The sequence below is a fragment of the Tamandua tetradactyla genome, chromosome 11 (genome assembly GCF_023851605.1).
Source record: "Tamandua tetradactyla isolate mTamTet1 chromosome 11, mTamTet1.pri, whole genome shotgun sequence".
NCBI lineage: Eukaryota > Metazoa > Chordata > Mammalia > Pilosa > Myrmecophagidae > Tamandua > Tamandua tetradactyla.
In genome coordinates, this window is record NC_135337.1 from 46,026,684 (window position 1) to 46,170,862 (window position 144,179).

A 144,179-nucleotide genomic window follows, 5' to 3' on the forward strand; every position below is an offset into this window, starting at 1 on the left:
CTACCAAATGTTCCAGAAAGAATTAGTACCAATTCTCTTCAAACTCTTCCAAAAAACCGAAGTGGAGGGAAAACTACCTAATTCATTCTATGAAGCCAACATCACCCTCATACCAAAACCAGGCAAAGATATTACAAAAAAAGAAAACTACAGACCAATCTCTCTAATGAATACAGATGCAAAAATCCTCAATAAAATTCTAGCAAATCGTATCCAACAACACATTAAAAGAATTATACATCATGACCAAGTAGGATTCATCCCAGGTATGCAAGGATGGTTCAACATAAGAAAATCAATTAATGTAATACACCATATCAACAAATCAAAGCAGAAAAATCACATGATCATCTCAATCGATGCAGAGAAGGCATTCGACAAGATTCAACATCCTTTCCTGTTGAAAACACTTCAAAAGATAGGAATACAAGGGAACTTCCTTAAAATGATAGAGGGAATATATGAAAAACCCACAGCTAATATCATCCTCAATGGGGAAAAATTGAAAACTTTCCCCCTAAGATCAGGAACAAGACAAGGATGTCCACTATCACCACTATTATTCAACATTGTGTTGGAGGTTCTAGCCAGAGCAATTAGACAAGAAAAAGAAATACAAGGCATCAAAATTGGAAAGGAAGAAGTAAAACTATCACTGTTTGCAGACGATATGATACTATATGTCGAAAACCCGGAAAAATCCACAACAAAACTACTAGAGCTAATAAATGAGTACAGCAAAGTAGCAGGTTACAAGATCAACATTCAAAAATCTGTAGCATTTCTATACACTAGTAATGAACAAGCTGAGGGGGAAATCAAGAAACGAATCCCATTTACAATTGCAACTAAAAGAATAAAATACCTAGGAATAAATTTAACTAAAGAGACAAAAAACCTATATAAAGAAAACTACAAAAAACTGCTAAAAGAAATCACAGAAGACCTAAATAGATGGAAGAGCATACCGTGTTCATGGATTGGAAGACTAAATATAGTTAAGATGTTAATCCTACCTAAATTGATTTACAGATTCAATGCAATACCAATCAAAATCCCAACAACTTATTTTTCAGAAATAGAAAAACCAATAAGCAAATTTATCTGCAAGGGCAGGGTGCCCCGAATTGCTAAAAACATCTTGAGGAAAAAAAACGAAGCTGGAGGTCTCGCGCTGCCTGACTTTAAGGCATATTATGAAGCCACAGTGGTCAAAACAGCATGGTATTGGCATAAAGATAGATATATCGACCAATGGAATCGAATAGAGTGCTCAGATATAGACCCTCTCATCTATGGACATTTGATCTTTGATAAGGCAGTCAAGCCAACTCACCTGGGACAGAGCAGTCTCTTCAATAAATGGTGCCTAGAGAACTGGATATCCATATGCAAAAGAATGAAAGAAGACCCATCTCTCACACCCTATACAAAAGTTAACTCAAAATGGATCAAAGATCTAAACATTAGGTCTAAGACCATAAAACAGTTAGAGGAAAATGTTGGGAGATATCTTATGGATCTTACAACTGGAGGCGGTTTTATGGACCTTAAACCTAAAGCAAGAGCACTGAAGAAGGAAATAAATAAATGGGAACTCCTCAAAATTAAACACTTTTGTGCATCAAAGAACTTCATCAAGAAAGTAGAAAGACAGCCTTCACAATGGGAGACAATATTTGGAAATGATATATCAGATAAAGGTCTAGTATCCAGAATTTATAAAGAGATTGTGTGGAGAGCCGCCTCCCGGGTCTGGCCTAGTGGACACGCTGCGGCCTGCTCTAGAGTGCCCCCCGCCCATCGAGTGAGTCAAGATGGCGCCCGCATCCTGTTTCCGCGTATGACGTACGCGCCCACCAACCCTATCTTCCAATCACCTCTGTATACGTGGCACTAACCTATTGGGTTTGGGCACAGTATATAAGAGGTTACCCGGACAGGGTGGGTGGAGACGACCCACAGGGAGCCGTACCTGACGGCCGCATAGAGGTTGTTCCCCCGCGGGGTATTCTGTCCCGCGCGGAATTTGTAACAGAGCTTGCAAGCTTAGCTCCAGTAAAGGTCTGTGCTCACAACTGCAGCGTGTCTCGAACCCGTGTCTGTCACTTGAGTCGGTTTGTCTGCGTCTGTCTCTCTCTCCCTCCTGTTCCCTCCGCCGGCCGGGGACCAGAAGCTGAGCGAGACGGCGCCGGACAAGTGGTGGCCCGTACGGGGACCCTCCTCTCTCGACACCTCTTCTGCAAGGAGAGCCGTACTGTCTCTTCTTGAACTGAGAAGGACGTGCATCCTGAGCTCGCAGCGGACTTCCCGCGCCTGATCACCGCGAGAAGGTGAGTACTTCTTATTACGTGAGAGTTAAGGCCCGCGGGCTTTCAGGTAGCCCCGGGGACTCGGAAGAGCTCTCCGAGTGATTAAAGTACAGTGCTGACTGCAAACATGGGGCAGTTCGGAAGTTTACCTTTGTTAGCTCCCTTAAAGACCCTTTTAGCGGACGGCTCCTGTGAAAGTGAGCTGCCCACTTGTAAGCCGCCAGAGTCTGGCGCTAGTTCAGACGACTCTGACTCAGAGTCAGATGGTGACGAGACCGAGGGTGCAGACGCGCCTCCGCTGATCGATTGGGGGAGGCCCCCTGTCTCACCCACGCAGCCTTCCGCCCCGCCAGCGCCTGCTGCAGGGGCGCGGCGGCTTCCGGTGAATGGTTTTGGTGATCTCGCCAAAAACCCTCACCACGGGCTCCCTCTGGTGGCCGAATCAGGTAATTACAGTGGCCCTCCATTGCGAGACCCGGAACCCCCTACAGGCTGGTCTAGGGAGGGGCAGTTACAGCCGTACCCCCTGCCTGCGTACGCGAGTCCTCGAGACCTTACGTCACCAAGTGATGGAGGGAGACATTTCTGGAAATGGAACCCCTTTTCAGCCTTTAGACCTTTCGGTATGATGGGTGGTTACCAACCATTTAAGCCAGAGCCAGCCTCCGAAATGTACCCAGTTATTATCAATCCCCAGGGTAACAACCAGTATGAGCCATATGATTACAAAGTTTTAAGGGAATTGAGGCAAGCTGTCCATCAGTATGGCCCCAATGCTCCTTTTACCTTGAATATGGTTGAAAACCTTTCCACCCTGAATCATACGCCCGCAGATATATATCAGCTGGCCCGTGCTTGCTTGCCCCAGGGCCGATACATAGATTGGAAAGCATGGTTCGAAGAGTTAGCGGAGGAGCAAGCTGCGAAAAACGCAGCGGGGAGACATGGCGGATGGAATGCAGATATGCTATTGGGGAAAGGTGCCCACTCCCAGAATCAAACAGGGTTCCCTCAAGAAGTCTACGCCCAGATTTTCCGTTGTTTCGTAGGAGCCTGGAAAAAGCTGACAGGTGAGGGAGAGGCTCAAGCCTCACTCAGCAACATACATCAGGGCCCCACAGAACCCTTCGTGGATTTTGTAGCCAAAATGCAAACTGCGGCTGAGAGAATTTTCTCAGATCCAGGAGTGGCAGAGACTGTAGTTAAACAAATGATATTTGAGCAGTGCAACAAGGAATGTAAAGTTATCCTAGCACAAAACAGAGGAAAAAACCTGACGGAATGGGTTCGGCTCTGCAGAGATGCTGGTAGCCCGTTAACTAATGCAGGTCTAGCTGCCATCCTAGCCAGCTCCTTACAAGTAGCTGCAAAGAAATCCAAAGACCTAAGAACAAAGCCAAGAGGATGTTATCATTGTGGCCAGTTGGGACACATTAAGAGAAACTGTCCCAATAAAGGCCAACCACCTGCCACTCAACAGTTTGGTAGACCATATGCGGCAACCAGGCTATGTGGCCGTTGCCACAAGGGACCCCATCGCGCAGAAGACTGTAGGTCAGCCTTCAATGCGCAGGGTGTGCGCCTTTCTGGCCGTCCTGAACAGGACCCAAAAAACGGGCAGAGGGGGTCCACCCTTTCGGTGGACCCCCCTGCATGCCCCTGGCGACACCCGCACCATAGCCCTGTCCTCCCCCCCACTGCGTGGCCCGTCACGGCCACTCAAGGCGGGACGCTCGAAAGTAAGGTCTGCCGCAAAGCCCATGGCTGTATCCCAGGTATAAGTGGCGGCACCAGAAGTCATAATTTTGGTCGAAAGAGGGTCTCTAGGCAAAGTCGCGGTCCTGGCCAGACTAGACTTAAGCCATTGCACAGAGACACCTACGACACTCTCGACTCTGGTTGCCGCTCTCCTGCCCCCCTCATAACCCAGTTGCGAGGCGAAGCACTGCAGGGAGAGTCACGTGGTTTCCAGCTCACGGGCTCTCCGGTCTCTATATGAGGTGGCATTCTGGTTGGTGCCTAGCAAGCCTAGTCCAGACTCCCCAAAGCCCCAAAACATGTAGTGGGCCACTCAGGCCCACGGGAGCACACTCATCAATGGAGACACTGGGTCAAAATAAATAAAAAAAGGGGAGATGTGGAGAGCCGCCTCCCGGGTCTGGCCTAGTGGACACGCTGCGGCCTGCTCTAGAGTTCCCCCCGCCCATCGAGTGAGTCAAGATGGCGCCCGCATCCTGTTTCCGCGTATGACGTACGCGCCCACCAACCCTATCTTCCAATCACCTCTGTATACGTGGCACTAACCTATTGGGTTTGGGCACAGTATATAAGAGGTTACCCGGACAGGGTGGGTGGAGACGACCCATAGGGAGCCGTACCTGACGGCCGCATAGAGGTTGTTCCCCCGCGGGGTATTCTGTCCCGCGCGGAATTTGTAACAGAGCTTGCAAGCTTAGCTCCAGTAAAGGTCTGTGCTCACAACTGCAGCGTGTCTCGAACCCGTGTCTGTCACTTGAGTCGGTTTGTCTGCGTCTGTCTCTCTCTCCCTCCTGTTCCCTCCGCCGGCCGGGGACCAGAAGCTGAGCGAGACGGCGCCGGACAAGATTGTTCATCTCAACAACAAAAAGACAGCCAACCCAATTACAAAATGGGAAAAAGACTTGAACAGACACCTCTCAGAAGAGGAAATACGGATGGCCAAGAGGCACATGAAGAGATGCTCAATGTCCCTGGCCATTAGAGAAATGCAAATCAAAACCACAATGAGATATCATCTCACACCCACCAGAATGGCCATTATCAACAAAACAGAAAATGACAAGTGCTGGAGAGGATGCGGAGAAAGAGGCACACTTATCCACTGTTGGTGGGAATGTCAAAGGGTGCAACCACTGTGGAAGGCAGTTTGGCGGTTCCTCAAAAAGCTGAATATAGAACTGCCATACGACCCAGCAATACCATTGCTAGGTATCTACTCAAAGGACTTAAGGGCAAAGACACAAACGGACATTTGCACACCAATGTTTATAGCAGCATTATTTACAATTGCAAAGAGATGGAAACAGCCAAAATCTCCATCAACAGAAGAGTGGCTAAACAAACTGTGGTACATACATACGATGGAATATTATGCAGCTTTAAGACAAGATAAACTTATGAACCATGTAATAACATGGATGGACCTAGAGAATATTATGCTGAGTGAATCCAGCCAAAAACTAAAGGACAAATACTGTATGGTCCCACTGATGTGAACGGACATTCGAGAATAAACTTGAAATATGTCATTGGTAACAGAGTTCAGCAGGAGTTAGAAACAGGGTAAGACAATGGGTAATTGAAGCTGAAGGGATACAGACTGTGCAACAGGACTAGATATAAAAACTCAAAAATGGACAGCACAATAATACCTAATTGTAAAGTAATCATGTTAAAACACTGAATGAAGCTGCATCTGAGCTATAGGTTTTTGTTTTGTTTGGTGTTGTTTTGTTTCGATTTTACTATTATTACTTTTATTTTTTTCTCTATATTAACATTCTATATCTTTTTCGGTTATGTTGCTAGTTCTTCTAAACCAATGCAAATGTACTAAGAAATGATGATCATGCATCTATGTGATGATGTTAAGAATTAATGATTGCATGTGTAGAATGGTATGATCTCTAAATGTTGGGTTAATTTCTTTTTTTCCGTTAATTAAAAAAAAAAAAAAAAGAGAAGGGATAATTGGAGATGAAGGGATACAGACTGTACAACGGGACTGGATATAAAAACTCAGAAATGGACAGCACAATACTACCCAATTGTAATGCAATTATGTTAAAACACTGAATGAAGCTGCATGTGAGGTATAGGTTTTTTGTTTTTGCTTTTTTTGTTTTTTTCTTTCTATTATTGTTTTAATTCTTATTCTGTTGTCTTTTTATTTCTTTTTCTAAATCGATGCATATGTACTAAGAAATGATGAATATGCAACTATGTGATGTTATTAAGAATTACTGATTGTACATGTAGATTGGAATGATTTCTAATTGTTTTGTTAATTCTTTTTTTAATTAATAAAAAAAAGAAAAAAAAATGCAAACGGGATTCAATATCTGAAAATCAATCAATGTAATATACTATGTAAATAAAATGAAGGGAAAAAACCATACATGATTATCTCTATAAATGCAGAAAAGACATTTGACAAAAATCCAGCACTCTTTCTTGATAAAAAGCACTCACAAAAATAGTAAGAGAAGGGAATTTTCTCAACATGAGAAAGGCCATTTATGAAAAACCTACCTAACGTATTCAAAAATGGAAGACCTAAAACTATTTTCCCCTGAAGATCAAGAACAACACAAAGATGCCACTTTCACTGCTACTACCCAATATTGTACTATTTGTTCCTCCATGACACCTTGGCGAGAAAGAGAAACAAAAGATATCCAAGTGGAAAGGAAGAAGTAAAACTATTTCTATTTGCAGATGACATGATCTTAGAAATCTGAAAGGAATCCACAAGTAAACAATTAGAGCTAACAAATCAATTCAACAATGTGGCAGAGTACAACATTTTTTTAAAATTGTGTTTCTATATACTAGAAATGAACAATCTGAAGAATAAATTAAGAAAACAACACCATTTACAGAATCATCTAAAAAATTAAATATCTAGGAATAAATTTAACTAGTATACAAAAGACTTGCGTATTGAAAACTACAAACCCCTTCTGTTGAAAAGATTATGCTCAGTGTGCTGGTTTGAAATGATATATGTACCCTAGAAAAAACATGTTTTAATCCTAATCCCATTTTGTAAAGGCAGCCATTTCTTCTAATCCCTATTCAGTATTGTATGTTCGAAACTGTAATTAGATCATCTCCCTGGAGGTGTGATTTAATCAATAGTGGTTGCTAAACTAGATTAGGTACAGGTGTTTCTCCACCCATTTGGGTGGGTCTTGATTAGTTTCTGAAGTCCTATAAAAGAGGAGACATTTTGGAGAATGAAAGAGATTCAGAGAGAGCAGAGCAGAATGACATAGCCACGAGAAGCAGAGCCTACCAGCCAGTGACCTTTGGAGATGAAGAAGGAAAATGCCTCCTGGGGAGCTTCATGAAACAGGGAAACAGGAGAAGCTGGCAGATGATGCTGTGTTCACCATGGGCCTTTCCAGATGAGAGAGAAACTCTGACTGTGTTCACCATGTGTCCTTCTCCTTGATAGAGAAACCGTGAACTTCTTCAGCCTTCTTGAACCAAGGTATCTTGGCATCTTTCCCTGCATGCCTTAGGTTGGACATTCCTAAAGACTTGTTTTAATTGGGACATTATCAATGTTTTAAGTTGGGACATTTTAATCAGCCTTAGAACTGGAAACTAGCAATTTATTAAATTCCCTTTTTTAAAAGTCATTCCGTTTCTGGTATATTGCATTCTGGCAACTAGCAAACTAGAACACTTGGTGAAGTAAGCAGGACATATAACGATAAGAGGTAAGCAAGACACAAAAGGACAAAAATTTTATGATATCACTTATAAGAGATGACTATAAATAGAAAATTCTCAGCGATAGAAACCAGATTTGATGGGTCTGAACTACAAGTAAGACTTTTTCTGTATGTGGACCACTACATATGACCTCACTGACATGAAATGATTAGAATAAGCAAACTGATAGAGTCAGAATCTACAATATAGGTACCATATGTAGGGGTGTATGTAAAGAATATGGAATTAAAACTTAAAATGTACAGAATGTTTATTTGGGACAACAGAAAAGCTTTGGTAATGGATGTTGGTGATGGTAGCACAATATTGTGAATGTAACTAACACCTCTGAATTTCATATTTCACTGTGGTTAAAGGGGAATTTCTTGTTGTGCATATGGTATTAGCTTATAAATATTCTTAAATCCATGGAACTGTACAACATAATGAACCCTAAGTTAAACAATGGACTCTAGTGCAGTTACAAAAGTGTGCTTTCATCAGCTGTAAGAAATGTTCCACACCAATGCAAGGTGTTAATATTTTATCCATGATTGCTCTATAAACCCACAACTTCACTAAAAAAACTGTAAAATTTAGAAAACTTTATCAGAACTTTATAAAGTGAAAAATAAGCATAATTATGAAGAATTTCATTCAAAGAGCAATAAATAGCAATCAATACAGACATTTAAAATGTATCAATAATGCCAATATTTACATATTCATATCTCATTTAAAACTTACAGACACTAATGATATAATACTCTTTATATCCCCATTGTTTATGAATAAACTTAAGTAACTTAGACAATGACACATAAGAAGTAGAACTGGTTTATAAACTCATTCTGTCTGTTTCCATAGTCTGAATTCTAGGCATTGTGCTCTGTCTACCACATGGGTAAAAAAGATAAATAAGACAAGCATTCAAGAAGATCATATTTCAGTAGATCCCTGATAACCCAGTTTCATCTTTATACCTTGTTTTATCCTTTTAGAATATGCAAACATCTAATTTCAATGTCAATAAACATTAACTGCAAAATTACTATGTAATTTCTACATTACCAAAGCTCTGACCAAAATATATCCTCTGAATACTGATGTTTGTAAATTTTCATGCCAAATGCCTGATTTCTGGTCAACTGTGTCCTATTATTTAAATAAGGACTAAAAATAAACCACAGTAAAAAGAAAAGTAGTAACATGGTTATGCCTATAATTCATAGACCAAAGTCAGCTACCTCTAATGCAGAAGCACCAGCCAAGAAGACTTAGAAAATTATTTGCCAATGCCTGAAAGGAATGTTCTAGTTAACCTGGAAAGAAATGACCATGAGGAAAGAATATGTATCTCTCTATGCAGTTGGTTTTCTATTATATTGCTGCCCAAGAAGGTAAAACATCTTGACGATATTTTGCATTATTTCATGAGGCCAGTAGATTGAAATGGAAAGGAATTTTTCTTTAATTCATATTGATGTGAACATCTTTCACTCACTGTGTTAGCTTGAAGCTGTCGTATACCCTAGAAACGGCCCTGTTCTTTTAATCCATTCCTGTGGGTGCAGACCTATTGTGGGGGTAACATTTCAATTGAGATGTGACTCCATCCTTTCGAGATAGGACTTAATCCTTTTACTGAAGTCCTTTATGAGAAGATAAAAGACAGAAAAAGCTCAGAGAGAGTTTAAAGAACAACTACCCAGAGAAATTTGGGAGAAAGCATAGAGAGAAAAAGCCCTGGAGAATCAAGCAAGGTCCCATAGAACCTCAAGGAGGAAGCCACTTGAACTAGAGAGCTGAAAGCAAGATACCCAGAAACGACCAGCAAGTGTCACCATGTTCCTTCCCATGTAACAGGGGTGTCCCTGATGCCAGCAACCTGTCTTCAAAATCCAGATATCAACCTATTGATGCCTTAACTGGGACATTTTCATGGCTTTAGAACTGTAAAGTTCAAGTTAATAAATCCCCATTGTAAAAGCCAACCCATTTGTGGTATATTGCATTCTGGCAGCTTTAGCAAACTGAATCATCTTCAAGAATCTGTATCTTATAATGAATAATGTGACAAACTGAATTCAGTATCCCAGTTTATATGTGATCTTAATCTTAATGCATTCTCTCTGAGTGTGGAATCATCTTAAATAGGGCCTCTTGAAGGTGATTATTTTTAGTTAAAGTTTGTCTTTTAAGGAGAAGGCCACATTTTTGAAAGGCAATTCCCTCAACCTTTTGGTTTTACATCCTAAGTTACGTGCATGTTTCACCAAGTTAGCACCAAGCTTTGTCACTCCATCCTCTGCAAAGCATGGAACCAATAATAATGCTGGTAAAAATGAAGTAATGATTGAAAGCAAAGAAAGAAAGAAAAAAAAAAAAACAGTATTCTTCAGGGTGAAACTTCTCTAATTTGCAAGGCGACACAAAAAATTCCAGCAGACTTTTCAAACTAGGACTGGGAGAAATATGACTAATATTTTAAAAGTAAAGAGCATGTCCTATACATATATGCATTTCAAATTTTCCTATCTTAACTAATTCTAAAAATATTTGAAAAGGCTGTCAAATTGTATCAGGCTGGGGAAGTTTTGATGACTATGAAAGTACAAATTATAGTCTCATCTATAGGATCCTTTCGAGGAGACAGCATCTCTTTATTTCTTTGATGCATTTGTAATAATTTTCATTTACTTAGCATTTCAAAGTTCTTTCCTACCTCAAGTATCATCAATCACATCAGCTAAAAAGGAGTCCAAGTTAAGACTTTTCCCAAAGAACCTCTAGCGTTTTTTATGCAAAAAAAATACCTGAGATATTCATTTAAAATGTAAATTTTGAGTCTCACCCCAGAGGATTTTAGTGAGTAGTTCTAGAATGAGGACCAAGAATCTGAATTTTCTACCAATTAATGAGCCAGCCCAAGACTACAATTTAAGAAACAGTTGTGAAGAGGGAATGGGGCAAGCAATATAGTATAAGATTTTTAAATTTCTATCCTTTAGGAAGTAATTCCCTAAGGTTATAATGAAAGGAAAATATTTAACTCTCTAAAGAGAAATTTCAAGTAAGGAAACTTATTTTTAAGACACCTTGGTCTAAGGAATCCTGCTGGTAGATAATATCAAACCTGGAATCTCCACTGCAAAAGCATCCAAGAAAAATTCAACCACCAGGTGGGAGACTCAACCAACAGATCAAAGGCAAATATCTGCTGTGAAACCACGATATAGCTCATAGTAATATATTATCTGTTCTAAATAGTACAGAAAGACCAATCAATACAGTAAGAACTTAATTCTATTTTAACTTCTCCAACTCAAATTCTTGCTACCATCATATCTTTTCAACAACAACATCACCGGCTTCAGAATTATTTGGATGAAGATTATAAAATACAAATTTACTTTCTGCTCTCTTTTCAATGCAAACAATGTTTGAATTCTTTAGCTTACTTTTTGTCTTGCTCATTTTGAGATCTAAAATGATCTGGGAAAAATTAAGTCATATTTTCTGTTTGTATAAGTGGAGTCAGTAGGTGTATTTTTTTAATGGACTGGTTTTGTCAAGAGCTTTCCATTAGCACTTGATGTTTTCAAGACATTTTCTTAACTGACAGAGAAGTAGCTCTGGTTCAATCAGCCATTTAAAAGAACACACGAGGATCATCTACTCCTGTAATGGGTCTTATACAAAATGTCCCGGGATACTTTACAAACAACATAAAATAAATTACCCCTAAAGGAAATCATAAGGTCAGAGAGGGAGCATAGCATACTGTTTAAAGACCAGATTTTTCAGCTGAGCTGCTTGATGGAATTTTTGCCACTCACAAATTTCGACCTTGGTCAAATATCTTAACGTACATGTGGAAATAACAATAATATCTATTTTATTGAGTTTTAGGAGAATCACTTGGCTCAATACTTTAAAAAGGGATTAAGATAATTGTCGGTGCATGGCATGCACCATTTTATTTATTTAGCAACATTTACATGTTATATGTGCAATGGGTAAGGAAATATTTGAGGGATGGCAGAGCAAAAATTATGACATTTTAAATACAACAAAAATAATAAACATTTTGATCTATCAAACACAGTGACTGTATTTGAGCAAATTCCATATACAAGAGAAGAGAATTGTTTCAGTATTTAGAAGGCCTAACCCCCCAAAATCACATTTCAGCTAAGCAACTGTCTCTAATACATTTTGCACTATGCCTGCCATTCTGTGGAATACCTAACAGTTGCTTCTAAGACTCAGATCCTATCTAATGGCGTATAACAGATCCACTGTCAGCTAGTACATGGCACCTTTTCCTGAGGCAGCACACTGACAAGCTCCATGGCAATTCAATATGGTTTATGGGAGTAGCGACCAACAGGATGCCTATCGGCGGCAATCGGACTCTGGAGATCTAAAGGCAGGTAAGAGTGGATTAGGGATGGAGATAAGCAATGCTTCCCATCTCCAAAATAATATATGTAAATAGACTTGTTTATCATTATCACTAAGTGGGCAATCCTGCTAGGTTGAATAAGGCATGGATCTCTTTTTCTTTGGTTGATATAATAGCACAGATTATTTATTTGTAGAGATGGGGGAAAAAAATCAAAGCACACAATTTTATCATGTTCAGTTGACTTCACTCCTGAATCTGCAAAATTTGGTTTGAAACCTTGTGAGACCCAAGTTTCTTGTGAGATTTCTATGCTTTCAGTTTGTATTCAAGTGGAAAATGAGCAGCCACTCTCTCAGCAGCACATCTCTTCTGGTGTGGGGTTAAGGGTCCACAAACCTGCTAATCTTGACATCACATCACTACTCTAAACGCTCCCTGCACCCGCCCGCAAGTTATGACTGTCACTTTTATATCATACAAATTCCAAGTAAATCTATCTTCCCAATAATGCGTATCCTTCATTTTGGTAGAAATCGCGTCATATCATTTGTCTTACATTGACACCCATTTTTAATCCCTTATGTTCTTAAAGAAGCGTTTGCTATGGGATGAAAGGGAAGAGAGAAGAGCAGTCCAGGTGAGAGAAATTTTAAAAAGCACAGAGCAAGAATTTTGGGTTAAAAATTTGAGATATTGAATGTAATAATAATAAAAAAAAAAAACAACTACACTACTCCGAGTCAATATTTAGTATGACATACTTAAAAGAAATACTTTCAACAGTGACTGGAATATTCATCTTCTTCCATGTCCTTTCCCCATCAATACCTATTTCCTCAGAATCACTGTTGTAAAAAAACACAAAATTTTCTCATACTTTCTTCCTTTTAGAGTTTTAAAAGACACTTTGGATGTCAGGCAGGGCCTGACACTTTGAATGCAAGTATCCACTTACTTACCTAATTTATAGTGAAGCAAATTAAATACACAAGTTGGAGTTATAGTAGTGATCGCTTTGCAAAGAAGGACATTGCAAAGCTGCTAAGTGTAAACAGGTTTGTACTGGTGACCAAAAATCCTATCTCATTCTGCAATGAAAACATGAAAAGACCCACCAGAGTAAAAAGGGAGAATAAACTGGGGAAGGGTATTCTAGGTGTGTGAGGGAATGGGGAGGAAATGCTACCTCCTGGGCAAATGAGCTTGCCAGGAGGCAAGCCAATGAATAATTCTAACCTTTTCATGCCCAGTGATTTCTTTCTGAAAGCCAACTCCTGGTTCCTTTTCTGGTCACGGTAAAAACAAGGTATTGAATAAAATCACACTTTATTTTATTAGCTAAACAGATTTGGAGTAAGAGCAGTAACTGACCTTAAGTTTGTTTTAATTGAATTGTTCATACTCAGTGTTTTTTAGGTATGCAAGTTAAGGGCTTTTTATAAGATTCACTGTGGAGAGTGTTTCCTCAGGGAGAATGCATTCATCACATTTCACTTTTCCATGTCATGGGGCTATTTTGTGATGATGATAATGATGAGATAATGATTATGATGATGAAGAAAAAATATTTCCAGAAACTGGGGGTTAGGGAGAAATTCTGTCCAAGTTTCAATGGACATGTAGAAGGAGGTCATTAAAAATGGTTATATGCACATTTCAATCTATGCTAGAGATACAAATTATAATTTTAATGGGCATTTTCACTGCATCTTGCTTTGCTATTTTTCATTAAAGAGGTTATGGGAGGAGAACAGGACATTAAAAGAGTTGGGGAAGTCATTAATTGTAGGCATAAAGAATGGTGGGTGGGGTAGTTAAGGATCTGTGAGAGGTTTGTTGTTTGTTTTTTAAGAACCATTGTTTACTTTTAAACTATGGGATTGCAAAGCTTTGCCACTGCAGTAGCTTTAAGGCTGTTTTAGGAGTCAAAATATGTATTGAATCACTTTTTTTCATATTGGACAAATAATATATAAAGGGTTTTCTAAAGAAAATTGACATTTTCTCAGCATATTTAATGTGGTTCTTAACAGACAACATAAAAGTGATTAGTTACTTAACATATTCTTGCATTTAAAATGGGATGCTTTAAAAACAAATGAAAATACTCAAACATTTTTCTGGAGATAAGCTTGAAGAAGGTTATTTTGGACTAGAGTCAATAAGTGTTTCTAGTTGAATAAGTGTTGCTTTTTGATTAAGGTAAGAACTGCACACCGCAAAGGTCAAAATATATATTGTTTTTGTTTTCCAGGAATCAGATGGTGTTATATTTCTACTGCTCCTTTAAAGCTGTGATTAAACATTTTTATTTGTACTCTCTTAACATGTTAATTAACATCTGGATAAAATGTCAGAATCATTTTTCATCTTTCCTAAGTGCTTTTGTTACTACTCTAAGGAAAAGACCGTAGTCTCCCGCCTTACAACGTGGGTTGCTGCAGAGAAAGGGGAGGGAAGTGTGCTCAGGGCAGGGGTCTTTGTTCTAAAATTCTCACTGACGCAGTTTGACCTGAGCATGTTCAAACGCATCTCCTGTTCCGAAGATTGATTTAAAAGCAGCCCTTCTTAAAAATTGAAATGAAGCAAGAATACATTTTATATTTTTATAAAAGACTTGCAACTTTACTGGCGCAAAATTTAATCATGACTCAACTGCCTGTTTGTTGACCTTTTTTTTTTTCAATGTCAGGAAACAAGACCTGGATGTAAGAAAGCAGTTGAGATACTGCAATCACCGGACAGAGAACAAAACTGCACTCAAGAGCAGTGTTTATGCTTTAGCCTCTGACTCATCAATGGCAGATGGATAGCTGGCTTGGTTCTCTCTGCTTAATCTGTCTTACATGAAAGTAATAGTGCTGGCATAAACATGATCTCTCTCATGCAACTTGAGTGTTCTTTAATTAATTCTCAAATTGATGTTTAATATATTTAGAAAAAAGTGTCTGTTACAGTGTAGGGTGATATGATAATGTGTTTTAATTGGCCTGGCTGAATTGCAGAATTCTGATTTCATTTTAGCAGTTTTCCTCGGTGTCTTTGCTACCACTAACTGATATGAGATAACTTTGTATACTTAGTCTGATCCTGGAGGGGATAGAGTTGAGAAAAGTACTCCCTTAGTGCACATGTTCAACCATTTGAGGTTATTTCCTACTTCCAGCCCTCCAGAGTTTCCTTCATTGTACCCAAAGAAATAATTCCTCTGAATTGTTCCTCAGTGGCCTAGAAAAGCAGGTATTTCATAAAGATACTGCAAAGCTTCTGTAAACTTTGGTTAATATGATGAATCTAAATTTTCAAAGTTAAAACATTGAAATTTTCAAGTCAAAATATGACTGAAGAAATATTCAGCATTTCTGAAAATTCCCTACCACATCATCACTATTCCAGTTGGAACAAGGCTTAGTAAAAGCTAAAGGCTTTAAAACAAAAAGAGGCGCTAACAAGTATTTGCCCTTCTTTTTCCTTTAATCCACAAAAGAATATGCCTAAATAGGGTCTTGTTCACAAACCTACTTGAGAGGAACCAGGAAATGGGAACAGGGAACCAAGGTTAAAGTGATAAAATGTCTGTTGCAAACACAACCAAATGACTTTTTCTATGAGATTTGATGCGCACTTCTTAGAATATAAGGTAATTCTTTTTAACAAACCATGTTATGAAAGTAACATGAGGGCTTTTTTGTGCCCTTTGTCTTTTCTGCCTGAATTATGATGTATATTCTCTCATTGAAAGTTAAATTTTAGCCAGAAAAGGCTAAATTATAATTCTTTAGCTGGTCCCAAAAGAGAATCCAGAACACAAATTATTCGTAAATTCATAAAAATGTATCACTCTTTTTCCTATTACTAAAGGTAAGAAAGATTAATAATCTCAAGAATTAGGTTATCCCCAAAAGCACGCCAATTATTTTTAGATCTCAGCTAATTCCACTTGGTTGTGAATGGACCTGCACTACTGTAAATAACTAATAAACCTGAAATTCCATTCATAGAAATATGGTACTTAAATGCTATAAATATCCCAGGGGCTGTGTCTCATATTTTCTCTATTAGTTGTCAGGACCAGTTAAATACATGCCAGCTTATTTACACGCCTGCCTCTGTTAAGTCAGTGCACACACAACAACATGCAACTAAAAAGACAAAATTACCATTTCCATTCTGTGATAACCAAGGACGTTATTTAAAAATATTTCAAATGACCACACATATTCTCTATTACTTCCACATTATGGTCAGCTTGCCAGAGCTTCTTTTGAACCATTGAGGTAGAAGAGTTGGAGAAAGAGATGGAGAAACCATGCCATTTGTGACCTGAGAGCAAGTAGAAACATGACGTCAAAATAACTAGAGCTATGCGCAGTCGCAACCATGCAGTCCAAGTCAAACAGAAAGGTTATTATTTTTTTCTTTAAAGCAGCAACAAACAGAATGCATGATGCTAGGAAGAGTGGCTTAGTGAAGACTTCAATTTATTGACTGCCCTTTCACCAACACAACTTGAATAACTTGTGACTGACAATGGAAGACAGCTTTAACTTTCCCTTGTCTAATGGAACTAAGCATAGACAAAGCACTTTCTCCTATATAATTTGTCCTATCCCAGCATTACCAATTAGACTTTATTTTTCTGTCACTCAGCTGAGCGTTATTTATGAAATGACCCTGTTATTGAACTCCAGTAGTTCTTTGCTTTAATCTTCTTTACTTATGCAATCCAATATTGTTTACAAGAGTTATGTTACAGACCATTCCAACAGATTAGAAAAGGTTTTTTAACTTTCATTTATATTTTTATTTGATCATTTTCATTTTTTAAAAGAATCATAGATGTTCCCCAGCTAACCACACATAAATCCTCACTGAAAATCTGATCAAAGTATACTGCTTATGACCCGTATTCTCAAATCCAAAATCATGATAGAATGATATGTTACAAATTAAGATTAGCATCATATTTGTTGGTTATCTGATGTTGTCATATGTTGAGAGCTCACTGGCATGCAGTTACAGAGTTAACCTCTTTATATAGGCTAGTAGAATTTTATTGTTTATTGACCAGTCTCTGCCTGGGCATCCATGAGTACTTCTAGATCTGCCCTCCACACACCGCTAATTTTTATTTAGAAATACTTTCCACATTATCTCTCAATTCAGAGATCTGAGAAGGGGTTGAGGTGGTCAACTCTCAGTTCCAGAAAGAAGCTATTAGGTTATTATATTCCCCTCAGCCATGATGAGTGAATCTAAGGGTGGCATGTGATCTAAGACAGTCCAATCAAAGTGATTCATAAGACTTTGGGGAGATATACCCCAAAATATCTATCTTTTCCACTGGACTTCCAACATACAGATAGGAAATGATATGAGGCTCTGCAAGGGTAGTTTGACAAGGCAAATAGAAAGCAAAGCTGAGAATGCAGCTGGCACAAAGGAATTGTGCTACCCATACATAAAGAGAATAACTGGGACCTCAGAACAATTTTTAAACCCTGGATCAAGCTTCACTTGAAGCAGAACTATTGCTAGCCTTGACAATTAAGGGAATCAATAAGTAAATGTCCTTTTTCATAAGCTAGTTTGGGGAATGTTTTGGTAATTTATAGTTGAAGTTTGATTTCATTAATTCTCATGGAAATAATATGGTGTAGATATTATCTGCATTCACAGATACAAGGAAACTTAGTGAAGTTAAACAAAATAGTCACAGTCACTACTTGGTAAATAGCATGGTCTTTTGAACCTATTTGTCTAACTATATATTTTAAGCTCTTAAGTACTACAAACAAAATATTCTTCTCTCCAAACAGAGGAAACAAAGTAGTTTCAAAATCAGGCCTCCTTATAGCTGGACTTATTTTTACTGGCTCCAAGTGCATGAACAAATAATACTTCAAAATGCAATAAACACTATATCATAAGGTAATAGAACTTAAGAATAGTTAGGTCTTCTATAAGGTTCTGTCATATGACTCAGTTTGCTTTAATTTATTTTTTTCTATAATTTCGAAACCTTCCTCCCAATGGTAGAATGAATCCTAAACTGACACTTTCCTTTCTCTTACCCCTGGCTCATTCTGAACTGGATATGATTCATTCTGTTGTTCTTAGTTGAACCATAAGTTTTCCTAAGGAAAAGCTGTTTTGATTAATATTTAAAGTACCATGGGGATTGCTTCCTGTTTTTCTTAAGCTGTCTATCTTCTTGCCATTATCTCACAAATGATTTGCTAGCCATGCAGGTTTGTATTGTTTCTGATTCTATGAGAAAAACAAATAGAGTGCTGTTTTCAAACTACTATACCCAGGAAACTGGGGAAATGAGTTGATATTATATTTTGAGTTTCAGGGTAAGATTTCAAATGCTTCTTTATAAAACATTTGAAGAACTCTAATGAAAACTTTCCTTTGGAATATCTTCACATTTATGGATGTGGTGATTTGGATTTTCTCTATCACATTAGAACGTAGTAAAATCACAAAATTGAGCGGTGAAATATAATCTATTACTTGCTATATAACCTTGAGCAAAGAATTTGATCTGACTTGTTGATCATCTGTAAATTGGGGATCACAGTAGAATTGAGGGGTGTGATAATGATAAGGGAGAACATTTAATCCCCATCCTGGAGCAAGGACAGGAAATATTTATAAATCGATATGATAGCTGATAGGAGTTTTATAAGTCAAGAATAAATATATCAGGAAAACAGTCAAACTGTTCAGTGTCGAGAACATGTGCAAAGAAAGAATCACTATATTTAAAAATCTTGTCCACAACACGGTGCATGGAAACTATGCACCTGAGTTCACTGTGCTTTTAGAAAATTCCGAGTGGTTCAGTTTGGGAAAGACAGGAAGTGAGTGCTAAATAAGAATGGACCAGAGTAAAAATCCTTTCATGGCAAATAAGATTTCTATGCTCTAAGGGAAGAAGGAAACATAGAAGTATTATAAATTGGAGTGAGAGATAACAAAATATACTTTTCTAAAAGATTACCAAATGTGATAAATGGATTAGTAGTTGAGCCTAGAATCTTTACTGCTTGATGATTTGACTGGTATACAAAGAGAATGGAGGCTCTTAATTTGGCTATCAGGCTAAGTGGCAATACTATCCATTGAAAAAAATGGCAGTCAGGAGAAGCAGCAATATTTGGTTAATAAAAGGAGCCCTTCAAGTTTACCTTTACCCTTTTGGATAGTTTACAATTTTCTACTAGTAAACAATTCTTTATAGTCACTTCCTCATACTCAAATAATCAGGGTCATTTTCATCTCCTGGTTGGACTCTTATTGATATATTAAAATATATTATTATTGAAAATATGAGCAAGAAATGACTTAAAATTAAAAATAGCAACGATAAAAGAAAAAATAGAAAAATACTGTCTTACAGGGGGATATTTTTAAATTTTTGAAATGCCTATATAAAAACAAAAAATGTCTGAATATCATTGAACCTAATTTTCAATTTAATTTAGAAAAAATAACAAAATTAAAATAAAAGGATAAACTATAAAGTAAAAAGCAGAAATTAATCAAATAAAATGTACTTGCAATAAAGAAAAATGCCAAAAGTTGGTTCTTTGACCAGCTGGTAAAAATGATAAATCTCTGCTCAGATAAATAGGAAAAAAAAAAAAAAGGAGGCCCACAAATGAAATTATCCATCAAATGGAATCATAATTAAATAACATTAGTGTTTGAAACCAGCAACAAAAGAAACTTCATTTCTAAAATCTGAAAATGTATATGAATGGACACATTTCAAACAATGTGTAATTTAACAGGGAATGAAACATAACCATTTAAAGAGTTTGGATTTTGGAATCAGCTGCCTGAGTTCAAATCCTGCTTTGCACAACTTTCTATCAGGATAGCCTTGGGGAACCGACTGTCTCTCAGAACTTTCATTTGTAAGATGGTGGCAATAATAATTCCTAAATTCAATAATTTGGTCCAAAATGGACCAAGAATAATTAAGATATCTGATTAATTTTATAACCATTAAATATATGAAATCAGAAATTGTGTCTTTCCGAAAACTACCATCCCAAATATCTTTCTGATGAGTTCTGCCAATCATAAGATGAACAAATAATTCCCTAACTGTGTTAGCTCGCAAGCTGCCGGAATGCAATATACTGGATTTTTGCATCCATGGGTAAGAAAGTCCATGGGTTAGAAACACTTCTGTGAACTGGGTGGTCATGTGGCTGTCATCTGCTGGTCCCTTGCTCCTGAGCTCCATTGCTTCCAGCCTCTGTTCCCGTGGGGGTTCCTCACTTTGCTTCTCCAGGGCTGGCTTTCAACTTTAGGCTTCCATTGCTCTCTCTAGGTTCTGGTTTGCTTAACATATCATGGCAACGTTGGCTGGGCTCCAGGCAACTCCAAACATCTTTGTCTCTGTTCTCAGACACTCAACTGTTCTCCAAGTGTCTGTATATGCTCTCTCTGTCAGCTCTGAGGCATCTGTCATTTCTGTCATTTCTCCAAGATGCTTCCCCTTTTAAAGGATTCCAGTAAACTGATCAAGACCCACCTGGAATGGGTGGAGTAACATCTCTATCAAATCACAGGTCACACCCACAATTGGGTGTGTCACATCTCCAAGGAGATAATCTTATCAAGTTTCCAAACTATAGTAGTGAATCAGGATTAAAAGAAACAGTTGCTCCCACAAGATTGGATCAAGATTAAAGCACAGCTTTTCTAGGGTACGTAATACTTTTCAGACTGGCGTATCAACTCAAATTAAAAGGCTAGCATAACCTTAATAACAAAATGAAACAAGATTGGAATGAAAAAGGAAAATTACTGACCAATTTCACACATGGATATAGATGCAAAAATCCTGGATGAAATATTATCAAAATGATTATAGCAGTGTATAGAAAGAAAATTTTTCATGATTAAATCTGGATCATTGTAAGATGGCAATATTGGTTTAACACTATAAATGAATTAAATTGACCCACAAAATTAACTGATTATATAAAAATAAAATCATGAATTATAACAACTGACATAGATAAGGCATTAGATAAAATTTAACACTCCATCTCTGGGGTAGTTTGAAGCTGTATTGTACCCCAGAAATGATCATGTTCTTTTAATCCATTCCTGTGGGTTACTTATTGTAAGTGAGACCTTTTGCTTAGGTTATTTCAATTGAGATGAGGCCCACCTCATTCAAGATGGGTCTTAATCCTCTTACTGGAGTTCTTTATAAGGGGATAAAGGACACCCAGGAAACAAAAATATTCAGAGAAACTAAAAGAGCCAGAGAAGCTGAGAGACAAGAACACACACAGAAGGCAAGAGAGAATGCCACTGAAGCCAGAAGCTGAAGGCAATGCAACCCAGGAGAGAAGAACCAGCAGACATTGCCATATGCCTAGCCATGTGACAGAGGATCTGAAGATGGTTTTTGGAGAGAAAATATCATCATTTTGATGTCTTAATTTGAACATTTTTCATGGCCTTAGAACTATAAACTTGTAAGCAAATAAATATCCAGTGTTAAAAGCCAGTTCATTTCTGGTATATTGCATTTTGTCAACATTAGCAAACCAAAGCTATCACCCAATAAATTAGAATATAAAAGAATTATTTTGATGTACAAAAATGATGGATAGATAGGCAGGCAGACATATACACACATTTAAAAAGTTTAAATAAATGAAAAGGTATGCTTATGAATTAAAAGTTTCAAATCACACTGATGTTAATTGTCCCAAAATAATCTATAGATTTAATGCAATTCAAATTAATATGCCAAAATGTTTAAAAAGTAACTGACAGTCTAACTTTAAAATTTGTGTGGAAATGTAAAATGTCGAAAGCAAAGACATTGTTGAGGGGAAAAAAAAACCCAAGATATGTCCAACTAGCTGTCAAGGTACAGAGATCTATATTCAATTGGTGGTTTTGTATGAAGATAGAAAAATTAGCCAATGGAAAGAATAGGGACAAGGGCAATTACTTTGGTAAAACTGATATTGCATACTAAATGGGAAAAGCAGAACCATTAAATAATAATGCTAGGACAATTAGTAATTTATAGTGAAAAACGACATGAACCCTTTCCTGCACCATATTAAGAATCAATTTTGCTTGGATTAAATAATTTAGGGGTTAATATATATATAACTTTTAACAGAGAACATAGAAGAATGATTAATGGCATCATAGTTTATTAAATATCTTTAAAAGCAATTAATAAAAGTTGGTAAATTAATTATGTTAATTTAAAACTACTGTGTATCAAAATATATAACAAAACAGGACACAAAAATGTAGAAGGTATTTACAGCACATATGATTAATACAGCTGGTAATGTGGTTTATCTGTTATAAACCACCTAGATTTTAACTTTGGATTTTTCATGCTTATCGAAAATTCAGACTGAAAATGCCATTTGTCTCTGATTTAAAAAAAATAATTGATGCAGCACTTAAAATGTACATGCTCCTGGATGAAACTACTGCAAAAATCAAAACTAGGGGGAGACCTTGAGAACACCAACTGTGTGAGCCATTTGTGGGCAGAGTACCAGGTAGTATAGACAAAAACCAAACAAACAAGAAAACATTTGGCAGAGTCAAAAAGAGCAGTTGAAGAGTGTTGTGATGAAAGAGCCGTCACCAAAGGTGTGGGCAGGCGCAGGGATAACAAGCGGGAAGCTGTCACCGCCCGAGTCCTGAAGGGGAGGGTGAGGGAGCAACTACCTGGTCCTACAGATTGATCCTGATGGAATTCGGTGGCATTTTTATAAGAAAAACAGAGCTACTCCAAAACTATGTCCTAGTAAGATGAGAATCAGGAAATAACTTTTCCTTTTACCCTTGACTCTCATACTGATGCCTTCTTTTGGCTGAACCCAACTAAAAGATAGCAGAGAAATTCAAGCTATTATTACGTAGGTATCAGCCCCACTGCCCCTCCAACAAAGGGAAACAAAGAATGCCTAGCAAAAAAGGTAAAATTCAGAAATGGATGGGAGACCCCGCCGCCCAAGAGTAACAATAGTAGTCACAGTAAAGATCTTCATAATAATGCCTTAATTACATACAGCACTTCACAGAACTGATGAATTAGGAGCTTTGAATTCAGAAGAGCATATGGTTTTCTTAAAATATAACCAGATATGATGATCAAATTAGGATTGGCAAGTTTTATGTAACAAATTGCTTTACTACTTCTCTTTTTTCCTCATCCCAAAACATATACAGAATTAGGCCACTTTAGATAATTGGGATATGTTGAATTTGTGACGCTGCATGAGAGAAAATTTTGGCGTCAGAGAGATGCAAGTGTAAGCACTAGACCTACATAGAGGAGTTGTGACATTTTACAAGTAAGTTATCCTCATAATGCTTCCTGCTTCAGCAATTCTCCCCTTTCTCTTCTGCAAGGTTGATTTATAAAGAAATGGCTAAAAATAAATTCTTCAGTCAAATATTTAGGTATGAATCATGACTCTGCTATTTATTATTTGCTTAAACTTGGAAAGTAGTTCCTTTATGTGTCTCAATTTCAGAGTATATTAAATAAAGTACCTTCTTCAAAGAAATGTTGTGGGAATAAATTTAGATAACTCATTTAAAGATTTTAGAAAAATAATATAAGCCATCATTTTTACATATAATAAAAAATATATTAATATTTTTACATATATTATGTAAAATATTACATAATACCTATGTAATATTTTTTCATCATTATCATTATCTTTATCATTGCTACTCCAAGATTATTCCTATCATGTACTATAATCTCCAAGCATATAAAAAATTCCTTCATGGACATGAAATTTCTCTCCAGCTACTACCCAACTCAGTTTTCTTTCACAGCAAAACTAATTGAAAGAATGTGTCTAGTTCTGTGTCTTTGTCAACAATTTTAATCACATTTCCTCAAAGTTAGCCATGATTTTACTTTTTCTGTCCTCATCTTTCGGAAACCCTCAACAGAATCTGATACACTTGGAGTCTTCTTTCTTTTCGAGTTACTCTCTTTACTCATCTATATTGCCCTGCTTCCTTTTTACTCTTCAGGCTGAATCAAATGTAACTTTCTGATCACATTAATCAAAATTGCCCCATTCTACAACTTTAGACTATTATTTTCCTTATAATATTTCTAAGTAATTGCCTTATGTTTTAAAAAAGTTTCAACCCTACTAGATTGTAAACTCCATAGGAATAAAATGTTGTCTGTATCCCTGTATCTCTAATTCCCAAAACGTTGCCTAACATATCATGGACACATGCATATTACATTGATAAATTAAATGGTATAACATATGAACAGGTTTCTGATATAAAGCAGATACTTAATAAATGATGGTTCTTTATCCTCTTAGTCAATATACATCAGAGGGAAAGTTAAAGTTATTTAGGTAAATGATCCTATTACTGGTATGACTGAATTTTTAAACATAACTCCCCAAATAAACATGAACCAATAATCTCCCTACTCTGTATTCTCATCCTCTTGTGTTCTCTCTTTTGCTAATCATTAGGAAAATGTGTTCCTGTTTGGTCTAATAGCTCTTTCATAGGGAATTTTCTTAGCATAACACATGATTCCTCCCTTATTCTAACTCTCCCTTCCCAGATTTTCTGTGCCTAGAAACAGTATTCCTTCACCAGCAGAACCACTGATAACAGGCCCACTCTGCTAAACTCCCCCATTCATGACTTTTTTTCAAAGCACCCGTAGTTCTCCCACTAGCCTCATTTCTTTTAGGACTGTCTTTCTTCTCACATGGATTCATAGATATGAAACCACAGTTACGGACAGGGTTCAAATTCTTTTCCACAGAATTCCAAAGAACCATGCAAATCCAAAGCATGGCAAGGCATGCTGTGACAGATAAAAGAATCCTCAAACCATTCTGTGGTAGTTAAGTTTGTTAGCCAAAACATATGAAGGTGGAAGTGCTGTTTAACTAACTCCTCCACTCCTAGCCTACAAAACTCTCAGATCTGACCCGGCTGAAAGCAGTCTTACAGAAGTACACCTCAATGCCTTAAATTTCAGTCAACACAGTAACACATGCCATCATTTTTATGTAAATAAATAAATAAAATTGCTTTTAGAGATTGAGTCAGTCATTTGTTTGCACAAACCGATTAATTCAGAAAGAGTTGGTAACCATTTGGCCTTAATTATTCATTTAAACAAAACAGCATAATTTTCAAATCACTTCTGCCTACATTATTTCATTTAATTTATAGAATTATGTTAAAGGAAACCTACCAAAAACTCTTATCACTAGAAATTACTTAAGTTGTCATCTAGTCTTTTTTCTTTATTCTTATAACAAGGATGAGAGTAATGACATAGAACTACTGATTTGAGTTATCTTATGTCTCTTTTAATAAAATTAACATATTTAAAAATTAACTTCCAAATTGATTGACTAGCAAGTATTCTTCCCTCTCAGTAATATTGCAAACCATGTCAATCATTTGAGATACATGATATTCTCCCCTATTTGAGGATGAGCTTTAAAATTATATTCTCAGAATATTGTTTAAACATGATGAAAATGCAAATTAGAAATCTTAACAGATGAAGTACAGTAATATATTGGCAGTTTTCATCCATGTAGTATCCTCATTTGAAGACCTGGCAACTGCACCAAGCTTGTACAACATTCTACAAATTCTGATACAAAGCTTGATGTGTGCTAAAATGTCAAATTTACCAATGTAAATTACGAGTACCTTCTTTGGGATTGTATTCAATTCCTTTTTATTTCTATTTTATCTTGTAGATACGACTTTGATAACTTCACAAGGTATTCATAACCAAGGTATATCTATCAATTTTCTCTGTAATTTCTTACACAGTTTTAGAATCTATTCAGAAGATACAAATAGTTAGGAACTAACAAGAAGTTTTGTCATTGATTTTATCCAATGGCGTCTTCATAAAAGAGGAAACTTTGCTTCATTTAGCAACTAGAGCCAGGAAAGTAATTTGTTTCAGTTTTCTAGGCTGCTCAAAACACATACCATGAGGTGGTTTGGACTTAAACTTTGGGAATTTATCAGTATATGAGCTTACAATTTTGAGGCTGAAAAATGTCCAAATCCAGGTATCATTAAAGTGAGCTTTCCTCCTGAAAGACTGGCTGCTGGTCATCATTGACCCATCTATCCCATGGCAAGGCACTTGGCATTGTCTGCTGGTCTCTTCCTTCTCTTCCTGGTTTCATTGCTTTTAGTTTCTTTCTTCCATGGCTTTTTCTCTCTGTATTCATTCCATTTACAAAAAAACTCCAGAAGGAGGATGAAGGTGGGTCAAACATTAACTGAATAATCTTTGTCAAAAGGTTTAACTTAAAATGGTTCCATACCTACACGAATAGATTATATCTAAGAAAGTGCCTTTCTGGGATACATACAACTTCAAGCCACCACACAATCCAATAATACTACAATACGATGGCAAATTAGCACTGTCTGTCCAACTCCCGAATTCATATTGTGAATCTGTGTATGTCAAACAGGCCTAGTGAACTCTTAGAAGGAGAACAAGCTTAGTATGTGTGTGCTTGAGTGCGCTTTTTCTATTTTTGTTTTGAGAGGCTCATTGCTGGGTGCAAAGGTCTGTATCTTAAGCAACTTGCAGGAAGTTGTTCTTTTATTGAACCATACATAGATGTTAATATTGCATGAGACCCCAAGAAAGCATCTGCTCCACTTGACTGTTCTCAAGAGGAGTAATAAATTATAATCTCTATTCTATAGATGAAGTACTTGAAGCACTGAGAGTTCAAGTGCTTTGATAAAAATCACACAGTTAATTCAACTAGAAGCAAGCACTTCTCCTATTATAGCACTTAATATATTGTTATAATTGTCTATTTAGTTCTTGTTATTTGTTGATCCTTCTCATAACATTCTAAGCACAAAAGAGGTACACATAAAAAGATCATATATATGTTTATCATCTGGCTTCTGGAACTCTGCTTAGCATGTAAAAGAAGTTCAGTAAAAGTTATTGAAATAAGTAATAAGCCATATACTAATTTGTCCAGAATTTACCATAAAATATTATTAATGGGTGGGTGTAAAAAGATATTTATTTTAGGGCAAAATTGTGACTGATGCATCCTATTTGCATTTAGGAAAATTAAAGGAAGGCATCAGGCTGTCAATTTTTTTTAAATACTGAATCCTTTTTTCTTTAATTCTTCAAAATATAAAATGGATTATGAAAATTGAGACAAAATTAGATATTGATACATACAGTATTTTATTCTCTTTACTGGAACAAAATGAGGCTTTATCTGGGGGAGGAGATGTTGTTAATTCCCCTTAAGAATAAGAATCTAACAAAGCATTTTATAACCTCTACAGGAAATGTTATATTTCCCTTTCTCTCAGCAGAGGAGTTTCTTTTCTGAGCAAGAGCACTCAATATAATTCACACTGAAAATTAACTTCAAAAGCATCGTGCTTTCCTATCATCATTATTAAAGTCCTCCAGGTACTCAGTCCTCAACCTGTTTCAAGCAGGAAATTGTTCAAGTCTTTTTGAGACATTTAGAAACAGAGAACCAATATATCCCTCTATAACCTCAAAGACCTATTAGTCAGTTGCAGACTGACAGGTCATTGCTTTGTTTTGCTCTTCTTTGCTTTATCCTGAGGGTACTAATGGCTGTTAATAATTGTTACATAAAGATAATAAAGAAGACACACAAACAGCATTATATAGTGGAGAATCCCATCAGATTGCCTGTGTCATTTTTTTTTCTTTATTCCCACTAATGTACATCAGTTTACATAATACATTTCTTTCAAATACAGATGTTGGAAAATAGCAGCCCAAATTGATATTATTCAGTATTCAAGTGGTCACTCATTCTGCCAGAGAGGATTGGAAACAACTGACCAAATGAATAACTTTCTTGTAGAAACTCCTTATTCTTTTAACATAGTTATTTACCAGAGCTCCATTATTATATGAAACATCTCTTGGGTTGCGAATGATCATTTATCAGATCAACTTTGTAGAGATTTTATCTTTCAGTGAGCTGGAAATTCATTCACGTTCACAAATTCATTATTCTGTCAGGTATATTCATTCTAAAAAATAAAAGGAGGAGAAGAAAGGAGAGGTGGAAGAAAATAGATAGACATGTCATTTTCTGACACATTTCATTCTGATACAAAGATTATCAATTTACTCTTAGATCTCTTTCTCTGTTGCATAATCCAGAGAATGAATTTTCCATTTCTATTCTTATGATTAAAAACAAAATCTGTACTTCAGTTATGGCTGGTGACTTGAAACTTCTAGAGGAAAAAAAATGAGTAGCTCTTAGTTTAAAGGCAATATATAATGTTTATACAGCTCTTTGTAAAATTGTTAAAAATTGCTGAGTGATTTAGCCTTCTTGAAAATTTGAAGAAAATTATTTAGGAAGAAAAATATAGGCTTGGTGATATTTTATTTTATTTACATTAGCAGTTTTTCTTTTTTCTTTTTAATTCAAACACATGCAGGCAATGTGGGCCAACTTATCTCTGTATTTCTACTATGCTATTATAGATTTTAACACATTTATTTATCTGAGTGTGAATTCCTATTGCCAAAGTCTAAGCAAACCTAACCTAAAGAGATTTATCTTTTTAGTAAAGATCATCTAATGCTTTCTTAGGGTAAAACCGTTTTTTCTTTGTCCTTACTTTGAGATTTGTTATTGTGGCTAACATAAAGGAATCCAACATCACAGTAAAAGTTAGTCTTAAGAGTTCTTGGATTTTCCTTTGAAGTGTCTTTCCTGAACAATTCATGATCAATTCCAATGCCCAACTCTGTGCAAGATGGCTGGATGCATGACTTTCACATAAATTATCTTTATTTTGTAATGAGGATCTGTATCTCTGACTACATCTGATTGCCCAGGCATATAATTCAGACTTTGAAACAGATATGAAGGTTAATGGTCTGTGATGAATCCTACCTAGTGCAAAAATTCTAGCTATGAGAGATACACTATACCGCATGATGACTAGTTAATAAATCAGACCTGACTCGGGACATTTGATTATGTGACATACAGAGAGAAACAGACAGTAAAGTAGTTTAATGGCCAAGTGACATTTGGAATGAATACACCAGTTTGTATGCTTTCTGACTTTACAGTTAATAGTGTACTTTGATCTAAACTGGATTGAATAATAAAGAAATACAGTTTCTTGCACAAGAAATACAGAACCAGGCATGATCTAGGGGAAACATTTCAAGGTCCCTGCTCCACTTTCCTGTGAATCATGTCCTATCTCTAGGTGTATTCTCAGGCTGGAAACAAAATGCAGTGGTTTGTAAGTAAATCCAGATCCAATAGTACCTGGAAAACAAAGAAAGCTCCATCACTTTTCTGATTATCCTATCTTCAGGAAAATGAATTCTTTCCAGAATCCCCCCAGAAGACTTGGCTCCTTGTCTCATTGGTCAGTATTTTCTCAAGTATCCATTATAATCCACCCATCAGCAAAGGAACTGGTTTTATTATTACCTAGATTAGAAGAGTATTTGAAGAAGATAGGGAGAAGAATCAACCCCAAAGTAAAGTAGATACTAAAAGCAGAGAGAGAGAAAATAGAAATATAGGACAGCAAAAAATCAGAGTTGTTTCAACTGGAAAGTCTCTGAGGTCTTGCTGAGGGTACATTATATATTCTGAGCCTCCTTACTTCCCAGTGTATCCCTACAACAAGACTTCTTAGGTTGAATTAAATGTGACATGTCTCTACAAACTGCTAAAGATTCTAAAACGGCATACTGGTTTCTAGGCAACACCACAAACTCTTCTCTTTCTTACTTTCTTACTCCTTAGTTTCTTTTCTTACTTTGCTATTACTTCCCTCAACTCAGTCATCCTTGCAACTGAAAATGGATCATTGTTCCAAATTCAATTCAGTCATTGTTGGTCATTCACCAATACTTTTCCGTTCCATGATTATCATGGGAGATCTCAAAAGGGGATAGCAAGATTGAGGTGAGTGTGTGATGTAACAGAATATCATTCTAATAGTCTTACTTACTTGTTTTTCTGTTTTTAATAGATTCCTCATTGGCACTTGATTTTCTTTCTCCTTACATATATGTGATTTTAAAAGGCTGCTTCTTCCTGCTCAGGATCATTGTTCCCAGTCAAAAATCATGCCTTTTCATGCAATCTTTCTTCAGAGTAAAAGCTGAACAGTCAGCCATACCCCTTGTGTCTGGGTTTTGTTTTATTTTTGTATTATTTTGTTTTATATTTTATTTTGTTGATCCTAGCTGTACAGGAAACTGAACAACCCACAAATAACCTTCATTATTTTTCCCAAGAGGCTTTATATTTTCATGAAAATGGATTTTATGTGACCTTCTCTCATGTGTTTACTAATGACAACTATATCCCTTTCCTCTCCTGCTACGAAATTAGAGTCCCATTCAATATAACAAACCATGGAAATCCCTAGGTTTCAAAGGTGTTGTGTCTGAGGCAAAAGCAATGGTTTAGTCCCCACATGCAGTACCATAGGAGTTTGATTTAACCAATCCATAAAATAAAGGATATTAGAATTGAGAAGGAAACTATTGGATCCAATATGATTAAACTGTGTTTATATTGCTGAATCATGATTTGTTTTAAAGTTGTTAAACATCTAGTGGTACTAGAAAAGTGCTTCTGGGCCTCAATATATATCCTTATCTGAATTTTACATTAAGACTTGCATTTCAAATACTCAGAAAAGAACAGGTTGTTTTTCTTTTATTGAGCTTCATAATTTTTTTTTTGAGGTGGAAGAACCCAAACTTCCTAATAACATAATCAAGCATTCCAAAATGCTAATAGTAATTCTTTCTAAGTAGGGAAAAAAACGAAGGATGTTAAACCATAATTTTTTTAGAATTCAAAATATATTGATTTATTGTTTGTTTGTTTTTATTTATTTATTTTTTTGCATGGGCAGGCACTGGGAGTAGAACCCAGGTCTCCTGCATGGCAGGCAAGAATTCTGCCACTGAGCCACCATCACACCACCCAAAATATATTGCTTTTTAACATAAACATTTAAAATGTTTTATCGATTGAAAAGAAATTGTTTCTTGTTTCATTTCTGTACTCCAATAAAAAATAAACTGTAACAGATTTTAAATTCAAATTAGAAAAGTCCTACATATGGGTTTTAATAGATATGTATAAATTCCTTTTGAATGATTAGTTGTATCTCAGAATGAAATGAAAAAGAGACATTAGATTTCCAAACTCAGTGATTGTCATCCTTTAAAATTATATTAATTAGAAGATGGCGGCTTAGTAAGACCCGCGCGTCTTAGTTCCTCCTCCAGAACAGCAACTAAAGAAACAGAAACAATACGAAACAGCTCCTGGAGCCACGACAGAGACCAAAAAGACAGCGTACCCCATTCTGGAATGGCTGAACGGGCAGAGAGAATCCGCTGCGGTGAGATACCCGAGGGGCGCGTGTTTTCCCGGCCAGGGCGGCTGGTGACCAGGGGTCCCTTCCACACACGTGGCTCCCCGGTCTGACTGGGAACGTTGGATAGCAGGGCCCTCCCGCCACCCTTGGCGTCTCGGGCCAGCTGGGCAATTTGGACCGGCACTCCCCCAAGCCGCGGTGGCCGGTGACCCCCCCTCCACCCGCAGTTTCCCGGGCCGACTGCGAGATTCGGATTGGCAAGTTAAAGGAGCCACAGCATCTTTTACTGGTGGGACCCGCAGACAGACGAGTGCCACGAGCGCCACCTACTGGGCAGGAAAAGAAAAACAGAGCCCAGAGATTTCACAGAAAAACCTTTCAAGCAGCCGGGTCCCACACCCAGGGAAATCTGATCAAATGCCCAGACACCAGCAGAAAATAATGGATCACACTCGGAAAATTGAAGATATGGCCCAGTCAAAGGAACAAACCAATAGTTCAAAGGAGATACAGGAGCTGAGACAACTAATGCTGAATATACGAACAGAAATGGAAAAACTCTTCAAAAACCAAATCAATAAATTGAGGGAGGACATGAAGAAGACATGGGCTGAACAAAAAGAAGAAATAGAAAATCTGAAAAAACAAATCACAGAACTTATGGGAGTGAAGGACAAAGTAGAAAAGATGGAAAAAACAATGGATACCTACAATGGTAGATTTAAAGAAACAGAAGCTACAATTAGTGAACTGGAGGATGGAACATCTGAATCCCAAAAAGAAACAGAAACTATAGGGAAAAGAATGGAAAAACTTGAGCAGGGGATTAGGGAACTGAATGACAATATGAAGCGCACAAATATACGTGTTGTGGGTGTCCCAGAAGGAGAAGAGAAGGGAAAAGGAGGAGAAAAACTAATGGAAGAAATTATCACTGAAAATTTCCCAACTCTTATGAAAGACCTAAATTTACAGATCCAAGAAGTGCAGCGCACCCCAAAGAGAATAGACCCAAATAGGCGTTCTCCAAGACACTTACTAGTTAGAATGTCAGAGGTCAAAGAGAAAGAGAGGATCTTGAAAGCAGCAAGAGAAAAACAATCCGTCACATACAAGGGAAACCCAATAAGACTATGTGTAGATTTCTCAGCAGAAACCATGGAAGCTAGAAGACAGTGGGATGATATATTTAAATTACTAAAAGAGAAAAACTGCCAACCAAGACTTCTATATCCAGCAAAATTGTCCTTCAAAAATGAAGGAGAAGTTAAAACATTTATAGACAAAAAGTCACTGAGAGAATTTGTGACCAAGAGACCAGCTCTGCAAGAAATACTAAAGGGAGCACTAGAGTCAGATATGAAAAGACAGAAGAGAGAGGTATGGAGTAAAGTGTAGAAAGAAGGAAAATCAGATATGATATATATAATACAAGAGCCAAAATGGTAGAGGAAAATATTATCCAAACAGTAATAACACTCAAAGGTAATGGACTGAATTCCCCAATCAAAAGACATAGACTGGCAGAATGGATTACGACCCAGCAATACCACTGCTAGGTATCTACTCAAAAGATTTAAGGGCAAAGACACAGACGGACATTTGCACACCAGTGTTTATAGCAGCATTATTTACAATTGCAAAGAGATGGAAACAGCCAAAATGTCCATCAACAGACGAGTGACTAAACAAACTGTGGTGTACACCTACAATGGAATATTATGCAGCTTTAAGACAGACTAAACTTATGAAGCATGTAATAACATGGATGGACCTAGAGAACATTATGCTGAGTGAGTCTAGCCAAAAACTAAAGGACAAATACTGTATGGTCCCACTGATGTGAACCAACATTCGAGAATCAACTTGGAATATATCATTGGTAACAGAGACCAGCAGGAGTTAGAAACAGGGTAAGATAATGGGTAATTGAAGCTGAAGGGATACAGACTGTGCAACAGGACTAGATACAAAAACTCAAAAATGGACAGCACAATAATACCTAATTGTAATGTAACTATGTTAAAACACTGAATGAAGCTGCACCTGAACTATAAAAAAAAAAAAAAAAATTATATTAATTAAAATCCCACAGTAAGATACTTCTTTTTTCTGAGTTCTTGGTGGGACCCAAGATGAGTACCCTCAAATAATATTTAAATTTACCTCTGAGAAGCATGAAAATATTTTGGTGATAACAGTCTCTCTTTAACTAAAAAGTACACTTAATTAATCTATTAAAAATCTTTGTACCCCCAGGACCTCGCCAAGTGACTGCCACAAGATAATCGGTCTAGTGACATAATAAATGCCTAATGAATTACTGAGTAAATAAATGGGATTGAGCAACTTTAATTTTCTAACTGGGAGTCTTTCATGCCTAAATTATTCTCAGAAATAACTTAAGCACTCTCAGTAGTCATACTGGCTTTTATAGGAATTAGAACAACATGACATAACACCAACTTTAAAAGAAATTCCTACTTGTATGAAAAAGTCAATGCAACAAAATTCCCAACTTCAAATTCTATCATCCTATTAATCTACATAAATTGCATTTTTCCTTCCTCTGAAATGAATGTATGAAGAATATTGATGGCAAAAATACATGTTAAACAGTTAAGCTCTATATTTTATGTACAGCCCCAAATATCCAGATAATTTGAATGCAAGAAAATAACTAATTATTTTACTTTGCATTTGCAGTGATTGGCTTCATTAAAAAAGATTTATTATATTATGAGTTAGAAAAAGAAAAATTGTTAAATCTTCAGTTTATGAATTGTTAATCCTTTCTATGGAAGATTCAGCACAATTTTATCATAAGTTTTAAAGTAATTAAATCATAAGGGGCAAGATTTTAATTATCTTCTTTGCAGTATTACACAATGAAGCAATGATTTATGAATTTTATGGCGGAAACTTTGACTGTATATTTTTTTAAAATCCCTCAAAGGTGAATCAGTGGACTGATAAAAATTGAACTTTTCCATAGGCAATGTATTTTAAATTAGAATTTAGATTTATCTACTGAAGGACTTCTAGATATAAATGCAAATGTGTACATTTCTTAACTCTTGTTGAATTAATATTTCTGTGGGAATATTTCTTCTCCCTGGTTATATTTAATTAAATCATGTTCATGTAAATGTTCACCTTTTTTTTCATTTTATAAGGCAGAATGGAGAAATACTACATTTAATGGGTCAACAGATCCCCAAAATAATCACTAGTGAGAAGAAATCTGTTACACTATTTATAAAATAAGATGTTTACATACTAGATATAATGACACTGATTGTCATTAAATATTATCTTTATTTTTGTAGGGCCACATAATCTAAAAATGGAAGGTAGAGATGTTCATAAATTCACCCACAGAATGTAAAAATATGATTGAGAAAAACATATTCCAACACATTCCATGAAAACTTTCTGATATTTTCCCATAGGGGTTCATAAAATGAAATTGTGAATTTAATTTGAAACTATGTGGTCAGAGGTTTTTGTAAGGTCGTTGACTCAGGGCCTAAAGAATCATAACCAAAGACTCTTCTGCAGGTTAGCCTAGCAGTATTTCTAGATGCATGCTGTATGTTAAATATACTTCCTGCTATGATCACATCTAACAGTGTTCTTTCCAAAATTCCTTGTTCACAACTGGAGGGGAAGATACAGTTTTAGACAGTGATATTTATATAACATTCCTTATTGTGATTGGACCAGTGGTGGGCAACTAACATAAAGCTAGCAAACTTATAGGCTGGCCAGTAACCTACAACGTACATTCAATTGAAAAGATGAGCCAGCTTCATCATCTGGCCACTGAAAATAAGGAATGCGTGAGGTAGTTGGCAAGGTAAGCTGAAGCTGCATGCTTATAGCACAGAGTGAGATGTGGTATCCATGACAGATCATATAGAAGTGTAATGGGTAAGGAATTAGAAAAGTAAGCAGATTTGAATAGAGGACAGAAACATATCACATCAAGTATATGCTAATAGCTGAAAAGGATTTTTTTTCAATCTAGTATCCTTTCTCTATTCATATGGAACAAAACACAAAAATTTGGAAATGACCCTTCTCATATTCCATGTAGTTTTAGAGCAATTTCTATCTTATTATCTCATCCATCCACATCCCCAAAGCGAACATACAATTCAATCTATACCAGTGAATAAATTTTCAGCAATTTTAATCTTCAGGCAAGTCCCCAGGGACAGAAAACAATTAAAGCTGCGTCTTTCTAATAGCAAAACTTTTATGAGCTAGTCCACAAGAACTCTGTATATACCTACAAGATTTCTGGATATATTCTGATGCTTGTCTGGTTTTTCAATTATGTAAGCCATACAATTTCTGTCCAATAAATTACTCTTTTGTTTAAGCCGTCTTAAATTTTGTTTTAGTTAGCCAAGCTTGATAATTGGTTATTGGGTTAAAGTAAGAAAAGACTGAGATTTTGGTTTATATCCTACTGCTTTCATCTATCCTCTAAAGTCCTAGTATCAATTTATTTATTAAAATCCTTCATTTGTTTTATTATCACAATAAAATATTAAAAATTGGAATTAATTGGAAAGATACTGTATAGAATTAAGAAAAGAAGAATAGCTGATCAACTTGATTAGAGAAAAGACAGGCACTATCATGCCATCTTCATCAAGTAATCATTCCTTTTTTTGGTATTCATTTCTTGTTTTGTTACCGGGAACTTTTGGAAACTACATGTTTGATAGAGGACGCTAGATGCAGTCAGGTAAATTCAACAGTACCACAAGAACGAATAAGTTAGACCCAGAAAGTCCTAAAGGCAGAAATAATTTGAATTAGAAAGTAGCTCATTCTAATTATGTGTTACTGTTTTCACATTCCCACAGCCCACAACTCTGATTCCATGGAGAGTTTCCTATAACTGCATGATGAAGGTTGTAAAAACTCTAACCTCATTTACAGGAGACCCTATTAACTATGCCTGCACTACTTAGAAGTACATTGCTTAGGCATTTCAACTTCACAAAGAAGTGGCCTTGAAGGACTAAGGAAAATGGTACTTCCAGTGGGCAGGAATATGTGTATTCATTCGTTTTTAACTTTGCCTGAGAAGTGAGGTGATCGGAAGTCAAGACATACATGAAGCTTGATTAGAAGGGACGAGTCTTGGGAGGAGCAAGATTAGAGGGTTAATGGAATGATTTCTAAATGTTTTGTTTGTTAATTTTTTTAATTAATAAAAAAAGTTTAAAGAAAAAAGATTAGAGGGTTAGTGGCAAAATTTGTAGAACAGGAAACTGAACCTCTTAGAATGATTCTGGAACTTGAAACTCTCTATGTTCCCTGTGACCACTCATCAGATCTTTCCCACCCCATCCCCAACCCCATAAAAGAAAAAACACACCATAAAGCAACCATACAAGTAAAGCAATGCATAGACTAAAATTATGGATTTTCCTTTTTAAAACAGAAGGGAAATATTATCATTGCTAAGCTTCTGATTTGTTAAACTAGAAACACATTTTAAACCCCCTATGTGTAAAAAAATCTTCACATGTCTAGTCTTGAATTGATTAATTGAGAGAGACAGAAATTCGTCCTCACTGGATCCATTTCCAAGAGTCATTTAGGATTTGGATTTGTTTCCTTTACATGTCAGATCACTGCTAGCATACCCATCTAGGGACCAACTGATTATTCCATGCAAAATTTTATCTTAGCAAAGGATTCACTGCATGGGAAAGGCACACAAAAATTGCTTGTTTTCAAGGGATTTATTGTAATACCTGGTTTATCTCCTACTGGAAAGGGATTGCACACATTTTCACTTGTGGTAGGTATTGTGATAAAGATGGCTTCATTGGAGTATGCTCCTCTTCCATGAAGAACTGTAGAAATAAACAGGAAAAGAACGGTCTCCGATATATGTTATATTATATTGAGAATAGGCTAATTTGCTTTGCAGAGACAATTTGATGAGTCAGTTTTTTAAACTATATTGTCTCCCTTGAGAAGAGCTATACCCACACATCCTCAACTGTATTACACTGGAATTGCAAAGATTTGATATTGAAAAGTACTTAGAAAGATGAACAAGTGATAAAACAGATGACAAAGAAAAATGAAAGTAATTTCTTGTAAAACTACAAGAAAGAAAGTTTTAGAAAAATGAAAAACAACCTCAGGAAACTTTCAAGAACATACCACTTTCAAAGTAGAATAGAGACTGCATTTCACCCAAGATAGGCATTTAACAAAGGTGAATATGTTTTCATTATTCCTTTTCTCTTGCTATCATTGGTAATATTAATTTATGAACCACAACAAACTTAGAGCATAAATGGTGATTGTAATATTTAATTGAGCTAAGCAGAGTGCTACCAGGGTAAATGAATAAGTCAAATTTCCAAGTTTGTTTTATGAAAACCTCAGCAATCTTAATGTTATTAAAAGCCATGGTAGCAGATTATTTTTTTAATAAATTTTCTTCTGATGTCTCCCTGCAGCAAATATGATATAAATCTCATGATTCATATAACCATATCTAGCTAATCAAAATATGCATTTTTTCACATTGTTATATATTTGTCCTATGTTCTACAGAAACTGAAGCACACCAAAGATTATTTGATTTAGAAATTGTAGGAGAAATATTAGAATTTAAACAATTTTTAAGGTTTTCTACATTTCACCACTAGACTTTTTTCAAAATCACAAGGAAAACTAGCTTACAGATTTATTTATAATTTAATATTGCATCTCCCCCCAAAGATACAATTATACTGTGACAAATTATTATTATAAAAATAATTCATATCTAATGAATCCTTCCTGAGTGCATGGGACCATTCTAAGCTCTTTTCATATATATGTGAGTTCACTTTTGCTCACAGTTCAATGAAATAATTATATTATTATCACATTAACTAAAGACAAAACTTTGACCTAGAAATCCTAAAATAACTTCTTCTAGGTCACAGGAAATTGAACTAACATAATTAATATGAGCTGGTTTAAAACTATGCGGAAAATAAGATTTTCCACAAAACGATCGAACATAGCATTTCTCCAAGTATATTCTACTTTCCTATGAGGATATATTAGATGATCTGAGAGAAAGAACTCCATGATCACAAAATATCAAGAGTTGTTGTTTTCAACAAAGATAGTAATATACAGGTGTGTGCACATGTGTGCAGTTGTATATACACATACATATATGCATTATATTTACTTAGTGATGTCTGTGGATGTGCATAAAGACTTCAATATTTAATAGACCAATGTATATTGTGTTTTATCAAAAGGAGACCATACCAGGGGACAAGCCTGGCCCTGGCATCATGGATTGGGGAAAGCCTTCTGGACCAAAAGGAGGAAGAGAATTGAAACAACATAAGGTTCCAGTGGCTGAGAGATTTTAAGTAGAGCTGAAAAATCATTCTGGAGGTTATTTTTATGCAGTATATAGATATCCCTTTCAGTTTTTGGTATATTGGAGTAGCTAGAGGGAAATACCTGTAACTGTTAAACTGTAATCCAATAGCCTTGATTCTTGAAGATGATTGAATAATGAAAGAACTTTTAGGGTATGACTGTGTCATTGAAAAACCCTTGTGACTGACACTCCCTTTATCCAGTGCACGGACGGATGGGTAAGAAAAAAAGACAATAAATAAATAATAGTGGGAAGGGAGGGAATGGATGTTTTGGGTATTCTTTTTCAGTTTTATTATTTTTCTTTTTTTTTGGAGTAATGAAAATATTCAAAATGGATTGTGATGACGAATGCACAGCTATATGATGATATTGTAAACCACTGATTATACAATTTAGATGATTATATTGTATGTGAATATATAATATATCTCAATAAAATTTTATCTGAAAAAAGAAGGATTATAGGCAGGGAGTCATTAAGTCAAAATATTTATTGAATTCTTTACCTTTTAGGTACTGGATTAGGAACTAGGAATGTAAAAACTACAGAGACATACATAGCATTGATTTCTAGAGAAAGCATGTGTGATGAGAACTATGAAAAAATCCAAGGTATGATCTTGTATGACATGTTGAGACAATCTTAGGGTGCACAGATGGTTCAGTGGTAGAATGCTCGCCTTCCATGCAGGAGACCCGGGTTTGATTCCCAGACCATGCACCCCCCCCCCCAAAAAAAAAAACAATCTTAGGGAAATCTTACAAGAAGTGACATTTAAAGCGGTAAGAAAAGGATGTGTAAAAGAATGAGTTACTTAGTTGAAGAGCAGGATAGAATGCTCCAAGCAGAGGTAGATGCAAAGATGCAAAGATGCTGAGGCAGGAGAGAATATGCAAATTCAGGTAATTGTGAAAAGACCAGAACTGCTAAAATAGGAAGAATAAGATACTGCTTGAAGATAGATCGAACCAACTTGTCAAGGTCAGAGACCTTGTAAGCTCTGATAAGAATTTTGGATTTTATCTTTAGTGTAATCAGCCAATAAAACTTTTTCAGGAAATTTATGACAATATCAATTATTCATTATGTAAAGACAAAGAGCAATTGCCACTTAACCTCATGGTCTGGTTTCATTGCAACATCAAGTTCATTCACTGTACCACCAAAATGTGTATTGAATCTATTTGTTTCTCCCAATTTGTACTGCTGTCACTCTAGTTGAAACCACCAACTTTTCTCAACATACTATAACAATTCCCTGCTAACCGTGTTGCTACAACTTTTGCACTCCCCTCCCCACCAACTTTAGTCTTAACTCAGTAGCCAAAGATCACTGCCACACATAATCAGACTATATGACTCTCCTGGTTAAATACCTTCCATAACATCCCCTTGCAAATAAAGTACCAATGCCTCACCATGAGCTTCAAGACACTTCATCCTGTGGTTTCTGTCTAACTCTCCAATCTTGCCTATTCCCAGCTTTGATACTTACTGCTCCCTCAGTCTGTCTTCTCATCATGTACTCTGCAGTGTAGACACTACAAGGGGATTTATGGCAAAAGGGGGAGGCGGTCAGAATACACTTTCCATCCATCAATATATGGTTTGTAACATTGTTGCTCTTTTTAGTTACAGCTCTCTTAGATTTTTATAACTGTGTCAGGACCCACCTGATTATCTCCAACTTCAGGATGCATTTCATACAATTTAGGTAAAAAAACCTCCACAAGGCCTGATATCTGATTTTTTTCCGAGAATAAAATAGAATTTGGGCTTTGTAAAATATCTAAGTTTATAATTATCTCATATTTTTATTTGCCATTTCATATGTAGACATATGTAGGGGGAATCTGTTTCTATATAAGACTTAATTGTGAGACTTAATTTGTCAGACTTAATTCCCTAGTGAATCAGATATTAATACTGAGACATAATTTCCGCTGTCTTTGTGAATTATGAACCTCTTACTACTTTACACATGCTTCTGTCAAACAATAGATTGACTGCTAATGTCCTTCAGTATCTTTTTCTACACTGGATTCTGTGACCTGGGTGTGGTTCCTGAGTTGATTACTCCATTATAACAAAGTGACAATTCTGTAAATAAGGAGCTAACACTGTCTGTACAGGCTGTGTGTGTGAGTGTGTGTGTGTGAGTGTTTAACTGTTCGTTCGTAAACTACAGGAAATCACTCAGACCTAATTTCCTACATGATTCAATAGGGTAGAAGCCAAGGGAATACAGGCTAGTGTGACTTTAAAATATATTCCTAAGTTTTATTTGTAAATTTCAGTTAAAACATTTTTAGAAAAGTTATGCTCTGCCCTTTAACATCAGGAATGTGTATGTTTGCTGGAATTATTAAATAAAGTTTAGCAAATCTGGAGTTGCTAATCTTAGCAATAGGAATCACATCAATTTCACATAATATATACATGTGAATCTTAGAACTAGAAAAACTGCCTGTTCAAAAGAAATGACAATCTAATCCTCTAGATTGGTGTTCAAAGTTAATATAGTTTGCTTGTATTGTGATTGTTTGAGCTAATTGTTTCTCATGATACTTAATCTTTACTTGGTTGCCAGATTATTGATGTCTCAACATATTCCTTAGAAACACTCATATTATTAGATCTCACCATTACATACTGAATCTGTGAATTTGATACATACACACATTTGTGGCAAGGATTGCTTAGTAGGCATGTGAACATTTCTAAAGAAGAGGAAAATTTTTGAAGAAAATGTTGACAATATTAATGAGTCAATGTCTCTGGCAACAAAGTGGTCCCTTATGGAAAAAAGAAATAAACCAAAGAAATAAAAAATAAATTAGAATAGCCAATCCACTCAAAAGACAGCTGCACTTGGAATTTCAAGGTAGGAAACACCTTATAATGCAATTTCCACATCATAATATCTGAATATCAGAGTGCAAAAGAGACTGTCTTCACATCTGAGAGGAAAACTTGGCTCAGTCTTCCATCTAGCTAAGAGATAATAAAGCATTTATTCTAATCCTGAAATGGATACATGGCAACAACATTGTGTTTTCCTCAGTTGAAAAAATATTCATTGTAAATGTGTCTCTGAAGCCGTTTTTAATCAAAGCAATTTCAGGAAAATTCCTTCATTGCTCTGCTAAACTAATTGCCCCTGTCTGGTGTGACAGCAAAAAAAAAGCAAAACCCAAGAAACTCTAATGCAGGAGTATAAATAATAGTCAAAGGAATAGAGTTTGATTTTCTTGGCTTTCTTCATTCATTCATTCACAACCATTTTTGAAAGGTATGTGTCAAAACCGTGCCAGCAGGGAGATCTGAGATAAGACATTATGTATAGACTTTAATAAAAGGATTCTGCCCAATTTCTGTCCGTAAGGGTGGTCACTCAGTGTCACGGTCCTATCTTGGCTCTGTCTTTGACTTTGGCTGATTGGAGCAGTGGTGAACTTGCAATCCAAGTGGAATAATCAAATATTCTTTCAGCAAATTCGGGAAGTTCTGTTCATAGTCAGAAAACTAGTCTGCATATGGCTGCAACTATAATGGATAAACTCTTGAGCTCCAGGATGACCATCTTCTATTTTTCTATATGAACAGAATCAAGGACCAGGGCTCCACAAAGAGAGAAACAAAAATAAACGAATAGAGAAAAACAAAGGCAATGGCGGGAGAAACCTCCCTTGGCCTAGGTTAGATTTTTGTTCCCTTTCACTTTGTTTTTTTCTCATGACTTACTCTACTAAATTAAGCATTGCTAATTACTTATAGTAGAATCCCCCTTTTTCTACTAATCTAGTTTGCATCATTTTCTGTTAATTGCAATTAAAGGAGATCTAATCAATAACAGAGTATTTTAATCTAGGGTAAAGCTGGAAGACTAAACAAATAATGCAATAGAGGAGCTAAGTGATAATATAATCAGTAATAGACTACAAACTAGGCTAGAAGAGGTGAGAGATGATGGGGCAGGAAAGAAGTTGGAAGTAAAGATGAAAACAAATGTTTCTGGAGTGACTGTTGTAGTGCATTTGCCATTTGACTAATTATGAAAGATATATAGCAGGAAACAAGTAACTAGGCACATGAAAATATGAGAGAGTATATATGGTCCATGTATATCAGATTGGGGTTTGCTCTGTGTCTTTGTAGAGAATTTTGTGGAAAGACTTCCAGTTAACAATTACACTGAATCAGAGGAGCCATTCTTATTTAGGATAAGGGGGGTTTGGAGAAAACCACACATGCATAGACATGTTCACACAGAAGCACACACACGTTCCTTTTTGCCACAGCATCAGGCCAATTACCAGAATGGTGGCCATTAATTCAGTATCTATTTCTTTGAGATGCTGTGGATACATAAAACTCATGAGGTCAGCACAGTTGTTATCAATGGAAAATAAAATGCCTACCAATTTCCCTCAGATAAACTTTGTTATCGATGTTAAAGCAGTAAAATCTCTTGTTTTAAAGACTATTTGCCAACCTCCATAAGGAATGTGAATTTTCTAACAGTTTCGCACTTAAGAACTCACTTACTTCTATTGGCTGTGTTTTCGGCTTGCTGTTTAGTTCATCATTATGAGCAAAACCTTACTGACCTTTCCTCCACTATAAGAAGGAACTAAGACATGTGTCATCAGGCCTGCTGTTTTTCAAAGGAATCTGTTTTGAATGAATGAAATCTGCTACTGCCGCACTATTTACATTCATAAAAAAGTAATGCCTCAAGAAAGGTGCGAAGCAAAGTAAATTGTCTTTTACAACTTTGTCAGATTTCACCATGTTTTTTCCCTTTCTGATTTAAGAATACTAACTTCAGAGGCCAGAGCTCCATTCTCAAAGGAATATTAAATAATAAACCATGATAAAATAATAAAACAAACAAGAAACACCAAACATACACACAAAACAAAGGAAAGGAACAAGACTACTAAACCAAAATGAGGGAGTCCACATTTCCCTGACAGTCAATGAAATCCTTAGGTTCTTTGACCCCAAGATTTTCAAAACTCTGAAACTATCTCCTACACTCCTTTGCTTTCTATTTTTCATGTAAAAAGTAACCTTATTTGGAGAAATGCATTCAGATCTGTGCTTTGCAATACTGATACCAATCAAAAGCATTGGGTTCATTGCCTTGTGTGCTCAGATGACCAATTCCTGAGACACCGAGAGAAAGACATTGTTTTAGGCACAAAGCAGGAGAGCAACGGCCCATGGACCTAAAATTCTGTCTCCCCAAACGGCAGTAACTCTGATAGTTTCATAGTCCCAAAGATGGGCAGGTTTTAGGATAATGAGTACAATGATGAGATTAGATATGATCTAATTATTAAGCATGTGCAGCTTGATTGCATAATTAGTCTCAGAATGTATATAAGAAAATGGCAGCCTTAATACAATGATGAGCATGATTTTCAGTATGTAATGAGGGTTCACTCATAGGTTAAAGTCTAAGCTTTTATCATGTCCAATGGGCCCAATTTGGTTAGATCCAGTTTCCTCATCTAGCAAGATAGTTTTGGAATTGGGGTGGGTTATTCCTGGGCTGACTCAAAACCCTTTATTTTTAAACATTAGGGGGCTATCTTTAGAGATCATAAGACTCTAAAGCTGAAACTCAGTATAAGCGGGTACCAGAGAGTCAGTCATAAGGTTTTTACAATCATCAGGCTCTATAGTTATACAATTATTATTAAACATCAAGGCAGCTGGATTACAGTTAGGAAGTTTCAAGTCTTTCCCTCTGATTTTCTAATATACTAGAAAGTAAAAATAAATATCTATTTAATTAGTCAGTAATCAAAATCATTACTTAAATCCCAAATAGTCAGTTAACAATACCACTAGCTCATATATCACAAAATTTTCTATCTAAAACTTTGAAATTCTTCAAAGTTCTCTCCCATTACTAAAAGCATGGCTGCAGAGCAATTAGCATAAATTAAAATTTGTTTTACTATTCTATAGATTTCTTAAAAATATAGCTCCCTTATTATATGCTAGTTAGAAAAGTAAGATTATCCTATCTTAAATTTGCTTTGATGTTACTTCAGAAGTCTGCATTGGTCCCAATCATTCCAAAATGAAAATGAACTTCTCCTTTAGGGTGGAATTTGATTGTTCCCTAATTAACCACTCACTTGCACTGTCTTCAATTGTACCTGGTCATATTCTTTCCATCTCTTGACATAAGAATATTATTTTGAATCATTTCAATGGATATTTCCTTCAAATCTCTTCTTCTAAGGCCCTGCTAAATTGTCTATTCTGCCCTCCTTTTTAAGATTTTATTTATTTATTCTGGAAAAGAGCTCATTGAAATTCTTTATGGCTACCATTGCCCCATTAGCCCCTTCTTCTCTTTAGCTCATTATATTTTTAAACAGGGCAGTTCATATATATTGTATCATAGATAGCCCTTGACTTAAAATATTTTTCCCAGCCATAATTGTACTACTCTAGCTATAATACTTGAAACTACTGGTAAGACTCCGTAGCTTATAAAACATATTTCTTTTCCAACCAAGCAAAAGGGGCAGCCCGTATGACAACAAACATCATGACTTTATTGTCATTGACACTGTTACCCAAATTCTAATCAACTAAAATCAGACTATGTTGACCCTTTATGAGTAGCTTGTGTTTATGTTTGTTATGTTGTGGTTTTTGTTATGCTTGTTCATTCATTTAAAAGGTATGTGTGTGTAGACCATGTGCATGTGTGTGCATAGCAGTTCTAAGTGTATGGCACACCCAAGAAAGAAATGACTGTATATGTTTGCTTCACTTAAATGATCAGATTGAAGCACTGGGCTTTACTTCAATACTAATCTCAGCATTCTGACAGTTTCAGAACTTTCAGTTGTTCTAGCCATGAAATGAGCAAGGAAGCAATAAAGAATCCCAGCACACCCCCCCCACCAATGTGTGCATGTGTGTGTGCAAATGTCTACTACTGGATCTAAAAGTTATACCCAGAGGATGAAGGATTCCCCAAAAGCAGAAATCATAGTTTTGTCTCGAGATAATAAGCAGAGCTGGAAATCATCCACTTAGGGTTCTATAATGCTATAGGTGGACTACAAGTAGACTACAGGCCCACTTGTGTTTGCTTTATTTCCCTCCCTCATAATTCAGTGCTTTTCAAAGCAATTTCCTATTTTCTGACAAAGAGAACTATGATTGCAAAATACCCTGCTCCCTCCTCTGCCTGGATGATCTTTAAGCTTTTACACAAATAAATGATCTCTTTCTACACTCTTGTTAATGAAAAATTTTGAAATTTGTTGTATTTTACTTACTGAATTACAAACAGTTCCTTTTCCTTCAATATTTAGATTTTTCTAGTTTTTCAAAAAATATTAAATTAAAATGCTGAATACTGAAAGAGTCAATAAGATTTTTTGGTAAGCTTTATATATAAATTCAAAGAAAAGATGTTGAAGAGCTGGCAGATTGAGGATGGTAATAGTTAGTGGACATATAGTGCAGGATAAATTACATTCTTTATGGAAATCTGTATCAAATAGTCTTTGAAATTTATTTCCTTTCATCAGGGCAAACCAAGACAAAAGATTATAAAAACAAAAGAAACTTCTATGTTATACTTAATGAAGAAACAGGACTTCTTTAATGTAAATTTATTGTCAAAGTAAAATGTATGAGGAATATACTTTGCAAATCTGTGATTTAGAGAACAATATGTACTTCACTTGTCCTTGAATTCCAGCACCTCATTTCTAACCATACTTAGTTTACATTTTACTTACAGAGATTAATCTTCTCTTTGCTAAGTGCATCGGAAATCATGAAAACTAACTATGTAAATGATGCTAGGAAATGTATCCCCCAAGTATGAAATAAAGCTCTAACTAGATAATGCTAATAAATATTAATATGTGAAGATAGCAGAGGAATATTAAATTATTAAACTTCCCAAAATATGAATAATAACATACCTAAAGACCTCAAAGCAGTCATTCAGTGTTTTAGGTCTTTATAGATATTAACAAAAGCAGAGACTGCAGAGAATTCTATGACTGAAAGCTTTATGACTTGAATCATCCTAAGAAGGGGAATAAACAGTGGTTACAGCCAAACAGATGAAGGATTTACTCAGTGGAGTATAGCCAGTAATTAATTCTAATAGATTCAGTCTACTTTTCCATCTTTCAATTTGTCAATGTTTCTTCTGCAGACATTAATACTTTTTTCTGAAAAAAATAAAGGGTGGTGTTTAGGGATTTCTGGAGAATGTACTTCTATCCTAACCGTATTACCTTTTTTTTTTGTCTTCAGATAATTGGATTATAAATACTGGTTTAGAGGGAATGGAATGATGTTAAACAGAAAGTAGAAGCCTCTATTACCCAAAGCAGAAGTGAAGTTCACCAAAGCTTCAGTGAATCATTCCATGGATGCCTAATATCTTTGCAGGTTCACAGAACGAAAGATGAAATGAGTGGCAAGTTCCCTAAATCCCTAGTGCAAGCTAGCATCATAGAAGCAACCTTATATTTATTTTTTATTGGCTCCAGTGTTTGAAGAAATCATGCCCAAGCCATAACAAATAACATCAATTCAAAAGGGCACTCTCCCACTTCCCCTACCTGGATTGTTTCCAATATGCTCTAAAACTGCTTTAAGTGATCTTGTTGATGACTGGGTCAGTGAGGATTTTTTTAAGAAAGAATTTGTACCAGGGCCACAAAAGTTTTGTTTGCATATTAAAGAAGGGGAGAATAGATGAGGGGAAGCTTGATGGGATGCCAGATCAATGCTCTGGTTCCTTGTGATCACCCGAAACCCTACTTCCTCAGTTTCGTCAAAAAAGAAATAAAATCATACCATTGTATGTAGTAGCATTACAGCAAGAGCTGAACATCACTATAGGATTATTTCATATCACTGCAAAATTTGAGAGTGATCCCCATCCAACTGCCACATTTACAGCTACCCTGGTCTGTAGTGTAAATAAGGAAATTGATTTGGAGATATTAAAAGTCAGTATTCTTAATCACAGAACTACTGTTGCAGTCTAAACTGCACTTCTCGCTTAGTGGATTAGGTAAAATCAATAATAAGAAAATGGCATGGAAACAATTGAGTAGCCACAGAATGATTGTTAATTTTCTTACAAAAATCAGACAAACACACACAAAAAGGGATTATTAACAGAAGTACAAATCAAACAGAAGAAAGCAAAGAGTCTATAGATGTGATTTCAAGTAATTCAGTGAGTTTCTATACAGTGCATAGCTTTCAGCCTCAGTAAAAAGACAATTACTAATCCTGCAATTATCCAGCCTTATCACTACTTCCCATACATGCTGACTATGGCTAGAGTTCTAGATGATATTCTTTTCATTAGTGTGGCCAAAGGGAAATTTAATTAGAGATACATTTCTCGAATGGACAAGGGAAAACATAAGGATTAGCAAATTAATCCTAACACTTAATTACATTAAAATGTTTTAACATTTCGTATAGGAAATATTGACACTCTAGCTAACCTCCTTTTTATCTGTTCTCTCTTATATAACAGTTCAAAGCACTATTTTTGAAGGGGAAAAAAGGTGGGATATCCTTCCTGCAAGCTGGTGTACTGAACAGGAAGAAATAATCAACCTAGTTTATTCTGGACCCTATCAGTTCCTGACCACATTCCGTAAACGCAGGCACTTGGAAGAAAACAAACTGATCTACAGGTAACAGAAACCAAAATATGCACTGATGTAGAGATAGGAAACTGTGACTAAATGAATGCAGGTAAGTCAAAAATAGAGTAGTGGAAAGAAACCCTGGTGGAATATTTAAAGAGACAGCCACACATGCATCACAACCCACTATTGTCTGAGCCAACAACTAAATCGCTATTCCAGATATCTTGTAATCTCTGGCTGTCCAACTCTTTTTCGGCTTCTTTTTTCTTCCCGTCTCCCTGGAATGCATGTGGGTACAGGTAAGATAATACGTGAGTTCTTATGGCGATTTCTCAGCTGACTACAAGTAAGGCTCAGCTATATGGTTTTAAAACATCCATTCAAATTTTATGTGTGTTTGCTATAATTGTATTATTACTGTTTTGACATTTAAGAAACAGAAGCATGTTTTTCATTTTGGAAGGCACACATCTGTTCCTCAGAATTCTTTTTAGAAGCTATAGTTTTCTGGCAAGCACATATTAAGTTAAAGAAGCTCTTCACAAGTTTGCCCCCTACTCATGTCCCTCTATCCAAAATACCTTAAGAAACAGAAAATAAAAACTTTGAATAAACTTACAAGCATGAAGACTCTGCCGACATTGATTAAGTCAGTCCATATAATTTTCACTGCAAAGTAATCTATGCTAATGTAATTTACTAAGGAAGAAGGAAGAAGGAAGCTGAGCTGTGATGTATGGAGACTTGCCTGAGGAGGATAGGTAGCCCTGCACTTCAGAAAAATCGCATAATTCCCATGAAAAATAAATTCTGTCTGTTTTTATTAAGAAAATGTAACCTAAAATGCATATAATCATTTGTGCCTGGTTCTGGCATGTTGGAATGCCATCGTTAAAGGAGAAAAATCAGGAAATGTGCACAAGAGGAATTTTTGTGTGTGTGTTTTTTCATTTGGACTTTATTTTGGGAGAGGGATCTGTTTTGACTTTACTTTGAAAAGTAGAGATCACCAAGTCCATCAAAGTATAGTCTGCACAATAAAAAGCTGCAAAGCCCTCAGTACATATCTAGTTCATCTGGAATTTGTAAATATATTAACTTGCTGTTCTCTAGGGGGGAAAATGGTATGTTTTAGATGAATTTTGGATGTAAATTCTAAACAGGTGGACAGAGCAGCAGGAGGGTGATATCAAGCTTTCCACAGGGGGCCCACACCATATAGTCATAGAAAATGAATCACAGAGATTGGGGGAAAGGAAATCAGATTTGCCAAGCTGAATATTTATATATGAAAGGAGCATGAATTCTCAGTAAATTATACATCAGGAATTCAAAGCCATGTGTCTACAACTTGCAATCATGCAATTCTACTGCAGGACACTAAATGACCTTCACAAGAATGTCTACACATTTTTTATTTAATTTTTAAAATCTCATGCTATAGTGTAAGTGCTCACATGACAAAGAAAATTTTCCCATATACATTCTGCACATGTGCCTGGGAGTAATGTTGCTTTTTAATTACAAACAACATTTGAGAGCTTCCTGCTGGTGACACCATTTGTGACACTGACAGAAGCAGTTCAGATGGAGAGGTGATGAACTTTATATCCCTCCTTGTTAAATTATACAGAAGAAAAGAGAGCAGGGGAGCCCTGTGTTGTTTTCTAGCAAGGTACAAATCGTCCTGAACTCAAGCAATGGATGTTGCTTTGGGTCGCATATTCCCAGTGGGGACATCAATCTTTTCCTGGAATTTCCACTTATTACTGGCATTCTGAGAAATGGAGGTTTTGCATGGTTTCCCTGGTTGGCAATTTACAGTAAGCGTTAGAGCCTTAATCTAAAATGCATTTTACTGTTTTAAGGAACTTGGGAGTTCAGTGTTACAATCGGCCTTGGCCAACAAGGCTACTTTAAGCACGATGTGTCTCTCATTTATAAATGTGGAAGGAACCTCAGCAACATTTGCCCAGCCTTATCACAGCCATACTGATAGTCCCGGGTGTTTTGTTCTGCATGAAATGGGATATAATGATAATAATGCAATTAAGATTTACTGAGCATTTACTACTTACAAGACATTGGATTAAATGTTTTACATTCATTATCTCACTTAATCCTCACTCTAACTCTGGGAGTTAGCTAGCATTATTATCCCCATAAAAAAATGGATGATGAAGCAGTAGTTTGAAGAAGTTAATTAATTTACCCAAGATTACTCATTCTAATCATTGGTAGTCAGACTCTAATTTAGTCTTTTCTGAGACAATGCTATATAAGACCTCCCAGTACAAAGTTTATTGACTGCTTTCCATACTGATCATCTTAATTTTAACCACTTGCAGTAGCAGAGTATTAATATGCAAGTCACCTCAAGAAAGTAATAAGCTTAAGTGGTTTGATTTCATGTAGATTTTATTTGAGGTCTGTGGGGAAGTTCGCCGCTGACTTTTCTCTGACAGTAATACCATTGATCTAAACCAATGATCAGGGTGGTCACTTGGTGTCCATTCATCAGCTCCTAGGTATTTAACTTTCATTTTATTTTTATTGGAATCTCTCCTCTAAGCAAGCCAATAAGAAAAGACTGAAGACAACCATGCACATGCTCTCCTGCACCTAGTCTCATTTCATTGACAACATGAGAACCATTTGCTTCACCAAAGTCTAGATTCATAAGCCCTTCCAAATGGAGTAGCACTTGACCAGATAAGATACCAGCATGGTTTAAGTCTGTCCAACTTTATCCTTGATGTTCCAGACTGTTGTTAGACCAGAGTTCATCACACCTTCTTATTGTAGAGGCTCACATATCAACTCTCTGGGGATCTCCATAGAAATTCCTTACCAACAAATTTGACCAAAGAGAGTAAGAAATCCTCTCACTGCTGAAAGTCAAGATGACTTTTCAAATATTGTATCTTCGTAAGTGTCATGGTCAGGTTCATGTGTCAACTTGGCCAAGTGGTGGTACCTGTTTGTCTGGTTGGGGCAAGTGCTGGCCTGTCTGTTGCAATGAGGACATTTCATAAATTAAATCATGATCATGTCAGCTACATCCACAGCTGATTCCATTTGTAATCAACCAAAGGGGAGAGTCTTCTGCAATGAGTAATGCTTAATCTGATCACTGGAAGCCTTTTAAGGAGGATTCAGAAGAGACAGGCTCTTCCTGTTTCAGCTGGTGAGCCTCTCCTGCAGAGTTCATCCAGACCCTCCATCAGAGTCGTTGGCTTCACAGCCTGCCCTGTGGATTTTGGACTGTGCATTCCCACGGCCACGTGAAACACTTTTATAAATTTTATATTTGTGAGTGTTCCCTGTTGATTTTGTTTCTCTAGAGAACCCTAACTAATACAGTAAGAATTCTCTCTTATCCACTCTCTTGAACATTTCATAGTCTCAGAGTGGGTGAGGAAATCAAAAATTCTTGACCACTTTCTTCAGAGTGTGCTTTGTAAACATGCTTATTGTGATTTGGCAAGCCCTGCAACATATTGTGTATTAGTGCCTGTATATTGTATAAAACTTCAATAATTTACATGCTTTTATATCTATATCAATATCTATAATATTAGTATATCATTCTCTTTATTTATACATCTGTCTACCTTAAACTTGTTCCACTTTCCTCAGTTTACTATCTTTGAAGAAATGTTCTTTAAATTTACCCAATGTCCCACTCGCTTTCACATAATAATTAATTTAAAATCTCCTCCATTATTGTTCATATAACTTGTTTCCATTTTTAAAAGTAATACATACCATTTTAATTTCTGAATCTTTAACCAAATACTAATTAAAAGCATTGTGCATTCTGAGATGTGTAATGATTGAATTCACAAGCATAAATTTTAGGGTTCTGAGTACATATTGTTAAATTCACCTTCCAATAAGTGGTATGAGAGTAATTATGTTTCTTTGTACCAATAGGGACTTTGGATATTATTATTATTAAATGCCTTTGATTATTTTACTAGCTAAATTTAAAAATAGCAGGATTATAATATTTATATTTAAAGCTTTGGATTCTTTTTTATAGTTTAATATTTACAGGGTTTAAATTTAACACAAGAAAATAGGTTCAAAAGAAGAAAAGATATTTAATGGCATTAACACATCACCTGTATTATATTAATATTAAATTATTTTGAATGAATAAAATAAAATGGTAGTAAATATACTTTGTTAAAATGAAATAATCTATAATTATTTATTTACTACTACAAACAAATACAAAAAGTGAAAAATCTTTATGCAAAACAAAATATCTCATCCATTTTATTAAGAAACTTCCCTTTCTTTAGGCTTCCATTGTCCATTGTATGTGTTTTCTGTATTTTTTCTTGAAGTATGTGAAACTCATTCTGTTGCAGTTATTGCTGTGTCAGTATTTTCATCATTTCTGAGAGGTTTATAAATCAGCCATAGAAAATGTGATGCTGGAATAAACTTGGCATATATTCTTAGCCCGGAAGCATTATTTTTTTTCACATTTAAAAAATGAAATAGTTTGACTACTAGGAGCCTACAAGGGGCAAAATCTAAATTTTTCTGACTCTGTGTGTGTTGTTCCTCTCTCTAAAAAGATCTGTTCAATCAAAGGGAAGAGGAAAAATCAGACACTGTTAAGGTAACAGCTCTAGGGAATTCATTGCAAGTTTACCATGTCAAAGATTCCTATACTGATAGATTCATATTAAGAAAAATTTTATAATTTATTCCATTTCCTCTTTGGTAGCAATCTCAAACAAATTATGGGAAAACATACTCAAGAGAGAACAAGCAACAGGCAAGCTGTGGTATTTATTTAAATATTACAGATATCTAAATTCTTTCCTTCTATCATCTACATTTTTATACAGAAAGCTCACCAAGTAAAGGTAGTATACAAGGGTAAAACAGCTGAAGTGGCATAATAGTACAGTAGGGGAACAATATGCATAGTTTGCTCATAGATCAATGCAACATTTACAGAGAAGTCATCTGGTTTCATTCCTGGGGGTTCAAGGGAAAGAAGGAATTCATTACTGCTCTTTTTTTCACTCATTCAAAACTCAGAAAATGTTTAAGATGTTTCATTCAATCATCTGAAATGCAAAGACACTATTCAAATAAATGCAAAGAAAAATTCCCTATATCCAATTTTCATATAATTTTCTGATTAGAAAGCTTTAATTTATTAAGCTATAAGCACTGCAAAGCAATTATGAAGAATTAAATCATGTATTTGCCATTCTTTCTTTTTCCTATTTGTAAGACAAAAAATTCTCCAAACATAGCAATGGATAGGAGAAATTTCATTATCTCACAACATAGATGATAAGCAAAAGTTAATAATAATAAAGTAAATCTGCAATATTTGAAGGAATTCAAGTTGGTGCCTTCTATATCTGACATTTCAAAGGGGAAACTAGGCTGAAAAAAATTAGTTCTTATTATCTAAGGGAATTTACCATGTCAATGAAATATTTAGCACCCTACAGAAAATTACCAAAAAAACTCCTTGAAACAGTTCACTGACCTCACAGAGATTTTATTTCATTTCTGAAGATTGCCAATTTAGTTCCAAGAAATATCTGATTTTTATTCTTGCTCTAGATAATGTCCTCCTTATTAAAAGTTTGGGAAATGAAAAAGAAATCCTCAAGGGGGGCAGGGATAATATCTAAACACAGAGGAAAAGAAGTTTCCTAGTATAATAAAATATTGCCCAGTTCTTTGTATCTCAGAGGACAGATAAGATATTTCATATCCGTACCCAGATGCTTTTTCACTTGTTCTCATTCCACGGTGAACCAGCCATTACAGAGTCACAAGATTGTATTCCCTGACCCAAAATCATTCGTCCACGAAATCCCACGGTCAACTGTATAACACGTAATTCAATGCACATAAATAAATTTTGAGGATCCTAAGAAAATAATTCTGATTTAAGATTTAATTCAAAGCTGTTATGAGCTATAAACTTTCTAAAAAAAGAAAAGACTTTGATGGCATACTCATCTTGTAATATTTCCTTTCTCTCACTTTAACAGCCACACTCTGGTCTGCAGTACAAGAAATATTTATGTTTCATTCAACTTCGCTCTGGAATATATGGCATCAAACTCTTCCCAGACTATAGGGATCACTTTAACTTTGTGGACCTCAAATGCCATTATATGCATTGACTTCTAAAGTCAATTGTATCAACCACACATGCTGCGTGTCACTGGAATGCCGATGTCTATAAGTTTATGAAGGGTGAGATAACTGATATTTATGCCTATAAATAGGTCATATACATATAATATCTAATTTAAAGCTCACGCTAACGATAATCATGCTTCTGGGAAGGATCATTTCTTTCTTTAAAAAGAAGAAACAGAATTTTAGAGGGTTTAAATCATTTGTTCTGATTCACATATATCAAAAGGAGAAAAACTAAAATATGTGTTGTTAGTTTGAAAACTTGCATCCTGTCTTTTAAATACAACATAGCCTCTTTCCTTGTAGTTTCTAATTTATCTGGCTTTATGACAGACTTGTAAATTACAGCAATACTTCAAGAAAAAAATTATAAATATTAGTTGAGTGCACACTATGTAAAAACTACTCTGTTAGGTGCTGTAGTTTAGTGAATATAATATTTATGTCCTTGTAATTTTTCTATAAGCTACCATGTGTCAGGTCTAATGCTTGGTATGGGGGATATAAAGATCAAAATACGCCATAGTTTCTATCCTCAAGAAGTGAAGTCTAGCACAAAAACAAATACTTAAATTAAAATTATATCTTAGTTACAAAAATTTTGACACCAGTTTAAGTGGTGCGAGGAGATAGACAGGAGTGCATGTGAGTGTATGTGTCTGTTTGAGGGGACAGTGTAGGCTGTATTATGGGACAGAAAAAAGTGTGTAAAAAGTTTTATAAAGAATTAAAAATGGCTCATTATTGCTGGACTGTAGGTACATGGTGAAAGGAGACAAAATGAGATGGATAGGCTAGGACCAGATCATAATATATATGCTCATCCATGCAATACTGAATAGAAGCTTTGAAAAACTTGGGGGCAAAAGGGTGGGGTAGAATGACAGGGTTTGGATACTAAGCATAATATTATTATGGCAATGTACAGTTTGGCTTTCAAGGCATGTATCTATTATAAGTAGATGATGGCTCTTTTGACAATTATAAAAACATGACTGAAAAGTCCTGGTACTCTCCCATTGAGAGGTGGAGTCTATGTATCCTCCTTAATATATGTGAGTAAAAGAGAAGTTAAAAATCAGAAGACTTGGCCAATGATAGATGAGAGAGTTCTAGGATAAATTCTTATCCCTTGGGAGGATAATAATGAGGAACTTTCTATTCTCCCAAAATACCTTAGTAGAACCGAGCACCAATGTCCCACAATATTAACCAACTCATTAATACAACTTCTTTTTTTTCTCACCCTCTATGGGTGATTTCTGGGATCAACTCTCAAACTAATTTACCTCATTCCTTGCCTCAGAATCTGCATCTGAGAGAATCTACCCTAAGACTTAGCATGTATAAAGAACAATCAATCATAATTGGTGGGGTGGAACATCTTCATAGAGAATAAGGTATTTGATATGAGTATGAAGAGATAAGTAACTTCATAGTGTGGTGCAGAAAAAAAATAAGGAGAGTTTAAGATAATTGGACAATTTATGACAATTGAAAAAGTATATCTGACAAAAGGTAGAATCCCAGCTCCTTTTCTTGATTGATGGAAGAGTAGACTCTTCTCAAAAGAGATGGAAAAAGATAGTTTATCACTTTGCAGTTTATTTCTGTCCATCCAACTATAGAAAAGTAGAGAAGGTAGTCAAATAGTCTAAGGAAATAAGAAGTATTTATTCAAACCAAATAATAGATAACAACCAAGGAGTGATAACTATGTTCTCACAATTGTGCAAAATGCCTTGCTTTCATTCAATAAAACTGAAACATAAAACTCCAGCAAGAATAATTAGGAAAAAAAAAATTCAGAGAAAATACAAATTCCTAATGTCATTCATGAAAAAGGAGATATTATCCCTGTTTTGTAAATCCTGAGAGGATAACATAAGAATATCATGAAAAAAGTTGTGTTAATATGTTGTACCACACAGATGCTAAAGATAAATTCTTTGAAACTCAAAACTACCTAAAGTGACAAGAAGAAATAGAAAATCTCAATAGGATGATATCTACTTTCAAATTAAATTAGCAATACAAACAAAACATCAGAAATCCAGAGAAGATGGCAGAGTAGGGAGCTATAGGACTCAATTCTCCCACCAAAACAGCTATTTGACAAGCAGAAACTATCTGAAACAATTATTATGAAACTCTAGAAACCGGAAGAACTGCACAGATCCAGGGAAGAGCAGGGAGAAGAGGCTAATAAATTATGGTAAAGAACTATAAATTGCCCTCTCTGCATTACTGCTACCGATTCTGATCCCCCACTCTTGCAGCAAGCTGCCATGGGGTCTAGTTCTTGGTTGATAAAAAGAGACATAAAAATTATCCCCGAGAGCAGGAGTGTGCACAGTCAGTCACACTGATCATGGGTTTTTTTATTAGGGGATTCAGATCACTGAGTCCTGACTCTGAGGACCACTATTGTTTCAACTTCACCAAACAAAGGCAGTGGCAGCCATGGTTTCTACCACACCCCAGGATTAAGGCAGCAGCAGCCATTGTTTCAAATTTTCCCAGACAGGGGAGGAGGGGGAGGAGAGTTAAAAAGGCAGGGTTTTCTCAAGGCTGGGTGGAAAAGTTAGTTTAAGGGCTACATTTGCTAGTTAAGTCAAGAAAACTCAGTGTTGAGGAACCACCAAAGACGTTTTTGTCAATTTTTTTGATCCCCTTCACAGGACTTTGGGAAGCTCTGTGTCCCCTTCATAGGTCTGGTGTCCTGTTTTGGCTGGAAAAGACTGACTTGGAACAGTCTTCTCAGGGGTAATCCTTCTCCAAGAATCTGCCCACCAGTCAATCGTAGCATGAGAAAACTCAAAATTCCCTTGGAAAGAAGTGTAAAATTTATAGAGGTGGACAGTCTTGATCAAAACCTGGTAGATTTAAATTCCCAAGAGAGAGAGATATGTCCCCTGCGAATCAGAGAGGATAACAAAACTCCAAAGCAGGGAAATTCCAAAACAGTTAAGAAGCAAAAGCCAAGAATAAGAAAGAGGTCCAGCAAGACAGGGAACACCATGCACACAGCCCATACACCTTGGACAGACCCTCCTGATAAGAGGGCTGAAGCTGAAAAAAAGTCTCTGTATTAATACTAGCTGGTTACAAAATAAGGAAATAGACATCCTAGGGAATAGATCCCAGAATTCATATATTAAAGTAAGATATTAAAATGCACAATGTGTAACAAAATATTACAAGACAAAGAAACAGGAAATGATGACTCATCCAAAAGAAAAGGATAAAAATACTGAAAATACCAATGAAGAAGACAAGAGTGTGGACATACCAAAACTATTTAAAAAGTGATCTTAAAAATGCTTAAGGAGTGTATTTGTTTGCTAAAGCTGCTAGAATGCAATATACTCGAAATGAAAGAGCGTTTAAAACGGGAATTAAGTTACGAGTTTACAGTTCTAAGGCTATGAAAACATCCCAACCAAGGCATCCAGGGACAGAAATCTTGACTCAAAGAAAGGTGATAAGTCCAGAACACCTCTGTTAGTTGGGGAGGCACATGGCAGATGTCTGTTAGCTTTCTCTCCAGGCTTCTCACCTCAAAGGACTTCCCTGAGTGTGCTTTTCCTTCTGAAACCCCAAAGGTTTCTGACCATGTGGGAGCTAAAGCTTTTTTCAAAATGATTCCCTCTTGAAGGACTCCTTTTAGCAACTCCACCTTCAATGGGTACAGATACATCTCCATGGATACTACCTAATCAAAAGGTCCCACTCACAATTGGGTTGGTCACATCTCCTTGGAAACAACTTAATTAAAGAGATTCCCTTCAACAATATTGAATCAGGATTAAAGAACATAACTTTTCTGGGATATGCAACAGTTTCAAACTGGCACAAGGAGATAAAAGAAAGTATTGAGAAGGAACTAAAATCATGAACGAATAATATGAGAGTATAAGTAAAGAGATATATTTTTTAAAGGAATCAAACAAACCTATTGGGGTTGAAGATCACAGTAAGTGAAATGAAAAATGTCCAGGAGGGTTTTAAGAGCAGGATGGAGCTGGCAGAAGAAAGAATCAATGAACTCCAAGATAATACAATTAAATCTAGTCAAGCTGAGGACAGAAAGGAAAAATAAATATTAAAAGTGAAAATAGCCTAAGATAGCTATGAGATGCCATCAAGTGTACCAACACACATGTTACAGGAGTACCAGGAGAAGAAGAAGGAAAGGGGAAGAAGGAATATTCACAGAAATAATGACAGAGAGTTTCCCAAACTTAGCAAAAGATGTAAATTATGCACATCCAAGAATCTCTGAGAGCACCAAACAAGATAAACATGAAGAAAAATATACTCCACCATATACCGATGACACTATCAAATGTAAAAGACAAGGATAGATTTCTGGAACCTTCAAGAGATATGTAACGTTACAAATAAGGGAATTACCAATAAGGTTTTGCCAATTTCTCATCAGAAACCAAAGAGGCAAGAAGGCAATGGGTTGAAATACTTAGAATGCTGAAGAAAAACAATCACAATTCAAGAATTTTATATCTAACGAGATTCTTTCTCAAAAAAAGAGGGGACAATTAAGACATTCTCAGATATAGAGAAGCTGAGGGAGTACGTGAACACTAGACCTGCCCTACAAGCGATGATAAGGGGAGTTCTTCTGAATGAAATGAAGGGACAATAGACAGTGGTTCAAATCATAATAAGGAAATAAAGAGCAGTGGAAAAGTTAACCATTTGCGTAATTATAAACAGCAGTATTATTGCATTCTATTGTTTGGTATGTAACTCCACTTCTTACTTCCTACAAGAGCTAAAATGCAAATGCATTAAAAGTTATGATAAGTTATGGCTTTTCACATATAATGAACAAAGATACCAGTGATAGTTAGAAAAATTGGTAGGAGGAAAGAAGGATATAGAAAAGTATATTTGCACTTTATTGAAGGTAAGTTGGTATCAAACCAAATATTGCTATATATATATATATATATATACAGAGAGAGAGAGAGAGAGGATGTTAAATTTAACCATATGTAAACAGATGAAAAATATATGCATTTTTACTCAATATGATACAACACAAAAAACTGAATAAACATAAAATTTGGTTATAACATAAATGAGGCTCAAAAAAGTTGTAAGACTTTTGAAAACTAAATAGCAAAATGGGAGAAGAAATAACTGTATTATCAGTAGTGACTTTAAATGTAAGTGGATGAAACTCTCAGTCAAAAGGGAGAGATTGGCAGAATGCATTGGCAAAAAAGTATGTGAGAACTATATACACTATTCAAGAGAGTCACCTTAAAATCAAAGATACAGGTAGGTTGAAAAGATAGAAAAATATATGTATATACCATGCAAGTAGTAACCAAAAGAGAGTTGGGGTGGTTATACAAATATTGGATAAAATAGACTTGCAGTCAAAAACAATCACAAGGGGCAAAGCTGGTCATTGCATACTGATAAAGGGAACAATTCAGCAGAAAGTTTTAAAAATTATAAATATATTTGTATACAATGGAATGGCAAAACCCGAAAATATATGAAGCAAAAACTGCCAACTTTGAAGGGAGTAATGGACTGTTCTACAAGAATAGTAGGAGAATTTAACACACCACTCAACAGTGGTTAAAGCATCTAGTCAAAAGAGCAATGAGGAAGTACAGGACTTGAATGATACACTAAACCAACTAGATCTAACAAACATAGAAAACTGCACACAATGAAACAGAATTCACATTTTTCTTGAGTGCACATGGTTGATTATCCAAGATAGACCATATGATGGGTCACAAAACAAGTCCAATAAAGTTAAAAATATCAAACACACAGTGAATATTCTCCAGTTACAACAGAATGAACCTAGAAGCCAACAAGAGAGGAGGATAGGGAAAATTAATGAATATGTCAAAATTAAGCAACATACTCTTAAAGAATCAATGGGTTAAGGGCGGTGCGAAGAATTCTCACCTGCCATGCCAGAGACCTGGGTTCAATTCCCAGTGCCTGCCCATGCAGAAAAAACAAAACAAAACAATGGGTTAAAAAGAAAATCAGAAGTGAGATTAGGAAGTATCTTGAGACAAATGAAATGAAACTACAGCATACCAAAACTTAGGAGATGCAGTGATAGCAGTGCTGGGAGGGAAATGTATAGCTATAAATGCTTACGTTAAAAAAGAAGAGGGGCGGGCCGCGGTGGCTCAGCGGGCAAAGTGCTTGCCTGCTATGCCGGAGGACCTCGGTTCGATTCCCGGCCCCAGCCCATGTAACGAAAACGGAGAAACAAAATACAATAAAAACAAGAAAATGTTTAAAAGATGTTTCCCTTTCTTCCTCTCTTCCTTCCTTCCTTCTCTCTGTCTTTTCTTTAAAAAAAAAAGAAGAGGTCCTGTCTGTCCAGAGACTGGCCCTTCTCACGTAGGTTTCCGGTGTGGTCAGGCCTTGAAGAGGATTTCAGTAAGATGATGTTTCAGAACAACCACAACACTGTGACATGGAAGAAAAACAGCTGAAGCCGAGGGAGGCAATTTGAACCTAGACAGTCTGCACTGCTACCAGCCACTGCTGGGATTCCTCTGCTAGTCATCACAGTCTCCTCCAGACCCATCAGGATAAAAGTCAGCAAATATCAAGTACATTTATGGTATTCAGCTGAGGAGAAAGATACTCTACACATGTGCATGTTGCTCTCATTTGAATGATTTTGTCACTATGGTTCTGACTGAACGGGGGAAAGTATGATTGTACCTATAGCCCTAAAGCTAGAACACATTTCAGGAGTGATGGACTTGAATCCCCCTCAGATGTTTCTAAACTCTAAAGCAAACTGGCCTAATTGCTCACATTTGAGCAAGCCAGGCAAACTTAGATTGTCACTTCCTGTCAAGTTCTGAAATGGTTTTCATGGTTAGACAAGTCTAGTCTCTTTAGTCTTTTTCTTTAGGTCTTCTACACAAGTGCCTCACTTGATTATTAAAACAAGCCAGGTCGCAAAGGTGGAAAAAAAAAAAAAGGAGAAAGATTTCAAATCAGTGACCTAACATCAAAACTGCAAGAACTAGAAAAAAAAAAGCGCCTAAACCCCAAGCACACAGAATGAAAGACATAACAAAGATTAGAGTGGAGATAAATGAAATAGATAATAGAAAAATAGAGAATCAACAAAACCACAAATTGTTTCTTTGAAAATATCAACAAAATTGAGAAGCCTTTAGCTAGACTCACAAAGAATAAAAGAGAGAAGATACCAATAGTGAAAAGCAGAAATGAAAAGGGGCCATTACTACTGATCACACTGAAATAAAAAGGACCGTGAGAATATACTATAAACAACTGCATGCCAATGAATTAGATAACCTAGATGAAATGGAGAAATTCTTAGAAACCACAAACTACTTACATTGATTCAAGAAAAAATAGATGACAACAAAAAAATTACAAGTAGAGATTGAATCAGTAACCAAACACCTCCCAAGAAAGAAAAGTCCAGCACCAGATGGCTTCCCAGGGGAATTCTAACACACACCCAAGAAGACTTCCTGGAAATTTTCCAAAAAAGAGGGAGAGAAGAAGGGAACACTCCAAACACCCCCCAATTCATCTTACAAGACCAACAATACCCTCATCCCAAAGTCAGATAAAGATACCACGAGAAAATTAAGATGGCAGAAAGGATAGGCTGAGTTCACCCCTGCTCCATGGAACAACCAGAAAAGTGACAGAAAAATGACTGGGACAGCAGTTCCAGGGTGCAAGTGACCCAAGAGGGTCTTCTACACCATTTAGGGAGGTTCTGGATGAAAAAGCTGAGGAATTGGGATGGAAGAATGGAGTGAGTGGGATCAGCAGTGATTCCCTCTGAGATAAGAGGTCACATCAAGAAAAGTGGCTGCACTCACAGCCAGCTTGGGAGATCAGCCGCCTCAGCTCTGCATCCAAGAGCTCCCTTGGGGCAACATGGAAGCCAGCAAACTTGTTTTCCCTGAATACAGAGAGCATCCAGTTCGTGCACAGAGCCTACCACTCTCCTTTCATATGGAGGCCAGAGCAGGACTGAGGGGAAAAAAGGTACAAGAGTGCCTTCTGCTCAGAAGAAATGGAAATTGCCTGTCTGGCTGGCTTAAAACAGATCCTCAAATAGTGGTACATCAACTGCATGAGGTCTGGACCATCATTAGCGGGGAATTACTGACAAACCAAGTGCAAAAGGAGAACTTCAATGCAAACCTAAGCAAATGCAAAACCTTAGACAACTGAGGGAAATCAACTTTCAAAATAACTCTATCAAGATAATCAAATGCCTCAAAGCCAACAAAAAGTCACAAAGCATATGAAGATGCAGGCAGATATAGCCCAGACAAATGACCAAATTAAAACACTGGCTGAGATACAGAATTTGGAACAAATAATCAAAGACATTCATATAAATCTCCTAAATAAATTCACAGGGTTGGCTAATGACATAAAGGATATCAATAAGACACTAGAAGATCATAAAGAAGAATTTGGAAGAATAAATAGAAAAATGGCAGATATCACAGAGATGAGAAATACTGTAGACCAAATTAAAAATATACTAGAGACACACAATAAGATTTGAAGAAGACAAAAGAAGTAATAAGTGAATTAGAGAACAGGACAATTGATTTGAATACAGAGAAGAACGGATGGCAAAAAAAAAAAAATGGAAACATTTGGATGAATCTCAGGGAAATGATGGAAAACAGGGAGCACATAAATAGACTCATGGTGCCCCAGAAGGAAAAGAAAATAGTAAAGGGCAAGGAAAACTAGTTGAGGCAATTATGGGGGAAACATAAAAAACATGGCTATGCAAATTAAAGAAGCCCAATGAACCCCAAATAGAGTAAATACATATAGGCTTACTCCAAGAAACACATTAATTAGCCTTTCAGATATTGAAGAGAAGCAGAAAGTACTGTAAGTGGCAAGAGAAAAGGACCTCACCACCTACAAGGGAAACCACATAAGATTGAGTTTAGACTATTCAACAGGCACCACAGAGGTGAGAAGGCAGTTATTTAAGATCCTGAAAGAGAAAGACTTCCAGTCAAGAATTCCATATCCAGCTAAGTTGTCCTTCAAAAGTGCAGGAAAGATTAAAATTTTACCAGACAGACAAAGACTGAGAGGATTTGTCAACAAGAGACCAGCCCTACAAGAAAAACTAAAGGGAGTTGCTGTCAGCTGAAGAAATAAAGGCAAGGGGGAAGGTTCTGGAAGAGGGCCCAGAATTGAAGAGTATGAGTAAGGGTAACTTAAAGACTGCTTAGAGAAACAGGGAAAAGAATACATAGATCTGACAAATCAAAACCAAAGGATAAGATGGTAGATTCAGGATATGCCTTTACATTAATACCTTTGAATGTTAATGGACTAAACTCACCAGTTAAAAGATACAGATTGGCAGAATGGATTAAGAAATATGATCTATCTATATCCTGCTTACAAGGGACTCACCTTAGACCCAAGGATACAAACAGATTGAAAGTAAAAGGACAGAAAAAGATATTCCATGCAAGCTGCAACCAAAAGAAAGCAGGAGTAGCTATACTAATGCCAGACAAAATAGACTTTAAATGTAAGTCTGTCATAAGCGACAAGGAAGGACACTATATATTAATAAAAGGGATAATTCACCAACAAGAAATAACAATCATAAATGATTATGCCCACAGTCAAGGAGTTCCAAAACACATAAGCAAGCATTGGCAAAACTGAAGGGAGCAATAGATGTTTCAACAATAATAGTGGGAGTCTTCAGTATACCACTGTCCTCTATAGATGGTGCAACCAGACAGAGAATCAACAAGGAAATAGAGAGCTTAAACAAATTGATAAATGAATTATACCTAACAGACATATATAGTTCTCTACACCCTCAAACACCAGGATATGCATTTTTCTGTAGTGCTCATGGAATGTTCTCCAGGATAGATCATATGCTGGGGCACAAAAAAAGTCTTTATAAATTTAATAAGATTGAAATTATTCAAAGTTCTTTCTCTGATCACAAAAAAAAAGAAGCTAGAATTCAACAACTACCAAAGAAAGTTCTACTATCAGAACTTTCACAAATATAGGGCTATTAAATAATGCACTCTTAAATAATTAGTGGGTCAAAGAAGAAATTGCTAGATAAACTGGTAAATACCTGGAGATGAATGAAAACATATCAGAACTTGTGGCATATGGCAAAGGCAGTGTTGAGAGGAAAATTTATTGCCCTAGTTCTTATAATAAAAAAGAAGAAAGAAGAAAAATCAAAGACTTAACTGTTCACCTGGAGGAACTAGAGAATGAACAGCAAACTGCCCCAAAGCAAATAGAAGAAATATAACAAAGATGAAAGCAGAAAAAAAATAATTGGAAGGCAAAAAAACAAAAAACATAGAAAAAAATCAATAAAATCAAAAGTCAGTTCTTTAAGAAAATCAATAAAATTGAAGGGTCCTAGATAGACAGACTAAGAAAAAGAAGATGTAAATAAAATTAGAAATGAGAGAAGGTTCATTACCACAGACCGTGGAGAAATTTAAAACAATCTTTAGAGAATAATATGAACAACTACGTGCCAACAAACTAGACAATTTAGATGAAATGAACAAATTCCCAGAAATGCAGAAAAACCTACACTGACTCACGAAGACATTAATGAACAAATGCCCAGTAATGCAGAAAAAGCCTACACTGACTCATGAAGAAATTCAAGATCTCAACAAATGAATCATAAGTAAAGAGATTCAATCAGACAACAAACATTTTACTTCAAAGAAAAACCCAGGGCCAGATGCCTCCACAGGGGAATTTTACCAAACATTACAAAAAAGGACTAACACCAATCCTGCTCAAACTCTTCCAAAAAAAAAAATGAAGAAAAAGAAACATTACCTAACTCATTTTATGAAGCTGACATGACTCTAGTACCAAAACTGGATAAAGACACTACAAGAAAGGAAACTGGCAGGCCGGCCCATCTCCCTAATGAATATAGATGGGAAGATTCTCAACAAAATACTAGCAAATCGAATCCAATGACATATTAAAAGAATTATACAACATAACCAAGTGGGGTTTATTCTAAGGATGCAAGGGTGGTTCAACACAAGAAAATCAATCAGTGTAATACAGCACATAAACAAATCAAAAGGGAAAAATCACATGATTATTCTGATTGATGCTGAAACAATATTTGACAAAATTCAGCATCTTTTACTGATAAAAAAACACTTCAAAAGGGAGGGCTCGAAAGAAACTTCTTCAATATGATAAAGGTCATTTATGAAAAACTCATAGCCAGTTTGAAAGCCTTTCCCCTAATATAGGAAATGAGACAAAGATGCCATTCTAGTTTGCTAGCTGCTGGAAGGCAATATACCAGAAACAGAATGGCTTTTTAAAAGAGGAATTTAATAAATTGCTAGTTTATAGTTCTAAGGTGGAGAAAACATCCCAGTTAAAATAAGTCTATAGAACTGTCCAATCTGAGGCATCCAGAGAAAGATATATTTGTTCAAGAAAGTCAATGAAGTTCAGGGTCTCTCTCTCAAGTGAGAACGCACATGGCAAACACAGTCAGGGTTTCTCTCTTGGTTGGAAAGGCACATGGTGAACACAGCATCATCCTCTAGCTTTCTGTCTTGGCTTCCTCTTTCATGAAGCTCCCTGAGAGGCATTTTCCTTCTTCATCTCCAAAGGTAACTGGCTGGTGGACTCTACTTCTTCTGGTTACATCACTTTGCTCTGCTGTCTCTAAATCACTCTCATTCTCCAAAATGTTTCCTCTTTTATAGGACTTCAGAAGTCAATCAAGACCCACCCAAATGGGTGGAGACATGTCTCCCTTAATCCAGTTTAACAATCACTCTTGATTAAATCACATCTCCAGGGAGATGATCTAATTACAGTTTCAAACATACAATACTGAACAGAGATTAGAAGAAATGGCTGCCTTTACAAAATGGGATTAGGATTAAATCATGGCTTTTCTAGGATACATATACAATTTCAAACCAGCACAGATGCCCTCTGTCACCAACTATTATTCAACATTGACTCCAAATTCTAGCTAGAGCAATCAGGCAGGAAAAAGAAATAAAAGGCATTCAAATTGGAAAGGAAGAAGTAAAATTATCATTATTTGCAGATGACATAATACTATACTTGGAAAATCCAAAGAAATCTATGACAAAGCTTCCTGAGCTAATAAACAAATTCAGCAAAGTGATGGGATACAAAATAAACACACAAAAATCAGTAATGTTTCTGTATACAAGCAATGACCAAGCTGAGGAGACAAGGACAAAATTCCGTCAAAATAGCAACTAAAACAATCAAATATCTAGGAATAAATTTAACCAGGGATGTAAAGGACCTGTACACAATAAACTACAAAGCATTGCCAAAAGAAATCAAAGAAGATCTAAATAGGTGGACAGACCTTCTCAGCTCATGCATAAGAAGGTTAAATGTAGTCAAAATCAATTGTTCCCAAGGCGATCTACAGATTCAGGGTAATACCAATCAAAATTCCAACAACCTACTTTGAAGACTTGGAAAAGCTAGTTATTAAATTCATTTGGGAGGGAATCAGACCTCAAATAGCTAAAAATATCCTTCAAAAGAAGAATGAAGTGTGAGGACTAATACTTCCTGATTTTGAAGCTTATTATAAAGCCACAGTGGTCAAATCACTGACCAGCAGAAAGATAGAAGTATTAACCAATGGAATAAAATCAAGAGTATGAAAATAGACCACCAAATCTATGGCCAATTGATCTTTGATAATGTCCCCACATTCACTGAACTAAGACAGAATACTCTTATCAATAAATGGACATGGGAAAATTGGATATCAATAGCCAAAAGAATGAAAGAGGACCCTAACTTAGCCCTGTACAAAAATTAACTCAAAGTAGATTGAAGACCTAAATATAAAAGCTAGAACCATAAAACTAGAAGAAAATATAGGGGAACATCTTCAAGACCTAATATTAGGAGGTAGCTTCTTAAACTTTACACTCAAAGCACAAACAACAAAATACAAAATAGATGAACGAGAACACCTCAAAAATCAAATGCTTCTGTGACTAATGGACTTTATCAAAAAGGTGAAGAGGCAGCCAACGCAATGGAGAAAATATTTGGAAATCACACCATGGATAGTTTTAATATCTTGTATGAATAAAGAAAACATACAGCTCAACAACAAAAGAACAACAACCCAATTATAAAATGGGCTAAAAATATTAATAGGCATTTTCAAAAGATCAAATACAGATGGCCAGAAAACACACGAAGAGATGCTCATTATCATTAACGTTATGGGTAACGCAGATAAAGACTACGATGAGATATTACCTCACACCTATAAGAATGGCTGCTATTAAACAAACAGGAAACTACAAATGTTAGAGAGGATGTGGAGAAATTGGAACACTTATGCACTGCTGGTGGGAATATAAATGGTATAGCCCCTGTGGAATATGGTTTGGCAGTTCTTTGGAAAACTAAATATTAAGTTGCCCTATGACTCAGCAATATCACTACTTGGTATATACCCATTAGAGCTGAAAGCAGTGACACAAACAGACATTCACACACTAATGTTCATAGCAGCATTATTCACAATTACCAAAAGATGTAAACTCTCCTGTTTGTCAACAGACTAGTGGATAAACAAATTGTGGTGTATAATATGATGGAATATCATGCAGCACTAAGGCAAAATGAGGTTCTAAAGCATATGACAACATGGATGAACCTTGAGGACATAATATTGACTAAAATAAGGAAGACACAAAATGTAGATACTTTATGATTTACTTATTATGACCATGGTAAAGGTAAACTCAGCAGTTTATAATGTAAAACATAGGAGACCTAGAGATAAAGAAAAGCTAGAGATGGGAGAACAGGTATCTAATGAGGTTAAACTTAAATGTAAAGGAATGGATAGATGTGAAGGCAGTTCATTCGTGGGTTTATAAGTAATATTTCCATATTGAAGGTGAACATGATTGAAAGGGATTGTATAGAGCCATGTATTCCACTTATTAACAGTACAAATACAAATCAGTTCTTGCATGAACTACTTCAAATGTATGAATTATGTACAAAGGGTAACAGAGGTGTATAAGAACAAAACTACTATTGCATGCTACAGTCTATATCTAACTGGAGGACATCAACCATACTACAGCAATGCCAAGGGTAAAAAATTGGGGGTATAGGACAAGAGTTAAGGAGAGGTTTGGATTTTCAATTTGGTGAAGGTGTATTTATCAGTTATTTTTCTTCTTGGAGCAATGAAAAAGGTCTAAAATTGAGTGTTGATGATTGTACAACTAAGTTAGGATAATGTGAGACAAGGATTGTTTACTTTGGACATTATCCATGATGCCCAATGGATGGAAGTGGCTGAAGGTTACACTGACTGAGAAGTAGAATGGCAAACTGTGACATACAGATATGATAGAATACTGTACAGCTAAAAAAAAGGAACGAAGTCATGAAGCATGTGGTAAGGGGACATCATGTGGTACAAAACAAGCCAGAAACAAAAGAAAAAGTATTGTGTGGTCTTTTTTAGAAAATACTTACAAAAAACTGGGCCTAAATTGTAAGCTCTTACCGCAGCCACGTTTAGTCCAGAGCTGTAATTATTATTTCTACATTTTGAGATGCTGTGCTATATATGTATAACCTGGTATGTTCCTGGAACTTTGGATAACTATATCACACCTAAGACTCAGAGTTGGATTCTACAGCTCTGAAAGGCAGCATTCCTACAGACAACAACTGTTGAAGAACTGAAAAGGAGATCAGGCTTCAATTAAAGATAAGAATGAAGCCAATCTGGTCAGAACGAAAGTAAATCAGAATACAGGGTAAGGGTGACATTGTTTATATTTTAGAACTTCACCTACTATATGAGATCAAAGGAAAAGAAGTTTATTTTGTCCAAACCTAAATTTTCTGTAGCACATAATCTAATTCAACCTTTATGCATAGCACATTTAAATAACCCAGACACACACAGTCTACAATAGGAATGAGAGTTTGTAATTCTGTATGTAGCTCATTAATGCTAGATACGTCCTAGAGTATGTTGATCAGATAATTAAATGTTTTGTCAAACTTCTTTGAGGAACTGGAGAAAAAGATATGAAATTATTAAACTTTACTATGGGGAAACCCCTAATGTTGTCTCACACGTTAAGGCCTCCCAAGTCAATAAGCCAAGCCAAGATCTTGGACCTTGCTCTTATGAAGTTTATTTCTTTAGCAGAGAAGCTAGGCCTCCCCATAATTATGTCTAAGAATTACTTCCAGAAACCTCTTTTGTTGCTGTGTGGCCTCTCTCTTTCTCTAAGCCCAGTTCTGCAAGGAAAATCATTACCTACCCCACTCAAGTGACAGAACATTCAGGGGTGAAGGTTTCCCTGGCAATGTGGGACATGACTCCCAGAGATGAGCCTGGACTTGGCACCATGGGGTAGACAACACCTTCCTGACCAAAAAGGGGGAAAGAAAAGTAATAAATAAAAAGAGAATGGCTAAGAACACTCAAACAGAGTTGAGAGGCTATCGGAGGCTACTCTTATGCAAGCCTCAGCTAGTTATTGCTAATTACCACAATTTGCTAAACTACAACCAAAACCATTTCTGTTTACCCTAAAAAACACCTAGGGTTCTATTTGAGATTCTACAAAAGTTGTGTGCACTAAGATTACTTTTCCAGAAACCGACAACCTCCAGATAGGGTCCTAGGCAAGATAACTGTGAAAGTCAGAGGGGGAGCCTCTTCAAGAACATCAACTAGTTCCATACCCCACCCCACATTATCAACACCCATTTCCAACATGAAAAAGCTAGAATGGGCATAGGCCAAATACCCCTAAAGATTGCGAGAAGAATCAATGGAAAAGGAAGAGTTATAACAGAAATATAGAATTTAACAAATGAGCATGACTGCTGAATCATTATATTGATATTTCTTTTAGTCTCCAGTATCTTGGAGCAGCTAGAAGGAAAAACCTGAAATTGTGAACTATAACCCAGGCAAAACTCTGAAATCTGTGCTGTAACTCTTTTGTAACATTTGTTACGATGTACTTCTCTTTTTTTCTTTTTTGTATATGCTATATTTCACAATTAAAAAAATGTTTTTAAAAAAGAAAGCACAAGAAAAGAAAATCACAGATCAATGTATATAGATGCAAGAATCCTCAGTGAAATACTAGCATTCCAAATCCAACAGTGTATTAAAAATATTAATACCATGACAGGTGAGATTTATCCCTGATATGCAAGGTTGGTCCAACATAAGAAAATCAACTAATGTGATATGCTATATTATCACAATGAAGGAAAAAAACACATGTTCATCTCGATGCAGAAAAGGTATTTGACAAAATCCAACATTCCTTCTTGATAAAAACATTTAACACTAGGAATGGAAGAATGTACTTCAACATGATAAAAGGCATATAGGAAAAGCCCACAGCTAACACCGTACTTAATGGTGAAAGATGAAAAGTGTTCCCTGTGAGGTCATGAACAAGATAAAGACATCTACTGTCACCACATTATTCAGCATTCCACTGGAAATTATTGACATAACAATTAGGCAAGAAAAAGAAATAAAATGCATACAAATTGGAAAGGAAAAAATAAAATTTACCCTAATTGCAAATGACTTTTTCTTAAATACAGTAAATCCTGAAAAATACACAACAAAGTTCCTAGAGCTAATAAATGAATTCATCAAAGTGGGAGGGTACAATATTCATGCCCCCAAATCAGTAGTGTTTCTATATGCAAAGGATATTAAAAAAATAATAAAATCAAGAAAAAAAATCCATTCATAATAGCAACTAAAAGAATCAAATATCTAAGAATAAATCTAACCAATGATGTAAAGGAATGTACACCCAAAAAAAAAAGATTTTTAATTGCTATAAGAAACAAATACCTAAATAAATAGAAGGGCATTCTATGTACGTGGATTGAAAGACTAAATATTAAGGTGTCAATCCTACCTAAAGAAGTTAAAAAATTCAATACCATCCTAATAAAAATTCCAGCAAATTTATGTGCAGAAAAGGGAAACCCAATCATCAAATTTGTATGCATGGATAAGGGGCACCAAATAGCTAAAACCATCTTGTAAAACAGGAATGCAGTTGGAGGATTCATACCACCCACTCATTATAAAGCCACAATAATCAAAGCAGCATGGTACTGGCAAAAGAACAGACATATACATTAATGATGTTGAACTGAAAGCTCAGAAATCATCCCTCACATTTATGTTTAACTTATGGGTAATTGATTTTTGATGAAATGGTAAAGACTACTCAATTGAGGGAGAATAGTCTCTTCAACAAATGATGTTAGGAAAACCAGATGTCCTTTCGCAAAAAAAAAAAAAAAGAAGAAAAATAGATGGAAGTCCCTTACCTCACAACATAGACTAAACAACTGAAATTGAATCAAAGATCTAAATACCAGATGTAGAACTATCAGTCTCTTTGGAGAAAACATAAGGAAATAATCTTCAGGATATTGTGTTAGGTAATGTTTTTTTTTAATTTTATACTGGAAGCACAATCAACAAAGAAAAAGTAGACAAATGAGATAAAACCAAAATTAAAAACTTTTCTTCTTCAAGGGACTTCATCATGAACATAAAAGGACAACAAAAATGATGGAAGAAAATATTTGGAAACTACAAATCTGATAAAAGATTAATATATATAGTATATATAAAAAAAATCTTTCAACTTAACAACAAAAAGACAAGCAACTCAATTTTTTAAAAATAGGCAAAAGACTGGAACAGACATCTTTCAAAAGAAGATATACAAATGGCCAGGAAGCACATGAAAAGATGCTCAACATCATTAGCCATCAGGGAAATGCAAATCACACCAATTAGAAAGGCTGCTACTAAAAAATGTAAAATAAGAAATGCTGGGTTGGGTGCACTTCTGGGAGGAGGGGCCAAGATAGCGGCTTAGCAATGTGCACGTTTTAGTTCGTCCTCCAGAACAACTACTAAATAACCAGAAACAGTACAGAACAGCTCCCGGAGCCACGTCAGTGACCGGACACACAGCATACCCCAGTCTGGACCACCTGGATTGGCTGTGAGTCTCCGGAACCATGAGTTCCCCAAGCCGCAGTGCCCGGTGCCCCTCCCCAACAGGCAGCTTCCTGGAGGGAAAGGAAAGAGACCCTAACAGTAGTAGGGACTGAGTCCAATCAAACACCAATTGTGGCATTAATAAACAAATTCTGACTACTAAAAATTGGTCCCCAGCTCAGACGAAACTGGTCAAGGCGGAGGTCACTTACTGGGCTAACCGAAAAAGAGGAAAGGGGATGAAACAGGTTTTTGTGGCTGTTTCTATGGAGGCTTGGCTGCCTCTGGATTCACTGGTGGGACTACTCGAGCTGCAACTGCCCCAGGAATAGGCATAAACAGACTGCTTTCCAGGCTATCTCTCACGTGTGCCTTCCCCAGGGGAGAGGTGAAGCCCAACTTAGGTGGAATCCCTCTCTCAAGGAATTCAGATCCCAGGGCTTGGCAATTTGAAGCCATTAATACCAGCCTACAACCTCTCCTCTGTCTCCACCACGCCCCCAGCAGGGAGAGCCTTCCAAAGTTAAAGGAGCCACAACATCTTTTGCTGGTGGGACCTGCAGACAGACAAGTGCCACATACTGGGCAGGATAAGAAAAACAGGGCCCAGAGACTTCACAGGAAAATCTTTCAACTTGCTGGGTCTCACCCTCAGGGAAAACTGATGCAGGTGACTCCTTCCCCCTGATAGGAGGCCAGTTTAGTCCGGGAAAACCTGACTGGAGTCTGTAATAGCTATGTAGACCCTCCTAAGGGTGGGGAGGGAAAAGGCACCTTACAAGCAGGACAAGAAACCAGAAAACAAGAACTGAAAAATTACCCTATGTTAAACAAACCTTAAGCTAAAGGCCCAGAAAAAGCTGAACTGAAGGTCAAAGAAGAGATAGACAACAAACTCATCTAGCAAGAAAACCCTAGGTAAGATAAGTGAAAGCAATCTCCAGAATAAACTAATTAAGGTAATTAAATGTCCAGATGCCAACAAAAAATAACAAATCACACCAGGAAAATTGAAGATATGGCCCAGTCAAAGGAACAAACCAATAGTTCAAATGAGATACAGGAGCTGAAACAACTAATTCAGAATATACGAACAGAAATGGAAAATCACATCAAAAACCAAGTCGATAAATTGAGGGAGGACATGAAGAAGGCAAGGAATGAACAAAAAGAGGAAATGGAAAGTCTGGAAAAACAAATCACGGAACTTATGGGAATGAAAATACAGTAGAAGAGATGAAAAAAACAATGGAAACCTACAATAGTAGATTTCAAGAGATAGAGGTTAGGATTAGTGAACTGGAGGATGGAACATCTGAAATCCAAAAAGAAATAGAAACTATAGGGAAAAGAATGGAAAAATATGAGCAGGGACTCAGGGAATTGAATGATAATATGAAGCGCACAAATATACATGTTGTGGGGGTCCCGGAAGCAGAAGAGAAAGGAAAAGGAGGAGAAAAACTAATGGAAGAAATTATCACTGAAAATTCCTCAACTCTTATGAAAGAACTAAAATTATAGATCCAAGAAGTGCAGTGCACCCCAAAAAGAATAGATCCAAATAGACACTCTCCAAGACACTTACTAGTCAGAAGGTCAGAGGTCAAAGAGAAAGAGAGGATCTTGAAAGCAGCAAGAGAAAAGCAATCCATCACATACAAGGGAAACCCAATAAGACTATGTGTAGATTTCTCAGCAGAAACCATGGAGGCGAGAAGACAGTGGGATGATATATTTAAATTACTAAAAGAGAAAAACTGCCAACCAAGACTTCTATATCCAGCAAAATTGCCCTTCAAAAATGAGGGAGAAATTAAAACATTTTCAGACAAAAAGTCACTGAGAGTATTTGTGACCAAGAGACCAGCTCTGCAAGAAATACTAAAGGGAGCACTAGAGACAAATATGAAAAGACAGAAGAGAGAGGTGTGGAGAAGAGTGTACAAAGAAGGAAAATTAGATATGACATATAAAATACAAAAGGCAAAATGGTAGAGGAAAGTACTACCCAAGCAGTAATGACACTAAATGTTAATGGACTGAACTCCCCAATCAAAAGGCATGGACTGGCAGAATGGATTAAAAAACAAGATCCTTCTATATGCTGTCTACAGGAAGCACATCTTAGACCCAAAGATAAACATAGGTTGAACGTGAAAGGTTGGGAAAAGATATTTCATGCAAATAACAACTAGAAAAGAGCAGGAGTAGCTATACTAATATCCAACAAAGTAGACTTCAAATGTAAAACAGTTAAAAGAGACAAAGAAGGATACTATCTACTAATAAAAGGAACAATTCAACAAGAAGACATAACAATCATAAATATGTATGCACCAAACCAGAATGCCCCAAAATATGTGAGGCAAACACTGCAAATACTGAAAAGGGAAACAGACACATCTACCATAATAGTTGGAGACTTCAATTCACCACTCTCATCAATGGACAGAACATCTAGACAGAAGATCAATAAAGAAACAGAGAATTTGAATATTACAATAAATGAGCTAGACTTAACAGACATTTATAGGACATTACACCCCACAACAGCAGGATACACCTTTTTCTCAAGTGCTCATGGATCATTCTCAAAGATAGACCACATGCTGGGTCACAAAGCAAGTCTCAACAAATTTAAAAAGATTGAAATCATATACAACACTTTCTCAGATCATAAAGGAATGAAGTTGGAAATCAGTAATAGGCAGAGTGTCAGAAAATTCACAAATATGTGGCAGTTCAACATCACACTCTTAAACAATGGAAGAAATTACAAGTCAAGGAAGAAATTACAAGTCAAGGAAGAAATTACAAGAGAAATTAGTAAATATCTCAAGGTGAATGAAAATGAAAACACAACATATCAAAACCTATGGGACACAGCAAAGGCAGTGCTAAGAGGGAAATTTATTGCCCTAAATGCCTATATCAAAAAAGAAGAAAGGGTAAAAATTGGGGAATTAACTGTCCACTTGGAAGAACTGGAGAAAGAACAGCAAACTAACCCCAAAGCAAGCAAAAGGAAAGAAATAACAAAGATTAGAGCAGAAATAAATGAAATTGAGAACATGAAAACAATAGAGAAGATCAATAAGACCAGAAGCTGGTTCTATGAGAAAATCAACAAGATTGATGGGCCCTTAGCAAAACTGACAAAAAGAAGAAGCGAGAGGATGCAAATAAATAAAATCAGAAATGGAAGAGGATGCATAACCACTGACCTCACAGAAATAAAGAAGGTAATAACAGGATACTAAGAACAACTTTGTGCTAATAAATACAACAATGTAGATGAAATGGACAAGTTCCTCGAAAGGCATGAACAACCAACTTTGACTCAAGAAGAAATAGATGACCTCAACAAACCAATCACAAGTAAAGAAATTGAATCAGTCATTCAAAAGCTTCTCAAAAAGAAAAGTCCAGGACCAGACGGCTTCACATGTGAACTCTATGAAACATTCCAGAAAGAATTAGTACCAACCCTGCTCAAACTCTTCAAAAAAATTGAAGTGGAGGGAAAACTACCTAATTCATTCTATGAAGCCAACATCACCCTCATACCAAAACCAGGCAAAGATATTACAAAAAAAGAAAACTACAGACCAATCTCTCTAATGAATATAGATGCAAAAATCCTCAACAAAATTCTAGCAAATCAAATTCAGCAACACATCAAAAGAATTATACATCATGACCAAGTAGGATTCATCCCAGGTGTGCAAGGATGGTTCAACATAAGAAAATCAATTAATGTAGTACACCATATCAACAAATCAAAGCAGAAAAATCACATGATCATCTCAATTGATGCAGAGAAGGCATTTGACAAGATTCAACATCCTTTCCTGTTGAAAACACTTCAAAGAATAGGAATACAAGGGAACTTCCTTAAAATGATAAAAGGAATATATGAAAATCCCACAGCTAGTATCACCCTCAACGGGGAAAAACTGAAAACTTTCCCCCTAAGATCAGGAACAAGACAAGGATGTCCACTATCACCACTGTTATTCAACATCATGTTGGAAGTTCTAGCCAGAGCAATTAGACAAGAAAAAGAAACACAAGGCATCAAAATTGGAAAGGAAGAAGTAAAACTAACATTGTTTGCAGATGATACATTACTATACGTCGAAAACCCTGAAAAATCCACAGCAAAACTACTAGAGCTAATAAACGAGTACAGCAAAGTGGCAGGTTACAAGATCAACATTCAAAAATCTGTAGTGTTTCTATACACTAGTAATGAACAAGCTGAGGGGGAAATCAAGAAACGAATTCCATTTACAATTGCAACTAAAAGAATAAAATACTTAGGAAAAAATTTAACTAAAGGGACAAAAGACCTATACAAAGAAAACTACAAGAAACTGTTAAAAGAAATCACAGAATACCTAAACAGATGGAAGGGCATACCATGTTCATGGATTGGAAGACTAAATATAATTAAGATGTCAATTCTACCTAAATTGATTTACAGATTCAACGCAATACCAATCAAAATCCCAACAACTTACATTTCAGAAATAGAAAAACCCATAAGCAAATTTATCTGGAAGGGCAGGGTGCCCCAAATTGCTAAAAGTATCTTGAGGAAAAAAAATGAATCTGGAGGTCTCACACTGCCTGACTTTAAGGCATATTATGAAGCCACATTGGTCAAAACAGCATGGTACTGGCATAAAGATAGATATATTGACCAATGGAATTGAATAGAGTGCTCAGATATAGACCCTCTCATCTATAGACATTTGATCTTGGTAAGGCAGGCAAGCCAACTCATTTGAGACAGAACAGTCTCTTCAATAAATGGTGCCTAGAGAACTGGATATCCATATGCAAAAGAATGAAAGAGGACCTGTATCTCACATCTTATACAAAAGTTAACTCAAAATGGATCAAAGATCTAAACATTAGGTCTAAGACCATAAAACAGTTAGAGAAAAATGCAGGGAGATATCTTATAAATCTTATAATTGGAGATGGTTTTATGGACCTTACACCTAAAGCAAGAAGAGCACTGAAGAAAGAAAGAAAGAAATGGGAGCTCCTCAAAATTAAACAGTTTTGTGCATCAAAGAACTTCATCAAGAAAGTAAAAAGAAAGCCCACACAATGGGAGACAATATTTGGAAACGACATACCAGATAAAGGTCTAGTATCCAGAATTTATAAAGAGGTTGTTCAACTCAACAACAAAAAGACAGCCAATCCAATTACAAAATGGGAAAAAGACTTGAACAGACACTTCTCAGAAGAGAAAATACAAATGGCCAAAAGGCACATGAAGAGATACTCAATGTCCCTGGCCATTAGAGAAATGCAAATCAAAACCACAATGAGATATCATCTCACACCCACCAGAATGGCCATTATCAACAAAACATAAAATGACAAGTGCTGGAGAGGATGTGGAGAAAGAGGCACACTTATTCACTGTTGATGGGAATGTCAAATGGTGCAACCACTGTGGAAGGCAGTTTGGCGGTTCCTCAAAAAGCTGAATATAGAATTGCCATATGACCCAGAAATACCATTGCTAGGTATCTATTCAAAGGACTTAAGGGCAAAGACACAAATGGACATTTGCACACCAATGTTTATAGCATTATTTACAATTGCAAAGAGATGGAAGCAGCCAAAATGTCCATCAACAGACGAGTGGCCAAACAAACTGTGGTATATACATACGATGGAATATTATGCAGCTCTAAGACAGAATAAACTTAGGAAGTATGTAACAACATGAATGGACCTTGAGAACATTATACTGAGTGAGACTAGCCAAAAACTAAAGGACAAATACTGTATGGTCTCACTGATATGAACTGACATTAGTGAATAAACTTGGAATATGTCGTTGGTAACAGAGACCATCAGGAGATAGAAGTAGGGTAAGATAGTGGGTAATTGGAGCTGAAGGGATGCAGACTGTGCAACAGGACTGGATACAAAAACTCAGAAATGGACAGCACGATACTACCTAATTGTAATGTAGTTATGTTAAAACACTGAATGAAGCTGCATGTGAGAATGATAGAGGGAGGAGGGCTGGGGACATAAATGAAATCAGAAAGAAAGATAGACGTTAAAGATCGAGATGGTATAATCTAGGAATGCCTAGAGTGTATAATAATAGTGAAATGTACAATGTACAAACTTTAAAAATGTTTTTGCATGAGGAAGAACAGAGGAATGTCATTATTGCAGGGTGCTGAAAATAGATGATAATTAATACTTTAAAATGTCACCTTATGTGTGAGACTAAAGCAAAAAATGTTTATTTGTTACAAAATTTATATTTTGACTAGAGCATTTCCTAATATAACTCATGTAGATAGTTTGATTGAATGTCATAAGTACTTGGAATCTCAGGTAGGACATGAGATTTTGTTGGTTTGTCCAGATTGATGCCCCGATGAATCCCAGAATGATTTGATCAGTGACTAGAAAAGTATTTGCAAGCCTCTTTCAGGGAATGGTGAGAATGGGGAGAAATTCAACTTCTCCAAGTTGAATTCTTGATATTCTCACAAGCAGTGTGGACAACCAAAGCTATAGGCTGAGCCCCCAGTCTTGGGGTTTGTTCACATGAAACTTAACCACACAAAGGATAGGTCAAGTCTACTTAAAATTTAGGCCTAACAGTCACCCCCAAGAGAGGCTCTTTTGTTGCTCAGATGTGGCCTCTCTCTCCAGCCAACATGACGAGCAGTCTCACCACCCTCCCCTTCTCTGTGTGGGACATGACTCCTAGGGGTGTGGACCTTCCTGGAAACGTGGGACAAAGATCCTGGAATGAGCTGAGACTCAGCATCAAAGGACTGAGAAAAACCCTAAAATGAACTGATAATTAACATCAAGGGATTGAGAGAACTTTCTCGACCAAAGGGGAGAAGAGTAAAATGAGACAAAGTGTCAATGGCTGACAGATTCCAAACAGAGTCAAGAGGTTATCCTGGAGGTTATTCTTACGCATTAAGTAGATATCACCTTGTTGTTCAAGATGTAGTGGAGAGGCTGGAGGGAACTGCCTGAAAATGTAGTGCTGTGTTCCAGTAGCCATGTTTCTTGATGATGATTGAACAATGATATAGCTTTCACAATGAGACTCTGTGAACGTGAAAACCTTATGTCTGATGCTCCTTTTAGCTACTATATCAACAGAAGAGTAAAACATATGGAATAAAAATAAATAATAGGGGGAACAAATGTTAAAATAAATTCAGTTTGAAATGCTAGTGGTAAATGAAAGTGAGGGGCAAAGGGTATGGTATGTATAGTCTTTTTTTTCTCTATTATCATTTTATTTCTTTTTCTAAATCGATGCAAATGTACTAAGAAATGATGAATTTGCAACTATGTGATGATATTAAGAATTACTGATTGTATATGTAGAATGGAATGATAACTTAATGTTTTGTTTGTTAATTTTTTTAATTAATAAAAAAAGTTTAAAAAAAAAGAATTGCTGGTTTGGATGTGGAGAAATAAGAACTTTCATACATTGCTGGCAACAATGTAAATTGGTGCAGCCACTGTGGAAGTCAGTTTGGTGGTTTTTCAGAAAACCAAGCATAGAACCACAGCATGGCCCATCATTTCCATTAATAGTGATATACCCAAAAATCTGAAAGTAGGGACTCAAATATATATTTGCACACCAATGTTCCTTGCAGCTTTATTCACAATTACCAAAAATTGGAAGCAATTCAAATGTCTATCAACTAATAAATGGATAAATAAAATGTGCTGCATATGCACGATGGAATATTATTCAGCTCTAAAAACAAATTTCTGATATATGCCAAAGCATTGATCAATCTTGAAGGTATCATATTGAATGGAATAAGCCAGATAGAAAATGACAAATATTATATGATTTTTCTGATTTATAGCAATTAGAATAATCAAAATCATAGAGTCGGAATCTAGAATATACTTGTTAGGGGATGGGGCAGGGATAAAGAATGGAAAGATAAGGCTTAAAATGTACTAGGTGGAAATAATAGAGATATTTTGGTAAAGGATTGCTGTAGTGGTAGTACAACATTGTAAATTCACTTAACATCACTTAAATATATATGTGGATATGATTAAAAGGGGAAACATTATATTGTATATATGGTAACAGAATAAAAATTAAAATAATCCATGGAGCAACACTATACAAACAGTAAACCCTAAGTTAAATCATGAACTTTATTAACACTACAAGTATAAAAATGTGCTGTCACCAATTACAATAAATTTTCTACATCAATGCACGGGGGTGTTGGTGGTAGAGTGGTACAAGGAATCCTATACTTTATGCATTATTGTTCTGTAAACCCAAGTCTTCTCTAATAATGGGGAAAAGATTCTCCCCAATAAAGATCCAAGAAGAAAAATATAGACCCAAACAGTTTTGCTCATTATTTCTACCAAATACCTTAAGAATAACAATATTGCATTAAATTTCTCATTAATATAAGGGAAAGATTCACTTCTGAACTCATTTAATGAAGCCAGAATAATCCTGATAACATGACAAAGACAGTATGAGAAATTAACATTACATATCAATTTGCATCAGAAAATAGTGTTTAAATATTCAAAATTGAATTCAGCAATTGTGGTAGTTTAAAGCTGTGTTATTTACCCTACAAAAGGCTATGTTCTTTGAATCCATACCTGTGGGTGCAGACCTATTAACAGGTGGGGCCTTTTGACCAGGTTATTTCAATTGAGATGTGACTGGACTCATTCAAGTTGAATCTTAATCCTCTTATTAGAGTCCTTTATACGTGGATAAAACACACACAGAAGCTAAAAGATGAAATTAAGGGAACCCCATGTTGAAGCCCTAGAAGAGCTGAGAGAGGAAGCCACGGAGGCCAGTTCCTGAAAGTAATGGAAACTCAGGCAAGAAGAACCAGCAGAAGCCACCATGTGCCTGGCCATGTGAAAGTGGAGTCTGGATTGCCAGCAGACTTTCTTCAAAGAAAGCATCATCCTGTACATTTTCGCAGTTTAATTACTGTAAATTGTAAGTTAATAAATGCTCATTCGAAAAGCAAACTCAATTCTGGTATTTTACATTGTGTAAGCTTTAGCAAACCAAAATAGATATATAGAAGGATTACAAATCTTAACTAAAAGTGATTTTATCTCTGGAATGCATTAATGGTTTCACATTTGAAAATCAATCAATATAGTGATTATCTTAACAGAATAAAGAAAAATATCATATGATCATTTCAAAAGATAAAAAAATGTATTTGGGGAAGCACATATTGGAATAAGAACCTCATAGCATCCACTCATTCATAAAACCAATGAAAAACTGACAAAAACTGTCAAAATAACAGTTTTACAAACTCGGAAATTAACCAAATGCTTGCAAAGAGCTAAGGTGCCTTTAATCAATAATGTGGGCAAGTCTCTGTAGAACCGTGAGCTTGGTGTTGTTTTAATTTGTCTTATTCCCATGCCCTCTTGTCAGCTCTGAATTCATCTTGAAAAGAAGCAGCTGCTAAACCATGGTTGCTGCAAGAAAACAGCAGTGCAGCAGGTACTGGATACATCCGAATGAATTGGGAGCACCCCAAAAACCTACTCCCCAGATATCTGTTATGACTGGAAGCTCCCTGGAAAAGCCTAATTCACCTATTGATAGAGTTTTTATTTATTTGACCTGAATCAGAAGTCAATGGGAAAACCTTATCCTCTGGGTGCTTGTAGAAAAGAATGAGCATCAATTGTTTAATATCACAGCTGCTTAATATGGCAAAGCAATTGGAGAAAACAATAAGATGACCCCCCACAAACACACACACACACACACACACACGCAAAAATCTTAAAGGAAACTATGGGGAATGAGATGTCAGTAGGGACCATAACAGCCTCTTACATATTTCTTGGAATCACGAAGGCCATGTGCATTTGAGGGCCAGGAAAAACCCAAGAAGCCTGATATGTCACCATTGGCTGGCTTTAAGGACCTTTGCAAGCAAGTAGAGGATGAGGGAGAGTTATAAATTGCTGATCTTTGAAAGCATGTCCCAACATGCAAATGGAGAAATTTAGCAAGGAACTGATAAAAGGAACTGAAGGAACTCTCCTTATAAATAGGGACTGAACACTAAGCAAACTAAGCAGATACGTCAGTGGTCACACATGACAAAGGATGAAGAGTTTACAGAGTAAGCCCAGTAAAGTCATTGAACAAGCAATTAACAGCAACACTGCAGTGGAGGCAGAAGAAATTATTATGATTTCCAGAGAGTCCACATTATATTACTTAAAAGTCCAACAACAATGAATAAAAGATCCTCTATGTAACAGGGAAATATGACCTATACTGAGAAAAAAGACAAAACCTATACTTGAGGAAACCCAGATGTCGAATTTACTACACAAAGACCTTAAAAGGCTTTCATAAAAATGTCGTTAACTAAAAAATTTTCTAAATAATTAAAACAAATAATGAAAATAGTCTCTTTCCAAAATGGAAAATATAAATAAAGAGGCAGAAATTCTTGTGGAAAAGAAAAAGAAAAAGGAACTCAGGAGTTAAGAAGAACAAAAAAATGGAGTAGGAAATTAACTAAAGGGCACAACCGTTGATTTAAGCCAGCAGATGAAAGAATCAGGGTACTTGAAAATAGGTCAATATGATTATCCAGTCTGATGTCCAGAAAATGAATAAATGAAAGTGAGTAGATCTTCAGAAATCTGTCGAACATCTATAAGCATAATAATATATATAAATGGAAGCCCCAGAAAAGAGGAAGAAGAGAATGGGACAAATAAAATAGCTGGAAAAAATAATGGCCCCAAACTTCCCAAGTCATATGAGAAAGTTTAATCTACATAACCAAGAAGTTAATTAATTCCAAGGGGGATAAAATTAAACAGAGCCATACTTACACACGTTATCGTCAAACTTGTAAAAGGAGGAGACAGAGAATCTTAAAACCACAAGAAGAAAATGGTTCATAACATAGAGGATATTCTAACATAAAATTAACAACTGACTTCTCATCAGAAGCCAGAGGCCATAACGCAGTGAGATACATGTTCAAAATTCTGAGAGAAAAATAATATAAACAAAAACTTCTATATCCAGAAAAATTAACCTTCAGAAATGGGGGGATTGTGACACTCCCAGATAAACACAAATTGGGAGAATGTTTTTCTATCAGATATGCCTAAATAAATGATAAATGGAGTAATTCAGGCTGAAATGAAAAGATAATAGAGAGTATCTGAAATCCACGTGAAGAAATAAAGAACAATATATAGAGACATCTATAAAAGATAGTGTAAGTGTACTTTTATTTGTATTGCTTCCCTTCTATCTGATTTAGCAAAAAAATGCATAAGGCAATGAATATAAAACTGTGGTTATGGTCTCATAATATATAACTTGTAATTTGTGTAATAAATTCCACAAACAAAAGGGAAGAGAATGAAGCAATGATGGAGAAAACTTTTTGTTTCTATTAAAATTAAATCATACTTAATCAAAATTGGATTTTTAAAAAATTATGGCATTAACTGAAATCCTCAGAGTAACTAAGAAAATGCTTCCATTTTATTCATATATATATAAAATGAAACAACAGATGAATCAAAATGTTACAATGTAAAATATATATTTAACATAAAATGATACAAAAGAGAAATATAAGAAAAATGCATAGATATGTATAAAACAAATACTGAAATGGAAGATACAAATCCAACCTTGTCAATGATGACAATAAACATGAATGGATTAATCATTCCAAACAAAAGAGAGATTATAAGAATGAGTTAATTAATTTAAAATACTCTATTATTTTTACTACAGATGAACTTCAGATTCAAAGACACAATAGAGTGAATGCAAAAGGATGGAAAAGATACCTTTTTGCAGCAGTGGCTCAGTGGCAGAGTTCTTGCTTGCCATGCCAGAGATCTGGGTTCAATTACCCATGCCTGCCCATGTTTAAAAAAAAAAAAAAATGATGGAAAAGATACCATACAAATAGTAACAAAAAAGACTGCTTATACTAATATCAGGAAAATGGACTTAAAAAACAATTGTTACAAGAGGCGATAAAGGATTATTTATAGTTTTAAAAGGATCAATCTTTTGGAAACACATAACAATTATAAGCACACATGTGCCTAAAATTAAAAAGGCTCCAAAACATATGAAGCAAAAACTGAAAGAGTCGGTGAGAGAAATAGATAATTCAAAAATAATAGTTAGGGACTTCAATAGTTCATTTTCAAAAACTAGGTAGAAGATAAAGTCCAAAGACTTGAAAAATGCAATAACCAAGTAGACCTAACAGGGATCTATAGAAATCTCCACTTAAAACAGTAGAATAAACGTTCTTCTCAAATGTAAGTAAAATAGTCTCCAAGGCAGGCCACGGTTAAGGGCTTAACACATGCCTCAATAAATATTAAAAAATTGATATCATGCAAGGAATATTTTCTAACCACAATGAAATGAAATTAGAAATAAATTGTTATTTGGGAAATTCATAGATATGTAGAATTAAAACAACGTTCTCCTTAGTTTCCTAAGGCTGCTATAATACACTGCAGGGGCTTAAAAATACAGAAATTTATTGTCTTCTATTTCTGCAAGCTTGAAATCCAAAATCAAGGTGTCAGCAGACCCATACTCCCTCTTAGTTCTCGAAGGACTCACACCTCTCTCCAGGTTCTGGATAGCCTGGGCAATCCTTAACATTGCTTGGCTGTGGCAGCATAACCCTGATTTCTGTCTCCGCCTTCACATGGCCATCATATTTCTTTCTGTCTGAATGTGTCCAAATTTCCCTCTCCTTATAAGAACACCAACCATATCAGAAAAGGGCCTATCTTAATCTAGTTGGGCCTTATATTAACTTATCTTATGTTTAAAAACCCTATTTCTAAATAGAGCATTCACAAGACTCGAGTTTAAGACTTGACATGACTGAAACCAGACAAAGACATCATACACACAAAAAAATCAATATCAGTTATGAATATCGACCAAGAAACATTACAAAAGGTATAAACCGGGTGCGTGGTGGTTCAGTGGTAGAATGCTCACCTTTCATGTGGGAAGCCTGGGTTTGATTCCAGGACCATGCGCCACCAAAAAATAAATAAATGAATAGTACAAATCAAGTCCCGCAACAAATAAGAAGGAATATGTATACATATATATATGTCATAACCAAGTTGGATCAATCACGGCAATGCAATGTTGGTTTACCATCTGAAAAGAAATCAATGCAATACTCATTATCATTCAAATAAAGTACAAAACCCACATATTCATTCCAACTGATGCAGAAAACATAGTTGGCAAAATCAAACACCTATCCTGAAAAATTGCTTAATTTTTAACAGACTGAGAAAGTAAGGAACTTTCTCAGTCTGTTAAAGGGCATCTAGGAAAAACCTGCAGCACACATCACACATCAATAACAAGAAAATGATACCTAGTTATCACCTCTCCTATTCAACACCATATTGGAGGTTCTTGATGGGAAATTATAAAATCACACGAGAAAAAGAAATAGTAGTCATTGAGACTGAAAAGGAGGCTGTATCTGTTTTCAGATAACTAGATCATGGATTGAAAGACTAAATATTGTTAAGATGTCAATACTAACCGAAATGATTGATAGATTCAGTGCAATCCCGATCAAAATTCCAATGGCCTTCTTTACAGAAATGGAAATACAATCATCAAATTTATGTGGATGTATAAAAATACCTGAATAGTTAAAGCCATCTTGATGAAGAGGATTGAAGTTGGAGGATTCACACTTCTCAATTTTTAAACATATTGTAAAGCTACAGTAATCAAAAGAGTATGGTACTGGCACAATGACAGATATTTACATTAATGTTATCAAACTGAGAGCTCAAAAATCATCATTTATGGCCAATTGATTTTTGACAAGGAAGTAAAGACTACTCAACTGGGGAAGAACAAGAACAGTCTCTTCAACAAATGGTACTGGGAAAACTGGATGTCTATTTGCAAAAAAAAAAAAAAAAAATGAGGACTTTACTTTATACCTAATACAAAAATCACCTCAAAATTTATCAAAGACCTAAGTATAAGAACCAGAACTATCAAACTTCTGAAAGAAAATATAGGGAAGCATCTTTAAGACCTTGTGTTATGCAATGGTTTCAAAGCATAAGCCACAAAACAAAAAATAGATAAATGAGACTACATCAAAATTGAAAACATTTATGCCTCAATAGGCTTTATCATTAAAGCAAAATGATAACCTACACAATGTGAGAAAATATTGGAAAACCAAACATCAATAAAGGTATAATATCCAGAATATATAAAGAAAGTTTTCAACTTAACAACAACAAAACAAACAACTCAAGTTAAAAATGGGCAAAAGTCTTCAATAGCCATCTCTCCAAATAAGATATACAAATGGCCAGGAACCACATGAAAAAAGATGCTCAGCCTCATTAGCCATCAGGCAAATGAAAGTCAAAACCACAATAAAATAAAATTTCCCACCAATTTTAATGGATACCACTTAAGAAAACACAGATATTAGCACGTGTTGAAGAGGATGTGGAGAAAGAGGAACACTCATTCGTTGATGGTGGCAATTTTAAATGATGCACCTGCTCTGGAAGACAGTTTGTTGGTTTCTCAGGAAGTGTAGAATTACTATTTGACCCTGCATTCCCACTACTAAGTATATACTGAAAGAAATGAAAGCAGGGACTTCAAAGATATTTTCACATCACTGTTCCTGAAAGCATTGTTCACAATTGCCAAAAGATGGGAGCAACCCAAGTGTCCATCACTGATGAATGGATAAATAAAATGTGTTATATATATATTTATATACAATGGACTATCATTCAGCCTTAAAAAGGAATGGAGTCGGGCGGGCCGCGGTGGCTCAGCGGGCAAAGTGCTTGCCTGCTATGCCGGAGGACCTCGGTTCGATTCCCGGCCCCAGCCCATGTAACAAAAACGGAGAAACAGAATACAATAAAACAAGAAAATGTTTAAAGATGTTTCCCTTTCTTCCTTCCTTCCTTCCTTCTATCCTTCCTTCCTTCTCTCTGTCTTTCCTTTAAAAAAAAAAAAAAAAAAAAAAAAAAAAAAAAAAAAAAAAAAGGAATGGAGTCCTGATATATGTAACAACAAGGTAGGACTTTGAAGGCAACACTTTGAGTGAAGTAAGTCACACAGAAAGGACAAATATTGTATACTCCCACTTTTTAAAAATAATTAGTATAAGCAGACTCATAGAGTCACAATCTAGAATATAGGTTATGGGGATGGGGGATGGGTAAAGAAAAGTTAAGGCTTAAAATGTACAAGGTTCCTATTTGGAATGATGGAAATGTTTTGGAAATGGATAACGGCATTAGTAGCACAATGTTGTATACCTAATTAAAAACATTGAAATATATATCTGAATGTGATTAAAAGGGGAAATGTTAGATTATATATATGTAAGAGAATAAAAGTCTTTTAAAAATCCACGGAACTAAAAAGAAGAAAAAAATCATGGAACTACACTACACAAACAGTGAACCCTAAATTAAATCATGCATGGTAGTTAATAGTGCAGTAATTAAAATGTGCTATTGACAATTATAACAAATTTTCCACACCATTGTAAGATGTTTATAATAGGGTGGTATATGGAAATCTTGTATTTTGTGCATTATTGTTCTGTAAACACACATCTCCTCCAATAAAGAAAAAAAATAAAATTCTTAGGAAAAAAATAACCAAACAAGCATAAGGTTTTGCACACTAAAAACTGCAACACATTCTTGAAAGAAATTAAGGAATACCTCAATAAATAAAGTTCCACGTTGATGGATCAGAAGCCTTAATATTATTCAAATGGCAGTCCTCCCCAATTTGATCTACAATTTCTCATGATACCTCCAAAATGCCACTACCTTCCCCCCCTACTCCCCACAGGAATTGACAAACTGATTCTAAAATTTATATTGAAGTACAAGGGGACCAGAACGCACAAAGTGATCTTCAAGTAGTAGAATAAATTTTGGAGGGCTCACAATTCCCAATTTCAAATCTTACTTTAGAGCTGCAATAATCTGCATAGTACAGCATTGGCATTAGGATAAACATATAGATCTATGGAATATTATTCTGAGTCAAGAAATAAACCTTTCCCTTTTTGGTAATTGATTTTCAGCAAGAATTCCAAGACAGTTTAGTAAAGAGAGAACAAATTATGTGGGGACAACTGGATAGACATCCAAATAATAAAGTTGAGATTCTATCTATCTCATACAATATGTAAAAGTTAACACAAAATGAATCCTAGAACTAAATGTAAAAACTAAATCTAAAAATCTCTAGGAAAATAATGAGTAAATCTTTATAACCACGCGTGCCAGTTTGAAAATGTTATGTACCCCAGAAAAGCTATGTTTTAATCCTGATCCAATCTTGTGAGGGCAGCCATTTCTTTTAATCTTGATTCAATACTGTAGTTGGAAACTTTTGGTTAGATTATCTCCACGGAGATGTGACATGCCCAACTGTGGGTGCAACTTCTTGATTAGATGGAGATATGACTCCACCCATTCCAGGTTAAGTCTTGATTATTTTACTGGAATCTTTTAAAAGAGGAAACAGTTTGAAGAGAGAAATGACAAAGTTAACAGAAACTTCAAAGCAAAGCTGACACAGATGCTGACACTTGGAGAACAAAGACAAAGTAGTTTGGAGATTCTTGGAGCCCAGCCAATGTTGCCGTGATATGTCAAGCAAGCCAGAACCTAGAGAGAGCTGAGGGAAGCTAAGAGATGAAAGCCAGACCCAGAGAAGCAAAGTGAGGAACCCTCATGGAAACAGAGGCTGGAACCTAGGAGTTAATGCCAACTATGTGACTTCCCAGGTGACAGAGGTGTTCTAGACCCATCAACCTTCCTTGAATTAAGGTGTCTTTTCCTAGGTGCTTTAGTTTGGACTTTATTATAGGCTTAGAATTATAAACTTGAGCTTATTAAATTCCCTTTGTAAAAAGCTGTTCCAGTTCTCGTATATAGTATCTTGGCAGCCTGCAAACTAACATACCTTGGGTTATGCAATGGTTTGTTAGATAGGACAAAAGCATAGCAAGAAAGAAAACATAAGATACATTTGACTTTCACTCAAATTAAAAACTTTTGTGTTTCAGATGGGCCATGGTGGCTCAACAGGCAGAGACTTGGGTTTGATTGCTGGTACCTGCCCATGAAAAAAAAAAAACCTTTTGTGTTTCAAAAGACACTATCAAAAGTGAGAAGACAACCCACAGAATGGGAGCAAATATTTTCATGTCATATAGCTATGGCATTTTTATTCAGAATATATAAAATCTCTCACAACTCAACAATAAAAACATAAACCCAATAAACGAAATAACAAAGGCCTTAAAACTGACACTTCTAGAAAGACGAGACACAAATGACCAGCAAGCGCATGGAAGATTTCATTAGTCATTAGGGAAATGCAAATCAAAATCACAAAGAGATACTATTTCCTGCCCCCAGGATAACTACAATAATATTTTTAAAAAGACAGTAACGAGTGTTGGTGAGGATGTAGAGAAATGTCACCCTCATACATTGCTGGTGGGAATGTAAAGTAGTACAGTCACTTTAAAAGGCAGTTTAGCAGTTCCTCAACTATTAAATACAGGCTACCATATGACTGAACAATTCTACTCCTGGGTATAAAATTCCAAAAGAAATGAAAATACGTCCATGCAAAACTTGTACACAAATGTTTCTAGCAGCATTATTCATAATAGTCAGAAAGTGGGAACAAGCCAAATGACCATAAACTGATGCACGGTTATATAAAATATGGTATCTCCATACTATGGGTTATTATTTGACAATAAAAAGAACTGAGTACTGATGTGTAAAACAAAATGGTTAAACTTTGAAAAAAATATGTTAAGTGAGTGAAGCCAGTCACAAAAGACCACATACATTATGGTCTAATTTATATGAAATAGCTGTAATAGACAAACCCATAGAAATGTGAAAAAAGAGGAGTTGTTGCCAGAAGATTGGGGGAAGGAAGAATGAGGAGTGACTTCTAATGGAATAAGGATTTCTTTTTGTAGTGATGAATATATTCTAAAATTGTATAGTAATGATAGTTGTACAACTCTGTGAATATACTTAAAACCACCAAACTGCACCCTTTAAAAGGGTTAATTTTACTGTATGTGTATTATAGCTCAGAAAGCTGGTATTGAGACATAGAAACATATTTGACAAAATTCAACAGCTACATTTTTTAGTTTTATAAATCTCTCAGCAATTTAGGAACCTCCTTGATATGAAAAGGTAATTTTTTAAAAAATTACACTTAACACCATAATTATACATTTAATATTGAAATACTGAATGCTTTTCCTCTTAGATCGGGGTAATGTAATAATGTCCATTGTTACACTTCTAGTAAAAATACACTGGGGGGCGGGTGCAAGGGTAGTTCAGTGGAAGAATTCTGCCTGCCATGCAGGAGACCTGGGTGCAATTCCCAGCCCATGCACTTCCCAAAAATCAAACAAACAAAATTCAACAACTGGTGCTACAATAACAGGATACTCACATGGAAAAAAAATGAAGTGTGACTACCACCATACAGCATACAAAACAATAGTAATATTAATAATAATATACTGGAAATATTTTATCTGTATTTCAGATAACATCATATCATTTTATATATATATATATATTGAAATAAATCTACAATGAAACAAACAGAACCATAAAGCAAATTAGTAAGGCAATGTACCAACAAATTTATTTCCATACACTTGCAGCAGAAATTTAGAAAATGAAATTTTTTGAAATATCACAATAGCATCAAAATCATAAAATATTTAGAAATATATTTTTAAATGCAGGGCATACTTCCATGCTGAAAATTATAAAATGTTGTTGAGGAAAATCAAAGACCTACATAAACGGAGAATATGACATGCTGACAAATTGGAAGATGCAATATGATTAAGATGTTAATTCTCCCCAATTTAAATCCTAATTTTAATGCAATCCCAATCAACATCCAGGTCATATATCTTTGCAGAAATTGACAAGCTGATTCTAAAATTGATATGGAAAGGCAAACAACTTAGAATAGCCAAAACATCTTTTCAAAAGACAAGCATTAAAAAAAAAAAAAGCATATTGCAGGACAAACACTGCCTGATTTCACTATAAAGTTGCAATAGTAAGTGTGACATAGGCTTGTTTCGAATTAGTAAATATGGATTTTAAATTTGGATTTCGGTGGAGGTCAGATGTAACACAATGGGAAACTGAGACCATAAAGCATGAGAAAAATAGTTTGTTACAGATTCCAAAAAGAGACCTGCCATGAGGGGCCGGCAGGAAGCACAATCATTTGGGTGGCTCAGCCAGCCATGCGGGAGCAGACAAGCAGAGCGGGAGGGACTTTTGGGCTTGTGCCTTTATTTTAGTCCAGGGGTAGAGGTTAGTAGATTTCCCACAGGAGTCAAAGGTTGCTTAGTTTAAAGCAATATATTTTCAAATGGCTCATAGCCCAAAATGTATAAGAACTCTTACAAATAAGCAGTAAAGGCAAAGAAGCCAATTAGAGAAGATAGGCAAGAGATTTGAACAGATACTTCACAACAAATAGAAACAAATGATCAATAATCACACGAAAAAATTACCAATATCAGGGCAATGTGAATCATAAAATGCCACTTAACACCTACTAAAATAGCTAAAATTTAGAGACTCTCAATAAATTATGGCAAAGATGTAGCACAATTTGGACTTTTACATGTTGCTGACGTGAATGTGCGATGATACCACTACTTTAGAAAATAGGTTGTTTTTTACAAAGTTAATTATACACCTACCCTATAACCCAGCAATTCCACTCCACAATGAAAATAGAAGTTCCTCTTCTCCCACTCCCAAGAAAGATGTGAAACAGAATGTTTACATTAGCTTTATTCACAATAGCTCAAAACTGGAAAATTCCAAGAGAATGGATAAACACATTGTGGTGTATTCATACAGTGGAACACTAGTCATTAATAAAATGGAATGGACCATGTATGCATGTAATATCACAGTGTGGTACCACTAGGAAGTAAACACTAAGGATTCAGAACTGCAAAAATATACTGAAGAGTAACATCTGAAGAAAGAGACGAGAAAGTATGATTGCTCAGTAATCCCTGGTAAACTATGCTGTTCTGGCAAAGTCTCTGCCAGGCCAACAGTTTGCTCTGGAACAAAGATCGCTCACATGAGGAATCTCTCATTGGGTATATATGTGCAGGGTCTTGTACTACCATTTTGCTGAGTTATTGGCTTAGAGTCCTCTGAAGAACTGCAAGACTACCTTTGCCTTGAATTTGTCATTGATTGGAGACTGCCTTCAAAGAAAGTGTGAACATAGGCAAAAAGCAGAGGCAAATCCTAAAGGAGCTAATAACTACAGGCTGTCAACTAACCATAATTCTTGAAGCTGGCTAGAAACATCTTCCTTGAAGGGAAACCTTAGCACAAACATCAAGAATGAATCTCAAATGTATCATGTCCAGTGAAGGAAATCAGATGCAAAAGAGGATATACAGTATGATACCTTTCATATGAAGTTCAAAATAAAGCATACCAAGGTAGACAGAAATCAGAATAATGATTGCCTTTGGGAGAATGAAATTTGACTGGCACAGGACATGAGAAGACTTTTGGGGAAGACAGAAATTTCCCAAATCTTGATTACAGTACTGAATACACAAGTATACTTGTCAAAAGTCACCCAATTGTACACTTAATAGCTATAAGTTTTCATCTAAGGTTAAAAATCAGTATATTTAACTACTGCTCCTCCTTCTACTATAAATGTAAAAGCCAAAAACATCTGTAACTTAAAATAGCCATCAAAATTACCTGTAATTCTCTAGTCACTTAGAGTTGCTGAGCTAATAATTAACCTTTAAGATAACATGGTTTGAGCACAGGCAGCTGAATCTTTTCTTGCATATAATTGAGCATGATGCATGTGTGTGTGACTTCTAGGTGTAGACTCATATATAATTGTACATATATAGACATGCCTAGGTCTGCATTACACTAATCAATTATTCAGTTTAAATAAGTTCAAGTATATCTACAAAAAATAGTTTTGGGGTTGTCATAAACATACAGTGGGATGGTTGCACACGTATGTGCAGGCACTGAAATTAACGCTACACCTAAGTTATTTTTATTGAAGTAATACTTGCTGAGGGTTTACTGTTACTGAAGAACCCTAGCTGAATTTCTCCTCATTCTTCTGTTCTTTTCCCCAAGGAAAAGTACTCCTATCTATTTGTTTCTAAATTAGCCTTCAAATTTCTTAATAATGTGCATGTTTTGCTATTGATAGATGTAACACTTTATGTGCTATTTAATAACTTGTAAATATGGTAGATAAATACTTCGGCCTTTTAAGCCAGTATACCTATCTTGGATTTATTTTCCACCTACCTTTCTAATGTGGTCTTTAGATTAGTCATTTAGTGCTCACAATATTTAAGATATAAAAATATTACATTGCCAACGCAAGTGTCCCAAGATTATTTTCTTTTTATTATACAATTAATACTTTTTTTTTCCTGTGGCCAAAAGTTGCCTTATTTTCTTACTTACATACTTATTTCTGTAGCAATCAGTTCATCTTGCAACTTACAGAAGCCATTAAATATAATTTTCCATATATACAGATATTTTATATAACTTATCAATTCAATTTACTTTCAGAATTCTGACTTCGGAGACCTTCTACCTTCCTGACCCAATGTGAATTGGTTCTATTTTTGGTTGACCATTTATCCTGGAATCTCTCTCTTCCCAATCATTTTTTGCCTTTTTTTTTTTCTTCTTCTTTTGACTTCCTATTTCTTCAATCTCATATCTTGTTCTTTCTTGCCTAACTTTCTCAATTTGGTATGTTCCTGATAAAATGCATAATAATAGAACTTTTTTTTTTGAGAGGAAGGAGAGATTTCCATGTGACCGTGGATTTCCAGAATGCTGCAGACTCCAGGAGAATGCCAGCCTGTCAGTACTTTGTATTGAAATTCTAACCTCCAAAACCATGAGACAATACATTCCTGTGTATAAGCCAACTAGTATGTCATATTTGTCACAGTAGTCCTGGCAAACTGAGGACAGTTTGGGATATCAGAAATTGGGGTGTTGCTATTACAGATACCTAAAAATGTGCAAGCGGCTTTGGAATTGGGTGATGGGTTGAGCGTGGAAGAATTTTGAGATGCTTGATAGAAATAACCTAGCTTGCTTGAATAGGCCATTGGTACATATATGGAAAGTACAGGTAAGTTTGATGGAGGCTCAGAAATAAGTGAGTGCTATAGAGAAAATATCATTTTAGAGACTAAACATGTGGTCATGAAGAGAAAGTTAGCAAAAATATGGACATTCAAGGTGCTTCCAGTAAGGCCTCAAAATGAAATAATGAATCTGTTATTTCAAATTGGAGGAAAGGCAATCCTTGTTATAAAGTAGCAGATAACTTGGCCGAATTACATCCTAGGTTGGATTGAAACTGGAATTAGTAAGTGAGGCACTTGGATATTTAGCTGAGGAGATTTCCTAGCAAAATGTAGAAAGCAAAGCCTGGTTTCTTCCTGCTGCTTAAAATAAAATGAAAGAGGAAAGAGGCAAACTGAGGAGTAAACTGTTCAGCAGAAAAGAACCAGAATTTCATGATTTGGAAATTTCTCAGCCTATCTAAATGGTGTACTTTGAGACTAGGGCCAGAAGTGACCCTCCCTGAGTTTCCAGGAGATAAGTCCACAGAAAATAGTGCTTTGTAAAAGGGTATGGCTGAAGAGTTGTTTGCTAAGTCAGTTAGCCTATGACTTATGAATCTACTTAAAAATCTCAGAGTAAATCAGGAATAGAAATACAATTATTCAGGAAGGATCTGTGGAAGATCTTTTTCTGTGATGGCTTGTCCCCTTGAGCTGCATGCAAAATTGACAAGATTTTAGAGAATTTTGCATGAGCAGAAGTACTGCCAGCCTGAACTGAAAGGGACAGAGACAGGATAAAATGAAGGACAAATAACTTTAAGGGCAGGACTACAGTAGCAGAAGTGTGGGCAGAAGATATTTCTGCTGGCCAAGAGAAAGGAGGTTTGTTCCCAGCCTTTGGATAGGGCAGTCTTCTGCCTGGGCATTTGGAAAGGGTGGGGCAGGCCCACCCTGGTATTTGGAAGGGCGGGCCTTCCACAACAGCATTTAGGGAGCATATCATGCCGCCTCAGAGAGAGTGAGGTCTGTGTGCTGGACTTTGAGGAGAACATTGTCAGAGGGATTATGGCTGCTTCCCTAGTAATTAGAAAGGATGGGGCTGCACAGGCCTGGAGGACAAAGTCTGATGACTCTCATACTTTAGAATCTAATGGAGATTACCTTGCTGAGTTTCAGATTTGCTTGTGACAGGTGACCCCTGTCACAATGTGCTGGCTTGAAACTGATATGTACCCCAGAAAAGCCCTATTCTTTTATTTCAATCTGAGGGCAGACCTCTTGTTGGGTGGAACCTTTTGAATAGGTTGTTTCCATGGAGATGTGACCTCACCCATTCAAAGTGGGTCTTAATATGTTTACTCGAGTCCTTTAAGAGGGAGACATTTTGGAGAAAGCACAGATGCTTGAAGGCAGAAACTCCCCAGGAGATGCTTAACAAAGACCCACAGAAACTGAAAGAGCCAGAATCTGGAGAAAGCCACAGGAAGCTAAGACATGAAATCCAGAGTTTGTCCCAGAGAAGCTAAGAGAGGACCCAGAAAAGCTTAAACAGAGAAATGACCCAGAGTCACTAAGAGAAGACTAGCAGGACACAGAGAGAAAACCACTGGAATCAGAAGCTGAAAGTAGTGAACTAGAAGCAAGGACCAGCAGATGCCAGCCACATGCCTTCCCAGCAGACAGACGTGCTCCAGGTGCCAGCAGCATTTCCTTAGAGTCCAAGGATCATCCTGTTGATGTTTTAATGTTGACTTTTCATGGCCTTAGAACTGTAAATTTGTAACTTAATAAATCTCTTTCAAAAAGCCAACCCATTTCTGGTATATTGCATCCCAGCAGCTTTAGCAAACTGAAATAGAAAGGGTGGGGCCTATGTCCTGGACTTGGAGGAGAACATGGTCAGAGGAAACACGGTCGCTTCCCTAGTGATTGAAAAGGGTGGGGCTGCTGCAAGCCTGGAGGACAAAGACTGATGGCTCTCATACCTCAGAATCTAATGAAGAGTGCCCTGCTGAGTTTCAGATTTGCTCCTGACAGATGACCCTTTTTCTCCTTCCAATTTCTCCCTCTCCAATGGGAATGTCTATTCTATGCCCTTCCCATCAACAGATAAAGTTTTTTCTAGCTTTCACAGGTTCATCAGACAGAGGAGAGAAATTTGGCCCTAGGACAGACCCTTAATTAACAATACTAGTTAGCAGTAATGAAGCACTTCTTATGAGCCAGATTAGGAAATGAAAGATCCATTCAGTTACAACTCATTCTACAAATTAAAAAACTGAGAATTTAATTCAGTTCTCAATATTACATGGCAAATAAATTATTGAGTAAAATTTAAAGTTAAACTGGCTGGCTTCACCTACCTATTCTCTTACTTGACTACAATATATTGCTTCTGGTTGATGACCAGCTGGCATTCCAAACTAAATACAGGAAGACATTTAATTTAAATCACAGCTTGTTTCTGATAGGAACCAATATAGTATATATGCATTTTACACACATTTATATATATGAAATATATATGTATAAACATATACATATTTGAATATGTATATACTAGGGACGAAAATGAAATAACAGTTGATTTCCAGGCACAAATATACACTCACAAAATAATATTTTATGTGTTCTGCTTTCATTCAGTGGAAAAAGTGTTCACAGTAAAAATTAATATAAAGGTTTGAGAAGAAAGAAAGAAAAACCTAGAACTAGTGGTAGAAATGGAAGAAATATTTATAAATGTGAAAGCCAAAAACCTATTGTATATGTAAATGAGATGACTACAAAACATCAGTTATTTCTATCATTTGGTGATGAATAAAATAGGGGACCTCAAAAGTAGGCTAAAATTATTTCTACAGAAAAAATGAACATGTTTCCTGCTTCACCTGGCATTTGCTATTGAATTCATATAATGGAAAATGCTATCATAACTGAAATAGTAATAGACTGTATCAGTAACTGAAAGCAGCACAAATTGAGTGCAAACATGAACAGAAAGAGCCACCAATCCATTTACTCAATAAAGATCACAGCTTTCCAGCTCATGCCTGAATTACTGTTATTAATTGTACTAGCCATTTACAGCAGACAATATTATGTGGCTGATGATTGATAATCATTTTGGGTCTAATGTCAGGACTTCCATGAACCAGGAAGATTTGGACCACATGTGTGAGGACTCACAGATTGCTAGAATCCGTAATTCAATAGCTACTCAAATCAGTTTCTTTTTAAAACGAATTTATGGGGAGAAAGTAAGTGAAGCACAATTACCTAGATTTCATAGGTCATTTTTTAAATTCACATGAATTTATGACACATTAATCATGAACATAAAAGTGATTAGAAACAATTGTTCTATAGTAAAAATTGAGTGCACATAATGTGGTTATAGCACAAGCATCTGTCACTCATTCAGATACCATTCTGTAAACCATCTAGCTAACTCTATTTTGTTTTCTGATTCTATCAGGGTAGCTTGCGGCGTGACAGTGATTTGAGTGACAGGCATCCATGGCACAGGGTGATGCATACTTATGTTTGTTTATGGGAATCATCTCCCCTTGAAAAATGTAAATTTTTAAATTGTTTTTTATTGAAAAGAGGTATACAAGGAAGCAATGTTGTTGCTTTACACTCCTTTAAAAAATCAAAGTTATTATAGTCTCTGGCTTTCATAAAAATTTTACTAACTTTTTAAATTGACTTTTTGGTTTGGTAATGAAAAAGAGCATGAATAATTTAAAAGCTGCAGACATGTTTTCTTTAAAAAAAATGTATTAGAACTATAGAGTACAGTGGAAAAGACAATGTTCAGGAAAAAGCATAACCCTCACTACATTTAAAAGAGGTTAATGTCTTCACATCCACACACACAAAAACAACCATAATTATTTTTAAATTTTAAAGCTATATTGGCAGCCAGTTTATTATATGTCATACAGAATTGTGGTAAAATATCTGTTATTGAGAATGTTAGCAAGATAGGTTTGGAAGGGACTTTTGATGACATCTAGTTTGATCCTAGATGCAACATAGAAATTCCCTTAGCAGTATTTCTGTCAGGGGGTCCTGCAGTGATTGCTCAAATGCATCCCTTGGTAGGAAGTTTACAACTTCACAGGGCAACATTCTGTATTAGAAAATCTCCCTTTGTAGAAATATTGTCTCGTATTAAGCCAACATCTATCTTTTCTTCGCTTTCACACACAGGTCTCCATAGCTACAGAACACAACAAACTACCTTATGACAGAGACACTTATAATTTGTGTAATTGTCTATATTATTTAAAATTTTACTTTATTGTTGAAGTGTAGCACATTATTTCAATTGTTCATGTGAATATTGCAACTAAAAATGTCGAATATGACTCTTAAAAGCGATTTCAGAAAGCAATTGTGATGTCTTTATAACTGAAATTACTTTGATCAGAACCAATCAATTCCCGATTTTGACAAGAATGACCTAATCAAATGCAAATGGGGAAAATGCATGAGGATTTGAATACCTACACTTTCATTTTGGACCTGTTTGACTGTTATCTTTACTCCCTCACAATGTAGCAGATGTAATGGGTCATATATCAAACACTGTAAACAGCTTTCCACCACCAGAGCTACCGTGTAGGCGAAATGTGGTCCCTTGCCAATAAACTCATGCTCTCTCTTCAATAATACCAATCTGTAAATTGGCTTTTTGCATTATGTGCTTATTTGTCAAGAGTAGATTTGTGAGGCAAAGAGAGAGAATAGAAAAATGAGATAATAATGCATACAAACTCCAATTGACTTGAACCACCACTCTGTGCCAAAGAAGGGACAAAATATTCTCACTCTTTTTTGTTTGTTTTTTTCATCTAATAACCTCAAGGACAGCTTGTCCCTCCTGACTATATATTTAGACTTTGAATACCCCAGCATTCTCTGAGTCTAGATATTAATCAGAAAAACGTTCGAATGGATCACTTAAAATTTTACCTCAGAGAAGCTGGGAATTTGGAATTTAGCCCAACTGTGTCATTTTAATGTTGATAGAAATGGGAAGTATAGGTAAACCTCAGTTTTTCTGACTCAGAATTCTGATTGTATGAACAATGTAGGTGAAATAACCAGGGGTTCAAATACTCTACTGCCAGGTTATTTGAAGCTTTTTATAGACAAATTTTGGTTGTGTTAAGAAAATAAAAGTCAAATTCTGACATATTTCTCAACTAAACTGCTCTTTCCACTTTGAGTGGAGGAGATTGTAGGCAAGGTACAATATTTTCCCTACATTTCCCTCTGCCAAGCTTATATAATGAAATAGTAGGTATATTACATATTTCCAAGAGGACTTACTTTTTTTTCTTTAGCTTGCATTGTGTAGCAGAAAGAGGCTAATCCTCTCAAACTTTGTCATTTAACAGAATTGTTAAATTAAGTCACTCTTGAGGAGGGAGGATAAGCAAAGGAAAAACAGCTTAATAGAGGTAATATAGCATAAAAGCTTTTTTTTATAGGAACATAATGTAATATCAAACATGGAAACTATTTTGATGGACTCAAAGAAAAGAAAAATGACAGTACAAAGACAAGGGGAAAATGTATACAGGTTGCCAAGGACATAAGATATGTACAAAAGTGGTAGAGAACACCGAATTGAAAACTAATAAATTCACCATTGACGTAGGAGGCAAGAAGGATGAAAGATTTTTTTTAACATTTTTCTCACCATGTTGTTTAGTTTATAAAAACCTGGAATATAAGTCAATAGTTTTCCTTCATTTTGTTTTTGTTATGCAACCCAAGTATTGTAAAACCTTGAGATATATAAATCACACATCCTAAGTCAGAGATAGAAATATATTATATACATCTTTGCATATCAGAATGAAGATATGAGAAAAAGATGCTGATAATTTTTTTTTTTTTTTTTGCATTGGCAGGCACTGGGAATTGAACCTAGGCCTCAAGCATGGCAGGCAAGAATTCTGCCACTGAGCCACTGTCGCCCCAACCAATGCTGATAATTTTATTGCTTACAAAACAGTTTATTTTCTATAAAGAGCTACATCCTCATAAAAGTGAGGTAAATTGTTATTATGAAGTCATTCTAGCTACTTAAAGGCAAATGCTCCCTCTCTGTGCTAGATCTGTGTGACTTGAAATGACACAGAAAAGTCTGGCAAACTATAGGGTGACTAACTATTTCAGTTTGTAAGGGACTTAGCGGGTTAGCAGGATGCAGGACTTTCAGGGTTAAAACCAAGAGAGTTCCAGGCAATTTGGGAAATTAATAATCCTTTTAGATGCACAATTACCAAGAAATCTTTAACTATGACTGATATATCAATGGCAGATAAGAACTAAAAACACTATTATCCAACATCCGAGGAATTGAATTCTATCTTACTTTTCATATCTCATGGACGTAGCTATTAAAGTATTAAAACTGGAAGCTATCTTAGAGAAATTGTTTTGTTCTTCGAGTGGATGGTATTCCTGATAGCATTCAATGAAAGAAAAAATATTATCCTTCAATAATTATGGGGTTTTTTTGAAGGAAAATAAACACTACTTCCCTCTATGCAGATGGTTAACTAAGGGAATTCTAGAGCCAACTTTCTCATTATGATTCAGTTTGTTAGTTCAGAATCAAAATCTGCAATAAGGGGGTAGGGCATAAAAATAGAAGGAAAATAAAAGGAGTGCAAAGGTTGATTTCAGTGAGAGATGGCAGCTACAAAAACTGTGTGCAGTGGGCAGAGCACTAAGGATATTTTCCAACTGAAAGAAGAAAGTTTTTCAAAAGCAGCAGAAAGATGAAGAGAAAATGCAGAATGTATAAGTAAGAGTGCAAGGAAATTAATAACACCCACAAAGTTAGAAAACTCAGGTGAGCAGTATGCAAGAAAAGAGGCTGTTTATAATAATTTCTGGAAAGGGAGCAGAGGATTAATAAAAACAGAAGTCATTTGGCACTCATTCACTGTAAATAGAGGCCTGTAGTTCTGAAGCCCCTGAAAGAGATGAAATAAATAACAGAAGAGATTTTAAAACTAAAAAATGGCAGTGGACCAAGAAAACACATGTGCTTTATGGGAACTTGCAGGTTTTAGACAGTAGACAAATATTCTCTTCATAGGTGTTCTTAGCCAGTGCCATGGCCTTAAATATCATCTATATGATGATGACCTCCAAATTTATATCTTAGCACAGACCTCTCCTCTGAGCTCCATACTTGAATCAAAAAATGAATATTATTTTTTCAATAATATTGAAAAAATATTGCCTAGTGTCCATCTCCACGAGCTCAGTCTCCTACCACTTTCTGTCTTCTTTATATATATGCATACTGAGGACAAAAACAGAAAAGAGAAAGCCAAGGAATTGCAAATAGAGCATGTCCAAAATAAAACTTGAGTTCCATTCACCAGCTCTCTACAGGCTGCTTCTCTGTTATTTACTACTTCCTTTAATGGAACCAGCCATCAACTCGGTTGATAATATACCCAGGAGTCTTCCTTTCTGCATTACCCACCTCAGAAATCACCTTCAATTCATCATCGGGTCTCTTTGCTTGTATTTATAAAATATATCCAGAATATAACCTCTTCACACCATCTCCACTTCTATCCTCTTCTCTTCTGCTTTAGACATGTGATCTATTGCAATAGGCTTTACTTCAATCAAGACATCAGGAGGAAATAGATGACTCAAGCTGGGTAACTGAAGAGACTATATGCAAAGGTGTGAGGGTTTAGGAAAATCAACAGAAAATGGTATAGTGCTCCACCGGTAGTGACAGTGGGGAGATTTTATTACTCCAGGCTTGAGGGCAAGAGAAAAGAGAAAGCCACCCAGCCATTGGAATCTTTGGCTTCCATAGTAGGACAAAACCAGCCAATGGAAACCCGCAAGGGAGAAATAATTCCCCTAACTTACTCTCCTCTTTCCCTCTGATCTCCTACAAGAACTCTACATTGATTGAACTTAGCCAGAAGTCAGAGGGCAAGGGAGCCTCTTGATATAGACTTTGCTAGTCAGTCCCCCAACACACACAGCAGGTGGAGAATGGTGGACTCAGAGTGAAGAGAGGTGGTAAACCCTCTCAACTGGCTTCCTGATTCCTTCTTCCTTCACTGTTGTCAGCCTACAAGTTGCCTCCTTAGAGAAACTTTCTTTAAGGGCCCAATTGACTGTAGCTCTCCCGTGACCCACTATTCTCACTCATCTTACTATCCAGTATCATTATATTCCTTCATGATCATATTTGATTATCCAAAATAATCTTCTAGTTGGATTGACGGGTAGATGAATGGATGGATGGATGAACTAATGAAGGACATGTTGGCTATCTTCCTCCACAAGTATGACTCTAAACCTCACCAGGACAAGTGCTTTGTATGGTTTACTTATTACTGTATCTGCAGTATCTGAAACAATGACTTGCTTAACAAATATTGGTTGAATGTAATAATGAACGAATATGTAGATTATTTTGGATATTGGGGTTCACTGTAAGGAGATGTGGGAAATAAGTTAAAAGAAAATACTTAGGATTAGTCTTAGAATAAATGTAAGTCAGACTCACAGAGACATTTGCTCTGTTGTTTAGGATACAAAAGAAACTCTACCTGAGTATAGTAATTTTTAAAAATATCTTTGTAATCTGGTATGCTGATTTGAAAGTGTTATATACCCCAGAAAAGCCATGTCCTTTTATCATGATTCAATACTTGAGAGTGGAAACCTTTGATTAGATTATTTCCATGGGGATTGACACCCTCAATTGGGAGTGTGATCTTTTGGTTAGATAGAAATGTGACTTCACTGATTCAGGGTGGGTCTTGATTAGTCTAATGGAATATTTTAAAAGGGGAGACATTTTGGAGAAAGCTCAGAGCCAACAGAGATGCAGACATCTGAAGATGCTTGGTGCTGACAGAGAGAGCCTAGACAAGGATGTTTGGAGATGCAGATGCCAGCAGACATTGCCGTGTGCTTTCCTATGAGGTGCTAAGCAAGCCAGAACTCAGAGCTGTGTCCTGGAGGAGATGGTGAAGGCCCACAGATGCTCAGAGAGGAAAACCACTGGCATCTGAATCTGGAAGCAAGGGAACCTGGAACAAGGACCAGCAGATACCAGTCACATGCCTTCCCATGTGACAGACATCTGCCCTTCTCGAATCAAGGCATCTGTCTCTGGATATCTTAGTTTGTACATTTATGGCCTTATAAATGTAAATTTGTATCTTGATACATTCCCTTTTTAAAAGCTGTTCCATTTCTGGTATAGCACAGTCTGGCAGCTTTAACAAACTAATACATCTGGTCATCTTTCTGTTTGTTCAAAATCAAACATCCCTTGCTCTGCCATTTCATCTACTTTTTTATGTCTTAACTTTTTCGTTATCTCAGTTGATTTATTTGTTGATATATAATTTACATTTTATTTTATGCTTACTAGCTATATAAATCTAAGAATATGAATTATTAAATATATTGTTTTGTTTCTCAGACATTTTATATATATATTATTTATTTTTTCACTTTGGTAAACATAATTCCCCAGTTACATACATTACCAGACTTGAATCTCCAAGAAGAAAAGTGATTGACCCAAAGCTACAGAACCTGCATGTATTAAGCCTAACATTATACCTACTACAGTTTTTTCATTTTTTAAAACATACTAGAGCAAAGTTTTTTTAATAGGTTTTCTCAAACCAGCAGTAAATTACCATGCAATATATTTATTATATGAACTGCACTTATTAATATAATCGCAACAATATTGTTTCATCAACTTTAACAAAGGTTCTACACCAGTGTTTATAATAAGGAAAACTGCATATATGAGGGTGGGTTGGGGGTTATATGGGACTCTGCATTTTCTGCATGACATCTCTGTAAACTCATAAAAACGATGAAAGCAAATAAACATAAAAAAATTCTATTTGTTCAAAAACATGGATGATAAATTGTCTTCTTTGCAAACTTTAGAGTGAAGCAAATTTGAAAAGCCCATTGTTTTTCCCCCTTTCCCCTGCTTTAGCTTTCTCTCCTTGTGTATCTGATGTTCACAATGTCAGGTTGTCTCTCAGTAATTGCATCAATAGCCTGCTGTCTTTACTCTTCACTTAAAATATCAAGTTCAACAATGCCTTTATCAAAAGATATCTTTGCAGCTGAGCAGGCTTTCTATCAGGAGTTCAGAATCTCTAAATAGAACACAGAGATTATACAGGCCAAGACAAATATGACAGGATATGTGAACACTATACCCTTTTTCTGATTTCAGAACTTCTTGGTATACTTGCTGTGACTGATTCACAATTTCTTTTTTTCCATCACCAACAGCAACCTTAGTCAAGTAGTATGGTGTGATCTCCTTTCAATTTCAAATAGAAGACATTGTTCTCTGATGGTGAATCATCAGGGATCTAGGAACTTTTCTAAAAGAGAAAGAACATCAGGATAGATATCTCTTAGCTTGATCTCAGTTTTCTTTGCATATTCTTGAGCTACCTGCTGTTTTGTTTGTTTTTCAGCCTCTTATGTCTTTTTTTCAGTCCTTGAAATGACCCTCCCAGATGACCTCTGGATGCCTACAATATTTTTATAAGCAACTGAGAGAAGATCCCTTTACTCGTTGGGTAATTCAGCTCCTTGCTCAGTTATAGGCTACAGGCAGGCTGTCATTCCATATCTCTCAGCCTGCCTGGCCAAGTAGACCTTCTGGATAAGCCCATTTTTATCCATGACTGGATGTTTTGTGTCCAGGGTAAATAGTGGTGGACAGACAAGGGCTCAGCAGAGCAATCTCTGGGTAGTGGCAGCAATGAGGCTAAGACTGTCCCTGGAATTCCCTGCTAGCAAGTTCCATGCTTCTATTTTTCATTTGTGCAAAAGGTGTAAAAAAGTCAAGATGTTGCCTTAGGAGGAACTTTATTTTACTTCTTCCATGAGCCCCTTTTTAGTTATGAATTATCCAATAATTGTGAGTTGCTCCAAACACAGTTGCTCAAGAATCAATGAAAATTAAACCTGTGCCCAACAGAAAGTTTTAAAAATATACTGGAAAATATATCTTACTTCCTGAAGAAAGTAAAAATTGTAGAGTAAAGAATAAAAATAAAGCATATAAAAAACATCAAGAAAGCACATATGTTTGCAGATGCACTGTTCATGTTAATAATGCACCTGTTGTAATTTATAATTTATTAAAATTTTGTACCCAAAAGAATATGTTTTATTTTTCCTGTTTTTTAATTTTATATACATGTAATCATGCTGTCTCTGTTCTCCCATGACATACTTCTCAACCTGAATATCATATTTTTGAGATTTGTTAATGTTAACTAAATGAATTCAGTTACTAAAACATTAATTTTCACTGCCGTATAATATTCTATTTCATAATACATTAAAATATTTATCCAGTCTACTGTTGATGGGCATTTGGGTTATTTCACTTTGGGACTGTTAAAAGCAATCTGCTATAAACATTCCATACCCATTTCCTCATAAACATATGAAAGGGTTTCTCAGGTTATACACATTGGAGTGAAATATCTAGTCTAAGAATATGTACATGTTGAACTGCTCTAAGCAATGCCAAATTGTTTTTCAAATTAATATTCCCACTAATGGTTAATGAGTACGGTAGGAGAAATAATGGTCACCCACAATTGTCCAGGCTTTAATCCTCAGAAATTGAGAATATTTTGCTTTACTTGGGAATAAGGACTTTACAATGTGATATCCTGGATTATCCAGGTGGGCCCAAATAGCAAGGATCTCTGAAAGTGGAAGTGGAAAAGGGAAACAGATGAGTCTGTCAGTGTGATTTAATGTGGGAAAGACTTCACCCAGTTTTGTTGGCCTTGAAGATGGAGAAAGGAGCCACAAATCAAGGGATGTGGGTGGCCTCTAGAAGATGGAAGAAGAAAGGAAATAGATTCTCTCGGAGAGGCTCCAGAAGCCCTGCCAATGCCCAATGAGACCCATTTTGGTCTTCTCACCCATATAACTGGAAGATAATAAATTTGTGTTATTTTAAGCCACTAAGTTAGTAGTAATTTGTTACAGCATCCATGGAAAGCTAATACAGTTTCTGCTATTCTATATCCTCACCAATACTTAGGCTTGCCAGTCTTATCCAGTTTGCTGGGTATGAAATGGTACCTCATTGTGATTTTATTCTCCATTCCCTCGTTATTAATGAGGGTAAAGATATTGTTAGGTGTATATTTATCTTCTTATCACTTACCATCATCTAATGTGTTTTATATTTTAATTATTTTGTTTATATTCTTTCCCCGTTAGAATGTAAGACCCATAAAAGTAAATATTTTTAACTGTTTTGTTTGGCACTAGATGCCTGGTATATACTAGATGCTCAATAACTATTTATTGAATAAATTAAAGCATAAATTGGACCTGGTTCCCATGTTTGTGTGTTGAATTTTAATTGCGAGTTGCATGTTTTCCATGAGAAAAAGGATAAATATGTTTTCCCCTACTGAGGATTTGCATTTTCTCCTGCCAGGTGAGAGGAGGTATTACCAGCTTGAGATCATTTTAGCATAATTGCTCAGTCTCTTCAGATAAATTCTTGATATTTTAGACACTCTAAATTTAGCCTACCAAACTATGCAGTCCTTCTTGTTGATGCAACTTCTCAGGGTCATCTTTTATTTCAGGTGCTCAATACCGAGATTCAAGTAGCTCATTGTTTGGGCAGAATAGGGCAGGGTGGTTGTGGGCATTTTTTGTTCACCAGTATTCTGAGGATGAAAGTGCAGCTCTTTGGGATATTACATTTGCAGTGAGGTCTATCTAGTAGATACCCGACAAATCTTTTCTCCTGTTTCCTATTTCCCCTGAAGCCGTGAAAGCAAAAGTTTGAGTTCACTAAGTGTAATACATGCCCTCAAGGCTTAAACCAGCTTTAGTGCTCAACCTACTTTAATGAGTTCCAAGCTTCCTATAATTCTCATTTGTATAACTCTCACTTTCTTATAAGTTCATCAAATGCTTTTAAGGGAAGGCTTTTCCCTTTTTTGTGAGGAGCATATTGACAGAAACAGAAGTCTTCAGTCCCTAATTGATTGCATCAGAACAACTACCCAAGGGGAGATACGACTAGACTCTGAATGGGTCAATTACACATCTATCAATTAATGTTGATTGCAAAATATTTTAAATTGACTAAGTGTATTAAATCTTCTAGTTATATATAATTATGCTCTATCCCTTTAGAATCTACTAGACTTATGCTTAATGCGGCATCACTTCTGTGTCCCAGGAATGTGAACTCCTTCAGAGGATGGATCTTTTCTGCTAAGTTCTGTACCTCCAGTGCCTAGATCCGTGACTAGCACAAAGCATGTAGTACAAATAGTACCTGAATTGTGTGGATGAATGAATGCATAATCTACCTTTTGTTATTTTTTTCTATTAGAAGTTGATTCTGCCCCCTCACCACTTCCAGTGTGGCTGAAGTACAATTAAGGTTCTAAGAGTATCTGGCTCCATATTAACACTGACTTCAGAGGAGCTCATTTTGTTAATAAAGATGATAAACCAATTTGTATTCAAGTATACAGAATGTGTTATCTGACATTTCATTAGCAGAAAGCTCTGAAACCCATCATTTATTAAATTTTCCAATAATAATACTTTAACCATGAAGAGGTTATAAAGACTTTCGTAAGGAACACCACACTGTAGACCCTTCATGACCTTGTGAATTGTAAAAGGGAAGAAAGCTTTGCTCAGTATTTTAGGCAAGAAATCCTAATGTCTTACGGTTGATTAGTGTCATTGACAGGATCATAAATTGATTTTTTTACCTCCAGTCTTGTGTTCTTTCTTTCCTTCTTCAAAATTTATTTACTACAAATCTTAAAGGCAGTAACTTAGATCCCTGGTGAAACATAAATAACCATGAATGATTAATTATGCAGGTTTTGTTTCAGATTCATTATCGTTTAACAATAACAAGGCCTTATATTTTAAAAACCTTACAAATATATGGTTTTTTTTCCTAGAAAGAACATGGTCATCTTTAATACCTAAGGTTGCTTTATTTTGCTGTTTTTGTGAACAATGACAAATCCCATATCATTGTTTCATTCAATTGCATTATTTCCCACAAAAGACTTTAAGGAAATACAAAAAGGCAGTAAAACTAAGATAAATTGGTTTAACTATTGATGAGAATTTTTAATTATTAGTACAGGGACTCTGGTAACATGTTGGATATCAGATATTTTACTTCAAACTAATTTCTCATTGTGGCATTGTTAAGGAAGAGAGATCATTCAAGATTCCCTTTATAATAAAAGTAGTTTAGTCATTTTCAGTGAGGTAACAAATTTATTGTCTATTTCCACCTAAAAGTTTATATTCCAAAGGAAATAAAATGAGTGAAGAATTTGAAAGACTTCCAACTCACTAATTTAAAATAATTACAATTTTAATGCAGGTATTATTTTAAGTTTATTCACTTTAAATTTAATGTTTATAATACCCCAATTTGGTAAGTTTACAGAAAATGAGACATATTTTAAATATTTCTGAAGGCAATATAATTTAGAAAAGCAATATTAGAAAACAAGTTTTGTAATATTTATATCAAAAATTTTGGAGGCTTTAGACTCAGATATCTCATTCTTGGGAATTTATCTTAAAGAAAAGTACTATATAAAATATGTTGCAGGGTGGGCCACGGTGGCTCAGCAAGGAGACTTGGGTTTGATTCCTGGTGCCTGCCATGCAAAAAAAAAAAAAAAAAAAAAAAAAAAAAAAAAAAAAATATATATATATATATATATATATATATATATAGCAGCGTTATTACCCAGTAATATGAAAATATTTAAATAAAATATGGCACATTGACTCAGTAGAATACTTTACAACAAATGTAAATTATAATGGAATCTGTGTCAGTACAGCAAATGGTTAAATCAATAAAAATGAATGATAAAAACACTATCGGCGGGGGAGGGGTCAGGCCACGGTGGCTCAGCAGGCAGACTTCTCGCCTGCCATGCCTGAGACTCGGCTCCGATTCCGGTTCCTGCCCGTGTGAAAAAAAAAAGCAAAAACAAAAAAAACACTATGCAGATAGGAAGTAACCTCAGAGAAAGAATGCCTCAGGGTTCCTTCTCTGTGGTGCATGGTGCATGCTACTTGCTTCAAGGTTAGATTTCTGTGGCTCTAAGAGGCAGGGGACTTCTTTACTTCAGTAACAAGAAAAGTAAGAGGCTGGTACCTGGAAATCAAGCTGTGGTTTAAAGGACAGGTTATGTTAAAAAAAATTAATTGTAGGGAACTTCTGGAAAAGATGACAGAGTAGGAAGCTCCAGGACTCACTCCCTCTCAAAAACAGCTAGCGGACAAGAAGGAACTGTCTGAAACAACTGTTCTGGGGCTCTAAAGATGAGGGAAGCACTCTACGACATCCAGGAAAGAGTGGAAGAGGTTGAGAAATTGCAGTAAAGTACTGGAAGTAGCTTGCTCTGCAGCACCTGCTGGTGTCCATCCACCACTCTCAAGACAGGCCACCTTGGAGTCTGGCTGGCTGCTGTGGATGGAGAGGGATGTGGGCATCATCTTCCTCAAGAATGTGGGAGGGGGGAGGAGAACACAACTGAGCAACTGATTATGGCTTTTGATTGGCAAATTCAAATCACTGTGTCCTAGCTCTGAGTTGCTGCATCAACCCTGCCCTGACAGGTCTGGTTCATGGATATTGTTTCAACTCTACCACCAACAGGAACAGAAATGGAGAAGGTTTATAGACATAGTACCTTCTTAGGGTTCCACGGAACAGTTTGTTAAAGAGCTCCTCTTGCAGGGCAGACCAGGAAGGTACAGCTTACGGGAGTCAAAAAAAAAATGGCTCTGGCATCTGTCTGATTCTCTCCCCAGAGCTCTCTGGAGCTAGCCTGTGCCTCCTTCATAGGTCCTGGCCGTGTACTGGAGGGGAAATACTGATTCAGGAAAGTCCTCTCCAGGGTAACCTTCTACCCAAAAGCAGCTAGAAGCAATGAACGGAGTATAAAAAATCTACAGAGGTAAAATAAAAATCAGTAGAACAGATCAAGATTGCTGGAGAAGAAGCAGAGGCAAAGAAGTTTATTCCTGGGGATAAAACATTTGCAAAAAGAGTACAATCTTAAAAATTTTACCCTATATCCAGGGCAACAATCAGATGAAGAAAAGCTGGGAAAATCTGAGTAGTTAAAAATGGGCAGTTCTCATGGTCTAGAATTAAGTAAATCAAGTGTCAATAAATGGCCTTAATACAGAGTTAACTGATACTAACACCCTAGGCAAAAGAGAGAAATTGACATTCAGAGTAAACTCATCAAGATAATCAGATACCAAGACATAAGCAAAAACATTTCAAGCATACTAAAAACCAGGAAGATATAGCCCAGTCAAAGGAACAAATTAAGACTTTGGTGAACACACAGAATTTGAAACAACTAATCAATGATGTTTAAACCAATTTCCCTAATCAATTCAAGGAGATGAAGGAAAATATTACTAAAGAAGTAAAGAATATTAAGAAGACACTAGGTGAACATAAAGAAGAATTTGAAAGTTTAAAAGGAACATAAAAGAAATGTGGGGAGTGAAAGACACAATAGAATAGATTAAAAATAATCTGGAGGGGTGGGCCACGGTGGCTCAGCAGACAAGAATGCTCGCCTGCCATGCCAGAGGACCCGGATTCGATTCCTGGTGCCTGCCCATGTAAAAAAATAAATAAATAAGCTGGAGGAATACAAGAAGAGATTTGAATGGACAGAAGAAAGAATCAGTGAACTAGAAGACAGGATGATTAAAATCTTACAGACACAAGAACAACTAGCGAAAAGAATGGGAAAAAATGAGCAGGTTCTCAGGGATTTAAATGACAGCACAAAATATACAAACACACATATCATGGATGTCCCAGAAAGAGAAGAGAAGGGAAAAGGGACAGAAAGAATATTTGAGGAAATAATGACCAAAAATTTCCCAACTCTTATGAAAGATATAAATATATATATCCAAAAGGGCACTGTACCCCAAACAGAATATAGCTACTGTGAGACACTTACAAATCAGAATATCAAATGCCAAAGATAAAGATTTAATCCTGAAAGCAGAAAGAGAAGTGATTTCTCACATGCAAGGGAACTACAGTATGACCAAGTGCTGATTTCTCATAAGAAACCATGGAAGCAGGAAGGCAGTGGTATGTATACATAGGGTACTGTGGTAGTTACATTCAGTTGTCAACTTGTCCAGGTGAAGGTACCTAGTTCTGTCACTGTGGACGTGAGTCAATGGCACGTGAACCTCATCTGCTGCTCATTACATCTTCAGTCAGCTAAGAGGTGTGCCTGCTGTAATGAATGATGTTTGATTTAATTGGATGGTGCTTAAATGAGAGAGCTCAATGTAGCACAGCCCAACCAGCTCAGCACACCTCACATCAGCACTCACAGCTCAGCCCAGGCCTTTGGAGATGCAGAAAGAAATCACCCCGGGGAAAGTTGTTGGAACCCAGAGGCCTGGAGAGAAGGCCAGCAGAGATCACTCTGTGCCTGTCTGGGTAAGAATGAACCTCAGTTGAAAGTTAGCTGCCTATCCTCTGAAAAACTAACAAAATAAATCCCCTTTTTATTAAAAGCCAATCCATTTCTGATGTGTTGTATTCTGGCAGCTAGCAAACTAGAACAGATTTGGTACCTGAGAATTGGGGTGCTGCTGCAGTTTGCAAATACCACATATGTTGTAATGGTTTTTTGGATGGATAAGGGGAAAATTTGGTGGGAATTGAAAAGAGAATGATGGAGAAGTCTTGGAGTGCTAGAAGAGACTATTGGTGTAAATGGGACCACTGCCAATCTGGACAAACTGGGACATAAAAGGAACAAATTGGAGTTTGCAGAGTGAGAACCATGAAAGTTTGGGTCTGAAGCCAAGAAACCTTGGGCCAGGAGAGTGGGCTCACCCATATACATGGAGAGTGTGAGTTTGCCCTGAGGGCAGAGGATGAGTCCCATCTTGTTGCAGTGGAAGGGTTGTATCGCCTCAGGCCTTTGAGAAGGTATGGCATGTTCCTTGGGGACTGAGTAGAGCCTGGCTACCACCACATGGAGGCATTGAGCATGTGCTCCAGAAATGGCAGAGAGCCTAGGTATGGCCCTGATGCTGGAAGAGGGTTGAGCTGAGAAAAAGGCAGTCTCTTCAATGTCCCCCTAGGTTGATTTGGAAAGAGGTGGGCCACTGCATAGGCCCTTGGAAAGGACTGCCACTTTCTAAAGCTGAAGGATAAATGACTTGCAGACTTTGAAATCTAATGGTCTTTGCCTTGCAGGTTTTCAGAACTGTTTGGGTCTTGTGACCCCTGTGTTCCTTCCAATTTCTCTCTATGGAAATGAAAACCTGTATCCTATGATTGTCCTCCTTTGCATATTGACACCAGATAACTTGTTTTGAGATTCATAGGTCCACAGCCAGAAGAGAATTTTTGCACCTTAATATTGTTTAAGGTGATGCATCTAGCTGTGAAGTTGACAAGTGGTAGATATGTGATAGATTCAGCTGTCAACTTGGCCAGGTGAAGGTACCTAGTTCTGTCACTGTGGGCATGAGCCAATGGCATGTGAACCTCATCTGTTGCTCACATACATCTGTAGTCAGCTAAGAGGTGTGCCTGCTGTAATGAATGATGTTTGATTTAAATGGCTGGTGCTTAAATGAGAGAGCTCAATGTAGCATAGCCCAACCAGCTCAGCACACCTCACATCAGCACTCACAGCTCAGCCCAGGCCTTTGGAAATGCAGAAAGAAATCACCCCAGGGAAAGTTGCTGGAACCCAGAGGCCTAGAGAGAAGGCCAGCAGAGATCACCCTGTGCCTTTCTGGGTAAGAATGAACCTCAGTTGAAAGTTAGCTGCCTATCCTCTGAAGAACTAATGAAACAAATCCCCTTTTATTAAAAGCCAATCCATTCTGGTGTGTAGCATTGTGACGTGTTCTAGTTTGCTAGCTGCCAGAATGCAATATACCAGAAACAGAATGGCTTTTAAAAAGCGGAATTTAATAATTCTAGTTTATAGTTTATAGTTCTAAGGCTGAGAAAATGTTCCAATTAAAACAAGTCTATAGAAATGTCCAGTCAAAGGCATCCACCCAGGAAAAGATACCTTGGTTCAAGAAGGCTGATGAAGTTCAGGGTTTCTCTCTCAAGTGAGAAGGCACATGGCGAACACAGTCAGGGTTCTCTCTCAGCTGGAAGGGCACATGGTGAACACAGCGTCATCTGCTAGCTTTCTCTCCTGGCTTCTGGTTTCATGAAGCTCCCTGGGAGGCATTTTCCTTCTTCATCTCCAAAGGTTGCTGGCTCATGGACTCTCTGTTTCATAGTGCTGTAGCATTCTCTGCTCTCTCCGAATCTTTCTCATTCTCCAAAATGTTCCCTCTTTTATACGACTCCAGAAACTAATCAAGACCCACCCAAATGGGTTGAGACACATTTCCCCCAATCCAGTTTAACAACCACTCTTGATTGGGTTACATCTCCAGGGAGATGATCTAATTATAGATTCAAACATACAGTTTTGAATATGGATTATTCTGCCTTTACAAGATGGGATTTAGATTAAAACATGGCTTTTCCAGGGGACATACATCCTTTCAAACCAGCACAGGCAGCTAGCAAACTAGAACAGGTACTGAATGAGAAAAACTGCCTGCTAAGAATTATTTATCCAGAAAAAACTGTCCTTCAAGAATAAGGAAGAGTTTAAAATATTCACAGAAAAATGGGAGCTGAGAGAGTTCATTAACAAGAGAACAGCCATACAAGAAACATTAAAAAGAGTTCTGCAGGCTGAAAGGAAAATATAGTAGAGAGTGTAAGATGACTAAAAGAGTAAAAAGAAAGGCAAAAATAAGATATAGCATATTAAAAAAAGGCAAAAATGGTTGAAGTAAGACAAGCCTTTATAGTAATAAATCAGTGACTGTTAATAGATTAAACTCCCCAATCAAAAGACACAGATTGGAAGAATAGATAAAAATGTATGACTCATCTATATGCTGTCTAGAAGAGACTCACCTTAAACACAAAAACACAAGTAGGGTTAAAGTGAAAGTGTGGAAAAAGATATTCAATGCAAACAATAACAAGAAAAGAGCAGGAATAGCTATACTGATTGTGTTAGTTAGATTTAGTTGTCAACTTGGCCAGGTGAGCATACCTAATCTTGTTGTTGAGGAATTAAGCCAACGGTACATGAACCTCATCTGTTGCCAATTACATCTGCAGTCAGCTAGGAGGCATGTCTGCTGCAATGAGTGACATTTGACTTAATAGGCTGGTGATTAAATGAGAGAGCGCAATGTAGCACAGCCTAAGCAGCTCTGCATTCCTCATCTCAGCACTTGCAGCTCAGCCCAGGCCTTTGGAGATGCAGAAAGAAGTAACCCCGGGGAAAGTTGTTGGAACCCAGGGGCCTGGAAAGAAGACCAGCAGAGACCATCCTGTGCCTTCCATGTAAGAAAGAACCTCAGTGGAAAATTGGCTGCCTTTCCTCTGAAGAACCAACAAAATAAATCCCCTTTTATTAAAAGCCAATCCATCTCTGGTGTGTTGCATTCTGGCAGCTAGCAAACTAGAACACTGATATTAGAAAAACAGACTTTAAATGCAAAACTGTTACAAGGTGTGTTAGTTTGCAAGCTTCCAGAATGTAATATACCAGAACTGGAATGGCTTTTTAAAAGGGGAATTTAATAAGCTATACGTTAACAGTTCTAAGCCTATAAAATGTCCAGACTAAGGCATCCAGGGAAAGATACCTTAATTCAAGGAAGGCCAATGGGCCTGTCAGCTGGGTAGTCACATGACTGCCATCTGCTGGTCCCTTGCTCCTGGGCTCTGCTGCGTTCAGCCTCTGTTCCCATGGGGGTTCCTCGCTTTTCTTCTCTGAGTCTGGCTTTCATATCTTGAATTCTCCTGGCTTTCTCTGAGTTCTGGCTTGCTTAACATCTCATGGTGATATCTACTGAACTTCAAGCTTCTCCAAACATCCATGTCTCTGTTCTATGAAGCAACTGTTCTCCAGGCATCTCTATCTGCTCTCTCTGTCAGCTCTGAGGCTTCTGTCATTTCTGTCAGCTCTAATATTTTTAATTCTTTTAAATTTATCAAGACCTGCCTTGAATAGGTGGAGTCATATATCTAATCAAAAGGTTACACCTGCAATTGAATGTGTCACAACTCTACAGAGTTAATTCTGTGGGAGAAGCCATTTCTTTCAGGATTCTAACCTACAGTACTGAATCAGGATTAAAAGAAATGGCTGCTCCCAAAGGATTGGATAAGGATTAAAACATGACTTTTCTGGGGCATAATACTTTTAAACCAGCACACAAGGGGGAAAGGCGGACTCTGTATATTAATAAATGTGTCAACCCACAAAGAAGAAATAACAATCATAAACAGTTATGCACCTAATCAAGGGGCCCCAAAATAGATGCAGAAAACACTGGCAAAACTGAAATAGATGTCTACAGTAATTGTTGGAGACTTTAATACAACACTCTCACCCCAACAGAGTAGAGTATCTATACAGAGGATCAATAAAGAAACTGAGAACTGGAATAATGTGATAAATGAAGTAGACTTAACAGACATGTAAACAACTTTGCACATCAAAACAGTAGGATATATATTTTTGTTAAATGTTCATGGATAATGCTCTAGGATAGATCACAGTTGGGCCACAAAATAAGTCTTAATAAATTTAAATCAATTGAAGTTATCAGTTGAATTTTCTGTGACCATAATGGAATGAAGCTTGCAATGGATAACAGTTGGAAGACTGGAAAATTCAAGCATATATGGAAGTTAAATGACATGCTCCCAAACAATCAGTCGGTCAAAGAAGAATTTGCAAGGGAAATCAATAAATATCTTGAAATCAATGAAAATAAGAACACAACCTTCCAAAACCTATGGGATGCAGTTAAGGCATTGCTGAGAAGGAAATTTACAGCCCTAAATACCAATATTAAAAAATACAAAACAGGACAGGCCGTGGTGACTCAGCAGGCAGAGTTCTTGCCTGCCACACTGGAGACACAGGTTCGATTCCCAGTGCCTGCCCACGTAAAAAAAAATACAATATAGCTAAAATCAAAGACCTAACTGCACACCTGGAAGAATTACAAAAAGAACAGCAAACTAATGCCATAGCAAAAAGAAGGAAAGAAATAATAAGAATTCGAGCAGAAATAAATGAAATTGAGAATTAAAAAACAGAGCAAATTAACAAATACAAAAATATTTATCAGATTATTTCCCTATGCTAAATCCTGTGAAAACATAAAAATAGTTATGTTACAAGTCTTCGAGTGAGAGAATTAACTAAGTAGCTATCAAGAAACAGTAAGACCTATGATAAATATGATTTTGGAACAATTTTGCTAATTCATTCACTTCTTCATTCATTTATTCACTGATGTAACATCATAATAGCAAGCTTGAGCCTTGAAGTTGGACAGCCCTGGAATCTTGGCAAATTACTGAAATTGGTAAATGGATTCAATCAATTACATCTGGTAAATGAACTCAATAAATCAACCTCAGATTTCCAATGGAAAGAAAATATACCATAAAACATCCAGAACCAAGGTACAAGTAGGTGCACCAACAATGTCCATTTCCTTCTCTCTTTTTCTCTTGATTCCAGGGCCATCTTGAAAAGGGATGGATTTCTGAAATGAAATGCACAGCTTTATTTATGCCCTTATTTTCTTATATTAAGGACATTCTCAGATTTTAGTGATGCAAACAAGTGATTTCCTCTTACTGAAATACAATATCCTTTTTCTCTAAGTGAAGGCTTTAAAAGTTTTCAACAGACTTCTTGAATATCAAAACTTAAAAGAATTAGGAATTCAGCGTAAGTGAATCAGAAGTGAACATATTAAATTTCCTTTGAAATACATTGAACATTTACAGCTAACATTAAATATTAAAATCAAAAGAGACTTCCAAAATATATGCTAAATCTCCAACTTGAGATGAAAAAGAGATGAAGTTAGCAAATAGCCACCATGTTTGACATTATGCCAATGGAATCACTATAATCAGCCTACAAAGCCAATAATATAAGACTGTTACTGATTCCAGCCCTGGATCTTTTTAAGGAACATAGCATTTACTTCCAATTCCATTAATAGAGCATCTTTAGTTGGCTCTTTTCTGCACTGAAAGGAATAATCCCAGACTTTTCTCCCTGGATGGCTTCCACCTGAATAAGAGAGAGAGGAAAAAGATGACATTAGCCATATTGTACACTCAAAGGGATTTTAAAATTTCTAGGAGTATTATATTTCTCTTGAAATACCCAATGAGTATGACTTGTTATTCTTTCAAAGAAGCTTTTCTTTTTGCCTTATATTGACATGACTAAGGGCCTCCTCCAAGAATTACTCATAAATGGTTGTGTAACCTGACCTGAGCATACATATAAATTCATGTTTTCTAAAAATCTATCTCTCATAACTTTTTGGGAATATTGTATTTCCCTTTGCAAAAGCCTCTTGGGTTGTCAAGTTAAATGTGTATGTAATCAATAATACAATTCTAAGTTTTTCAACCTATGTTTGCAATAAGAGTGATAAGTAGGGCTTGGACAGACTAAAGTAGTAGCACAAGATGCAACCCAAGAAGGAAGTAGTCCAATAAATCTTGCATAAATACAGCAGCAATGCTTTCTGTCTGCTGATAGCTAAATAAAATACACTGTATTTCTGCTTCCATGGATAATTAGAATTATAAGCTAGTTGACTTATTCAGTGGGATATAAATAACACTGTATTAAGATTCAGAAAACTTCAATTTTCATCCTGACTCTCTCATTAACTCATACGCTTTATGTTATTATGCAACTAATGTTACCTTTCTGGACTTCAGGTATTCATGTGTAAAATTATGGAATTACATAAAGGCATCTCTAGGGCTGCTTTCAAATTTAAGATCAGTATATCTGTAATTACTTGTAACACTGAAGCTAACTCTCTCAACGAAGGAAAATGGGCCAGAAAACTATTTCTTAACCTTTTTCCACTGGACACCCATAAACAAGGAGATGTTTTCATACTTGCTCTCTCCCTATATCTCCTCCCATTATTTCTTAAACCAATCTCATCACTCTAAAATTACCTGTTCTAGGACACTGTTTTAGTTTGCTAAAGCTGCCGGAGTGCAATATAGCAGAAAAGGAATGGCTTTTATAGAGGGAATTTTTTTACAAGTATACAGTTCTAAGTCTTTTAAAATGTCCAAACTAAAGCATGCAAAGAAAGACACCTTGACCCCAAAGAAAAGCCAAATGGCATCCGAGATTTTTCTGTCAGCTGGGAAGGCACATGGCTGGTGTCAGAGTCCTTGCTCCCAGTTAGTTGCTTTGTGCTTCTGATTCCAGTGGCTTCCTCTCTAAGTGTCTCTGGGCCCTCACTTAGCTACTCCTGAGCAAAACTCTGGGCTTCATCTCTTAGCTTAGTATCTCCCTGGGCTGGAGATTTCCTCTGTGAGTCCTTGCTTAACACCTGGGCTTTTTCTGTCTCAATCTCCAAACATACATATCTGTGTCAGCTCTCCAGGCTATCTCTCAAATGTCTGCTGCTGGTCTCTGTGTCTGCTCTTTTAAGGACTCCAGTAAACTAATCAAGACCCACTTTGAATGAGTGGGGTCACATCTCCATCTAATCAAAAGGTCACCCCCTCAATTGGGTGTGTCACATCTCCATGGTAACAACCTAATCAAGAAGTCCCACTCTAAAACTATTGAATCAGGATTGAAAAAAAAAATGACTGTATCTACAAGATTGGATTTAGGATTAAAAGAGCATGGCTTTTCTGGGATACATAACAGTCTCTAACCAGCGCAGACACCAATGGCTTCTATGCTGATGATCTACTAGTTATCTCACTAGACCTTTCAGCAACATTTGACACAATGAATTACTTATTTTTTCTTGAGATACTTTCTTCGTCTGATTCCTGGAATTCATTTGCACTTAAATCTCTTCTCTTAAACCTCAATATGCCACTCCTCAGTCACTTTTGCTTGATCATTATAGTCTAGACCTACAATGTTTGAAACACTCCAGGGATCAGTTCTCAGGTCTCATCATGTTATCTATACTCACTACCTAAGTGACCTTGTCAAGTTCCTGAGCTTTAAATATACAGCAGCAACTTAAAATAGGTATTTCCTGCCTAGAACGCTCCCTTTCATGTCAGCCTCAAAATCCAACTCACCCCATGTTTTTATTTGGATATCAAATACACATTTCAGACTTACCCTGCCCAAGACCAGTATCTTGATCCTCACCATCCTTTTGCCTCCAATCCTTCTTTCCCTTTAGTTTTTCTCATCTTAGTAAAGGACAATCACATTCTTTAAGTGGTTCAAGCCAAAAATGTTAAGACCCTACCTAACCTAAACCACCTTCTTCACAGAACCTCTACTCTGCAACTAGAAAATCGTATTGTTTCTTTTTCTTGTTAAAAATATTATATTGGGTGGGCCCCAGTGGCTCAGCAGGCAAAGTTCTTGCCTGCCATGCTGCAGACCCCGGTTCGATTCCCAGTGCCTACTCATGCAAAAAAAAAAAAAAATGTATATATATATACACACACACACAATATTACAGATGGATAGAAATTTATTAATTCTACTTCTTGATTCATTACATGCTCATTTGCCCACATACATATTCATTTTATTTATTTATATTGTATTCGTTTGTTTTTAATAATGTAATCAGCATTTACAAAACCATTATTCAATATAAAGACTGGGATTCAATGGATATTTTACATATTCATTCCTCCTAACCAATCTCCTTGCCACTCCTAACCTGAATTAACAATCATCAGGATGCTTGATTCACCAATTCTTTGATATTTTTTCAATATATCTTTATGCTTGTTTTTAACTGTATCCTAACTTCATAAAAAAAACTTTCATGATGTGTGCCAGTTTGAAAGGATGTATGTCCCCTAGAAAAGCCATGTTTTAATCTTAATCCCATTTTGTAAAGGCAGCCATTTCTTCTAATCCCTATTCAGCATTGGATGTTTGAAACTGTAATCAGATCATTTCCCTGGAGATGTGATGTAATCGAGAGTGGTTGTTAAACTGGATTAAGTGGTGACATGTCTCCACCCATTTGGGTGGGTCTTGTTTAATTTCTGAAGTGACAAAAGAGGAAACATTTCAGAGAAAGGAGGAGATTCTGAGAGAGCAGAGCAGAACAACATAGCCACGAGAAGCAGAGTGCACCAGCCAGAGACCTTTGGAAATGCAGAAGGAAAATGCCTCCCAGGGAGCTTCATGAAACAGGAAGTCAGGAGAAGAAGCTGGCAGATGATGCAGTGTACACCATGTGCTCTTCCAGATGAGAGAGAAACCCTGACCTTGTTCACCACGTGCCTTTCCAGATGAGAGAGAAACTCTGACTGTGTTCGCCATGTGTCCTTCACTTGAGAGAGAAACCCTGAACTTCATCTGCCTTCTTGAACCAAGGTATCTTTCCCTGGAGGCCTTAGATTAGACATTTCTATATCTTTGCTCTAATTGGGACATACAGCCTTAGAATTGAAAACTTGTAATTTATCAGATTCCCCTTTCTAAAAGCCGTTCCATTTCTGCTGTGTAGCATTCTGGCAGCTAGCAAACTAAAACAATAATGTAAACTAGAACAATGTAAACTAGAATCTCAACCTTGCAGGGTGTCTGCTGTTAAAGTAAGGGCTTTGATTGGAGAGAATGGGTTCCTGAAATGCGTGATGGTGATATATGGCTTGATAATGATGGTGATGGGGAGACAGGATCCCTGGAATCTGCTGAACCTTTGCTAGATAGACATGTAATGAACTGCCCTGAGGAAAGAGCTCCCCAACCTCTGGATTGCCTTGAGGAAACAGTTTCCTGGACTCCTCCAGTCCCCCAGAGGAGTCTGCTATGTAACCTCCACCTAACAAGATTAACACCTTCTCTGCCTGCTATACCTGTAACCAACTCCCTTGAGGAAACAGCCCTCACTTCGCTGTCTAAAACAACTAATGCTTGTTCACTAAAAGAAATGCACTGAGGTAATTCACTTGAAAAACACTTCTATTTCTTTTTGTGACCCACCCCCACCACTCCTCTTATCTTCAAGACTTATAAATAGACTAAAGTCCCAACAGGTCCCAAAAGGTGAGGTGCAAAATGTGGCCTGTGAAGAAGTACACTATAGTTCAAAAGAACTGCATGAGTTTTCCAATCTACAGAGACAGAGATCAGGGAAATATGTGTGGGAATGGATATTAAGGGTGTGGGATAATGATGGAAGGAATATAAAGTTTGATCAAGCTGAATTTGTTGATATGAACCTGCTAAGCAGAGATTCTGCATTCAGCATAACTTGAGGAGTTAGAAAGGGCATGAATACTTTGTTTGGATGGTTGGGTGGAACATGGGATCCAAAGGTGGCTGACATTATCTGAGATCAAAAGATGCCAGAACTGCCCTGGTGTAATGTAGGTGATGTGATCTATAGGCTTAGAGAGATGGGAATGTCAGAGTGGATTTATCAAGGAACACCTACTCACACACCCAAAAATGTCTCGAGAACCCTCTTATACCAGAACCTTGAGAAATGTATTTGTGAGATTGGCTCCATCATCCCTGAAGATCTCTGTAGTTTCCCTTTTCTATAGATGAAATATTACTATGGTAACTTATTTCACTGAGCTGGAATCCTTAAACACAGTGGGAATGATCAGTTCCCCAGTTGGCAGAAGCCACATGGCCACAGTTAATCACCATAAAGAAGGTGGGTGTGACCACCATAATGGACAGCAGACTCAAAGCAGCAGCCAAAATAATCTGACTCACAGAGACTTGTGGCATTGGCTAGTAGATCACGGGATACATAGAAGTGAAATAGATGGGAAGTCTATTAAATTCTTATTTGAGTTGTATAAGCAGAAGAATTCTAGGTCAAGTGAACAGAGGTCTAACTTGAGTTACAAAAAGAGATTTATGGCCCCTTAATCAATGCCCAGACTTGAGACAGTTTACGGACCCAGAGTCCCTCAAAGGAGGGGAGGACCAGGTACCCTTGGGGAAGGATCCTTTTATACTGCCCAAAATTTGTATTGATAACCTTCCTCCCAGCCTTCGAAAGGAGACATATGGCCTTTTCCAGGGTGACAGTGCACTGGGGAAAAGGAGGTGATCAGATATTTCAGAGTTTATTAGGCTCAGAACTGACACTAATTCCAAAGGACCCAAAATGTCACTCACATACATCAGTCAGAGTAGGGGCTTATAGAAGTCAGGTGATTGATGGAGATTTAGCTCAGGTCCATCTCACAGGGGGTCCAGTGGGTCCCCAGACCCATTTTGTGGTCATTTCCCCAGTTCCAGAATGCATAATTGGAATCAACATTCTCAGCAACTGGCAGAAACACCACACTGGTTCTCTGACTCATGGAATGAGGTCTATTATGGTAGGAAAGGCAAGGTGGAAGTCATTAGAACTGCTCCTACCTAGCAAAATAGTGACTCAAAAGCAATACCAGATCCTAGAGGGATTGCAGAGCTTATTGCCACTCTTAAGGACTTGTAGTATGCAAGGGTGGTGATTCCCACAACAATCCCATTCAACTCTTCTATTTGGCCTGTGCAGAAAACGGATGGGACTTGGAGGATAAAGGCAGATTACTATAAACTTAACCAGGTGGTGACTCCAATTTCAGCTGCTGTTCTAGATGTAGTATCATTGTTTGAGCAAATCAATACATTACTTGTTACCTGGTATGCAGCTACTGTTCTGGCAAGTGCTTTTTTCTCAATAGTTGTCAGTAAGGACCACCAGAAACAGTTTGCATTCAGCTGGCAAGGCCAGCAGTATAACTTCACTGTCCTGCCCCAGTGGTATATCAACTTTCTAGCCTTATGTTACAATTTTGTCCACAGGGAACTTGATTATTTCTCCCTTCCACAAGACAGCACAGTGGTCTATTATGTTGATGATATCATACTGATTGGACCTAGTGAGTAAAAAATAGCAACTACTCTAGACTTATTGGTAGGACATTTGTATGTCAGAGAATAGGAGATAAATCCAAGAAAAATACAGGGGCTTCCACCTCAGTGAAATTTCTAAGTGTCCAATGGTGTGGGACATGTTGAGATATCCCTTCTAGGTGAAGGATAAGCTGTTGCATCTGGCCCCTCCTATGACCAAGAGACACACTAGTTACCCTCTTTGGATTTTGGAGAAACAAATTCCTCATTTGGGTGTGCTAATTTGGCCCATATACTGAGTGACCAGAAAAGCTGCTAGTTTTGAGTGGGGACCAGAATAAAAGGAGGCTCTGCGACATGTCCAGGCTGCTGTATCAGCTGCTCTGCCACTTGGGCCATATGATCCAGGAGAACCAACGGTGTTCAAAGTGTCTGTGGCAAAAAGGAATGCTGTCTGGAGCTTTTGGCACGCCCCTATAGGAGAATCACAGCACAAATGGTTAGGATTTTGGAGCAAAGCATGATCATCCACTGTATATGATTACTCTCCTTTTCAGAGACAGCTTTTAGCCTGCTACTGGGCCTTAGTAGAAACTGAATATGTCAGTATGGACCATCAAGTTCCACGAGACCTGAATTGCCTAACATGTGCTGGGTGTTGTCTGACCCACTAAGCCATAAAGTTGGGTGTGCATAGCAGCACTCCATCATAAAATGGAAATGATATATTAGAGATAGGGCTTGAACAGATCATTAAGCCATAAGTCAGTTAGATGAGAAGTGGCCCAAATGCTCATGGCCCCTACTCCTGCCACATTACCTCCTCTTTCCTAGACCAGAGATATGGCCTCTTAGTCTCGGAAGACCTTGGTTGACTAAGGAAGAGAAAATTCAGGTCTGGTTAACAGATGGTTCAGCACAATATGCAGGGACCCCCCCCCCAGAAGTGGACAGCTTCAACCCCATTCTGGGATGTCCTTAAATGAGAGTGGTGAGAGGAAATCCTCGTAGTGGGCAGAATTTTGAGCAATGCTCCTGGTTGTTCATTTTGCTTGGACAGAGAACTGGCCAGAGTTGTGTTTGTATGATGACTCATGGCTTGTTGCTAATGGTTTGGCTGTATGGTCAGGGACTTCCAAGGAGAATGATTGGACAATCGGTTATGAAGAGATCTGGGGAAGAGTTATGTGGATAGACCTTTCTGAGTGAGCCAAAGAAGATGAAGATATTTGTGTCCACTCCCATGTGAATTCTCACCAGGGGTTGACTTCAGCAGATGCAGGTTTTAATAATCAAGTTGTTTTAGTCTGCCAAAGTTGCTAGAATGCAATACACCAGAGATGGATTGGCTTTTTTTTTTTTTTAATTTTTTTATTAATCAAAAAAAAGAAAAGAAATTAACACAACATTTAGAAATCATTCCATTCTACAAATGCACTCAGTAATTCTTAGTATCATCACATAGATGTATGATCATCATTTCTTAGTACATTTGCATCGATTTAGGAAAAGAACTAGCAAAACAGCAGAAAAAAATATAGAATGTTAATATAGAGAAGAGAATTAAAATAATAATACTAATAATATATATATAAAGGAAAAAGAAAAAAAACAAAAACAAAAGATACAAACACACAAACAAACAAACAAAAAACCATATTTCAGGTGCAGCTTCATTCAGTGTTCCAACATAGTTACATTACACTTAGGTATTATTGTGCCGTCCATTTTTTAGTTTTTGTATCTAGTCCTGTTGCACAGTCTGTATCCCTTCAGCTCCAATTACCCATTATCTTACCCTGTTTCTAACTCCTGCTGGTCTCTGTTACCAATGATATATTCCAAGCTGATTCTCAAATGTCGGTTCACATCAGTGGGACCTTACAGTATTTGTCCTTTAGTTTTGGGCTAGACTCACTCAGCATAATGTTCTCTAGGTCCATCCATGTTATTACATGCTTCATAAGTTTAGTCTGTCTTAAAGCTGCATAATATTCCATCGTAGGTATACGCCACAGTTTGTTTAGCCACTCGTCTGTTGATGAACATTTTGGCTGTTTCCATCTCTTTGCAATTGTAGATAATGCTGCTATAAACACTGGTGTGCAAATGTCCGTCTGTGTCTTTGCCCTTAAGTCCCTTGAGTAGATATTTAGCAGTGGTATTGCTGGGTCGTCATCCATTCTGCCATTCTATGTCTTTTGATTGGGAAATTCAGTTCATTAACTTTTAGTATTATTACTGTTTGGATAATATTTTCCTCTACCATTTTGGCTTTTGTATTATATATATCATATCTGATTTTCCTTCTTTCTGCACTTTACTCCATACCTCTCTCTTCTGTCTTTTCGTATCTGACTCTAGTGCTCCCTTTAGTATTTCTTGCAGAGCTGGTCTCTTGGTCACAAATTCTCTCAGTGACTTTTTGTCTGAGAATGTTTTAATTTCTCCTTCATTTTTGAAGGACAATTTTGCTGGATATAGGAGTCTTGGTTGGCAGTTTTTCTCTTTTAGTAATTTAAATATATCATCCCACTGTCTTCTAGCTTCCATGGTTTCTGCTGAGAAATCTACACATAGTCTTATTGGGTTTCCCTTGTATGTGACAGATTGTTTTTCTCTTGCTGCTTTCAAGATCCTCTCTTTCTCTTTGACCTCTGACATTCTAACTAGTAAGTGTCTTGGAGAACGCCTATTTGGGTCTATTCTCTTTGGGGTGCGCTGCACTTCTTGGATCTGTAAATTTAGGTCTTTCATAAGAGTTGGGAAATTTTCAGTGATAATTTCTTCCATTAGTTTTTCTCCTCCTTTTCCCTTCTCTTCTCCTTCTGGGACACCCACAACACGTATATTTGTGCACTTCATATTGTCATTCAGTTCCCTGATCCCCTGCTCAAGTTTTTCCATTCTTTTCCCGATAATTTCTGTTTCTTTTTGGAATTCAGATGTTCCATCCTCCAGTTCACTAATTGTAGCTTCTGCCTCTTTAGATCTATCATTGTAGGTATCCATTGTTTTTTCCATTTTTTCTTCTTTGTCCTTCACTCCCATAAGTTCTGTGATTTGTTTTTTCAGATTTTCTATTTCTTCTTTTTGTTCAGCCCATGTCTTCTTCATGTCCTCCCTCAATTTATTGATTTGGTTTTTGAAGAATTTTTCCATTTCTGTTCGTATATTCAGCATTAGTTGTCTCAGCTCCTGTATCTCATTTGAACTATTGGTTTGTTCCTTTGACTGGGCCATATCTTCAATTTTCCGAGCGTCATCCATTATTTTCTGCTGGTGTCTGGGCATTTGATCAGATTTCCCTGGGTGTGTTACGCAGCTGGTTGAAAACTGGATTGGCTTTTAATAAAAGGGATTTATTTAGTTAAAAATTTTTAGCTCTAAAGAGAAAAGGCAGCCAACTTTCATCTGAGACTCTTTTATATGGGAAGGCACAGAGCCATGTCTGCTGGCCTTCTCTCCTAGCTTCTGAATTCCAACAGCTTTCCCTGGGGTGCTTTCTTTCTGTAAATCCAAACGAGTGATCTGAGCTGCAAGTGCTGAGATGAGGTATGCTGAGCTGCTTGGGCTATGCTGCCTTGAGATCTCTTCTGACCTCTCTCTTTTAAGCCTCCAGCTGGTCAAATTGAACATTACTCTTTGCAGAAGACACTCCCTTAGCAGATGGCAGATGTAATCAGCCATAGATGAGTTTCACATGCTAATGATTCAAATCCACAGCCACAGAACTAGGCACCATCACCTGACCAAATTAACACCTGAATCTAATCACCACGAAAGTGTATAAGATGACCCATCCTGTGGATACAAGTCATCCTCTTTCCTCAACCACTCCTGCCATTGCCCATAGGGCTCATGAAAAAAAGTGGGCATGGTGATAGGGATGGAGGTAATGCATGAGCTCAGCAACATGAGACTTCTACTCACCAAAGTCAACCTGGCTATGACTACTCTTGAGTGCCCAATATGCCAGCAGCAGAGACCCACACACAGTCCCTAATAAAGCACTGTTCATTGAAGTGATCAGCCTCCTACCTGGTGGCAGGTTGATTATATTGGGCCACTTCCATAATGGAAGAGACAGTGATTTGTTCTATTTGGAATAGACACATATTCCAAATATGGGTTTGCCTTCCCTGCATGCAATGCTTCCACAAACACTACCCACACAGCATTGCTTCTGATCAAGGAACCCACTTCAAAGCAAATGGAGTGTGGGACTGGGCTCATGCCAAGGAATTTCTCTGGTCTTACCATGGTCTCATCATCCAGAGGCAGCTGAGTTGATAGAACAGTGGAATGGCCTTATAAAGACCCAATTACAGTGTCAACTAGGTGGTCATACCTTGGAAGGCTGGGGCAATGTTCTCCAGGAGGCTATGTGTGCTCTGAATCAGTGTTCGCTGTATGATGCTGTTTATCCTACAGGTAGGATTCAAAGGTCCAGGAATCAAGGTGTAGAAATGGGAGTGGTACCACTCACTATCACCCCTAGTAATCCACTAGGAAAATTTTTGCTTCCTGTGCCTGAAACCTTAAGCTCTGCTGGTCTACAGGTTTTAGTTCCAAAAGGAGGAGGGATTCTACCAGGATACACAACAATAATTCTGTTGAACTGGATGTTATGTCTGCCACCTGGCCACTTTGGGCTTCTCATGACACTGAATCAACAGGCAAAAAAGGAGATAACTGTTCTGTCTGGGGTGATTGATCCTGACTATCAAGGGGAAATAGGACCACAATTACACAATGGATGTAAAGAAGAGTTTTCCTGGAATACAGGAGATCTCCTAGGGCATCACTTAGTACTGTGAAGCCCTTTGATTAAAGTCAATGGAAAACTGCAATAACCCAATCCAGGCAAGACTACCAATGGCCCAGAAATGTGTGGAATGAAGGTTTGGGTCACCCCACTTGGCAAAGAACCATGGCAGCTGAAAAGCTTGCTGAGGGTAAAGGGAACATGGAATGGGTAGTAGAAAAAAGTAGTGATAAATATGAGCCATGACCATGTGACTAGTTGCAGAAAAGAGGACTGTCATTGTATGAATATCTCCTCCTTGTTTTCTTATAAGTATATTCACATTTGTACATAAGCAAATATCTTTCTTTCCTCTTATCATATGACAAAAGTTGTATTGTTCATGTTATAGTATTTAAATTGATTGCATCTGTGACTGATTACATCTATGATCAATTTAGGCATTGACAATCCAATGAGATAAGCCAATCAGTTGAAGGCTTTTAAGGAAGAGGAGAGACTCTTTCACTGCTGCTTCAGCCAGTGAACCACTCCTGTGAAGTTCGTCCAGACTCTTCATCAGACCACCAGGTTCACAGTCTGCTCTACATATTTTGGACTCTTCCATTCCCCTGGTTGCATGTGACACCTTTATAAATCTCATATTTACAGGTGTCCCCTACTGGGTTCTGTTTCTCTCGAGAACCCTAACTAACATCAGAGTCTTAGGGAGTCCTTCTACTAATTACTGTTGTTACTGCTGGTAAAAGTTTCTATCTACAATCTTCCCTTGAGAATTGGTGCAAAAGCCTTGCCTAGAATTGCCTGGAATATTCTCCCCTCTACTTTTCAACCTGAAACAGGGAGTCAATAATAGTGTAAAAGCCCCTTGCCTCAAGGCAGTGACGTCTACAGAGGGTCACATGAAAACACAGGTTTACTTAGCTTAGTTGTCTTTGATACCCTGCTTCCTAACTCTGTTATAAGTTTCCACTGAGTGCTCTTCCTTAAGATATCATTGCTCAAGAACCCCTGTTTGCTTCTAGGGAATTTGATCCATGACAAAAGTATGGTCTGTAGGGGGTAAGAAACTACAAAAGTTTTGTCTAGCTTTCTTAACATATTAATTTACATTTCCACCAATAATAAGTGATTATATAGATCCACTTCCTTTCCATCACTTGGTATTGTCAGATTTTTTTTCAATGTTGTTGATAAAGTTTGTAAAAAAAAATAGGACCTTCATAGACTATTTCATGATCATTCTTATAGCTGCATATTTCTTAATATAATTATTGGCCATCTGTGTTTTTATAACATGCTGACTGATGTATATTTTTCCCATTTTTTAATTAGTTCTTTGAGCTTGTCTAATTAAATTATAGGAAACTTTTTATACATTATTGATATTAACCTCTTGTAGTTTTGTAGCTATTGCAAATATTTCCCAGCTTTTAACTTGTCTGTTTTATTTTCTTTAGTGTTTTTGAAGAAAAAAGGTGAAAAAAATCTAATACGGTCAAACAAACTTTTTTTTAAACAGCTAAATATTTAAACAAATATTTGTTCTGATTTAAGAAAGCTTTCCTTACCTCAAGGTCTTAAATGTTATATGTAGTATACTCTCTGTTCCCAGTTCTTATTATTTTTACTTTCCATTATGATCTCTTCTTCAAGTATGGTATACCAGTGTGTCATTAATTAATTTTCAATTATTCAGGAAATGTTGATATATTTTTTGTTATTTATGTCTAATTTAATAATTTTGGGATCAAAGAATATAGTCTATATCTACTTACTCTTTGAAATTTTTTGAGGTTTGTTTTCTGGCCTTTTGTGGTAGATTGAGTTATGTACCCTGGGAGAGGGGGTGGCAGAGAGGATGCATGTTCCAATGCTTTTCCTTTCCTTTGGGTATGGACCCCTTGGAAATAGGATCTTTTGAAAATGCTACTTCAGTTAAGGTGTGGCTCAGCTGAACCAGGCTAGGCTTTAATCCAGATTTCTGCAATCCTTTATAAACAGAATGAAATTCAGACAGAGAGAGAAAGCCATGAGAAGCCAGAAACCAGAACTCAGTGGAATCAGAGGAGAAAGAAGAGGACACTGCAATGTGACAAAAAAGCCAACAAACCCCAAGGACTGCCAGCAGCCAACCCAGGTCACCACAGTCTTCAGGGAGAAAGCATAGCCTTGCTGACGCCATGAGGTTTTATTTCTCTGGCCTTAAAAATGTGAGTTATTACGTTCCCATTATTTAAGCCAAATCATTGTATGCTATTTGTTTCAGCAGCCAGGAAACTAAGAAACATTTTTACAAGATCAATTTCTGTGAATGTTCTTTTATTTCTGAGAAGAATTTTCCTATCGTTTCACTTTTTTATTGCTATCAGATCAAGAATGTTCTCTTACTGATTTTTTCTTCTTTTTCAGCACTTGAACCTTTTTGTTTGTTGAAATTTCCCAATAGTGTGTTAATTTTTCTAATTTCTCCTTGCAGTTCTATCAATTTTTATCTCATATATTCTGAGGTATTTTTATCACGTCAGTCCATGCTTAGAATGTGTTTGTATTCTTGATAAATAGAACATTCTACTCTTATGTAGTGATCCACCTTGATGCTTGGATGCTCTATCCTTTAAAACATCTCCTAGGGTCCATTCACCACATAGCAGCCAGAGTGGTTCTTTCAAACGTTAAGTCATAGCATGCTACTCCTTGGTTGAAATCTATCATGTTTTCCCTTTGACTCAGAATGAAACCCAAGACCTCATCTTGAGAATGGCTGCCTTACTTAACTCATCTCCCACCACTCTCCCCCTTCCTCATTCTGCTCCAGCTACACTAACTTCTGTGATTTTCCTTGACCAGGCCAAATATTTGCTTGGCACAGGGCCTTCAATTTCCTGTATGCTTTGCCTCAAAATACATCCCCCTTGCAACTGCCTGACTTAAATATTTCCTTCACTCAAATCCCTTCATTGGAACACCGTATATAAAATTCCATTCCTGTATCACACTACCTGTTTTGGGCCTTTACCTTGTTTTCTCCTCATTTTTAAACAATTTTCACTATTATTTGTTTTTCTCTCAGCTCCATAAGAGAAGTACTTTGCTATTTTCATTTTCTGACACATATTCCAGGCTGACAATAATTTCTTCCACCCATAAAGATTCCCTTTCTCTATCTAGCCCTTATTTTTAGTGAGAAACCTCACTCTTCAACAACTTGTTATAAGTGATATATCCCAAAGTGTTTAGGATTAAGAGTATGTGATTAGTGTTGGGTTTGCCCTCTGAGAGAAACAGGAATGAATAGAGAATATAGCAGATACAAAAGAACATATGCATGCTGTCTTCAAGATATCAGAAAGTAAAGTGGACATAAATTCAGAAAACTTCAGTAATCTATCTTGAATAATTAAATATGTTGGAGAATACGGATTATGGTAGCCAAAGGAGTGTGTCACTCAAAATTCCCTTCAAGAGAGAACAAGCCAGGAGGGATATAATTAGTTGGCCGCCTCCACTAGCCACAACTTTGGGATATACTAATGTTCTGGTTTGCTAGCTGCCAGAATGCAATATACCAGAAATGTAATGGCTTTTAAAAAGGGGAATTAAATAAATTGCTAGTTTACAGTTCTAAGGCTGATGAAATGTCCCAATTAAAACAAGTCTATGGAAATATCCAATCAAAGGCATCCAGGGAAAGATATCTTGGTTCAAGAAGGCCGATGAAGTTCAGGATTTCTCTCTCAAGTGGAAAGGCACATAGTGAACACGGTCAGGGTTCCTCTCTCATCTGGAAGGTCACATGGCAAACTTGGCATTATCTGCTAGCTTTTTCTTCTGCTTCCTATTTCATGAAGCTCCCCGGGAGGCATTTTCCTTCTTCATCTTCAAAGTGCTGGCTGATGGACTTTGTTTCATGGTGCTGCAACATCTTCTGCTCTCTCTGAATCTCCCATTCTCCAAAATGTTTCATCTTTTATAGGACTTCAGTAAACCAATCAAGACCCACTCAAATGGGTGGAGACATGTCGTCACCTAATCCAGTTTAACAATCACTCCTGGCTAAATCACATCATCCAGGGAGATGATCTGATTATAGTTTCAAACAAACAGTATTTAATAGGGATTATTCTACCTTTATGAAATGGGATTTTGATTAAAACATGGCTTTTCTAGGGGGCATACATCCCTTCAAACAAGCACAATTACAGTTTTCATGTCAAGGTTCAGTCCCCCTGGGTATCTCCCAGACAATGAATGAGCATGATGGGGTAACAGAGCTGAGTCATTCCTCCCAAGGGAAATGGAAAATTTTGCCCTATAGCTCCACATGAAATTGTCAAGACTTTCTGAGAGCTCAATTTGCAGTTCTCTTTACCCAATCATCCTCCCCTTCTTCTCTCCCTTCACAGGTATCTGACCTGCATTACAGTCTGAAGGTGCTCCCTGACTACTTCTGTTTCATCTCCCATGTACACATCATGGCTATTTCTCAAATAATTTTTTTATTTTACTTCTAATTCCATCTTGGTGTGTGCTTCCCATAGGACCCAAACTAGAAGAAGCAGAGGCATTTTTTTGAAGGTTACAATATAACACGCCAAGGCTTGAGTAGGATAGATTTGAAATCTTCTTGCTGTTTATTCTTTTATTCAACAACTATTTGAGAACCATTATGTAATCATATGATTATTGTAAGAACAACCACAAGGTTATAATTCTTAAGATTGAATTAAAGCATTTCCATTTCCTATTCACATTATAGTCTTCTTTGGAATTCAAAGAAAACATCTCTATGCATTCTTCCATTGTCCATGTCATGACTGCAATTTATCAGAATATTGCCATATATCTTATGAAATGAAATAACTTTCTTTTAAATCACTAGGGCTTCATTGTAGTCAGAGTAGCGAGGTAATAATAGATCATAAAAATCAATGGAATTAAATAACTAACCATCTAATTAAATTGAAAAATAGAAGTACAAAGTCAAAGTAGAAGACTTTATTTCTGGAATGTTTAAATTCCCCTAACAAATGGAATTGGAATAAAAAAAAAAAAAACACTAGACAACATTTCAAACCATTACTAAGAGTTTTTAATAGATCTGTTAATAAAATATGGTTGACAGCAGAACTGTTGAGCATAACTCAGGGAGGAAGGAAATCAAAAGTGTAGAGACCATTTTAACTGAAAAGTAACACAGTCAGTGCATTGGCCAATGCCACCTGTGCCTGCTGCAAGGAAGGTTCTTTGCCTGCTGAGAAAGGTGTGACCAGCCATTATGAGCTGTCCCGTGAGCAGTGTTTTGTGTATGCTCAGTACTTCCAGCAGTTCCTAGGAAGAATTTCCTATGAGTTTGAAGGAAGGAAATACTGTGAACATGATTTTCAGATGCATTTTTCTCCTTGCTGTCATCAGTGTGGTGAATTCATCACTGGGTTGAGTTATTAAAGCCATGAATAACAGCTGGCATTCCGATTATTTCCCTTATGACCTGTGTTAGGAAGTTTGGGCATATATTGGGTTTTTCAAGAACTTTGGGAAACATCTCTGTCGCCCCTGTCATAATCATGAGAGAGACAGACAGAGGCCTTGGAAAATATATTTGCCAGAAATGTCATGCCATGATTGATGAACAAACTCTCATGTATCAAGAGTGTCTCTTACCATCCAGATCATTTCAACCGTGCAAACTGTGGGAAGGAGCTGACTGCTGATGCCTGGGAGCTGGAAGGAGAACTGTACTGCTTGCTGTGCCATAAGAAAGTGGGCATTCCCATTTGTGGAACCTCATTTGTGTAGGCAGCCCATTAAAGGGCATGTAAATGCCATAAGCAAGCAGTAGCATATGGAGCAATTTGTTTGTGCCAAGTGTGAAAAGCCATTTCTTGGGCATCGCCATTATGAGAGGAAGGGCCTGGCTTATTGTAATACCCACAAAAGCCACCATATGGTGATTGTTTCCACTAAAACAGTGTTATAGAAGGAGATGTAGTTCCTGCACTTAATAAAGCTTGGTGCATGAACTGCTTCCCCTGTTCTGCCTGCAACGTTAAATTAAAGCTAAAGTATAAACTTGTAGAGTTTGACATGAAGCCAGTCTATAAGAAGTGCTTTGAGAAATTTTCATTGGAGCTGAAGAAAAGACAAGAAACTAGTTGAGATCTTAGGGAAGAAGTAATATCCTTTATTTTCTTTTCTTCTTTGCTATGCAAAGATAAAAAATTACCATCGTTACTTGACTTGATCCACCTTTATTTAAAGCTGTACTTCAAAACAGCGCAGACTGAAGGGAACCTACTTGAATGGTTTATTTCATCACCTTTTTCTCATTAGAAAAGTGAAAGAAGTTTGTGTAATTATATTTAAAACAGAGTTGAAATCAAGATTTGCCTTTGTTAACCCATATCAATTTATTGACACATAAACTATGCTTGAGAGCAAAGATCACATCTTTATAGGCTAAATTTTAATTAAGGGCAAAAAATGAAATATAGCATTTTACATGAAAGTAGGGAGTCAGCTTTTATGTGACTCAGTTAAATGTATATATATATATATTTGCATTATTTTGCTTTGTATCCAAAGGAAAATTACCTCCAGCTGCTGTTAGGAGCAGACATGAGAAAGAAAAATAGCCAGTTAAGAAAACCAAATCTTACACAAGCTTGATATGTTTATCAAATGTAATAGTGTTAAAACAGATTACACATTACTAAAGCAAGAAACAAGTAAATTCAGAATTACTTGATTTTGTAATTTTTTGAAAAATACAATGATTATTACTCACAGTTTTATATTTTGTTCTTGTGAACACTTTGCTTTATAAAAATACTTACACAATAATAGTATGTCTTATTAAGTTTTGTGCAAAAAATCATACCAGGTATTTGAAAATACAGCGTACTTATAATATTGGACAAATGAAGTACTTTTAAATGTGTTGCATCAAATATGCTTCTAAGCTTAGTGTCAAAGATTTAGTCTTAGAATAGGACATGACATTAAATTTATATAGCTTGGAAGGTATCACTTTTAAAACAAAATAAATGTATATGTATTTGTCATATTGTCTTTATATTCATACTAAGATATGTGCTTTAGACACAATAAAATATGCCTTGCCTTAGTAAATCTCATACTTTAATCAGGAATTCTAGCTCTTTGTAACAATACAAACTAAAAATAAGTGCATCAATTGAAACCTGTAAACACAAATTCACTTTAAAAATCTGTGATTATATTTAAAAAAAATGTTTTTCTCTGATTTAAGGAGGAAACCATTAAAATTAATATCTGTAATCTTATTAGAGGAGACTGTTGATATGTTTTGGGTTTTCCATTTCAAATCTCTTAATTAATTAGATTTTATTTACCTTAAATAGGTATAAATGACACTTTGAAATTGGAAGATGGATATTAAAATTGTCAACTTTAGGTCAAAAGTAGTGAGTTATTCTACTTTATAAAAAGTTTTACCTGAAGTTTCTGGACCATTCTTCTGGATAAGCTTGTTAGGCAAAATATATTTTGTGAATATTTAAATTGTTTTCCTGCTATTCTATTTCAAAAGAAAGTTACCAACATGGGCTCTAAGGGGAATAATATTATTCTTTCTAAAATTTGCCAAAATACTGTTTCATCATTAAAAAAATTTTCAGGATGCAACCAGTCTGCCATTAAAACAGTTGCATGCATGCATTTTCTAAAACTCTGTGCATGCACTTTACAGAATGAATTCTGGCTCTCTTTTCAAATAACATCATAACTACTTTATATTTTAGTGTTCCTTTAGAATTCAAAAATGATAAAAAATAATTTTAAATTATCCATATGTAGTTTAAGAGTTCATGTTTTGGTTTGTTAATGCTGTCAAATGCAATATATCAGAAACGGAATGGTTTCTATAAAGGAGATTTATTAAGTTACAAGCTTTCAGTTCTAAGGCCATAAAAATGTCCAAACTAAGGCATCCAAAGAAAGATACCTTGACTCCAAAGAAAAGCTGAAATCTGTCACATGGGAAGGCACGTGGCTGGCATCTGTTGATCCTCGTTCCGGATTCTGTTGTTTTCATCAGTTGATTCCAGTGGCTTCCTCTGTAAGTGCTGGTGGGTGGGATTTAGCTACCTGGGGCAAAACTGTGGGTTTCATCTCTTAGTTTAGCATCTCACAGGAAGCCACATGGTCACGAATGCTGGACTCTGGTTCTGTTCTAGTTTCCATTGCCTCTCTCAGCTCCTTGTGTCTCCTGGGGCTTCTGCATTTCCAAACTTCTACATCTAAATTTTTTCCTAAATGTTTCCCCTTTTAAAGGATTCCAGTAAACTAATCAAGACCCACTTTAAATGGGTGGAACAAATCTTCATCTAATCAAAATTTCAAACCCACAATTGGGTGTGTTGCATCTCTATGGAAATAATCTGATGAAAAGATCCCACCCTACAATACTGAATCAAGATTAAAGAACATGGCAGCCCTCCACAAGTGTGAATTAGGATCGAAAGGACAAAGCTTTTCTGGGGTACATAACAGTTTCAGACCAGCACACTGCATATGCTGAATAGTTTAAGCATATTAAGCATATTCTTACATTTGACAGTAAGAATCAAAATCCCTTCAGTGTGCTTTTGTCAGTTAATAAATGAGCAGCAATGAAACTTTCAAAGCATTTATTAAATATTATACTTTCAATAAAGAAAAAAATACGATGGGGTTTGAAGTATGGATTCTTCATACTAAATTGTTACATACCCCTAGACCAGAAATACATAGCAGAAAAGCAAGCATTTCCTTTTTTTAATCATGTTGATTATTTTTTCTCTATTTTTATATTTTCTATAATTTTTAATCATGTTGAAGATGCATGGACTGAAAAAACTCAGCTGTTTTGCTTACATATCTTACCTACCAGACATCTTCTGTAGCCAGAAGATCACTGCTGTCTTTGTTCAGTCTTCTCTTAAAATGCGAATTTTTATGTTTTTGAAGTTTGACTTGTTAGTCCCTTATATTTAGGGTAGTTTATCTAAATATAAGAATTCTTTCCTTCCTAGGGGTATCATTGGAGCCCCTATTCCACGTGGGAAAGGAGGAAGAAGTGGTTAGTGGAATAGAAGACAAACTTGGCCTATTTTGTAATACATTTTATGGAGTTTTCCTGGCTGCTGAAATACCCAGGCCAGTAAGTTATCTCTTTGTTTAAAGTTCTACGAGGCAACTTGAAATAAGTCATTGTTCTTACCTAATTTCCAAATATTTTCTTCTTAGCAAGCCTAATATAACTGAGGAAAATGTCTGGGTAAAAGGACAACATTCTTTGGATCATGTTCCAAGCCTTAGTAATACTGCACCTAAAATAACAGTTTATCTTCCTGACTTATTTGCCAAAATAGCCATTTATAAATTAAGGAAAATTTGAAGTAGGCTTACAGCATTCTTGCTGTGTTTCATTTTAGATTGCAAACTCAGGAACAGGGACAATATATCAATAACTGTGTTTCTATACAACAACCCCTGCAGTACCCTCTTGGTGCTTAATAAATGTTCATAATTATTATCAATAAAAATATGGTTTACCTTTATTTATGAGATAGCTGTATACTGGAAAGTTCTATGCAAACTTTGTCTAATCAATTCTCGTGTTAATGTTTTTTATTAAAGGAAATAATGACCCTCTTACAAAAGAACTGTCCATAATTCTTGGTTAAATCAAAGTGAATTCTCAAGATGACATGTTTAAGTGTACTAAACTTGACAAATAATTGTTGTCAATTGTTAATTAAAATTTTGAATATATATTGGATTCATACAAATTGAAGATGTCTCTAGTTAAGTGGTTCTTAATGTGATTATAAAATAATCTTTTTAAAACTGATACTTTATTCTTTAAGCTATTAGCCCCTTTTCAAATCATCTTTATTTCCAAGCACACAGGAAACTAATATATTAATAGTTCTCTCTTTCCCCAAAATAATTGTTTTGCAAATATACAGTCATACATACAATAATAGCTATTGTTATCTTAAATAGTTCTAATATGGTATTTTAAATTTTAAAAATTCAGAATTAAAGTCCAGCTAAAAGAAATCTCTAAAAGCTTAAATTTAATGGTGAATGGAAAACAATTGCTGCCACAGCAGAAATATGATCTGTCAAGTAATAACTGAAACTCTCAAATGAAAAATTCTGTTAGGGAAAACCACTCCAAATTCTTCTATTCATGAGAGAAATTAGCCTGTTAAACTACCAAATTTGTTGGATAGTTTGTTTTCTATAGAATTCTTTTTTATTTTTGCAAGAGTAGCAAAACAAATTACTATGACAATTAGATGTATTCAGCCAACAAAAAAACATTTATATTGCTTTTCAAAAAAGCAGTTTGTATCTGGATAAAGATAAATAGTATGAAAATTTTGTCCTGGCTTAGAACTCAGAACTCAGAACATCAAGGGTCAGCCAACAGTATCCATGTAGGGGTTTCTGAAATTCAGTTTTATACAGGGATTCTTAAATGTCTCCTTTTGATTTTGCAAGCAGATTGCTTCAAAGGGACAGCAATCCCTGGAATTCACTTAAATATCTGCAAGCACACTCTTGATGGGTCATGTATTAGATGTCTTTGGATTATTCAGTTAGCTTCCCAGGACTCTGTAGTTAAGAGTTTATACTGGCTTTCTAGGCAAAGGCAGTGCTAATATAGAATGCAGAATTGAACTTCCTTCGACTTCTCAGTTACCGTTAGCTTTTTAATCATGAAATGCCATGTGCTGTGGACTTTGGAGATAGAATGGCGGAATCCACATGCCTTCAGTTTTCAAACAAAATAAAAAGTCTAGAATTGTACAATATCCTAAGGCTCATACCTAGGACTGAAGTTTAAGAAGTAATAGAATCAAACTAACTGAACTCAGCAGTATTCTTGCTACACAATAGTAATTCGATGACAGAAACCTGAGTTTAACTTCATGCATATTCCAGAGGTTGTTCCTCATTCAGCCCAGACTTGACTGTTGAAATTATATTAAGCATTTTTTATTCCCCCTTGAATATTTAATGTATCAAATTTATTTTGTATTTCACAAATATAACACATTGTGTTAGATAAAATCATCATTCCAAATAAGTGTTTGAAGTGTCAACAATAATGTCATAGATTAGTTATCTAATTGACATAGCCATATTCTGCCTAGCAGAAAGGCAACTTTTCATTGCTACTTTCATGATAGAATAGAGAAGCTGATTTTAGCTATGGCTTATTTGGCAGTGGAATGAGTTTACCTGGAAAATGATTTTATAGAGATGTAAGATTAAAACAAGCAAATCTATTTGAAGATAGCAATTCAGAAGAGATACATTTGGTTACTCTAACTTTATCTAATAGTTTCAGATATAAAAAGGCTGCTTACTAAGGACTTATTTGCAAACAAAAGTAACCCTGATCACTGGACTGCTCTGTGATAGTCAGTGTTACCTGGAGGGAGCGTCCCCTTATCTCCATCCTATATCCTCTTATTCCCCAGCCCTTCCATCTCAGGGAGCACAATAAACTCAAATTATTTGCTTATATTTATATTTGCTTATTACTTGTCTTATAATTTTTCTCTATTTCTTCTTAATGACTATTAAGTAATTTCTGCTGGCTTTCTTTTGCTTAGTTAGGGCCAAAACTTATAGCATTTGGGGGAATTCAAAAATGAATAAAACACTTCTCACATCTAAGATCTTTTAATATTGGGAAGAGAAAAATAAGTTCACAGATTCATTAATATAAAAGTCTCCTGTTTTTTTTTTCTAGGCATTGAAATATGCACTCCTAAAATATGTATTTTAAGAAGGGGACAGAAGCCAATATACACAGTACAATACTGTATAATAAGTGCTCTAACAGTAGAGATTGGAAACATCCAGGTTAGCATAGAGGAGGAAACCCTGCATCTCCTTCTGGGGAATTTGCAAGTGATACTCTCTGGAGAGCAACTAATATTCTCTCTGCACCTAAGTGAGAAAGTGAGATTTTGTAACCTACGATACAAAGTTAGGGAGTGAGAACCCAAATATTTCTAAATTATGTAAAGGATGACTTTAAGTTTCAGAGACGCATGAAAGGTTTAACTCAGGACCTGGAGAAGGGTATTCTTGTTTTTAGTAATACTGAACCTGAAGGTGGAAAGAGAGGGAATGAGAATTCGAGTTCTGACTGTGCTCATTTTCTAAGTCAGGGATCCTTTGGAGCTGGTACCCATGCCAGCTGCTAAGGAATGAAGTTCAGTACATTCATGTTAAAGAAAACTTTTACAGTTAAGACCTTCAGTTCAAAATACTTGTGAAACATATTTCAATGTTATTTTTTCAAAATAGGAGAAATTTGCACCTATTCCCACTGTCTTGGGAATGGTGTGTGTTCATCTATATGTAGACTTCCAAAGGATCTATTAAATAAGTTTCTAATTTCCTTGAGAGTTTCCTTTTCTTATTTCATCTTTAATTATGTATTCTGGTTTGAATTTAACCTGTAATTTTGCATAATTTGCATTCTGAACTAGTTATCTATTGCTACCTGAAAATCACCTCAAACTTAGAGGCTTATAATAACAAACCAATTTTATCATAGCTGCTAAGTTTCCATAGGCTAGGAGTTTGGGCAAAATTTATTTGTCATATTCTTCCGCTCTACTGGTTAATGAATAAGGTTACTCCATGGTTTTGAGCTGGTGGATGGACGGTTAGAGGGTTCAACATGGTCTCATTCAAATATTTGGGCTTTTGCAGGGTCACCTGGCAGGATAGGCTTAGCTAGGTCTGTCCACCATAGCACCTACACATGGCCTCACCCATAAAGAGGTCTCAGGGTAGTCAAACTTATATGTTGGCTCTGGATTCCAAGAAAAAGTTTTCCGTGAGAGAACGGTAGAAGCTAAAGTTTTCCTATATCCTAACTGGATATCCAGATTGTCAATTCTGTCACATTCTATCATGGAACTTGACTCTACCTCTCAATGAGAGGAGTAGCAAAGAATTTGTAGCAATATCTTATCTATCAGTCTCACCTCTGAACAGCAAATACTTATATTTCTACCCCTTGAAAAGTATGCTCAGGCCCTCTCACAACCCTCCAAAGTGTTTTGCCACTATGGTAGCAGGCTTTTCAAGTTTCTGTGGATTTACTGGGCTCAGCTGTGTGGTTCTCACTCAAGATCACTTGTATTGTTAATTCAGAGCTATCTGAAGTCTTCATTATCTGCTGCTTAGGCTTTGAAAATCTGAGATATGGTCACTCATCTCTCTCTCTCTCTCTCTCTCTCTGTCTCTCTGATCTCTCTCTCTCCATGCATCCTCTTCAAATGGATGGTTCACTCAGACTTCTTCACAACAGGATAGTTGGACTTCTTACATAATAGCTTACTTTCCCTAGAATGAGTGTTCCAAGAGTCAAATAGGACATACTACTTGTCTGTTTTCATTCAAGAGTTGCCTACATCCAAATTAACACAGATCACAAAATTCTGAAGCTGACACATGATTGGATGAAAAAAATAATGTAATTTGCATGTGGGAAAAATAGGAATAAATGTACTCAAAAGAGTAGACTGGGGTCTTGCAGAAATTGCTCCAAGTTTTCACTTCTCTGGACTCACATTCTTTAACACATAAATTTGCAGTGCCCCCCTCTCTGACTTGGCTCATCCATGTGGCATGTGTTAACTGATGGAATATGGTAAAATGGTAATGTGCCAATTCTGAGTCCAGGTATTAAGAGACCTTATGGGTTTCTACTTTCTCTTGAACTTCTTCCGTCACCGTGACAGCATGTCCATTAAGATGAACAATACATGAAGAAGAGCCTAGCCATCTCTGTCTTCCATGCTGAGACCCATATAGGCCAGCTACAATCAAATTTATCCAGAACACCTTGAGTGATCCTAGCCAAGGCCTGAAAATTGTGCACATGAACCCACTGAAATTTGCCTTCTGTACTTGTGCATTCAGTAAATTGTTATTGTTTCAAGAGGTTGAGATTTATTACCTTTAAATTTTGCATGAAATATTCAGGCAAACATAAAAATATTGGTAATGCTAATAGTAAGAATTATATATCTACCACCCAAGTTAAAAAATAAACATTTCAAATACATTTGAAGTTTCTGTATAGCTTACCATATGTGCTGGGTTGAAACTGTTGTGTGTGCCAGAAAAGGCATGTTCTTTCACCTTGATTCCATATTGCTGGGTGGAATCTTTTCATTAAGTTATTTCCATGGAGGTGTGACCCACCCAGTTGTGATGGGACCTTTTGATTAGGTGGTTTCCATGGAGACGTGTCACCCTTTCAAGGTGGGGTTGCTTTCTGGAGCCTTTAAGGGGGAACCATTTTGGAAGAAGCTTCAGAGCCCAGGGTTTGGCAATAAAGAAAGAAAATGCCCCCAGGGAAGCTGTTGGAAGAAGCTGGTAGAGAAAGCTGTGCCTTCCCAGCTGAGAACTTCATCAGCCCTTTCTTTGGAGTTAAGGAATCTCTCTCTGGATGCCTTAGTTTGGACATTTCTCTTGTCTTAGAACTGTAAACGTGAAACTTAAGAAACTTCCTTTTTAAAAACCATTTCATTTCTGGTATATTGCGTTCCAGCGGCTTTAGCAAACTAAAACTCAATCCATTTCCCCTTCTTTCCTACATTCCAGATAACCACAATCTCCATTTTTTTATTATCTAAGCATTTTCGTAATCTTACTACATAGGTAATTTTCCAGAGACAAAATGTAGCATTGCTTTTCATTTAAAAAAATTATATGAAGGTAACATACCTTATAATCTGCAATGGTTTTTATATACACTA

At 36.4% G+C, this 144,179-nt stretch overlaps 1 long non-coding RNA gene and 1 pseudogene across 4 annotated transcripts; both read left to right on the forward strand.

Moving 5' to 3' along the window:
- Positions 1-30,044: 30,044 nt before the first annotated feature.
- Positions 30,045-109,041, forward strand: LOC143649504 (uncharacterized). 4 transcript variants are annotated; one of them, XR_013159063.1, is made up of 7 exons: positions 30,045-30,245; positions 38,982-39,123; positions 39,628-39,726; positions 40,748-40,829; positions 47,429-47,594; positions 48,675-48,837; positions 54,834-55,211. It is a non-coding gene; the product is annotated as an uncharacterized LOC143649504 (long non-coding RNA). The 4 variants fall into 4 exon arrangements; XR_013159065.1 differs by lacking the exons at positions 40,748-40,829; positions 54,834-55,211 and adding an exon at positions 108,733-109,041; XR_013159062.1 differs by lacking the exon at positions 40,748-40,829.
- Positions 109,042-133,611: 24,570 nt separating this feature from the next.
- LOC143649121 (LIM and senescent cell antigen-like-containing domain protein 1 pseudogene) lies at positions 133,612-135,529 on the forward strand (annotated as a pseudogene).
- Positions 135,530-144,179: the final 8,650 nt, after the last annotated feature.